The sequence below is a fragment of the Haemaphysalis longicornis genome, unplaced genomic scaffold (assembly GCF_048455015.1).
Source record: "Haemaphysalis longicornis isolate Haplotype H1 unplaced genomic scaffold, Haemaphysalis longicornis Haplotype H1 scaffold_7, whole genome shotgun sequence".
Lineage (NCBI taxonomy): Eukaryota > Metazoa > Arthropoda > Arachnida > Ixodida > Ixodidae > Haemaphysalis > Haemaphysalis longicornis.
Genome location: NW_027526422.1, coordinates 3,276,716 through 3,390,413, shown reverse-complemented (window position 1 = coordinate 3,390,413; position 113,698 = coordinate 3,276,716). Strand labels below are relative to the sequence as shown.

Genomic DNA, 113,698 nt, shown 5'->3' with positions numbered 1-113,698 from the left:
TCGGTGGCCGCCACAAGGCTCTCGAGATACGCAGCGAGGATCCTGGAACATTCCTCCTTGGCAGCTTCGAGCTTCTCTCTGCGTGTCTCGTCAGGCTGGGCGTGCTCTTGCAGGATAGCCTTGGTGCCGCCGGTGGCCTTCTGGGATTCGCAGAGGGGAAACGCGGTCACGTCATCTCGCGGCTCGCTCGGCTCACTGCCCACTTGCTCGTCATGACCTCCTCCGGTGCCTCGCTCCAGATGGGAAGTGCTTCTGGCACTCTGTTCATTGTTCACGGCGATGGCGGATGGGCACGTGCTGTCGCTGCCAGACGCACTGCCCTCCGCTTGGCCGGCGAGCCACTGCCGCATCGACGGGCTGGCCAGCGTCGGTGCACGCGAAGCCGAGCGATCGTTGCCGCTGGGAACTTTGTATGGGGCCAGGCGCCCAAGGGCCAGCGGGCTATGGGCCCCCGATTCCGGCACGGGCCCTCGCAGACGGGGTCGGAGCTCGGCCGCGGACATCTTTGCTTGCTGGACGCCCGGTGGTCCGCGTGCTCTGAGCAAGAGCGACAGCAGCCGCGTGGAACGTGGCGCCAAGCGTGGCACGCGCCCCTGTGCGCCTAGTCTGGCCCGGCCATCTTCTTCTGGCATCTGCGGCTCTCCTCTTTTTTTGTATTTGTTGTCTGTCTTTGACAATTTACAGCAGATTACATCTCAACGCTGTAACTATGTACACATACAAGGGCCAGCGACTAAAGGGCTGACTTTGTCAATTTTAAAAGCTCTCATATCGATTAGTTGCTCTATTTCTGGCCGCCAATCAGGGAGTTCCTGGTGGAATGTAATGACTTAAACAAATCGGCCAATGCTCTCTTTGAAATACTCCCTTGTACATGGCGCATCAACATCATTGTACAACCTTGCTGTACATGAGCGCCAGATACTACGGAGACCCAGTGCCATGACTAAATCGTAAGGCACACCATTCTCATTGTCTATTGCAAGGAAACGTATATCTAGTATCTCTCTAGTGGAGGATCTAGTGGAAAATCTCTCTTTAATGTCCTCTGTAGCACATCCCAAAAATATACTCCCTCCCAAGAATGCAAAAATACATCATTTAACGTCTCGGGTGATTTAAAACTAAAACAATGTGTCCCCCACGGTACAAATAACCCCATTTCTTCCATAAACATTCGTACTAATAATGTTTCTGTATGTAACCTAAACACAAATGGCTTGACCCCTGGTTTAATCTGCATTCTTTTAACCCTCTTAAGCACATCGCTACCGGGCCTTCCACAGTACATGGCTCTGTATATGCGTGGGCACAGGGAACACAACATCGACAATATCATGGCACAATTTCTTCCGCGTAACCGTACTTAAATACTATTTTGAAAATCTCGCGTTCAAAAACTTCTCAAGGTTCCTTTCTGGCCTGCCGTGCGAGCACCGCTCTCATTTTTTCCGCTGCAGGTGGCGTCCCGTTCTCCTTTAATATAGATTTATTTATTTATTTATTTATTTATTTATTTATTTATTTATTTATTTAGCAGTGCAGTGCAGTGCAGTGCAGTGCAGAGCTGAAGACAAGATGACCACCCACAACAAAATCGTGAAATGGTACCGCCTGAACAGACAGACTATGCCACCGCCCCACCGGGCCTGTCCCGGAATCAGGCCGTGCTATGCAGACAATTACAAACGGGGTCCCTGCAATTACCCTGCAGTGCTGGCGAAACACGTGTGCCCGAGCGTGTACGAAGGCGACCTGTGTAGACTGTGCGCTAAGGAGCGAGCCACTGCGGCTCACATCCTCTGGGACTGCAGAACTCACCCACGCGAAGCCAACGAGGTGACGACGATCCCTCCGCAGCTAGAAGCTGCCACGAGGTGCTACGATCCAGACATACAACTTCAGGTCGTCCAGCAGGTCTCGGCAGCCCTGGAGCGACAGCGACCGAACGAAACCGCGGACAAGAGACGCGGACCCCCTGCCAAGGGGCGGCGGCCCTCTCGAGCCCCCGGGAGTAGCGAGGACGCTCGACCTCACGGAGCAGGAAGTCGAGATTAACGTACAGGCCGCGTTGGAGTAGCATTTTCCCTCCCTGCGTGGAGGAAGTGCTTACTTCTGCAGGCAACTCAATAAAGTTGTTCTCTCTCTATTTATTTATTTATTTATTTATTTATTTATTTATTTATTTATTTATTTATTTATTTATCAAATTAGCTCTGCATCTGCCTCCGTCATTGGGCAAGGCGTGGGAACATCGGCCGTCGTTCTTTTTCATGTGTGTGTTTGTGTGCGTGTGCATATGCACGGACACAATTCTTCAATGCCGGTGACTGCCTTGCAGTATCACGCGTGATAAATCTTCTGCGACCTTGTGTCCAACTCACGAAGGCTTGGAAGGCCGCGGATGCGCAGACGCACTTTCCGCGCCTGTACCGGCAGGGACAGACACCACCCGCAGGGGCCACAAGCAAGAGCGCGCACTCTGGACACAGGGATCGAAACGCAGTTTTTACACCGACGCCACCGACTACGCCAGAAGTCGCTTCCACCGCAAAACATGTCGCTAGTGTTACCGTGCGCTTCACAGCCACCGAGGAAGCGGTCACTGTGGCGGCCATCTCCGAGACAAATCCAGACGCCTTGATAAGGCCCTCGCCACAGGATTTTTGAAACTTTGTTTGTGGTAGAATTTCCAAGACTGCTCTGGACAGCCTGCTGCAGAAGAAAGGCAGAGAAGGTTGTTACGAATCGGCCCGCCGCCGTACTTTCCCGCATCACTCCTCGGCTGTGTGGCGAAGCCACTGCGTGCGCCTTTGAAAACACGCACCATGGTGTCGGTGAACCATACTTTCACGTCTCGACAAACCTGGGTCAGACGCTTCGCTTTCGGCGCATTTCGAAACTTCGGGTCTCAACGCTCTTCAAGGACACAGAGGCCCCGCGATCGCAGCGGAGTCCTCCTCTCTCCCCTCTCTCGGACCCAACGTGCGCCGAGGCTACCAACGACTCGCGGACTCTGGAAAGAGCGCTGTGTGTGTCTGTGACGTTCGTGGCGTGTTTCCGCTTGTTGGCGTTTTGACCGTTCCGCTTTGGGGTATAAATAGAAGCCCCGCAAGCGCTATAACTCATTCCTGTTTGAGCAGCGAATCACTGCTGTCACTCTGCTCGAGTCCTGTACTGTTACCTTGCCCGTCGGGGCATTGTTTTTTGGCTTCGGCTCACCTCTCGCTATGAAGTAAACAGTTACGTTAGCCTACGGCTTCTGGACGTCTTCACGGCTGCAACAGCGGCTGGCCGCTCGCATCAAACCACGCTACCACACGTATGCCGGAGGCGGCAGAGCTCGGCTCGGCTCGGCCCACCCGGTCGCAACAACTGGTGTCAGCGCTGGGATGACACGGTCTCAACAACTGGTGGCAGCAGTGGGATGGCAACTTCGTAACACCTGGAGCCAGCGGTGCGAGACCCAACACCACGGACGTCAAGGCGGCTTCGGGACTTTTCTTCACTGAGTCTTACCACGCTTCTGAGGATAGCTGGTAGAGAGTGTGTGTTTTTGTTGCGTGGGTTATTCGCGCAAAACATTTTTGGAGCAGTGGGAAAGCAGTACTCCAGACCGGCCATGAATTTGAAGGCGTTGAAAAACCGCAGTTGTTGGAGCTTGCAAAAGAGTTGCGATTGGATGTTACGGACGCGCTGAGAAAGCCAGAGCTGATACAGGCTATACTCGCTGTTGGCGCTGACGATGACGAGCTGTCTGAGTGCATTGAGCTGATCAATGGCAGGGAGACCGCGAAACGTCAGGCCGCCGAGGCAGAGGCTAAACGTCAGGCTGCAGAAGAGGAACGTGAGGAGAAAAAGCAAAAACAGGAGCTCGGGAGGCAGAAACAGGAACGCGAGGAAATAAGAAAACACGAGGAAAAGATGCGATGGTACGCCCTCGATATCGACCGAATCTTAAGTGAAAGAAAGAAGCTCGAAAAAGAGAGACTCCAACGGGAGAACAAGAACCTAGATCACGAAATTCAACTCGAGCAGGAAGAAGTGAAACCTGAGTTTGAATTGTTGGTCGAAAAAGACCTCGTTGTCGAGGAAAGCACCGTGCCAGCGCTGCCAGCGCTGCTCGGGAGCGCGAGTCGGAATCGACGACGACGACGACGATGATGATGATGTAGTGTCTTGACCCTTTGTAGCGGGTAGACACCAAAGGGGTGTCCCAGCCGGTATTACAAAAAACAACAACCCCGTACACACACACAGGGGGACATGAAAACACAAGGAGGTTATCGAAAAGTTGTTTCACGGTGAGCGCGCGGTGCTCCACGCGCGATTGCACACGCACCCATGCGGTTGCGGCCCAGCAGCGCGGCGAGGTGGCTGACAGAGATAGCGGAGCGCATTTCCGGAGGCTCAAGACAGAGGGCAATATACGGTAAGTCCACTGAGAGCGGAAATGTGTCTGTGTTGGTTTCTGAGATCTCGGCAAAGTATTTAGATGGTTGAACTTCGCGGGAGGCCTTGGGAACGGCTACCGGTCTGAACATGAACATTTCGCGAGATAGCGAGGTTTCACTGGAGTGCGTAAACCACGAGGCTACCGAAAGGCAACACGAGTCCGCTGAAACAGAGGTTGTTTCTTCAGACGGCGGCAGTTCAGAAGAGAGACGTTGTGGCAAAGCCTGCAGTCGAGGCAGCAAACGGTTTGCACGGTTCAGTTGGGAGTCATGACGATCTCGCCACTGAGCAAGCCGATGCTGTCCTGCCACCAGCTCACGTAGCTGACCTCGAGCAACGGCCAGCCGAGCTCGTAGAGATTCAGGAGTCTGGGGCGGCTGAGCCGTCTCTTAAGACAGGGCAGCATGGATTTAGTGTAGTCCTGGCAGTGATAAAAGAGAACGGGAACGCGCTTCGGTCTTCGCGTGCTGAGGCTGTCGCCGAAAGCACGAGGGGCGACGAGGTAGTGACTGTTCGAAGCTACCAGGTGTCTGATGAGCACGTCGTGCCCTTGTCACTCCCAGCTGATGCTCCCTACGATGGGCCAACATCAGCTGAGCTAGTTGAGAATCCGGTGTCGCCTGTGGCTGAGCCGAAGTCGGGAACCGACCAGCCTAGAGGAGAGAACGAAAAGTTCGAAAACCCGTTCCGATGTTCGCTTGCCGAACGCGTTCGGGAAAAGGCGAGCAACGAGGAGAGAGGAAAAACTTCTGCGCGTACTTGCGGCGCGTAATTCAGTGCGGGCACGCCGAGGGGAAAAGCCGTGAGCTCGCATCACGCCAAGGGAACGTCGCTTCCAAGAAGTAGTGCGCGCCTCTCGTTTGAAAGATTGAAAATCCCTCTCGCTCCTCTGCGCGCTCGACCTTTGTCGAAAACAACGGCCGGTATACTTTCACGCGGTCGCAGCAGTCGCTTTCAGAGAACGGGCGCATCTAAGTGCGGTACAAAAAGGGGAAAGCTCAGGGCAATGACGAGAGCTCAAATCGCAGCTCTCAGCGCGAAAAGCGGTCAGTAGACGCCTGACTTTCTCAATTTTATTGTTTTGCCTGAATCAGGTTTCGCCCTTTACGATTACGTTTCTTTTTGTGGGACATTTCCAATCACGCGAAATGTCACATTTCAAGTTTGTGCACTTGTCTAAAGTACTGCTGGGCTAAAATATAACTAGAGTAGTTAGTTATTCGTGTATTTTCTCGCAACTAAAAGCCTGGTAGATCTTCAGTGTGGATTTGTCTTCGCACTTGCCGGCGATGCGGTTGCGTCTTCCTGTGTTGTTCTGTTGCTTGCCTGACCAAGCCAGAGACGTTCTTGGGGAGGCACTACTCGCCCAGTGACCGGCCCGGTGAAGCTCCAGCACGGTGGCGTACAGTCCAGGCCTGGAGTCGAGCGTCTGCCGAGCACCTCACTTTGAAAGCATCCCTCCGGACAACGGTTGAAGACCCTTATCCATCGGGACCTCGGACCCCCGGCGGAAAAGCTGTTACGAATCGGCCCACCGCCGTACTTTCCCGAATCACTCATCGGCTGTGTGGCGAAGCCACTGCGTGCGCCTTTGAAGACAGGCACCATGGTGTCGGTGAATCATACTTTCATGTCTCGACAAACCCGGGTCAGACGCTTCGCTTTCGGCGCATTTTGAAACTTCGGGTCTCAACGCTCTTCAAGGACACAGAGGCCCCGCGATCGCAGTGGAGTCCTCCTCTCTCCCCTCTCTCAGACTCAACGTGCGCCGAGGCTACCAACGACTCACGAACTCTGGAAAGAGCGTTGTGTGTGTCTGTGACGTTCGTGGCGTGTTTCCGCTTGTTGGCGTTTTGACCGTTACCTATTTTGGGTATAAATAGAAGCCCCCCAATCGCTATAACTCATTCCTGCTTGAGCAGCAAATCACTGCTGTCACTCTGCTCGAGTCCTGTACTGTTACCTCGCCCGTCGGGGCATTGTTTTTTGGCTTCGGCTCACCTCTCGCTATGAAGTAAACAGTTACGTTAGCCTACGGCTTCTGGTCTTCTTCACGGCTGCAACAGCGGCTGGCCGCTCGCGTCAAACCACGCTACCACACGTATGCCGGAGGCGGCAGAGCTCGGCTCGGGTCGGCCCACCCGGTCGCAACAACTGGTGTCAGCGCTGGGATGACACGGTTGCAACAAGGTTTGGACACTCGACCCTCCATGCAGGGCAACACGACCGCCCTTGAAGTCGCCCGACATCTGTCCCGCCTGCTGCGGGCAACCCGAGGGCCATGCCTAGAGACTCTGCTTACCTGTCGAGAAATAGCGGAGTATTCTGTAACTAAATACATACCTATCCACCCTCCTGCACGGGCCGCAATTTCTACGCACGACCCGACTCGGCCCGGTAGAAGCAAGGCCCGGGCTCAGCTTAAGCCCGACAAACCATTGAGATAAAAGCCCGAGCCCGACCCGAGCCCGATATATTTTTAAAACATGAGCCCGAGCCCCATAGCGTTTAATAAAATAGGCCCGAGACCGCCAGACTGTTTTTTTAATAACAGCCCAAGTCCGACAGACTCTAAACATCACCCCGTAAAGGGACAGACAACCGATTTTTGTCGAGTATATATTCTCTATCCCAAATGAAAGGGCATCACTTAAAGCACCTTGACGAGAAACGGTTTTGCTGATAACGCCCTAGAACTTTTTAAATCGAAATTTTTAGATCTACGAGCCGTATGTGTCCCTCCCAAAAATAATTCTGGCAACCATGACATAGAGTGGCTCGGCAACATACTTTTGTCTGTATGCGAAATGTAAAAAGATATGCAAAAACTTGTCCCCAGCTAAAAAATTCAAATCGCAGGCTTTCCTGTTCCTTTATGTGTTTTTTAATGCAACTGTCAATTGTGCACGCATGCGCCATCTGTTAGGACATACAACATGTAGAAGGCAGCGTCTTGTGCCACGCGAGTGGCACGAGACACACCCCCCTCGCGGTGAGTGCTGCCACGCGTGATGTCATGATGACGCCATAACAATAATAATTGTCAATATTTTGTGTGGTGCGTGTAGTACGAAATACACATTTTTTATTTGTAGTACAAATTAACGCACCATTCAACTGCTAGAACTTTTCTAAACAAACAATTTTTGTTCTTGCGAGAGCAGCCGGCGCTGCTGCTGCTGCAGCCGTATCGCGTACATGGAGTCGCGATCCGAAAGCAGGACGAAGCTCTGATTTTCTCGGGCCGACAACATAGATAAACCGGAGTTTATTGTTAGAAGCACTATCTGACAACGTGAGAAAGTTGCTTGTGATTAGGTATTGCGTGGGGACACAGTCAGCCTTTCCAGACGGCAGCAAAATAGTCGCTCTCGAGTAATGATGACCCGTGACCGCTTGGTTATGCTTGGTGTACGCCGATGGCACCTGCGTACAGTTTCAGCGTACGTGAGACGGCATCGCACAGCCGACTGGCCCCGTTCGAACAAGCTACGTTTCACACAAGAAAAGACACCGTCCGAGCGTAATTCTGTGAACCTTCCGACGCATGTCGGTGCGGCGGCATCTGCTATCAACACTTTGCACCACGGCAAGTTCAGAATGCTTAAATGGGGCGACCTGAAATCGCGGTGTGTGTTCTCGAAATATAGACAACTTAGCAGCGCCAAAAGATAATCGGAATGTACAGTGCTGAGGACGAAGGGTAGTGGCGGCAACTGTTTTTTACTAGGCACATGTGCGCATTACAATTACAAACAATTGCGCCAAGAATAGAAAAGGTAATCTTTGGTGTCCCCACACATGTACCGCGTACGTACCACTACAGTAGATCTCCTCTTCGGAAATATTAGCAAGGAAAACTTCTGAAAATCGGGAAGTTCTTATTTTCGAGGGGTCAAACTGTAGCTTAAAATTGTTTTACACCCAGGATACGTTTTATGAGCAGAAAAATCTTGTGAGCATGCGCCACAAGGATCATAATTACGTGATATTCAGCGCTTAAAAAGATTTCCTAGTAGAAACCAAAGATTTCCTAGTAGAATACATGATTCTATGACAATTTAGGACCTGGGTCCTTTTAAAGGTAGACTAGCTAGGCGCTTCATCTCATAGCTACTGCACTGGTAAAACTATCATGTTTCACTGTATATCCTGTGGTAAACGCTATGTTGGCCAGACTTGACTGAGTTCCTTCATGCAAAGGAAGTTAATTCAGGACACCCAGACGATAGGGTCAGAGAAGAGGCTGTACAGACGGTAATAGGAAGGGAAGGGTGTACGCTTGGCCGGCCATCATGTCTAATACACCTACATGCACTCCAGCATATGAAAACCCATGGGTTTTGCACAGGCTCAAAATGTAACGTCACAGAGAATCTTAAGATGTGCCTGTAACGTGAAAGCATCTACGGATTGTTTGTGTACACAGCTAGGTATAAGCAGCGAACACGCTGCAAATGTAATTGATAGGTAAACGTCAAGGCTGTCATGGGGTAAGTTTAACAAAAAGAAATGGTGAAAAAGATCCCAATTTCAAACTACATTGATGTTATATGTGCATGCACTATACACACAGTCATCAGTATGTTAACTGTACGTAAACACTCAAGTGATATGATCAAACGGAACTAGAGGCCCCACTACAATCGCCCAGTTATGTTTCTTTACAGTGGAATAGGTCGGTATCTGTTAGTCGCACAAACAAGATTCTCTGATGACATGGAGAAATAGCTGGAAAGTGACTATGGAGCTCCAGCTGCTTTACACATTTTCTGTAATACCAGTTATTTGTTCGAAGTTTGCAATAAAATTGATGTCATTTGTTAGTCTTTTTAATGAACGAAACTTTTCGTGGCCACAAAACAGGGGTCGATAAACAAATGCTCACTTTCTTTGGTGGCTTGTAACGATTCACTAGAATTTCACATGGCCAACCCAAGAAATCCATGCCTCGTACACTGCAGGGTAGTGCTAGTCTCCCAAAACATTTGACAGGACGACTGGAAACTAGCGCGGCCCACACGCTCCATAGGTGGAAACCAGTAGTCCACCAACGCACTGCCATAAAACAGCTAATAAATGGAATGAGTCTCTGCTAAATATTAAACAGGTTCAAAGGGTAGGTTCGCATTGATAGATTTTGTGCCATCGTTCACTGTGCGTAGATTAACTATTTAACGGGCACAACAGTCATTTTTGTTATTTCGGACAGTTCTTGAAGGGTTGCCTAAATGTTCTTTAACAAAACAAAAAGTGAAAGCTCTCAGTTAGGGATTTTAAAAACATTGTTTAGCCTCTCCAGCAATTGTCCCAGCCTGAAGGAACTCGGCTGATAGTTGGTGCCGACTGTCGTCCTCGCTTGCTAGCTCCCTGACCAAGCACATGAATACAGTGACTAAGAAAGATGGTGACCAAATTGAGAAGAGAAGGTGGATCCCGTACAACAGCCCTTGATCATCTAAACACCAGAAAAAAGCGCCGATGACTCACAGGCCACGACTAGGGCGTTAAAATACCTTTCGACATACATTTACAGGGCATTTACAACCTTTTATCAAAAAAAATCTTATGATCACACAGTCCCTCCATAGAAGGGGTTTGTTTCAGACAAGGTCGTTGAAATTTGTTATTAGTAACAACATAAACTCATCATTGGTCCCTTTCATTCAGCACACTTACGGGCTTCGTTTTAAAAACCCTGCTGTTTCTATTTCACGTATAAATGAACTGCTTATGCAATATTCTCTTATTTACCTATGTTCGAAGTAAACTGTGTTATACCGTAAAATGTGATGTGCCGAGTGCATGCAGGTGTAACAGTCTTCAATGGGGCATGCGGAACATGAAGCTCAGTGCTGATAAACTTAAATCAGGGAAAATAAAGCTTCCCATATTGCTTCTTTATTTTTGTAACTATTCTCTCTACCAAATACCTTGGTGGTAACTCAACTAAGCTCACCTTTTCCCTAGGCCTTTATTACTGTTTGCTCTGAAATTATACATTCTAAGCTGGAGCACGCCTGCTGAATTCAGGCCCCAACCATGCTTTGCTATTTCACAATTGCAGCTGTCTGAAACGTTGCTGTTTAGGTTTTGTCAATGATTTCTAACAGGCCACTTAACTAGTTTCAAAACCATTTTATACCTTTAATTGCTATTTATAGCAAACAGTATTCTATCATTTTTCATAACACATTTTGTTGTAACGTCACTCAATGATTTTGTTACCCCGCCAGCCTGGTTCATAAATCTTGGCGTGAACATAAATGCCTTATTGCAATACATTCACACGTCCGTCTTGCAGCAAATCTGCCGTGACAGACATCACACGTTTTGGCTTTCCAGCGTAGCTTTGGTGTCAGCAAAAACGAATCTTTTTCTTGGCTCCTCTGCGACGCTTTGTAGTCAATCAAAAAGATCACCTTCTGGTTTGGCTTTTTTGCAGGGCTTTAGTGTAGTGCAAGAAAGTTTGCGTATTCCTTTTTTTTTGTTGTTATTTTAATGCTGTGCATCTTCCAGAAAAACCCTGAAATTTTGTTTGGAAATGGAGGTTCACACCACAGACAGTGCACAAAAAGTAGAGCTACTCACTTTTTGCGTAGCCACGGAAGTTTGGCAGATCACTTGTCATTGACAAGCAAGTGTTTGATTCCTGGCTTAAGGTGCAACGCTGGGATAGTTTACTAGTGGATGAGAAAAAGACAGCGCTGATAAACTGTACTGAAGTACTAGGAAAGGTGCCGAGATCAACATGGTTTCCATGTGTTGCAGCTTTTTTGTCCGTGTTGTTCATGAATATTTGCCAGGGTGCTTTAACATGGCCTGTTTTTGTGTAACAAAAATGTCAACAGTGAAGCACTTATCAATGCTCACATGCTGCTCATTGATACCAGAGCAAAAGTACGTTCAGCAGTACGTATTGTTAAAGCCACCCATGATCCATACACCTTCCAGCTGTACTGCAACTTTCACAAACACCGACAGGTATTCACATCCACGCACGTGGCCTTGGCTCCAGTTCTTGCACAAGGTATTAATAAGTACTCTCCAGAGCGGGCAATGTCAAGCTCGGCACCAACCATTTCCCCGTAGTTGTACTTGATAAACTATTTTTAAGCCTGTTTAAATGCCCGTTTTGTGGAAGAAAAAAAAACAGCTAATGGGCACACAACACAATGATGGGGTATGCGTGGTCTGCGGAAAAGAAACAGAAACTACGCGGCACATAGTGTTAGAATGTCAGGGTATCCATCCAAATCTACATGAAGGGAATATTGGGCTTCCAGAAGCCCTAGGATTTAAGGGTATCACAGAGGAAGTTAACTTCAAGGCTGTCGAGGGGACGAAAAGAAGATTAGAATGCTGGTGATCGAAAAGCAGAGAGGGGAATATTGCCTAGGACAGTTACCACCTGTAACAGGGAAAAAAAGTGTTTTGTGCCTAATAAGCTTTGGTGCCTGCCCTAATCAGCGCTAGTATTACACCAAGAGTGTAATACATGGTTATATTAGTCCTTTTTGGTAAGATGACATGTCATCACCCCGCTTCAAAGGGGAAACCAATAGCAATCATCATCATCATCAACAACACAACCCGTGAATCTGTTTTCTAGCAGCTGGCTTCTGACGAGACTTGCACCGTGGTGAACAAAATGTGGGACATTTTGTTATGCCCCTTACCACTAAGTAAATTCACTTGAGCAATTTTCCAAACCAGTTTACACAGTGCGGACTTAAAAAGCAATAGAATGTGAAACATCCCCTCACAATTGGAAATTCTTCCTGTTCACTACCCCAAAGGCTTGGACAGTACGCTTCACCAGTTGCGAATAAAAGCATTAGTGTCAAGTTAAACTCCGCAGAGTGCTTGGGATGGGCATATAGATGTCGCAGCCCCTTAAAATGTGTGGATAGACTGCAAGCCTCTGAGATAAGCTCTCATCATCATTAGCCCATCCTGCTGAGAGTGAATGAAAGTATTGTGGCTGGTTATGTTCAATTCCAACCAAGCCAAACACAAGAGTAAAGAAGGAACGAGCCTTTCAAAATACATACTCAAAGCAGATGCAGGAGGAAATTTTGTTGCCTAACCAGGTTGGAGGAGGCGAAAGGCACTGGAGCAAAGGGAAGGAAAATAAAAGCCAAGCAGTAATTGTGAACGAAATCCTGTGGTGCTAGCAGACAATCAACTGGCGAGGGTGAAGGGCTATCCTATCCATACTTTGCCACTTCTTTACATCTATTTGAGCAGATAAGAACTTTTCATCAAACTTGCTAGCTGGCAGTTCCGCGTACCCTCTGTGGATAATTTCAAGGTAGACAAAACGTTACAAATCTGTTTCGTGTGCTTTCAATAATGGCTGCTTGCAGGTTGCTTAAAATTCGCAGCTCATTTTAAGTCTTGCCTATCATTTCATTAAGGCTTTCCAAGTTGAAAGCACAATGGTACTCGAAGCAACAGATTTGAGCAAAGACGAACAATAACTGAACTGTCACTTGTTGACCTTATGAACACCAGACTTTAAAGGACTATTTAGCAGAAGTGCCAAACTTGGCCGACACGGCGATTTTATCGGTTGCACTGCTCCCATGCTTGCACAGTTGGAGCTTGAGCCTCCTTGCACAAGAAGCCAGCCAGTCAGCGAATGGTTTCAGCGATATCTTGAGTAGATGTCCTTGTACAGGCAGTTGGGCTCCACCCACGGAAGTGAAGCTGCGCTCCCTGCACGGATTCTGCAGCGCCGCGTGCACAGATTGTTTCCGCGGAGTAGTCAGGATACACTTCTCGGCGGTAGTAGTACCTCTGGTAGTACTGCCCCGCGGGAAAAATTGCAGAAGGTACATGCGAGGTCGGATTGCGTTCGATGATGCCATGCGCTACCTGACGACACTCGATTCGTGCACACGCTGACACTGCGTCGCTCGCGTTGTCGTGTCATCAAAGACAGCTACCTCGTTAGCCACGGCGCGACGCGATGGAAAATACTGATCCCCACGTTTTATCATTGAGCCACCACAACAGAATCAGAACGCAAGGCTTGGCATGGAAAAAGCGAGGCACAAGTAGACAACGAATGCAGGCGCGTAAAGCCGATGGCACGCGAACTGCAAGAGAGCGTGAAGCTTACAAAATATTAAACAACAACACGACAGTTCTAGGAGCATGTAAAAAGCGGGGCGAAGCAGCGTGCAGAAAAGGATGCGTTAGGCTTACCAAGGCGTGCAACAGCAAGTTCACGAAAAATACCCAATCTAAATAATTACAAGCACACCTCCCAACAAGAAAAAGCGCCGCGAGGCAGCCGCTGTACAGTGAGATAAGGATGCAACGACGTAAGGACGTAACGAGGACGTAACGATAAGGACGTAAGGACGCAACGAGATAAGGACGCAACTGCTAGGTTTGCAGGTCACGTGACAGGGACACATATTGTAGTGTCAAGTTTCGACAACGAACCGCCACTTTTCCGATTTCAGGAAGTTTGCTGCCAAATTAAAGTTATTTCCGCCCATTTGTTTAGAAATTGCTTGTGGTTACCGGGCTATATAAAACGCTGGCTTTCATATGAGCTAGAGAACATTTACGTGACGAAAATCAGTTGTCCGTCCCTTTAACATAAAAATTAAGCATAGAGTGAGTTTATGGAATTTAAATTTGCTTTAAACTTGGACCTATCTTCGTACAACATATATCCTGAGTTAGAAAATGTATTCCGGGAATCTCGGTGAAATATGCACTTTATTTGCGGCAGTCTTCGAACTCAAGGAACACCGAGGATCGTTTAAATAATGCTGGGAAATGTGGATTCTCCTCGTTTATGTATTTCTTGGACAGATATTGCAGTTTTCGTTGTTTCATTCAATTATTTTCACAAAAAAATCTCCTTCCTACTCGTGTTCGGCGCTATTCTGCCGAGAGCTAGTTTAACGTATTTTTATCAATTTAATTCGCTAAGATTCCTTGCCGTTTTGTCTGCGGTGCCTGTTCAAGAAGAGCCAAGTTCTTCCCATGCTCACAAAGTGGTCTGCTCAAAAAGTCGCTTGTATTGGCAAGAAAGAACGTTTAAAAAAGTGCCATAAAAAGCCAACGGTATGTTAGTCATCTTTGGTCGCATGGTCTGCACAAAGTGCAAAATTCAAACGACACTTATTCTCTTTTTTTAGTTTGCAAGTCAGAAGAAGACAATCATGCACCCTACGACCACTGTGACCTCGCTTTCTGACCCGCTCCCTCGCAGTGCTGTTGGAGCCCATACGTTTTTTTTTATTGACTTCAAGGAGCCATGAAGAGAAAACACAAGTTTGGTTCATTCAAAAGATTGCCTCGCTAGAATCATACTGTCACGTAGCCAAAGACGACGCACCTGTCTTTAAGAAAAAACAAGTTTATTGGAGCGAACTTGTGCTCCCCTAACAAATCAAAGAATACACAGGCGGCGAAACAGCAGTCAACAAAGTGACGTGCGTAGACGGGTGTCGGTGATTCGAATGCCGCGGCATCTGCTCAGCGGGAATTTATCACTCGGCGCGAGGGTTTCTGGAATAGTCGAATTGTATCCAGAACACTGTAGATCGACGAAGATTATTCTAGGCTGTTCACATTCGTTCGGGACTCTCTCCCTATCAGAAGAGATAACACATGCGGCACAGAAAGAAAGAACGGAACACGCGCCTCCCTTGGCACACACACAACACCGATAACGCAGACCGGCGCAGCCAGGCGGCAAAAGCAAGACACAAATAAACAAACCCAACGCATTGTTCGCGGCAATACTGACACCACTTTAAGCGTAAACTTCGCTCAAATAAGCTACATAATTAAGAAAAAAATGGAATGGCCATGCGACCCACTAGCTCATTTCCCGCAACAGAACCTATCATGTCATGGCAGCCAGCTCTGCGATTGGCGGAGGGCGGCGAAATCAAACGCAAATTAGGGAGAGCTTATCAGCTAGCCGAACGAGCAATTGCCGCTGAAATTTAGGGCAGATTCTTTTGAAAGCCCTAAGAATGGTGGGACAAACCGTGGAAGTTACGAAAGCACGCGTAAGCATGAAGTACCGATGTGTATGCTGCTGTTGGTACTGCGCGCACTATGCTTGGTTTAGCTGCACAGGACTGCGGGGCTTTGGGGTTGTTTCAGACGACACTGGCCGATTGGCGCAAGCGACGATGTGTTACGTGACCGTATTTGTCGAGCGAGCACCATGTTTCACGAAGCGATGGTCTCCATGAACAAAACAAGCCAGGTACAAATATGCTCACAAACAAACCAAAGCGACCAAAGGCAGAAAACGGCTTGCCGTGGTGTGGTGGCGCCATCTAGGTTCACTAATGGTAAACAAGGCCCTGTGATGTCATTGCAGACCGCGAAAACGCACGTTTTAGCGGGAAAATCAAAATTTTAACTTAAATTAATTAATTTCTCAGTGAATAAAGCATTGTTTGCATTCGCTGGGGCACTATAAAACACGAAATCTTTCGAATAACACAAACTTGTGTTTTGTCTTCATGGCTCCTTTAAAGACTAAACGTGCAATGCGGCTTCTTGTTCATTTTTAACGGGGCCGTGGTGACTGCACATTGCTTTTTGTTTTCATTTAATTTAAAAATATCAGCGAGCCAACTTTTCATTATCAACAATTTCAAATTTGCGGCACACAACTGCAGGGCCCCAGGCACCGCCCTGGCCCGAGAAAATGCGTGCTACCCTGCCCGAGCCCGGCCCGCGGGACTGGCCGGGCTTTGGCTTTTGGGGTGGTCCGGGCCCGTGCAGTGCACTAAGCTAGAGCACCACCTCAGGCTCCTCCAGACATCCTGCCTTTCCTTACCCGGCACCGACCAAACTCCACTTGCTTTATCCTAGGCAGAACTGCGCCCACTTTCCGCTACGCAAACTTCTGCAGCGCTGCCGCGTGCTGTGCGGGTGTTCGGCAAACCCCTTTCCATGAGTGGCGGGAGCTCCGGTCCCGACTCGCAGCCTCCAGTGGAGTCCTGGACCCCGCCCCACATTCCAGCGCTCGTAGTTTATTCTGCGCATTCCTCTCCCCGTAGCGCGCCTGACCGCTGTTACTCCCTCCCACTATATAAAACGTACGGTAAACGCCTTAGCAGAAAACGGCTAGATTCTCCCTGTGCCACATAAAGAGCTGTGTGCTTTTGAAGCCCAAACAATCGGAAAATTTCCGCACAAATTTGCTCCGAGAGAGATACAGCAAAGGTTTCTACACATGCAAAGAGAAAGCCAACCTCCTCCGCACAATGAAATTGCCCCACCATTTGGCGAACACAGAACACACCTTCTCCAGAGACATGGGAGACAACCCTGGCGAGGGGGCAGCTTGAGGCAGAGGCGTAGGGAGTGGGGTGGGCTTATGGGAGTTGAGCCCTCCCCCCCTTTCCCGAAATTTTGTGGCGCTGTCATGCACGGCGACGAAGGCAACCACCAGCGCCGGAAACCATCCTAGGATTTTGTCTAGAGCCCCATGAATCCTGTCCGCAAAGCGCACCTACACTCCCTTGGTGGCCCGTTTTCCTCCTGACATGCCTAACTCCTAAAATGCTTTCATTCACGGGGATGTTCTGCGAGCTCGCGCTCCACCGTCCACGACACGAAGGAGAGTCGCTGCTCAGAGAAACTAGGTGAGATTCGCGGGCGAAACGGCTGGCCTGGCTGCTTCAGTACCTCCACTCAACCAGGGCCGCCGCCGGAAAGCATTGCACTAACGACTTCGTCTCCCCCCACCCCACCTGCCCTACATGTTGCGAATTTGCCGCCTATTTTTGCCGATGTGGCAATACTATATCGTTTTGCCGCACGAACGGCGCCGCAGTAGCGAATTCGTAGGTAAATTCGCACCATGTAGTGCGGGCTTTCTGTGTGACTGTAAACTTTGTTGCCAGTGGCACGCCCTGATCACGTTATAATCTTCTCGCTTGGTTCACCACAACTGTACATTTTGACGTATTTTTTGTGACTAATTTTGGTGCAGTTACCCGCAGTACACTACGGTTGACAAGCTGCGCCTCGCAATATTTTTTTTTATCCAGAATAGTTTCCACGGGTGCTTCCGTGTGGGGCCAGAGATATAGGCGGAATGCCTGACAAAGCCTCTGGCCACCTACAGTTCAGCGTAGAAGGTAATGCAGAAAACGTATCCTCAAGCACGCAACAAAAGACACGCGATACACAGTGCTTAGAATAGAACATTCAAACATGTAACATTAGGTGGAATAGAACTCAAACGATACTTAAAAAACAAAAAACAAAAACAAAAACAACAACAACAACAACAAAACTCGGAACGATTCTATGTCATGCACAAACACAAAGAGTACATTCTTACTCCTATGTTTTTTGCTTAAATACTCGTTAAACATATATGTTTACATTTGTTCTACTTTTACATATTTCTTTAGGTGCTATTTCTTCTTATGTAGACAAAACAGAAAATTACAAGCAGTGATAGCATTTCTGCCACAATTCTCAGAACATGCGAATAAAATATTTGTTTCCTTGTCCTTGATAGTTAACAGTTATGTATTTCCAGTTAATAGTTATGCATATGTTCAGTTAACAGTGATGTGTTTATTATACATATTTTAATCCCTTAAGAAATCCCATGTAGGAGGTCCAGCTGCGATCTCCTCCCCTCACGCCCCCAGAGCAAAATTTTTGGCTACGCCCCTGCCTGGAGGATCAGCGCAAGCTGATCTACAGGGCCTGGACCGGGGTAAGCGCCACAGGGAACCTGGAAAGGGGGCGCCTTGCCCTCTCAAGCGCCTCTCTTTCTCAAGAGAGTTGTTGATGGTGATGATGATGAATGGTTATTATTATCTGAACTAGCCATTTTTGGCATGAAAATGAGAGCGTGGTGACGAGATCGCGAGGAAGTGGACAGTGTCCTCCGAAGAAAGGCAAAGATGCCTTTCTTCGAAGAAAGCCAAAGAAGAAAGCCAAAGACGCAGCCTGGCTGCAGGCACTGCCGTGGCCTCTTGTGCAAATCGCCTTGTAAATGCACTCGCCATTCACCATCTGCTACAGTTCGCGTCATCTTTGTCCTGCCGCAAAGTAAAAATCTCACAGCCGCACTAAGAACCACATATATACGCCGTAAATTGCTTATTGATGCGCATCACTTGGGCTGGCTCAGAGAGAGAGAGAGAGACAACTTTATTACGCAATAATGCGAGAGTGGTTCCTCAGTCCAGGAGCCCATGTGCTGTCCAGGCTGCCGTAGCCCTGGTCACAAGCAGTAGCTGGTCCTCAGGTCGACAGCTGGACAGCAGTATCTCCCACTGCTCAGGGGAAGGGGACGGGTTCAGAGGCGGAAGGTCCGAGTTTTTTGTGCAGTCGAATAATATGTGTGCCAGAGTTCCTGGTTCGTGGCAGAATTTACACTTATCAGAGTACTGTGTAGGGAAGAGTAAATGCATACGGATAGGGTGGGGAAAAGTACCTCCTTGAATTTGTCTGAGTGTGGTTTCTTGGCTTTTGGTCAAAGATGTGTGAGGACTAGGGAAGGTCTGTCTCGTGGTTCGGTAGTATTGGGTGATTTCTTGGTAGGTGAGGAGAGGTGCGGAAACATCCCCGGTCTCAGCGGCTCGGTGAGTGAGGTCTCGAGCCTGTTGATGAGCAAAATTGTTGCCCGTCAGTGCAGAGTGGGCGGGAGTCCACACAATGTCCACCCGATGGGCAGGCGGATGTTCATTCAAAAGTCGGTTTGTGGCGGGGGCCACCCGTCCCGACAAGAGCCTGCGGCAGGCGGCTTGCGAGTCCGTCAATATAATCTTGGAGGTGGTTTGGGTAAGGGCGAGCGCAATAGCTAATTCTTCAGCGTCCAGGGAGGAAGTTGTCCGGATTGAAGCGGTGGTGATGAGGGCGTTCTTAGATGTTACCACGGCCACCATAGTTTGGTTATCTGAGTAACTGGCCGCATCTGTGTACATTACGTCGGATCGGCTGCTGTAAAGTTTTTCGTGGGCTTTGCTTCGGGCTTCTCTACGACCAGGGTGGAGGTCCGGGTGCATATTTCTGGGAATGGGGCGCACAAAAATGGACTGGCGCCAAGTGTCGGGGACGGTGACCAGGTGAGTCTTGTCAGGGCATGACCATTGAATATTTCGAAGGACCGCGCGGCCTGCTTTGGTTTGGGCAAGTCGAAGGCGTTGACTAGAAAGGTGTCCTTCGATGAGCTCCTCTATGGTATTGTGGAGTCCCATGCTAAGTATTTTGGCCGTAGACGTGCTCATCGGGAGACCCAAAGTTTGTTTTGTTGCTTTGCGAATGAGGCGATCGAGTTTGTCGCTGTCGGTTCGAGTTGGGACAATATATGGCGCGACGTAAGTGAGGCGGGATATGACAAAGGCCTGAACGAGCCGAAGAGTATCTTTTTCTTTCATGCCTTGGTGTCGGTTGGTGATGCGACGAATCATATGTATTACCTGATCAGTAGCTTTACTGAGGTTGTAAAGTGTTTGGTCGTTTCTAGTGTTGGCTTGGATAGTAAGACCCAGGATCTTCAGGGCTCTAGCCGGTTGTATAGTGTGTCCGTCGAGGGTAATTGAGATTTGGTCAGGGTCAGAGTTGAGGCTGTGCTTACGAACTATAATTAATTCGGACTTTTGAGGAGAACAGCGGAGGCCATTGGCTTGGGCATACGCGTTCACTGTGTCCGCAGCACGTTGGAGAGTTTCTTGAATGCCCCCGAGGGAATCGGTGCCCGTCCACAAAGTGATATCATCCGCATAAAGGGCATGTCGAAGGTTGGGTATTTGCTCTAGGGCAGCGGGAAGGCCAATGAATGCGATGTTAAACAGGAGGGGAGATAATACAGATCCCTGGGGCGTGCCGCGACTGCCGAGTTGGATTGGTTTAGAGATGATATCCCCTAGTTTGAGGATGGCTCGGCGATCTGTGAGAAAATCGGCGATGTAGCTGTAGGTTCGTTCTCCGCAGCCAGTCTGATTAAGCCGACCAAGAATTGCCGCGTGTGTCACGTTGTCAAATGCCCCCTTAAGATCCAGGGCAAGTATGGCTCGAGGGGAGTGACGGGTGGCTGGTGCGATTATTTCTTCCTTCAGTTGAAGGAGCACGTCTTGGGTGCTGAGGTGTTGACGAAATCTATACATGGAGTCTGGCATCTGTCCCGTATCTTCTAAATGCTGCTGGAGTCTTTTGAGGATAATGCGCTCCAATACTTTTCTAATGCAGGAGGTGAGTGAAATCGGTCTGAGGTTGTCGATATGTGGGGATTTACCTGGCTTGGGTATGAACCGTACTTCAGCAGTCTTCAATTGCGAGGGAAGCTTCCCAGACGACCAGAACTCATTGAAATGAGTGAGCAGGGTCGCTTGTGCTTCATCCCCAAGGTTGGCGAGGACCTTGTAAGTAATCTGGTCGGGTCCAGGGGCGCTGTTTTTCTTGCATTCTTCCAAGGCAGCCCTGAGTTCATAGAGCTGGATATTCCGATCGAGGGACTCGTTGGGGGTGCCTGTGTATGGTAGCGGAGGGTCAGCTGTATCTGTTTGTAGGTATATGTCTTGAAGGTCCCGGATGAGTTGGTCGGGTGTTCCAGAGTACGCGTGTATGGTGCGGGTCATGTTTCGGTTCGATTCCCCTTTGCTGGTGAGGGGATCAAGTAGGTGGCGTAGTAGGTGCCACGTCTTGCGGGTAGTAAGAGTGCCTTGCAAGCTGTCGCACACCTGGAGCCAGTTTTCTCTGCTCAACTTCTGAGCGTACTCAGCGGCTTGTTGTAAGAGCAGTGAAATCTTCTTGCGAAGCTTTCTATTATGGCGCTGACGCTTCCACCTGCGGGTAAGGCTGTGGCGCGCCTCCCATATGCGTATGAGCTTTGCGTCCACACTTGGGGTTTGGTAGGACGTGGCTACAGTCTGTGTGTGAGCCTTAACATCACGAGTGAGGTCTTCTATCCATTCCATAAAGGGTTGGTGAGGGTCTGAGGAGCGAATTAGGCGGGATTTCCGAAATGCATCCCAATTGGTGATACGGGCGAATCCGGTGCGGGCTTTGAAATCCCGGTGTCGGAGGAGGAGGTGGATAATGTCGTGGTCCGAGCCAAGATTTATTTGAGTATTACTCCATCTAACATCAAGTTGTCCCGATAGCAGAGAGAGGTCTGGGCTTGTGTCACGACATGTGCTAGTCCCTGTGCGGGTCGGCGTGTTGGGATCATTCAGGAGGGTGAGGCTGAGGTTTTCGATGGCTGACACCACGCTCTGCCCTTTTCTTGTTTTATACTTGTACCCCCAAAGCTGGTGTGGAGCGTTGAAGTCCCCGAGTACAAGTAGTGGAGACTGCCTAGCGAGGTTTAGTGCTTCCTGAATTGTCCTCTGGATATCGGGTTGCTTGGTAGAAGGGCGACAGTAAATGTTCAAAATAAATAGATTAGATGTTTGTTTGATGGAAGGGGAGAGGACCTCCACAAGCGTGTGTTCACAGCCGGCTTGTGGCGTGAGATGCTGTGTGGCTGCAATAGAGTTACGAATTAAAGTAGCTGTAGCTTTCTTCAAGGGATCTTCATAGGATAGGTAGCCCGGGAGCTTGGTGGGTCCATTTGTTTCCTGTAATACTATAATATCTGGTTGTGGGTCCAAACTAAGTATGTACTGTTGTAGGGAGGCTGCTTTGCCTCGGTAGCTACGGCAATTCCATTGTAGGATCGCCGTGGCTTGTTGCTTAGAGCGTGTCGTGGCCATCTGAAGGCGGGTGGCAGGTCATGCCATCGACTGTTCGAGCGTATGGTACTGCGCGGCGGTGGGGACGGGAGCCACAACCGTCGATTCTGTCTTGTCTAATGGACCCTGCGTCTGTACGGGTTTCAAGGCCTCCGGAATTGACGACAAGAGAAGCCTGCGTTTCCTGCCGGAGGGCGGCAAGATCTTCCTTCAGGGATTGAAATTCTTGCTTGAGGATGACATTGTCTGAGCGGAGGTTTTTGATTTCCTCATTCAAATTTCCAAGCTGATTGACTAGTTGAGCAAAGACGTCCTGAGACGAGGGAAGTTGGTTTCCAGTCTGTGAGGTGGAATTTTGGTCTGCAGCCATAGGTTCGGAGTCAGGATTGGGTTTCTTTCGTTTTTCTGAGTTAGTACTGGGGGGTGCGCGTTCTAAGGCTTCCAGACGTGATTGTAAAGAGGCTATCATAATTTTCTGCTGTTCAAGGATTTGCAGCAATTGAGGGCACTCGTGGCATTGTGTGTTAGCCTGGGGTGACTGTGTAGGGGAGGGGGCTTGGGGTGGAGCAGTGCGAGATACGTGCTGAGCCCAGCGTACTTGTTTTGAGTCTTCATTGTGTGCAGCCGGCCTCGCTGGTGCTCCGCCAGGCCCCTTGCTTTTGGATCTGCTCCGGCGTCTCGAACTTGGAGTAGCAGACCGCTCCCTTCTCCGGCCACGTGGAGGGGTCGGGTCCTGAGCTCTGTCCCGGCTGGCCGCGACGACTTGCCGGAACCGTCGTTGCCGGAGGATGTAGGGTTCGGCATAGCGCTTCGTGCAGCCAGGCGAGCCCGAGAGATGGGGTCCCCCACATAGGCCGCAGGTAGGGAAGCAGGGAAGCAGACAGTTCCAGTCTGCGCCACGTGCCACGACGTAGGACATCGATCTACGGCCTGCCCTCAGCCCAACGTCAAAGTGTGTCACCACTGCGGCCTCCGAAACCCGGCCCCAGACCATCCCTGCTTCCCTACCTGCGGCTGGCTCAGTTGCCAAAAAAGATCATGCACCCCTCCGTCAGAAGGCGACGACGATGGCTGACTGCGAAGCTTTCTCGTGATGGATTCCTTGGTTGGCCAATCCCACACGGCGAGTATGCGCTGCTCTGGCGTTACGCACGATAATAACCGCAGCAACCCTCGGGGGCGTACGGCGCGAATCGGTACCTGCAGCTTGGCGTTCAGGAAGCAATTTTTCTGTTCCCTACACAATACTCCCCGGGGTGTACGTTCCACGGCAATTTAGGTACACTGTATCACGTCGTCTGGCAGCGCGGCTGAAACCTCGATCTCCCCCCCCCCCCCCCCCCCACCCCCTTTCTAACCCATCCCATGAGCAGTGGGAGAGCGTGTTATCCAGCCCGCGACTCGACGGCCAGATATATCTTGGTTGACCGAGCAGCCAGCACTAGGATTACCCATGAATTTCTGGAGTAGGAAGCTACCCTACAATTTAATTTTGCTCAATAAAGTCTCTCTCTCTCTCGTTACTGCTGGTTGTAGGTGTTAAAGCTAAAAATTTGACTTTAGGGCTAACGTCCTAAACCTCTAGATGCGACGGTAGGCCTAACGTCCTGCGTCTAACAGCCCGAGGGCATGCAGAGCAACGTCATATCCTCATCGTACGTCGAGCTGTGTCTCCGTTCTCCTCAGAACATGACGTTAGGTCTACATACTGTGGCCTAAGGCGTTGCGCTGCTGAGCACGAGGTCGCGGGTTCGATTCCCGGCCGCGGCGGCCGCTTTTCTGATGGAGGCGAAAAGCAAAAACGCTCGTGTGTACGAGATTTCGGCGCACGTTAAAGATCCCCGGGTGGTCAAAATTAATCCGGAGCCCTCCACTACGGCGCGCCTCATCGTCTGCGTTGCGTCGGCGCGTAAACCCTACAGTCAATCGATATATACTGTGGCGTTTATAGAGGGGTAAAAGTAGGTTGGTTACTTTCCTCATGTAATACCAAAGCCGGCAACGAGAGACAAAATCAGTCTTTGTCTTCTCGTTTCGCCCAGCTAGCAAGCTATCTCCCACCCCGCGGCTGCGCGCTGTACCGCGCCAGCCGCGGCGGGCCGTGGCTCGACGGAACAAAGGAAGCCACAAGTGTTTTCGCTCATTGATATTTATTACTCGATAATAAACATTCAAAGAGCATACAGGCTAGCTGGTTGACGGCGAGGATCTAGCTCCTCGCCCGGGCAATTGAAGGGAATCGAGAGGTTCGACTCACCGAGACAAGTCATCTCCGGGGCGCCTCAGCGCGCTCGCGTTTGCCTCGCTGGGACGCCGATGGCAGCCAATGTCGCCATCCTTTTTGCCCGATCCTCGAAGGAAGGAGGTCACCAGGCGCGACCTGTCGCCTCGCTTCCCGAGCTCCAACCTCCCACCGCTTGCATCCCGCCCGCTCTCGCCGGCCACAAGACACTCCTTCGGCGAGGAGGTAGATCCCCCTCACCGACGTCTCGCCAAGCAAGTTCCCGCGAGGAGCAAGCAGTTCGGGGAAGCCGAACGAAAGGGAATGCGCTAAGGTCGCATTCCAACAATACACATCGCGCCGTCGCACGCCTGCGTCCCCTCCTCTCTCTGCTGCACATCAACCTCTGGTGGAGGGGCCTAGCAGAGCTGTCGCCAACCTTCGCAGGGAAGCGTTTCAATTTTTCTGGCCTCACTTGTGGCCCCAGCAAGTCAGTACTGCTCATCTTCCGCTCCCGAACTCGTGAGCGACCTCCAGTTCCCACACCCGATCCTGCTCCAACAATCGATTCCACACCCATTCCAAAATACACACCCTTCGTACACTCGGAGTCCGTCAATATGGCTCTGGCGATGCAGTTCTTCCCCAGCTACAAGCCACTGTCACCAAACTCACCCATCTGATCAAACGCATCACAAACCAACGTCGGTGCCTCAAAGAACTCTACACAATACGACTAACTCAAGCACTGTTAATTAGTCGCGTCACATATTCCACCCCATACATCGCCCTCAAACCCAAAGAACGGGAGAAAGTCGACATACTAATTCCAAAAGCTTTCAAAATTGGACTTGGCCTCCCCGCTCAAACCTCTACTCGCCGTTTCCTTCAACTCGGAATCCACAACACCCTCGAAGAACTCCTGGCAGCTCAACGCAACCGTCGTAGTCGCTGCCCAAGCACGTGGCTTCAACCGCTTCTGCGCATGCGGACAGGACTCGGTGACGCCCCCGTCGCCCATATATACCCGGCCAACAGCTACGCCACATCAGAGTGGTCCGGGCACCCGAACGACAACGTCGCTGAACCGCTTTCTGTATCACTGCAGGTACTGTTCATACGTTTATGTACACGATACAAGCTGATGTACGGCGGCTGCTTGGATTGCTCTGAGTGTTTGTTTGTTGAAACTGCGTTGTTCAGGAATACTTAACGCATTAGGATGGCAAAAGATAACAAGGAAATCGATCCTTTGACTGAGTTCGCAAAGGGCCTCGGAGATAAAGCACCAATTAGTACTAAAGAAATCACGAAAATCCTGGTTGAAATGACGTCAAACTTCATCGAGGCCATGAATAAGTTGACAGCCACGGCAACAACTCTTGGTTCATCAACCACTGATATCAAAACGGAACTAACTTTTGTCCCGACTTCAATGAAATTCATGAATGGCTGTTTCGAGGAATTCAAGGTTGATGTAAAGGCTGTCCGGGAAGAACTCACTGAAGTCAAGAATCGGAGCCTTGAGTGTCACCGCGAAAATGAGCGGCTGAACAGGGAAATGAACGGCACCAGGAGACAACTTGTGGAGCTGAAGCAGTGCAGCAGAAAGAATAACCTCGAGATGAAAGGGGTCCCGTTTACAGAAAACGAGGACTGAGGCAAATTGCTACCCGTCTAGGTGTTGACGTTCCTTCTCAGTATGTTGACGTAGTGCATCGAGTAGCTTCGAAGGGGATTCCCAACGTCATTGTTAAGTCCAACTCAAGGTCGACTCGAGATAGTGTCCTGCAGGCTGCCAAGAAGAACAGACTAAACACGGTGATGCTTCAATTTGCAATAAACGAGCCAGTTTACATCAACGAACATCTAAAGTTTTGCTTGGCAAAGAAATAAGTGCGAAGCGTGAGAAGAACTGGAAATTCGCTTGGGTTTTTGACAGCAAGATACTAATGAGAAAATCGGAGAAAGCGAAGGTTCTTCACGTAACTTGCGAAGAGGACCTCGTCAAAGTCGTGTAGTCATCCACTCAGACCTAACATTTTCTTGAGATATCAAGGCTTACCTTAAAAATGAATATAATGTTCAGGGTCAACAACTTCCTGGTCAAACGAGCTCGTCAATATTCCACTGCAATGTTCGAAGTATCAGAAAGAACTTAGATTTACTTGTAGCACAGTTGCCTGAGCATGCGCAGCCGTTTCATATCATTGCAATCATGGAAACGTGGCTGCAAAAAGGTGAGGAGATTGTAATCGCTGATCATAGGTTTACACCACAGCCAAGAGAGTCGCGAAATCGCTATGGCGGCGTCGCCCTTTTTGCCCATCAAAGTTTTCTTTCACATCCTTGTTATCAATCTCGTTCTTTTATGGAAGCCTTGTTCGTAAAGTTACAATTCCCTCTCATTGTTGGTGTCATCTATCGGCCGGCCAATTCTAGTCCACCTACTTTTCTTGCTAAACTGGAAATGATTTTTATGACGATATCAAAAACGTACACTGATCCCGTTGTGGTGGTTGGGGGTTTTAACCTCGATACTAGTCATGATGCTCATAAGGATTACTCATTTCTGTTGCAGTCATTCAACTTCCGAAATGTTATAACCGCCCCCACGCCTGTTACAAGTGTATCTTCGTCAATTATAGATCACACACTAACAAATATAGATACCGACGTTCACGCTGGCGTTTCAGTGAACCCATTGCGGATCACCTTCCAATCTTTATTGTAATAACTTAATCCAAACAAAGAAGGAACATTGACGACATATTATCAAGACAGATTATACGATGCTGAGACCGAGCCTCTTGCAAATCAGTTTGGACGATATATACGACAATGATGTTAAGAGTTTTCGAACCTAATAAGCATTCTTAAAAACGCAGTTATTAAGTGCCGTCGCCTATTACCTACACGTTCATATCAGTTACCAATCTGCCCTTGGATGAACGAAGAGATTTTGCAACTATTAAAAACAAAGAATTTCTGGTACAGTAAATGAAAACGTCAAAAGAAAAACGGTTACTATTTAGGTCAACCCGCCGCGGTGGCTCAGTGGCTAAGGCGTTGCGCTGCTGAGCACGAGGTCGCGGGTTCGATTCCCGGCCGCGGCGGCCGCTTTTCTGATGGAGGCGAAAAGCAAAAACGCCCGTGTGTACGAGATTTCGGCGCACGTTAAAGATCCCCAGGTGGTCAAAATTTATCCGGAGCCCTCCACTAAGGCGCGCCTCATCGCCTGCGTTGCGTCGGCGCGTTAAACCCTTCAATCAATCAATCAATCAATTTAGGTCAGTACAAACTACTACGCAGTAAGTGCGTTATGATAATCGGAGCATGCAAAAAACAGTACTACTCACGCTGCATCCAAGAGGCATCTGGCGATACACGCAAAATATGGGGTATCATAAACGATGTTACTAGGGGGCGTCAATCGCAGCGCGTTATTCCTGACAGCGTTGACAACAGCACTGTCGAAGCGTTCAACACCCTTTTTTCTGGCAAAGCTCTGGCAGACAGAATTCCCCGCTCTGTAGAGAGCTAAATTGCGTGAAGCCCAGTTGGCAATACGTTTCTGATGTATGATATTGAACTTTCCGAAGTTGCTCACATTACTAATAATCTTTCAAATAACAAATATGCTGGACTAGACCAAATTAAAGCACGATTGTTAACAGAAAACGTAGATATTTTAGGTCCAATCTTATGCAATCTTTTTAATCATTGTATACAACACGAAACTTACCTATCCATACTAAAAATGGCAAAAGTAATTTCAGTTTATCAAAACCGCGACCATTACGATCCGTCTAGTTACAGACCGATATCTGTTCTTAGCGTTGTAAATAACATCTTTGAAAAACTCCTATCGAACTACATAAATACGTTTTTGCACAATTAAGTACACGGTTCTCTGTTCTCAGCGACATGCATTTCGGTCTAATTATTCTACGTCATTCGCAGTGTTGACATTGGCTCAATCGATTAACACTGCCCGAAACAGCAACAAGCTAGTGGGCATTGTTTTCCTTGACTTACAAAAAGCATTCGATACGGTATTCATTGATTGTAGGGTTTGACGCGCCGACGCAACGCAGGCGATGAGGCGCGCCGTAGTGGAGGGCTACGGAGTACTTTTGACCACCTGGGGATTTTTAACGTTCGCCGAAATCTCGTACATACGGGCATTTTGCTTTTCGCCTCCATCAGAAAAGCGGCCGCCGAGGCCGGGAATCGAACCCGCGACCTCGTGCTCAGCAGCGCAACGCCTTAGCCACTGAGCCACCGCGGTGGGTCATTCGATACGGTAGATTATTCAATTCTTTTGCATAAATTAAAGCACTACAGCCTACGTAATCAAGCCTATGAGTTATTTTTCTAGCTACATCAAAAACAGACAGCAGGCTGTCGTGATGAACGATATTACTTCCACACTGCAATATCTAAACACAGGGGTGCCACAAGGATCAATTCTCGGGCCGATGTTCTTTTCACTTGATATCAACGACTTGCCTCATGTATTAAGCTCTTCCGAAATTATTATGTATGCCGATGATACCGCATTAATATGTAGGGCTGACAATGTTTTTGAATTACAAACACCAGTAAACTCAGAATTGAAAAAAAAAAAATCCCAATGGTTTCTTGCTGACAGGTTAATGGTTAATACCAACAAAACGAAGTACATTATATTTTCTTTCTAGAGGAAATTAATTAGTTACGAAGATATTCAGATTAAAATTGACTAAAATAAAATTTAAAATAAAATTTTAAAATAAAATTAAGAAGATATTCAGATTAATAACACACCATTATTTTCGTTTTTGTGGCACTGTGTTCGAATATACGGCAAAAAAAAAGAAAAAACAACAACTGTGTACTGCAACATACGGACACGTTTAAATATCTCGGGATTATACGAGATAATCACTTTCACTGGGCAGGTCAAATAAATGCTTTCAGTGTGAAGCTGGATTCCCTCTGTAAGGCGCTTTTACTAGCCAGAGGCTACTTCGACAAAAGTATTCTGCGGACGCTTTACGTTGCATTTATCAATAGTCATTTAACTTACTCCGTGGAATAGTGGGCCTGGACTTGTGATTTCTATCAGGATCCTTTTCGGAGGTTACAGAAGCGTGCCATCAGAATAATAAGCCACAGTTACCACAACAAACCAAGCCGGCTGTTATTTCGAACGCTGAAAATACTACCCTTTCATCCCTTGCGTGAATACAAAATGACTGTTTGTGTTAATAGTATTGTAAAATACAATAACCCATTTGATGTCTAGTTATTTTATTCCTCTTCTCGCCCTACTAGAAGTCTCACGTTCGCTAACTTTAGCTTGGCGCCAAGAAATAACGTTTATGGGAAGAGATTAATGCAATTCACTGGTTTAAAAATCTGGAATAGTTTGCCCACTGAATTGAAGAGATCGCACAATGCTGCGGTAAAACTAAAAAATCAGTTCTTGAGCGGGCTGTAAGTGTTTTTTTTTTTCTTTGGTGGTAAACACTTTTTATTTGTACAATTATACACTGGTGAATGTTGTAAACTTATCCTTTCTTTTTTTCCCCTCTTCATAAAACACGTGATAGCTGTCGTGTTTTTTTATCTTAACTTTCATGTTTCTGGGTGTGTCCACAAAGTGATCTGTCGGAACTTTTTGATTGTATGCGCACGTGTAGTTTTGTTTTTTGAAACCCGATTGTTTAAGGAGAAAAAGGCTTCTCTACTGTGTAAAAGTGTATGTTCACAATTACACGGACGTGATATTTACAATGTCTGTACAGCTATATGTGTATTATGTGTCATTGATATTTCCCGCTCCTGTCCATTACTTTTCTTATTGGACCCCGCACTAGCCGCTGGCTACGGGTCCAGTTAGTGTTTGTAAACTTCATGTGACAAATGGTAATAAACCTTCAATTAATAAAAAAAACGGGGATTCTTACGCATGCAGAAATTTCCTACCCACGGACACTTTTTCTGTGTTCTCGTTTTTTTTCTTAAATTGTTTCGTTTACACAAGTTGGTCCGCACAGACAAACGCACAGTCTTAAAAGCTCGCGCTAGTGTTTTCGCCTTTGTTCTGTTTTAATACCAGTACAATAATACTTTTTTGAAATATAACTGAGAATGTCCAACAATAGAAGCTTCCGAGACTACAAACTTCGCTCGGTCAGCTTCCGTTTCCGGTTCGGTGGAAAAAGGGGGAGGGGAGTTGGGTCCATAGAGTTTCTGACAGAAACTCTATGGTTGGGTCAACGGACCTCCGGGGGGGGGGGGGGGGACGGCTTACAGCCCTACCCCCACCCCCCGTAGGTGCGCCACTGGCTGTGCGAACAATGCGGAACAAAAATTTTGCGTCCTCAGGCACGCAGCTTGATGTTTCTAATTGTGAGATGATAAAAAAAACATTAGCTCAGCGCTTTATTTAATTATAAACGCGGCGTGTGGCTTGATCACCAAGCGGCAAGACTCTTTCCAAGTTTCGTTTGCAAGGACACTGTTCCAATCTTCTCCGCTGCGGTCATCTGGAAATTACAGCAAATTAGCGTTTATTTTAATCAGAATTACACCAGAATGAGTTCGGGTGAGGCAACTCATGTATACCTTTCTTTTCTGTCGTAGATGCACCATGAACGCACAACATGCACCGCTAAAGACATAGTGTACGTCTAGGGAGCACAAAAATCCCCAGAGTGTGTTCAAAATAAAGGGAAGGAAAACGTTGTGGACATTGATCGCTAATTATAATATATGGGTCCAGCGAAGCTGACGATCACTCGATCGCAAAATCACAATTAATAAACGATGACCCATACGTGCGGAGAGCGACGCGTTTCCGCACGCGTTTTTTCCCCTCTTCAAAACCGGTCCTGTACATACCTCCACGTGCGTTCCTGACCGCTGCCGATCGACCGGTTTCCGGAGAGGGAATATGCGTGCGGAAACGCGTTGTCCTCCGCACGTGTGGCCAAGGGGAGGAGTGATTGCGCATTGGAGTTTTAGGCGGCATCGGTGACCACGAAACGTTCCGGCCGAGGTGCCGTTAACAGGATCGCAGATGGAGAGGCCGAAGAGAACTGAAGCTGCAAATTGCAGGTAAAGTTGCAAAAACGGACGCTGTAGTTCCTTCTCAGGGGAGGTCTTGCCCGCGGACTCAAAGCCATTGGCTGCTACGCAGGGCATGCACTTCTATTAGCGAAAAAAAAAAATCGTGCTCACTAGTAGCACCAAGTGGGCTGCGACCAATTACGGCGCTGCAACACAGCAGTGGAGTACTATGTAATAATATATTAACGTAAATTACAAGGTCCCCCGTCCCCCAATACCCGAGCATTGAATCCCCGCCCACACGTGTACACGGAGTGAAAGCATGAAGACAGTTTCTCCGGCTATACTATGGTCTCCTCTATGGAGCGCAGTCTCGGTACTTTCGTGCGAAACTACGTTACTCCGCTAGTCACATATGACCGTGAAAATCTGCTCTTGGCAACGTCCATTGCTTGAAACAGCAACCCTATTCCCACGCTGGGTTCTCAGAAGACGCTGCACTTGTGCCTCGGGTTGAGGACGGTGTCCGGTGAGCAACCGAAGGCCCGGGAGAAGCGGGGCACGTGGCGCAGGACGTCGCTGCACGGGTCCCCGGTGCCGGGGCACTTGACGAAGCACCAGGTGATGAACAGCAGCTGTACGGCCGACAGCTGCGGCGTCACGAGCCAGCGCTCGTCCTCGGCCCGCCCGGAGCGGCCGAAGGCGTCCAGCGCGGCCTCCACGGCCGCCAGCTCGGCCATCTGCTGGTCCGGGGGCGCGGGAACCGCTGCGGACGTGGACAGGTACTGGAAGCACAACCGGGACTCGTTCAGGGCCGCCGCGGCCTCCGGCAGGTGGCGGTAGAAGCGGAACGCCAGTTCGGCAGACGCCACGCCCACCTGGAGATCGCCGAGGCGAACCACACACATTTGCGGAGAACGACGCGTTTCCGCTATCTGGAAAACAGTCCGGCAGCAGTCAGGAACGTGCTGAAGGCTACAGGGCCGGTTTTGGGGGGAGAAAAACTGGCGCAAACGCTTCGTTCTCCGCGCATGCGTTCGGCTTTTAAAGGTATACGTGGCTCCCTGTCCCTTCCTTGAAGAGAAAAATAAATGGATTAAACAAATTATTGGGCTGGTCCCAATCACTTCGGCAGAGAGGGTTTTTCAAGCATATTTGTTTCTAAGGGCTTCTTTCAGTCAGTACCAAAGGACAAAGAGCGAGTAATCTTTAGGGCCATCTTCGGTAGGTGCCGCCAGGGTCCCTCAAAGGACTCTGGTGCCGCTTTGACCGGAACGCACAGCAGCCAGGCGACCGGAACACGATTCCTTATCATATTTTAAGTACTAATCTCTCTTGGTGTTAGAGCGAAGATTTTGGTCTGTCTTTCCGCCTGTCGCTTGGTTCAACCGACTGCCCCCCCCCCCCCCCCCCCCCCCAAAAAAAAAAAAAAAGTTGAAAGAATGCTTGGACACGAGATATGTATACGAGGGCGTTCCAAATGACTGGCACAGCTGCATTCATGGTTCGCACATGTCCACATCAGTCATCGCGAAGGAAACCTCAGGGACATTCGAGGCAAAATATAAGTACATAACCGAAAGCACACCAGCGTTCTTGTAAGGCGTTGGATTAGTTCTTACGATAAATAAAAACACCGGCAACTTTTGTTCCCTCGCTGGCAAAGTCCTGAGGCAGCGCGCTGGTGACGCACTCGGCGCCCAATCTGGAGACCCGCGTTCAGCTCCCGCACGAACTCAAATGTGTTTATAAATACGGTGGCCTTTCTGGGGCTACCTAACGGGAAAATTTTGGTCCGTCTGCGTGTCCGTCATTCAACTAAGGAAAAGGGACAGAGCTCGTTACAACCTACTCAAATGCTGTCATGGATCGTGGTGTCGAAGTAAGGCGAGGTAAAAGTAAACACTGAAACAAACTGACTTGTCGCCTCCAAGCAGAACAGAAACGTGTTGGTCCCACGCATAGGTGGGAATCCACGTCACGCGAAGGTTACCTTGGTTCAAGTGAATTGCCTGTGGCATTTTTTAGTGCGCCATTTTTCTAGTGTTATTGTGATTTGCTTGGCGTAGCTGCTGATTTTTCAGAAGGGCGAGCCGAGGTGAGTTCGTCGAGAAATATGAGACTCAAGAGGAAGCGTTCAACGTTCGCTCCCCCTTGCGAAGATGACCCCAACCGCAAGCGCAAAGAACGTGAGGAGTGGACCTTCAGCGGCAACTTCTCTCTTTCGCACCCCTTCGGCAAGTCACCTTCCGAGCCGACCACTCGGGTGCGGTCCGAAGCATAGAGCTTCTTAGTATAGCGTGCCAGAGAGGAAACTGCGCCTGGGATATAGTGCCTAGAATATACGAATTCTAGGCACCATACCTAGGAAACCACGTCGGCTGGGGAAGGAGGGGGCGGGGGGATATGGCTTTACGGGAAGACCACAGCTGATGGCTTTGCATGTCTATCGGATTTTTGAGCGTCGTCTTGGGTTTTCTTTCTTCACTATGCAGTGCTATGTCTACGAAGGAGCCGCTCCGGCCGAAATGGCCAAAACTCGCTTCGCTTCTCTCGCTTCACTTCTCCCGCTCTGCTTGGAAACTCAAAATTCGCTCGATTAGTTCATGCTAAGACGGCTTTGCTTCATTATAAGCTACTGGAAGGACTAGTGCCAGCCAGCGACCATGAGTAGATATTTACATGAGTACAAGCCCACAATGTAAACACGAGTAGAGTGCGCTCCCGGTTCTTTTTTGCTGTAGCTGTACATATGTTAACAACGCCCGGACATCTTGACTGAGCGGGCAACTTTCCGCTGCGAAAGTTGTAGCAGACGGTCTGTTACGAAAACACGAACGAAAACACTGCGAAGGCGAGGTTTTTGTTTTTATAGGTACGCGCATAAAACCTTTCTGAGCTTTTCTAGCGATTTAATATTTGAAATATTTGCAAAATAAGAGTCTTTAATGAGTTTCTCCCAAAATTTTACATTACTGTTAAATTTCACATAATTGTTAACTACCACCTTGGTCTGCAGAATAGTAGCCATAAGCGCCCTGGCAGACTCTCAGTAAAAAAAAACTTAATTTTTTTATTTTTCATCTATGAGACAGCGTTTTTATTTTATAATTACATAATTCCAGACTCCTTGCGTTTTGGTGGCGTATGTTGTATTTAAATTTACGGCTACTAAAACGTTTCAATCCAAGCCAATGATGAAACTAAGTCGATCGCATGGTATAATGGCGGCACATGACGACACAGACGGCGTTAATGTGAGCCGCATAGACGCTGGTTCCCTCGAGCGTACATAGTAAGAAACTCTATGGTGTGAGGTGGCCAGAGTTATCGCGTGCCCTTCCTTCCCACACCCTCGAATCGGGTTCCGGGCCCCGCAGACGCGATACACGGAGGCCAGAGACCAGTTAGCGTCATCTGGTGCCAGATAAAACCGAGCCGCACACTGGGCCAGAACGCAGCAGCAGCAGCCCCATCAAAACCTGGGAGAAGAACCAAAGAAAGTTTCCCTGAAAAAACAAATATAAAAGAAAATTACGCCAGCTGTTCCATGTTCCCGACAGCTGGCCCGCAAGCAGGGCGAACGGCTGAATCGAACAAACCCCCACGGAATTTAGCGTGGGAGGGAGGCAGAGGAATAGCGCCTTTCGAGGGCAGCCAAGCAAGCAGAGATTCAATTTTGTCCCTTAACCTGTATGTCGCAATACGTCTCCATGTAGGATAGAACACGCAGAGCTGCGGCCCATAAAGAAAAGTTTAGAGTGTGCACCGTGGATCACCTTACTTTAGCAAGTTGAAGGGTTGCTTGCCTTCGAAGGAAGCGCTGCACGTGCACGCGATAGTAATGCAACAGCTCTAATGCCACGAGTGCGACATATAGTTATATAAAGGGACTTCCAACAAATCTATCCAAACGAGAAGAAAATAAATCTATCCAAGCGAGAACAAACTCATGGCGCAGTCGGTAGAGCGCCACGTACCTCCCGTTGCGGCGAGAAGAAACTCGTTGCAAGTTGAGGTAAAACTTGCATTTTTACCAGGAGGCCTTTTCTTGTAACCCGGCTAATAATAACCTCGTTTTCACGATTGTACAAAAGGAGTGCGGATTGATTAGGTGCGATAAGTGTGCGCCAACCTGTGTGCCAAGGCCTCCGTACTTCACCGCCGCCGTGATGCCGTCGTCGTAGAAAGGCAGCACCAGCGTGAAGGGCGAGAGCACGAAGTCGCTCTCGTTGAGCGTGTAGAACATGCAGTCCTGGAAGGGGCGTGCGGACAGCGACTGCGAAGGGGCCACGTATCCCGGGCGACGCCTGAGCGACCAGAAGCTGAGCCAGTTGACGACCAGAGAATCGCTCACGTCCGGAAGCTCGGTGGGGGCCGACGGTGGCAGGTCCACCAGGCGCAGAGCGGAGTCCACAGAGTGCCACCCACTGGCGAACGACGTGTTCCTCGAGAAAGGCTCCCTGGACGACACGCGTCTCACGAAGGCGTCGCGCACAGCCCGCACCAAGCTGTGCACGTTGGTGTTAGTGATGGGCCGCACGACCTCCGAGTCGTACAGGGCGAAGATGTGGTCCCCCACAAAATTGTAGGTCATGGCGAAGCAGGCGCGGCCGTAGTTGAGCGCCGCTAGGTCCCTGTCTCCGCCGTAGTGGTCCAGGATGAGCTCCCAGTTGGCGAACAGGGCGGCGTAGCGCACTGCGCACCAGGACACGTACAGGTGCGTGTCGGGCTCCCCGTGCCGCTGGCGCAGCCTGAGCAGGGTCGCCACGAAGTCCGGGCTGGCGGCCCGGAGGCGGACGCGGCTCGAGACGTTCCAGTGTCGCGCCGCGGCGGCCGCCCACTCGCTCTGGTTGACGAGGCGGCCGTCCGCCAGGGGCTCGGGAAGCGCCCCGCGCGCCCCCCCGCGGAAGGCGAGCCGCAGCGGGGGCAGCATCCTGTCCTCGACGGCCCGCATGTGCTCGAAGGTGACGCTGGTGCCCACGGCGGATGCGAAGTGCGTGCGCAGGAGCTCGAAGAACCTGCGCGCGTCCCGGGGGTCCCCCAGCTTCGCCTGCCTGGCCAGCATTCTGGGGAACGTGTGGGCTTCCCTCACGACCACGGTGGTCCACGCGGCGGCCTCTTCCACGCTCACAGTGACGAGGGCAGGCCAGTGCAAGACCTCGGACAGGTAGACGAGGGTGCGCACCACGTCGGGACTCTTGGAGCGTGCGGGCCAGACGACGCCGGCTTGCGCCAGGGCCTTCTTGACGAGCGCCGTCTCGTCCCTCCCGTCCCGCACCATGGCGTCGCAGCTGCGGTAGAGGTCCGCGACGCGCTGCCGGGCCCGGCTCGCCTCGGGGGCCCCGCCAACGGGCTCCGCGGATCGCACGAGTCGCGAGAGCCGATCGAGCGCGGATATGAAGATCTCGGTGCGCACGGAGTGAGCGTGCCGCTCCTTCCAGCCTTCGCACACGAAGCGGGTGAAGCTGTAGCACGGGTTGAAGGACCTGGCAGGGAACATAGCGCATGTGCGCGATTACTACGCGTCCCCTATTGTAACGCGCCGGTAAGTTTACGTAGAAAAATTCGAAAAAGAAACCACTTCCCGCTTATTCTTTCGCGCAGATTTAGAATTGGGTTGTGGGAAAAGTTCTTGTCCATGGCAGTGCTGCTGGCCGCTTTGAAGTGATTTCGACTTTGAGCCCCATTGTAACGCGCTCACAAATTTGAAAGCTAATTTTAGCGAAAAACGGGGCGCGTTAGAACTGTGCAAATACGATACACACACGCTCATTATTAACTTCCTCCCACGTTCGCAGCGGCATTGGTAATACCCTTGGGCAAACGAATACGAGGGAAGGAGGCAGTGGCGTAGCTAGAACTATTCTGTGGGGGGTGTTATACCCCATCGGTAAAAAAATTTAAAACATAGCCTGCGCCCAAACGATATCTTTTCGGTTTTCTTTCTTATTCTCGTTTCTACGTTTAAATTTATAGATGAATTGTGTAAAAGGCGTTGGCATATAAAAAGGCCAAAAGGAGTGGGGGATGCCCCACTTTTAAAATTTCGGGAGGTGTTGCGACACGTCCTCCAGCCCCGGCTACGCCCTTGGAACATTGTAAAGAAGGGTGGCAGATGAAACAGGTCCGCGGGTGGGGCACCGGCGTACGCAGAGAGAGGGCGAGCCCCTTCTCCCTGGACAAGTGCTGGTACAGTTGGTACATATTGACGGATGAGAAAGCGTCAATATGTACGGTTGTGTTGCCTCGTCTTTCCTTGTGTTTTGCGTACTTTTTTTTCGCTGGCTTCCCATTCCACGTGGAGACCGCGGCAGATGGGCGTTGGATAGACAATTAAGGCTCAAATGACGAAGCTCAAGGATCGAATAACAACCACTTATCGTTTTTTTTTTCTACCGTGCGCGAGCATCATACCAAGACCACCGGCCATTGTCAGTGCCTGCCAAAACAAAAAGAACAACAATCGGAAGGTTATGCAGAGTTCGTCCACTGGCCACCGCTGTTTCTAAATTTTGAATAACGTTTTTCTTTTCTTCTCCGTCTATTTTCGCTGCTCTCTTCTCTTCTTGGCGGGGGCCTTCGTTGTACGCACCTTTGGTGACTGTCGTGTTACGTACACCGCGTCGCGACTGTCTGCGCATGCCGCAGCTGACTCCCAACTGGCTCCGAACAACGACGATGCGGCAACAAAAACGCACCAATCTGAAGCAGTGCATGCCACAGGACTACCCTTACTTATTGCACGGGTTATGTGGCGCCATTATTACCAAAGTGAGGGCCAAAAACATGCGCGGAGAACGAGGTGTTTATGAGCGCGTTTTTTTCCCTCTCCGGTCGCGCAGCCTTCGCGCGTGCTCCCGACCGCGGCTGGGATGTTTTCCGGAGAAGGAAAACGAGTGCGCGTCGTTCTTCGCACATGGGTTCCGCTCACTGTCAACCCGGCGCCCACCAGAGAGAGGGGGTGCGATGCAGAGCTGCTTATTGAGAGTTTGCAGATTCCGAGATATCGCAGTTTGAGTGCACGCCGCACGTGCTTCGAAGGAGCATGAAGGGGAGGCGCACCTGTTCATGGACTCCTGCAGCCTGCGGGCGAACTGGCCGCAGGCGTACGAGCGGCAGGGCTCGTCGCGCACACTGACGATGGCGAACACGACGGACAGGAGCAGCGCGGCGCCCAGCACCACGGCGGCGATGGCCAGCGACGGCAGCAGTAGCATGCGGCGGGCCTCGTCCGAGGCCCCCCTGCCGCCCGCCACCCACGGGAGCGCCAATAGCTGCGTCGGCCACACGCGCCAACATCGCGCTCATGCACACCCAGGGATCGGCACACGAGGCCTGCCACTGCACGCGTAGGACGGGAGGCTGGGAGGCCCCCGACTGTTGAAAGGAACCCTGCAACACTTCTAAAGCGAAGCTTAAGTGTCCTCACTGATGCCGTTGTACGCAAAAAAAAAAATTACACCATCTCCCCGAAGGGAACTATGTGGTGATGCAAAGCATGGAGGTTCCGTGTAGGTTCTACACCGGAGCAAAACCGGCGCAGGCGGTGTCTCGGAGCAGACTGAACGCCACGCAGCGCGCGCACCTGCTTTTATACAGCTGGAGGAGAGGATAATGGAGGAGAGACGCGCATGCGCAGTGGGGGTGTGGACGGCGCAACAACAAGGGATGGCTCCGACCATGAGATGGCTCCTGGAGAGACAGTGTCGCTGGTGTCTTCCTGGGCCGGCACTGGACAAGCAGGCTTCCTTTTTAAGGGCTTTTGGAGCGACAGTGTTGCCGGTGTATTCCTGAGCCGGCCCGAGACGAGTCGAGCGGCGAGGAGGAGCGGCGAGGAGGAGAGCGGCGTTATCACAGCTGGTTAGGGCTCCTGGAGCGACAGTGTTGCCGGTGTCTTCCTGAGCCGGCACGAGATGAGCCAAGCGGTGAGGAGGAGAGCGGCGTTATCACAGCTGTCGTGGAGAGGGGGGCGAGGAGGAGAGGTGCGGACGCCGGACGCCGAGGGGCGACGGAGGGTCGACTAAGAGATGCTTTACATCTAAAAATTACACCATCCTATAGGGGAACCCTGAGTAGTATGCGAAGCAGGCATGGGGTCGATTCAAGTGCCCATTAGTTTTCAGTTCATCGTTTCCGTGAGGTTGAGGTACGTAGCTACCGTTACATTTACCGCTTGGTTTCCATGGTAACTACCACACTTTTCACTCACCGGAACTACGAAATGGGAAATTGCGTTGACCCCATGGCTGTTTCGCATACTACTCAGGGTTCCCCTACGGGAAGGTGGTGTAATTTTATTGGACGGAGGTGGGGTGTTACAGTGGAGAGGCATTAAAGAGAGTGAGAGAGAGAGAGGTAGACGTTGAACGGGGTATGAGTTTGTCTTTATTTAAGCATTATCATCATCATGTTCAACGTAGGTGACGTCGACCTGTGGTTGGCGTTCCGCTTTGATTATGACCACCTTATGGTCTGTGAAATGTATACCAGTCAAGGGCTGTTGTAGTGGATGAACCCTAAAGTTGCTGAAGATGAGGTCGATGCACGTTCCCCGGATGGTTGTGGGCTGCTTGTAATCACGGCTCGCCGAGACTCGCCGACGCACGCCGCTGCCGGCGACGATGGAACGTCGAAGGCGCGTGAAGCGTGCTCGTCTCGTGCCGGCCCAGGAAGACACCGGCAACACTGTCGCTCCAGGAGCCCTTATAGGGGAAGCGTGCTCGTCTCGTGCCGGCCCAGGAAGACACCGGAAACACCGCCGCTCCAGGAGCCATAGAAGGGACCGAGCGTTCAGCAAGCCGAGCATGCGCAGTGGGGGTGTGGACGGCGCAACAACGACAACGACAAGGGTGGGACAAAGCCCCGACCATGAGATGCTTCGCATCTAATTAGCCCTGCAGAAAAGCCAACCTTCTCTGACGATGACGATGACGAATGATCGCGGGTGAAGTGAAAGAGAAAAAAATGACTCCAATGCACGCTGTGAAGGTGGTTGGAAAGCAAAGCCTTAAAGGAGCCATGAAGACAAAATACAAGTTAGGTTTATTAGAAATACTGCTTAGTCCCGATAACAATGATACCAATATCATCGCAATCTTCGAACAAAAAACGGATATATTGAAGAAAGCGTGTGAAGCAGTCGCGACCGCCTAGCCAATTTCCCGCAACTTTTCTATGACGTCACGGAACCTTGTTTGTGTGATTGGCGGCCGCCTAACTCACCTGTCGCGACGACACATGACTGGACGTCTGTAATGGGACCTCTAGTTACATTTGACCGCATCATTTGAATGCTAACGTGCAGTTAACGCACTAAAAATTTTTTTATTGTTGGCCCGTATGACGTCATTCTTGCTCATAACACGTCACTGTGGCGCAAAATTTGAAAGTTTTTAAATAATTCTAGCTTTTTTTTTGTTAAAAATATCTTTTGTAGCTGTAATGGAGCTGTGTGAGGTACTGAATCCTAGTTCTTTCAAATTAATCGAAGTTGTGTTTTTTTCTTCATGGCTCATTTAAACGACACCCACAACTATTACCCAAGCGACGTCACTTGAATTCACGCACGTGGCTCTACATAAACTGAAACCAGAGATTCTGCCATCCGTTACCTGGAATTCGCGTGGGGCGGCGTCCTGAACGCAGCAGCGTCGGGCACGGACGGGTTAGAGCGGCGGACGCCACTGCTGTAGCCCGGTTGTGCGTCGGGAAGAAGAAAACGGAGAGGAGCGTCTTTCGAAGGGTGAGACAGCGGAACTTAGCCATCCTGATGTGTTATCTCGGGGCTACACCTCCGCGCGACACAAGCGCAGACACCAAAACAATTTGGCATGTGAGCTTAGTGATTCCCATTCATACCGGTTTAAACTACCGTAATTACCCGATTCTAACGCGCCCCCGATTCTAGCGCGCACCGATTTTCCAGGGAAAAAAATCGAAAAAACTTGCACCTCCGTTTGTAACGCGCGAGGAACTTCGTGAGCAAGAAAAACGAATGCGAGAGAAACGGGTGATTTATTCCCCGATGTAATCTCACTCATCTCACTCCTCGTCGCTCTCCAAGAGCTCCTTGTCGCCTTCCGCTAACTGCAACATCTCGTCCTCAGTGCCGTCAAGCGCGTTCGCGATGCCACACTTCTGAACGAACGTGCAACCATGGTCGATGGGATCGTGGCCCACGCCTCGCACGCCCATCCCGCGAGCTTCTCCAGAGGCATACGCTTCAGCCAACCGCTCGTTGTGAACGCGTGGGAGCCGCTCGTAAGCCGCGGAAGCGGCGCACCTTCGTTGCCGCTGCTGCCATTGCTGTTATCAAGCACGCAAGTGGAATAATTTGACGATTTGTGTGAACGCCGAAAGGAAAGCCTAGGCGCCTAGATCCGAAAAATTGTTGCTAAAAGCTTTGGCGCCATCTTGAGATGGCGATGGCTATGGGTGGAACAAAATTTCAGCTGTTTCGGCAGGTTCGGTTTCATATCCGATTCTAACGCGCATTCGATTTTTCGGCCTATTTTTGCGGGAAAAATGTGCGCGTTAGAATCGGGTAATTACGGTAGTTAGTTTAGTAAGTTTGAGAATTGCGAGAAAGCTGAGGGAACTTTTATGATCGCTATTTATCAGAACCAGTTCCTCCTTTCGCATTTTGTAATGACTGTTAAAACACAGCCGAATTAATATTCATCAATTTGAGAACTGAGTGCCATTCGTGGAAAGCAGTGCGCAAAAAAGTAGCGTTTCTCTAGCGGCCGGATGTATGTGGTCCCTACATTTTGTCGGGTCCGGGTTATAACCAGCAGGTGCTGTCAAAAAAAAGTTAATCAAGCCGTGCGAAGAAAGCGCGCAATAGACGCGAAGTAGCGTCAAAACAGGCCCAAAACAACTGTCGCTAAAGCAGATGACAAAGCCGTCCCGCCCGCCGGTGCGAGCAGTCACCTGCGTGCGGGGAACGCTGGGTAATAGCACCCAATCGCCGCGCCATCTACACTGCGCTCCAGGAGTGAAAACTGCCCTTCCCATCCCCAGCCGCGTTGGGAGTTTCTTCTCCCGTACGCCATGAAAGAACCGTTGGCAGATAGAGGTAGGAAGCTTTGCTTTAAAATGCTTCCCGTGGCCGAAATGGAACCTGGGTACCTTGCGTTATGAATTAAGCCGGCGTCTATCCGATTGCTCCATGTCGACACGGTCGAAGCGAACGCCAAGCAGCAGGTACCGATTCGCGCTTACACCCTGTGGGGAGCGCTTCGGCGCCCCTCGCCACGAGCTCTCTCCTCGGGCCCTCTCCGCCGCCGGTCACCCACCGGTCACGCATGGCCTCCAAGATTCCCCCGCGCACACTTTGCTGCCGCGCGTGGCCACGTGCCGCGCACGGCCTCCGCGATCGGCTGCCGGCGGCGCGCCGTTGCTCCGGCCGTCCCATTCGGCGCATCCCCCAGCAAAAACCTGTAATTTGGCTAACTCCGCAACGCGCCGCGAGGAGGCGGTGTTAGCCGATGGTTCGGCAGCTCGCACCGACTCCTCTCGGCGGCTTTGCGGGGCCTCAGCTGCTGCGTGTCTTCGTTGCCGGAATTCGCGTAACTGTGTTGCAGCTTTATTATTATTTTTTTTGAGCTCATCAACCAAACGACCAGGTCATGATGTCCGCTTGTCTCAGAAGCTTCAAGGTATAGCACTATAACCAAGATATGTCACTGCACGGCGAAAAGTTAATCGCGTTGTGATTGTTGCGTTTGATCGGTGCAGGACATTTCGGTGCAGGACGTTTCGGTGCGGACATTCAGGCGCGCGGAAATTTGGGTGCAAAAACTTTTCGGCGACATAATTATCGGGTGCTTCCTTGTTGGAACAGCCGTTATATTTCTATTTCCGCATAGGGTGGGTTATGGATAACAATCGAGAACAGTGATTGCATTTGTATATGGGCGCCGTGTTTGATTTCTGCCAGTTATTGTTAGAAATTGAAAATTTGTATATTTTTGTTTGCTACCTCGTTCAGGGAACACCTGTTATGCCGCCTAGTAATTATATTCTTGCGAAATGTTTTTTTTTTTAAATTAACTACAAGATTTTAATTTATATTCGTTTTTTGCGGCATGCAACTCAGCTAAGACAATTAGCCGCCGTTTACGATGGTATAATTCATAATTCTTTATGCAGTTTTCTCTAAATAAAACGCACACCTTCACTATGCAAAGAAAGCAGCTCAGGCATTCTGAATTGCCACCCCCCCCCCCCCCAACGCAGAAAATCTTATAAGGAGTTTTATGTAGGTTGTGCTGTCAAACTCAAAAGATTTTGCAAACACTGTTGTCGCCAGCTTTTTTTTTTTATACGGACAAGTCTAGGATATTGACGTAGAGGAAGAACGGGCCTTTTTGAAAGCAGCTGCAGCTATTACATATCCTAAATGCTGATAAAGCGCGTGCTGCTTGTGCGTACAAAGCACAGATTTTGCCTCATATAAAACGTTGCCCTCTGTTCACGTGCCCAGCAAGGAATGGTAAACATACGCTACAACCACTCTGTCCATATGGCTAAGTTTGTGAGACCACTGCTTGCCAATGTTGGTGCAACTGTCACGGACTAGGGTGCATTCCGGAAAAAGACTGGTTTCCAAGCCCCTGCATCACAAAGTGCTTCATGTGTGAACTGTTCTGTTTGTCAAGGCATGCAGATGCCTTGAAAGCGTACATTTGTGAACATAAGGGCAGTGTAGTTCGTAAATAGACGTTCAACAAATACTAGACAGCTCTTGGACGAGCGTTCAGTAGACATTTGGTTTCTAACTTTTAGATGTGCTTCGAAATCAGTAATTAGAAATTTAAATGTCTTGGATATTCAATCCAAAAGAGGCAAAATTGGGCGTGCCTGTGGCCACCGAAATACGTTAAGAATGCAATGAAATCGGGGTGCATCTGCCTTCAAGGTTTTTTTTTATTTGTTGCGACTGAAATTGAAACCGTAACTTCCTTAACGCGCATGTGTAAAACAGATTGCCGCATTCCTTGATGCTATCGCTCAGCGTAATACTCCTTAAACGTGTTAATCCTAAAAATAGGGCGGGTGCTTCCACCCAGCAGGCAATAATTCGAAGGCTACATAAGAGCACAGCCATCCATCGTGGGTTTGACGCGATCGCGCCTTAACTGCACTGGCCATGCAGGTTGTATAAAATACGTTATACGTTATAAAGCGATTAGTAAGTTTATAAAGCGAACTGAACGTTATTTACGCGCCAGAAATTTTCCATTGGTAGCAGCGAATATTTTCCGTGTGTCGAGGGCGTCATGCGGCACATATTAAATAAGTCGTATAGCTGCAATCCTAGCTAAAACGAAGGCATTATCAGGTTCTATGAGTCGCTTTGCATCCATGACATCAGGTATGCTTTCTTTTTACTGCGATACGAAGAGCGAAAGTTGACGAAACGCCATTTCGAGGAGCGCTGCAGCACACACGGCTTTCATTTCAACCATCGGCTCCGCGCGCCGCGGTGCGGGCGAAACGCGCGGCCACGCCCCCTTTTCAACTTACGCTCTCCCCGGGCGATTGGGACGGCCGGAGCAACGGCGCGCCGCCGGCAGCCGATCGCGGAGGCCGTGTGCCGCGGGACCTGGGGACGTCGGGCCCCGAGAGATGGCGCTGGCGGACACGACGGGCTAGGGTGCCTTGATGCTCGCGCGCTCAGCGGGGGCGCGCGCATCGAGGCACTCTACGACGGGCAGCGGGCAGCGAGGCGAAGGAGCGGGTGGTGCTGAAGAACCGCGCGCGGGGACTCAGGACTCGGGAGGGACAGAGTGTTTTTTGGTGTGTCTGTGTGTGGCCGGACGGGTGACAGCGTGGAAGATGTGAGTAAAGAGTTTCTCATTGTACTCAACCGCAGTGTGCCTCATTTCTGGACGGCCGTAGAGAGCAGGACCACATCTGTACTCAACCGCAGTGTGCCTCATTTCTGGACGGCCGTAGAGAGCAGGACCACATCTGCGCCAGATGTGGTCCTGCTCTAATAAATTACAGAAAAGTTGTGCGTATCTCCGGAGTAGCACATACTCGCAATGTGGGATCGGCCAACCACACCTAGCCGCACACCTGGGTAATGGCGTGAAGCGGCACGCCGCGCGCACTTTCGCGACACGGCCGCTCCGGCGAGTTTTCGGTGGCGCCTTCCTGGCACGGTAGACAAGCAGTGCGCCAGTGGAAGACGGTATGTGCGACCGCGCTCTCCGTTGCGCAGTCATAGCTCGCAAGGCCTAGAGTGTAGACGTAGCCTTTTGAAGACCGCTTCAATAAACCGCCGACCACTATTAAGGCTGTGCGAACATTACACCTATGAAGACACAGTTCAGTGTGCCAAATACTTTCAACTCCCATCGGCCCTGAGGGAGCAGGCGAGGGACGTTACTGTGCTCGTCACATCGAGCAAATATTTAAGCGGAGGAGAGGTGCTCTCAAAATGTGTGGGGCAGAAAAATATATATGGGGGCATCGCCGGGGGCCTCGTGCGAGAATGATGGGTGCACCGTGGATGGTTTCTGCCTGAGTTTTCAGCAATGGAACATAAAACTTGGCAAAGTTGGTGAGAATTAATCTTACCGGAAACAGCGCCGTGTCATGTGCCTCCCCCTCCTCTGTACTACGTCGCTCTGCGCTGTTTAGAGTCAGAACACCAGCAATATACTCTTTCTCGCTGCCATACCTGGTTGCCATGTGCAGCCTTTTCCATGATCCCTGCAGCGTTCTCCGGAATGTTCGGGTTTTAGCGGCGACAGCAATGGGGACTTTGCACTGCCGGTTCTTCTTCTTCTTCTTCTTCTTCTTCTTCTCCATTTGCCGCAATCGGTGCAATGCTCATGAGGCCATCAGCTGGTTTGGCAGCTACCAGAAAGAAGTGGCGATTGGCCAGGGCTATCACGTCTGTGCCCTGCTTGGAGCTGACGGGATAACTTTAACTTATAGGTCAGAAAAAAGTGCACGAACACGACAGAAGCTTGGATGTAATTAATGACTACCCGAGTTACCCAGTAATTATGACATCCTTAGCAATTCGGATGGCGTGTCACAAAAATTAACGCGAATAAATTTATAGCTCTCCCATTTTGCCCACCCCGGACTGGAGGCCACAAAAGAGAGAATAAGTGGCGCAATTCTAAGGCATGCATAGCCCTCTCGTCCTTCGCCGCACCCCCCCCCCCCCCCTTCAGCTTCCTCATGCAGTCTATTTTTAAGAGAGAGAGAGAGAGAGAGAGAGAGAGAGAGAGAGAGAGAGAGAGAGAGATTAAACTTTATTCTGCAGCTCAAGTCCGAGCCGCGGAGTTATGAGTCCTCGGAGGAAGGGGGTGTCCCATGGCCCTCCAACAGCGGCGGGCTCGCCGGAGGTGCACAAAGAGTTTCAATGTGGGCCGTCAAGAGGGACCACAGGGCTGTCCGTAGGTTTTCGGGGGGAGCGGCCCAGCTAGACCACGAGTAGGGAATATCAGGGGAGGGATGGGGGGGGGGGGGGTCGGGGAAGGGGTTGGTGGAAAGAAATGTGGAAGACGAGGTCGCCTGTACACAGCGCCAATACGTATGTTCATTGTCCGGATAGCCACCGCATACCTGACAGTGCGGACGGCCTGGTGACTTCTGTATGTAGTTGAGGAACAGATCACAGGGGACGGACAATATCTGCGCCTGTCCAATATATGTAGCGTGTCTCCGTGACATGAATTTAGATGGGGAGGGAAGTACCACTGCTGAGGTTGCCGAGATGTTCGCGGCGCCTTTTGTGATGTATTGCTCTATCCTCTTTCGGATTGTATTCCTCAGGCCACGGCTGAGGGCTGCCCGGGAAATGAGCGTCGCGGGCCAGAGCGTGAGCTCGTTCATTACCCTCTGCCTTGGTGGCCAGGGATCCATTCGAGGAAAGCATGTAGGTGGGGATGAGCGTGCATGTATGTTGTCAGGCTAGCGTGGACAGGGGATGGAATGTCATTCGAGGCGAAGCTTCGTAGTGCTCCCGACTGTCCGCGCGGACTGTAATGTGGGCGGTCCGATGCTGGTGAAGTATAATGGCTTCTGCGATGGCTTGAGTCTCTGCAGCTGTGGGCGAAGGGACGTTGACGCGATGCCGCACGTGAGCTGCGTAGGGGCCAACCGATGCCGTAGTCGTATGGTCCACATAACGGGCGTCCGTGTAGTAGGTGTCATGGATTGGTTCGGGCAGGTGTTGAGCGCGAGATGCTCTTACGTTCTTGATCTGTGGCTCGACTCATGTGTTTGGTATGGGTAGCACAGTGTGACAGTGATTCTTGGTATGCTTTTCCAGGGTGGCGGCGGGGGAGTGATGGGGAGGTACCCGAGGTGAGGTACCCGAGGGCGCGAAGAATTTCCCGCCCTTTCATTGAAGTTGTTAGTCGTGGTGCTGAGCTTCATTACAAACTGAGGCTTTTTCTTCAAGAGTGTTGTGGAGGGCAGCGTCATTAATTAATGCCGTGGGAGCGTAGAGATGCACTCCCATTTCTATGCGGATGCATTTTCTGATGGCTGTTTCTATTTTGTTGGCTTGTGTCTTGGTAAGGCGCTGAAAAGGGTATGCATACATGACGCGTGAGAACACTAGGGCTTCCACTACTCTGCGTAATTCGTGTTCTTGGAGGCCTTGATGGTGTCGCGTCACGCGGCGGAGCATTTGGTGAATTTGGGTAATTTGAGCAATGATGGATTTGGCCCATTCCGTACTTTTAGCGTCTTGTTGGAGAAGGAAGCCCAGGACCTTGATGTGGCTACGGCGAGGGATGGGTAAGTTGTTTACTGTCAGAGTGATCAGGTTGCGATATTGGTGTTTTTTCTTGGTTCGGTTGTCCAATACAACTACATTTTCTGATTTCTCGTTTGAGCAGGTGAGTCCGACGTCGGGGGCGTGCCCGCTGATGATATCGAGGCCCTGTTGTAAAGTGTATTCCTGCCCGCCGGGGCTACCCTTTGTACACCAGAGTGTGACGTCGTCAGCGTATATATATCGTGTTGAAAGTTTGGGATAGCGTTCAGTTTTGCGGGGAGATTCTTCATCACCAGATTGAAGAGGGCTGGTGATAATATGGATCCTTGTGTTGTGTCTCTGTGAAGTGGGTAAGGCCGAGATGGTTTCCCATCGGGTCCCAAGATGCAGATGTTTCGGTCTGTTAGAAAAATTTTAACGTAATTGAAAATACAGATACCCGGTATAGTTTCCGTGAGGCTGAGTAGTATCGCGTCATGCAGCACATTGTCAAAAGCTTTCTTTATATTTACTCCTACGATGGTGCGTAATTGGGCTGCACTGGGCTGTGCGTATGCGTCCTCATGAATGCGCTTGGCAATGTCCTGTGTGTGTGCTCACATGCTTTCGAAATCCCACCATTGTGGCTGGCAGGTGGCCGTTGTTTTCCAGGTGCCATTCCAGTCTAGCGAGCACCATCTTCTCCATTAGTTTTCCAACACACGATGTCATGGAAATAGGGCGGAGGTTGAAGCTTGGTGCGTTGGGTGGTTTTCCTGATATGGGGATGAGGGTAACATGATCTTCTTTCCATCGGGGGGTCGGTTACCTGATCTCCAAGCCCGATTTATATGGTAGAGAAGTTCTGCAAGTTTCTCGTCAGGCAGGTTGCGGATAATTCCGTAGGTAATTTTATCGGGTCCCGGGGCCGTGTTGCGAGGGAGTTGATGCAGTGCCATGTTTAGTCCTCCGGATGAAAAGTACGAGTTGATTCCTTCATCCTCATCTTCTGGGGCTGATTCTATGTGAATGATGTCGATGCGTGTGGCAGTACAATGGGGGTAGAGTGTGTTACGGATCTGTTCTGTGATATCATGTGGTGTGCCTTCCATCGCTAAGTGAAGCCGTTGGACGGTGTATTTTGGTTTTTGTTGTCCCAGTAGTGTGCCAAACAGTTGCCAGACCCTTGCCATATGAAGCTTGCCGTTGAGCCCTTCGCATACTTGAAGCCAATTCTGTGTGGCTAAATTGTCGGCGTATACGCTTAGGCTTCGTGATTGAGGCGGTTTGAGCACGCCGTTATGCTTGTCACGTTTCCAGCGTGCTACAATAGCACGGCGCTTTCTCCAGAGGGTGAGGAGGTGCTGCTCAATGTGCGGATTGGATTCGGTGCGGGCTATTCTTTTGGTGTGTTTACGTACCACTGTCAAGATGACGTCGCTCCATTCAGCAAGGGGAATGCCGCTTGTGTCAATTTCTTGCAGGTGTTTACGGACATTCGGCCAATTCGTTATACTTGTTGTGGGCCTGTTTGATCGGTTTCTTTTTGATGACCGAGGGACACTTATTTGGATGTTGTTGTCGCTCCCGAGAGTTTCTTCGGTGTTGTCCCAGGCGGCGATTAGCGGACCCTGAATCCAGGTAAGATCAGGTAATCCAGGTAATGGAGCCGAGCCTCGTGGTAGATGTGGCGTCATTCATAAGGGTGAATTGACGGAGGCAGGTAAATTCGTCCAATTTACGCCCTAAAGGGGACGTTCGCGTGTAGCCACACGTGGGGTGGGGAGGGTTGAAATCTCCAAGCAAGAGGAGCGTGTCTGAGCTACGAGTTGCATTATACATCGTATGGAAGGCGGGAAGCGTGGTGGTTGTTTGTTTGGACGGCCTGTAATAACAGTTTACAGTGGTGATGTTATGACCGTCAACCATCGTAGTAGTAGCTACGTGCTCTTAAGATACGTCGTATCCAGCTGGATGGTGGGGAGCGTCTTGTCTACGTAGGTAATTGTCATGGTTGGCGGCGTGGATAGCGGTTGGCGAAGCCCCTTAGGGTGGTGGTGGCCCGAAAAATGGCGCATACCCACTTAGGGGGATTGGCCAAGAAGAGTTATGTTTCCATTGCAATCAATCATGCGAGGCAAAATAATGGAGCAGAAGGAAGAATTTGCTCTAGGTTCATGAGAGAGGCTGATGGCGTCTCCTGTCGTCGTCGTCGTCATCGTAATAGTCGTCTCATGTAGTCATGGTACTGAAACACCGGGAAACTCGTTTACACCTCGCGCTGGAGCGCTTCGTAACACATACTAAAAAAACACCGGGACACTCGTCTGTACGCCTCGCTCTAGAGAGCTACGTGCTTCAAAGACGAGAGACTTTTACAGCAAAGCTGTATTCCTCTACCCCCCAGCTGTTTCATCTCCGTGGCCGGAAACGCCGCGGCGCCAAGAATACACTTATACAAGGCATGCTTCGCCCCTCCCCAGGTTTCACGTTATGGCCCGGGATTTTTTTATCGATTTGAAAGGAGTTCAGTCGTTCAGTATGTTTAATGGACATCATAATGGGCAAAATGGCGCCACAATCGGCTGCCCAAGGGAAACAAAACCCATGAGCAGTGGACATTTTAGCTGTGCTGTAGATTGCCGCTTGGAGTTCGCGCGTGCACATGGACGTAAGGGCGGCTTACTTTAACCGCCGCCACATAGTGGTGCTCCCGATTTCATTCGGGGCTTTGGAGGCGGGCTTCTGCCGCCCCAAGGTTCCGGGCCTCCTGAGCTTCGTTAAAAATGCTGGACGATTTCGGTACCTGATTGGTTATTTCTGTATACATGCAACTTATTACAGCACTTTTAAATGCAGAGCATTTCTTTAACTCACGATGTTATGCGTCCGTAACTCGGCGTCCGCACCACGGCAGCTGCGCCCTCTCCCCCACTCCTCCTCGCTCTCAACAACAGGTGCGGGCGCGCATGCGCGTGCTCCGGCGCTGAAAGAGGCGTTGCAGCAGCACACGGAGGAAAGAATACTCAGGAGAGGCCCCTGGCACCCAAATGCATTGCGAAAAGTGTGGAGGAAGTCACGTGAATTTTCTTGATATGGTGATGATGATGATGATGTCTTGATGGCTGTTCCCTTTGAAACGGGCGGAGCACAACGTCCGGAAAAATGTTCCGCACGGGTCCTAGCCTACGACGCCACACCTCTTTTTCCCTACTGCAAACCAGTTTTCGAGACGACGCTTCGTCCGCTCGGTGGTCTCTGCCTGTGACTCAATGTCCACCGCTAAATCGTCTCCTCCACCATTCGCCTCACTGGCCTGCGGCCCGCCACCTGGCGGTTTGCTGAATCCAAAGCCCAGCGCCCGCTCTAGTGTAGTTCCACTAGGCTGGTGGGGCTGGATCGCCTTACACTCTAGCACGACGTGTTCCAAAGACTCCTCCTCCTCTCCGCACGCCGCGCACCTCACTTCTCCCTCCCTGCCACACTTCGCCCACCACACAGCGGTTCTTAAAGTTCCAGAGCGTGCCTCGAACAGCAGGGAACTCCCACGACTGTTGTCATAGAAACCCTCCCTGCTGATCGTTGTCTTGTGCACACTGTACGTCCGTAGTGCCGGCTTGCTCCGAGCTCTCTGCTCCCACATGCGAGTCTCAGCCGCGCACACCCGCTCACGCAGTGCCTTCGGTCCCAAGCTCGTTCCCTTGAGGTCGTTCAGGGTTGGCAGCGGCATTTCATACTTAGTGGCCAGGGCCCTCGTTCGCCGGTTCCACCGGGACGTCGCCCCAGTGTACAGCATGCACATCTGCACCCGGCGTACCCATCGGTCCCCTCCGAGGGCCCAAGACCTGATCTCAAAGCCCAGCTCCGCCACTGCCTCCCGAGCCTCGAACGACGACCACCCAAGGTCGCCCTGAACGGCCTCATTTGTCGTCGCTCTGTGTGCCCCCAGGGCCATCCGACCTACCTCCCGCTGTCTGCGCTCCATGTACTCCCGTGTTGCATTTGACAGGCAGATCACTGAGTTCGCGAATGTCAGCCCCGGAACCGTCACCGCCTTCCAGAGGCTACGTACCACTTCCATTCGGTTGAAGGCCCATAGTGCCCTGCATCTGAGTATACTCTGTCCCCGCAGTGCTTTCTTCTTCAGCTTTCGTTCGTGCTCCTCCATATAGCCGGCCGCCGTTCCGATGGTCACTCCCAGGTACTGGTACGATGTCGCGTACGGGATCACCTGTCGCTGAATGGTCAGTGGATCATTCTGGTTCGGCACACCCGTGACGCCCCACCGCAGCACCGCACATTTCCGCGCACTGAACCGGAGTCCGAGGCCATCCGCATGCCTGGAGCATACGTCCATTAAGCTCTGCAGCTCCGATTTGGTGCCGGCTGTCAACACGACGTCGTCCGCATACATCAGGCCGGGTAACGTCTGGCGCACCTATTTCCCTCCATCCATGTACGACACGTCAAAGCCGAGGCCGCAGGTTTCCAGGTCCGTCTCAAGGTCACACAGGAGCAACATGAACAGCAATGGGGACAGCGGGCAGCCCGGGCAGCCCTTGAGCCCATGGACAATGTTGCTTACTGGTTTACAACTGCTGCGGCCAAATTTAGGCGAATAGAACGGACAAACTTTTAAGGCGCTTGGTATGTGGCTGCCTCGCTACGCTTGCAAACCAACGCAGTCGCTACGACAAACGTTTTCAAATTAGGCCAGTTTGAAAACTTTGCCATCGGAGGCGTCTGCGTTCGCCATCCCGCGAGCCTGTTGCTATGACGACGACAAACGCTACTTTGCCAGGCTTAAGAGCTGAAAAATCGTCCTTCTATCTCAAAAACGAAGGCCGTTTTTCGATTGAAACTTTATGTGAGGGTTAGAATGGGCAAATTGAAAGCGAAATCAACAGCTTAGAAGATGACATCGCACCGAGGAATTAGCGACGAAGCTGTTTTCGCTTCGAAGCGGGAGGGCAGGGCGACGCCATGTTAGTCAAATCAAACCGGAGACAGCAAAGGATGATGGGATCTGGGCTCCGAGGGCTCAAGTCATGGCGGGACTCGGCTTCACAAATGTGACGTCAAGGCCTCTCCTAACCTTTTCTTTCCTCCATCCAGCAGCAGGTGCTACCTCCTCTCCCTCTACTGCGCGCGCTAAGGCAGAGGCTGTTACGAATCGGCCAGCGCCGCAGTACTTCCCCGCATCACTCCTCGGCTGTGCGGCGAAGCCACTCGTGCTCCTTCGAAAACAGGCGCAATCATGTCGGCAACAAGTTGCGACAAAGCCTCGTCAGACGCTTCGCTCTCTGCGCATTCGGCGGCTGCCTGCACGGCTCGTCTCCACGCTCTTCAAGGACACAGAGGCAGGCCCCGGTGATCGCAACGGAGTCCTCCTCTCTCCCCTCTCTCGGACTCAACGTGCCCGAGGCTATGAACAGCTTACGAACTCTGGAAAGAGTGTAGTGCGTGTTCCCACGTGTTGCGTTTGACCGTTACCGCTTTCGGGTATAAATAGAGCTCCCAAGCGTTGTAAACCATTCCTGTTAGAGCAGCGAATCGATGTTGTCGCTCTGCTCGAGTCCTGTATTGTAACCTCGCCCGTCGGGGCATTGTTCTTTGGCTTCGGCTCACCTCTCGCTATGAAGTAAACAGTTACGTTAGCCTACGGCTTCTGGACTTCTTCACGGCTGCAACAGCGGCTGGCCGCTCGCATCATACACGCTACCACTCGTATGTCGGAGGCCACGGAGCTCGGATCGGGTGCCCCCGCCCGGTCGCAACAAGGCGAAGCGTCAGCGTCGAGCGGCCGATCCCGAGCGTCGAGAACGAGAGGCCGCCGCCATGCAGTCGTAAGCGTCGAGCTGCGGATCCATCGAATCGAGAGCGAGACACGGCTTCAAAACGTCAGCGGCGAGCGGCGGACCCCGCGTTACGAGAACGAGATGCCGCGGTCGGCCTTGTTGACGTAGTCCACGACGGACACCGCGCACGCGTAGTGGTCGAGGATGATCTGCAGGTCCATGTTGGAGTCGAAAACCTTCCGATCCACGGGTTGAACGCGTTCACGCGCTTCTCGGAAGGGGGGGGGGGGGGGGGGGGGGGGGGCGTCCTCGCGTGAAGCACACACAGACGCGACGCGCCAGCCCGCAGAATCTCCGAGTACTCCTCCCCGGACCGCACGTCGAAGGCACGCAGGAACTCGTCCAAGCTCGCAAACTCCCCGTGCTCCAACGCCTCGTGCATTTCGTCGTACTTGGCCTTCAAGCGCCGTCGACGCACCCGTACGACAACAACTACAACTACCACCGCCAACTACCACAACCTACGCCACGTGACCACCCCCAATGCTCTGCATTTACTCGCGTCCCTCGCGCGGGGGCATGCGACGGGGGTTTTTTATTTATCATACGTCCCCCTCAACTTATTTTTTCTTATTCCGTTGTACATTGGCTTCAGAATCCTTCCACGTCACAAATTATCATTAAGCTGCGCCCGGTAGCTGGTTCTGTTGTTGTAGAAACATACTTGAGCCGCTGTAAGGATTTTTTTTTTTTGCTTACCGGATATACAGTCGAACACGGATATATCGAACTCCAAGGGGATCGCGAAAGAATTCGATATATCGATAATTCGATATATAAAATACGCCTATCTGAAGATTATCTGACAACTCCGCACATCACTGAGAGTTTTCTGAAGTCGGGGAAAACGGTAGTTTACCGTTTTGACCCTCAAAGCACGGAAAATCCGATCCGCAGCATGATGACCACCGCACTTTATTTATCATTGAAATGTCTTTGAGCTTCGCTTGTTTTGTTTTTTTTCTGCGTCGTAAAGTTCGCCAAATTGTCTTCAAGATTACAAACACGCACAAATGCGAAAATCAATGCTGTGTACTATGCCATAACAGAGGCGAATAACGCTGCTGTAACCTCGGCTGCAGTAGGCGGTTGGGGACGTTGTCAGGCACTGAGTGCCGTTATCTTCAGTATCCGAACCGAACACCTCCCCCATCTGGAGGCGTGCAACGAAGTCGCTTTGCACCCGACACGCTCCGGAATAGCCGGGGCGGGTTGTGCTGCATTCGCCTTTACGTCAATGTTGATGCGTGCATCGCCATCAAAACTACTGCGAGGAATTCCGAACGCCTTATCAACCAACATCTTTTCAGCAGCCTGCACCCGACGAATTCTCGCCTTCGTTGCTCCGAAATGGATGCCTTGACAAAGCAAACATACAAAGCCGCATCGGTCCCCCTACACGAGCCACCAAACAGCTCAAACACAGAAAAAGAGTGCCTCCGGTCAATTTCTTTTGCTCCTTTATGTCCTTTCGCCCCAACCACTATCGGCGTTCTAGCTATCATGGAGCTGCCCCTCGTGCTAGCGTGAATACAGCTGTTGAAGGCCATCGAAGCGACATAATGCCGCGGACGCCGCCTCTGTCTCACCAAGCCAGGCAGCTCCTGCGATGAGTCAACATTATCATCAACTCCACCCCATCAGAGGAAGCAAACTTTCCGGGGCACCTTCAGCGCGGAATTCGATATATCGAATTTGCCCATGATCAGGAGTTCGATATACGCGTACAACAGTCCTATAATTTTGCATGGGATTTTCAAGGGGATGTTTGCACTGTTCGATATAGACAATAATTCAATATATCCGTGTTCGATATATGCGTGTTCAACTGTATGTCATTCACGAGGGACCATCATCGTTACCATAATCATATTCCCTTTATGGTAGTACATGTCACGTTTGCACACCTAGCACCGTCATCCAAGGCAATTTAAAGGTCGTTTTGGTCAGGCGGTCAGGCGCGTGAAAGGCCGAACGCAGGTTAGCAGTGACATAAAAAGCGTTCTTTGAGTAGGGATATGCGTAGGAATTTTGGGGGAGAGCTGCGTCTTTTGCGCCATAACATGTTTATCCGTTGCAATGCACTGACGACTGCCTGCGTGGTGCCAAATATTTCTCGCCCACGTTTAGGCCTAACGTTGGGTAACCTCCGTGTTGAGCCTCATAGCACGCCACGCAAACGTCATAATTAGACAGTACCCATGGAGGAAGAAAAAGTTAGGAGACGGCGCCGCCGGAGAAACGTGAAGCCTATACATAAAAAGTAAAATCGAAGTCGGCCCAGGCGTCACTGCACCACGTGACCCCACCGCACCGCCTCTGTATGGGCCGCCGCGCTCTTCAATTTCGTCTGCTCGAAACTGCTCTGCGGCCCGTTGTCGCGAAGCCTGCTATATGTTCGTTTTTTTTTTTTTTTTCCACGGCTTTTGGCTTCCGCACGTACGCGGCACTCCTGCCCGCACACGGGCATGAGATCGCCGAGCAGACAAATGCAGGAAGGACGGGGAACAGCTACCGCCAACGAAACACGAGAGATGCCCCGGAGTCGGAGACCGCCGCCGCCGCCGGCCCACCCGACCTTGGAGGGCCGACTGCGGCGGCTTGAGAAAGGGAAACGGCGGAGGGAGCGGCTTCAACGGACCTGGGCTTGCGAAGGCTAGCTGCGTGACGTCATGCCGTCTCCTAACTTTTTTTTCCTCCATGACAGTACCCGCCGCGGTGGCTCAGTGGCTAAGGCGTTGCGCTGCTGAGCACGAGATCGCCGGTTCGATTCCCGGCCGCGGCGGCTGCTTTTCTGATGGAGGCGAAAAGCAAAAACGCCCGTGTGTACGATATTTCGGCGCACGTTAAAGATCCCCAGGTGGTCAAAATTAATTCGGAGCCCTCCACTACGGCGCGCCTCATCGCCTGCGTTGCGTCGGCGCGTTAAACCCTACAATCAATCAATAATTACACAGTTTTAATTTCATGTACGTGGAAGCTCCACGTGCGTAGAACTTTCACGGGTGACCAGTGCGCGTGCTTAGATCGCAAAGGGCCATCGTGAGTCTCTCGGACGTACGCGAGATTCGAATTTTTACGCTGCGGGGTTCACGTTGCTTACGTACGTAGAATTTACCAACATGGCGGCGCCCTGCGCTCCCGCTTCGCAGCGAAAACAGCCTCGTCGCTAATCCCTCGGTGCGATATGGTGTTCTAAGCTGTTGATTTCGCTTTCAATTTGCCTATTCTAACCCACACCCAAAGTTTAAATCGACAAATAGCGTTTGTTTCTCAAATAGAAGAGCGATTTTTCAGCTTCTAAACCTGACGAAGTATCGTTTGTCGTCGCCATATCAATGGTACAGTGTAGTACACAACTTTTTCTTCCTCCATGTAGTACACTGTAACAATGGGCTCGCGAGATCCCGAGTGGCTACGGCGGTATCTGTGTCTGTTAGTAGAAGGCGCTAGGAGTAACGCGCGCGGCGCGGCTCGGCGCGCGCGGCAATGGTCGGAGGGCGCGTGCACTCAAATGCTCTACGCGCGGAGTGCATCGCGTACGTGTAACTAAAAGGGTCTCGAACTACATGCGCATGGGCTACGTATACTTTGCACGTTTTCGTACGTGAACTCTGTATGCACGTGAAACTAAAACTACCCGTTATTGCTCGCGTCAAACTGCGGACGACGTTAGGCCTAACGTAGGGCCGTGCTCCATGGGCCGTCCTGTACCCACTTATCCGCTTCCATCCGCAGTTGCGCATCGATATTTCTAAAGGTGAGTAATAACCTCGAAGATACGGGAGGCTTCACGAATGTATCTTCAACCTGTTCACGCGAAATCGGTCCAAGTAGGCTAAAAAGGCCTCCGCACTAAACATTTTATCTTCAAAGACTTCATTATACCTTGCGAGTATCTATATTTATATATTATATCTATATATATGTGTTTGATATCTGTGTATGCGACTGCAACAACATATTGAGTATCCAGCATTCGGAATATATGAGCACAAGTGCGTGTGAGATTATTTTTGGATGATTTGCCTGTTTTTCTACTTTACGGCCGTCTTTCCGGTTTCCGGCTAGCCAGCCAAGGAGACTAGCCAATTTGTGAAAGAATCGGGCATGGCTACAAGAGTTTAGGGCTTCGAGTAGCCCCAACTGCCCTCTTAAACAACCCTTCGTTTTTAGGCCACGGGACACGCCTTGCCCAATAAAGCTAGATAGATGCAACTTTGACATGGAGAATAAATCCCCTGTTCAGGGGTGTGGGTGTGCTATACTCGGAGACAACCTTCTGTGGCAATGGAGAGAAAGCTATGCGGGGAGGGGGAAGCTAACTGCTCTGTGTTACTGCGTTAAAGTAGTTTCCAATAAACTGGTTTCGATTTCAGTTTTGGTGCAGTTCATTTCTTCGGATGAGCTCTGTGGTTGAGTGCCTTGAACCACGATCAGTAAGCATGCAGGCATGATGGAGCCTCCTTCCCCACACTCCATTTGTGTGTAAGCACAAGCCACCGCTTTGACTGGAGAACCCAGACCGACCGTGGGCTCTGCATCGTTCACAAATGAAGTGAATTTGGTTTGCACTGCAGTTTTGACGACATGCAGTGATTTGTTAGTGTCACTTAGTACGTGTGTTTTTAATAACTGTGAAGATCTGCTCTTCCTCTTCCTATCCTGTATTGTATTGCCTCCGTGTTGTGGGATAGCTGTCAGTATGTTTGTGACGCAAGAAATAACGACTGTTAGACTTCGTTGTTACATGTGGCACCTTATCCTTTTGCGAGGTGTTTTTAACAAGACTTTGAACGTGCACTGACTCGGAAATCAACCTCGCCTGTAAACAGCATTGGTAATCGTATTTTTGCTATTATAACAAGTCAGATTCATTTAATTCCCTCAAATGCATGCAGCCATGAACCGAAGACTACATTTAAAGCACCTAAATACCGGGCTGGTGTCCGCCGCCGCGAGAAACGCATATTAACATTTAAAGGAGCCATGAAGAGAAAACACAAGTTTGGTTCATTCGAAAGATTGCCTCGTTAGAACCATAACGACACCACTTATAACGCAAACTTCGCTCAAATAAGCTACATAATTAGGAAAAACGGGAATGGTCATGCGACCCACCAGCTCATTTCCCGCAACAGAACCTATGCCGTCACATGGGCTAAGCTCTGCGATTGGCGGAGGCCGGCAAAAGCAAACGCATGTTAGGCAGGGCTTACAGCTTGCATAGCGAGCTAAATGCCCGTGAAACATACTGCACATTCTTTTTATGACAAAGAACGGTGGAGTAAACGGTTGAAGGTCCGAACGAACTCGCAAGCGTGTGCGCCAATGCGTACGAAACTAGCGCGCCGGCCGAGCTCGACATCTCGCCGTCGCGCAGACGAATTTTCGGGTTCGAGGCTCTTCGGGGCCAACGAACCGTTCCAGCACGCACAGCCGCGACCTTGCTTCGTATCGTAATCCCTTCACAGGAGGTTGGCCGTCATATCGCCAACCAGCAAAGGTAAAAATAGAAACGAGGGGAGTAAGGAACAGCAAGAAGCGACGAGATAGTGCCAGTCGTCGCGTAAGTTTCGAATGGTGTTGGTTTGCTGCTGTCGTTACGAGCTCGTTTCCAGTTTACAACCACTGAAAACTTCAGTTTGTTCAGTTACGGCAGGGACCCTTACGTTAGCTCACTCCTGGAACATGCTGGCGCTCGTTGCCGACTTCGTCAAATCGCTCTGACCTTGGGGAAAAAAATGCCGTAAACACCGCGCATTGACGCTCGTATCTTTCTGGTCGAAGCAGAGAGCTCGCGCGAACGGCTTTCCATACACGACACCGGCCAACTGGCATAAGTGATACTGCTACTGAAATTGAACTATTATTAACCGTAATCAAAATACGGCACATACGTACCAGTCTATATTCGTCCGTCGCGACGGGGCTGACGAGGCAGCGGTGCCGACGGCTGGGCGTTCGTCTGTTGTGGCTATTGGCGGTGAGCGCGACCACGGGCGGCGCTGCGAAGCGCGCCTCCGTGACGTCAGCTTAGGGATTTTCGCATTTGTCGTCTGCTTCAGTCGGGCTCGCTCTCCGTGCTGTTTCATCGCACTCGGTTCACGTCTGATGCTTCTCCGCACCAGATTTCGCGTGTGCGTAAATTTTTATCATAATAAAAGACTTAAAATCGCATACACTAGCTCATGGCGTGAGTTGAAGTATAGTTTTGGATGCCGCTATGGAAGAAACATTGCCAGCGTCGCCCCATTCCTCATTCCTTGCGAAGCCGGTCCGGTGCAGAGCATGAAGAGTCGGAGCTGGGCGTCAGATTCTGTATTCAGCAATCTTTCGAACAAAGTGAACAGCCATCTGATAGTAACCGACAACAGCGAAAATAGAAGACCAAAACGAATTTCAGGCCTTCGGGACTGTCCGATTTGGCAGAAGGAATTACGATTCCCGGTAATCATTTGTAAGGTAAAACAGTTTTTGCAACATTTCCAAATGCTCGAAAGTATTATATCACATCACTTTACGTTGTCGTGGCATGAAAGTATGCCGACATGCACTATATATATGGCGCGCAAAAAATGTAGGTTGAGTAGCAAATAACGTACTGTGTGCATAGGCGCGTGCTCGTTTTATACCAGGCTTCTAACCAGTATGGATGTTTATTGAGCAAAACGAGTCACGTCTACGGTAAAGATGTAACACTATGTTTGTTCAGCCCTGGGTGATATTTCGGTTTCATTTCTCACAGCCATATCGCCCATGTAGTCATGTATGCGTTATAGGAAAACTGCATTGAGGAGGAGGAGGAGGAGGAGGAGGAGGAGGAAGAGGAGGAGGAGAAAAATTTATTTAATAGTATAGTCGAGCTGATTAGTGGGCCGGGTCCTCAGTCCAAGACAAGAGAGTAAGAGTAATTTTCTTTAATTCATAGAACGCCATCCCAAGTAGACCAGGATTTGTTCTTTACGCCTGGAAGGGTTGGAAAACGATTAAGAGCTGCTTGGAAATATTAATCGGTTTCGATTCTTGTAAATGCACACGTATACTACTTATTACGTTCGTTAGCGAGTGTATAAAGCCTTTAACACCGTAATCATGTCATAATTGTTCGGGTTGAGAGCCAGTTCGTTATGATAACGATGGTTACAATGGAAATTCGGAGCACAAAAGCCGCCTTCGAGTACTCTGGACAACGTTGTCTGGGGCGCGATCGCGGTGGCGTAGCACAAACCTTCTTGTATTTGCATGTGAATAAACAGCGCACGCTGCCGACAGGCACCTTTTTCCACGCAGCCATGACGAAAGCCAATTTGTGAAGAAGGGAACGTATGCCATACAGCCTGAAGAAAATATCCACACTATATCTTTGTGAGCCTCCCAAACATCCCCAAACCTCCTAATAAGACGTTTGTGACGGTGGAGAAGAATTAATGCGTTGGGCACAAAAAACAAAAACAAACAGCATTCATCTTATACAAGTCAAGAACAACGAAATAAATAGAAGACATCAGTTTTATTTCCTGCTGTGCGATGCGCGTGTAGGGGCCCGCTGCTTGGCACGTAGCATTCGACTCTTAGTATTCGTAAGAACATCTCAGAAATACTGAAAGAAGCCTTCGCATTTTGAATACTTATCGAGAAACTCTGAGCGCGGAACCTCGTGAATAAGCTAGAAAGGACGAGTTACACACGATCTTCTGACCGATGCTCTTTGTTCTCTCTCTTTTCGTGTGTTGCAGACTTGTAGAGTATACAGCTTGAAATTATTCAGATGTGTCAGAAGCTGGCACAAATAATTGAATTACTAAAAATAGGCGTTTTAATACATTACACCATCAAAGCGGGCGATTTCTAGCGCAGGCACTGCTGCCCCTCACAAGTGGAGCGTAGCAGACGACAGCGGCGCGAGTCCCTAAGCCTACGTCCGAGCCAGAGGGCGCCACTCAAACATCTCACCGCCAATCGCGGAATGGTCGCTTTCCCGTCCACCGCGTATCCCACAACTCTTGCCGCTCGTGCACTTAGAAGCATTGAGCGTTTTTGTGGTGTGAGGTTGTTAAATGCAAGCCCGAGCTCCTCGGCGAGAGTTTTGTTCTCCGGATCAGGCGATTCCATGACTAGGGCTGCGGGTGCACTAGGTTTTACTAGTATTTTTAAAATGGCCGCCGTCTCGATCGACTCCCGCGTGTGGGTGCTATATGGAGTCGACATACTAAGTATCTGTTTCATGGACCGGCTCTATGACGCCATTGTACACGTCACGGAATGTTCAATTTTAGCGGGAGATTTAAAATTTTGGCTTAAATTGCCTTATTTATCAGTGAATAAAGCATCATTTGCTTCCGGGAAAGCGCTTGGGGTACTATGAAACACCTAATCTTTCGAATAAAACAAACTTTTGTTTTCTCTTCATGGCTCCTTTAAACTGTCCGTCCATTGCGAGGTAGCGAAACCGAAACCGAAAGTTTGGAGGGAGGGGGGGCTAGCTCTCTAGCTAGCCGTTTGGTGCGCTGCAGGCAATTGACCTGCTGGGTTAAGGTTCTGTCAAACCCTCCATGTGTCAAACTCTATGGGTTCTGTGGGCGTGTCCCCTACGGAAGTGTACTATCGGTACTATGTGGCTAGCCCTCTAAAAGAGGAGCTCTCTTATGTGTGACCCGATACTTGACGTACAGCGTACTGCTACAGGACGCTGTTGTCAAATTCTTGATTCAGAATATTTTTGCCCCAAACGCCACTACGGGCATCTGAGTATTATAGAGTTTGTACTGCCAAGTGAGTACGCGTATTTTATGTAACTGCACCTCCGTCCACCGTAACGTCATTGGGCTTGCGAAGGCGAGCAACAACTCCTCTACTGTCTCCGAGCTGCGGCGCTGTCCGACGGGAAAGCACGTGCCAACCACGCGGAAATGCTAGCGAACGGGAAAGGTCAGGGGAGAGTGGTTGTTTCGTCATATTCGGCTGAAGCATTTGACGATTTGACTACACAACTGCCGCACGTTCCGCCCTCTGACGCAGTTGCCTGACAGCCCTGCTATGTCGACGTCCAACGTTCGCGTCCAGCGGCTAGCAACGGCAGGAGGCGTGCGGTGGCCGGAGCCGTAGACAACTGCGGTCGTGACAGTGAGGTGGCCGCACTGCGAGTGGCGTGCTCGCCCATGGGCACCAGGTGATATACGTCGCCGACGGTGACAGGCACTCCCCGTCGCTGCCGGAGCGCAAGCCCGTTCGCCAGCCGGCCCTGACCCGGGCGTATGGCTCACAACCACAAGCCCGCCGAGCCGTCGTCGTTAGGCTTCGCAATCCCCGAGCACCCCGTCGTGGTGGTCCAGATGACGGACCCAAACAACAGCGCGTCGGTCACGTCGCAGTCGTCCTCGGTGGCCTCCCTGTCGTCGCTGGCGCAAGGGGCTGTGCAGGCGCCGCGTCCAAACGACCGGACGCCGCTGCTGCGGCACACCAGGCTCTTCCGCAGCCTGAGCGGGGGCACGCAGAGCCCCCAGCAGACGAGCTGTCAGGCGCCCTGCACGCGCCGGCTGGCCACCTTCTCGGGCTGCTTCACGCCCGTCTGCCTGTCCATGTTCAGCGCCATCCTGTTCCTGCGCATCGGTACGTGCTCCCTTTCGGGCCCGCTTCTCGCGCGGCCCACTTACGGAGGCAGGAAGTGAGTCAGTGAGCCAGTCGCCGCCACCGCCACTGTGGCGATCACGCTCCGTGGGCGGCAGGCGGATTGAACCGTGTCGCTAAAGGGTGTCGTCGTCGCGGCACTCGTGCGTGGTGTAGGCACCCCGTCTGATTTGGCCCAGCAATTGCGTCGGGCTGAACCCCTCTGGCCCAAGTACAGTCCAAAACGCCACCCAGGCCCCTCGCAGCCCGTCGGCTCGTCGCGTGCTCGAATGAATGGGCGGATATGCCGGAATCGTTGTGTCGCGAGATCAAGGTCCTCCCTGCGCCGACACGTGACGTTTCATGCCGTGCGGGCCCCAACCACGTCATTCTGACGCAATTGTGCTGCCTGCCGCGACAGCTGTGTCTTGGCAGCTGTGCTTTGCAGCGACGGGAGGAATTTTAAAGCCGAAGATGTATCAGTGCGCTTGACAGGGTAATGCGAAGCACACCTCACGACGGGAGCCTCGGGGCGAGGAGTTGTACAGAGAAGCGAAACATCGTTGCGCGTGTTCATAAATACGGCAGCGATTTGATAGCCGGGCTCCGTTTTTATTTTCTCCTACGTGCCCGGAAATGGGAGTTCGCATTCCATTAGTGTGTAGGGTTCGCGTAAATAAGTTTAGTCGCGTACCCTGCTGCGAGCTTTCTCACATTGCGACACGTTAAATTACAGCTGGAGTGGCTTCTCACATTGCGCCACGTTAAATTACAGCTGGAGTGGCTTTGATAGTGCCAGATTATCGAAATTTGGGTAACTGAACAAAATTGCGCTATTATTATTATTTCAAAATCGCAGAAGGTTGCCAGAATTGTTCAGTTGAGCATAAAATGTTTCCAAGTGTACGCGCCTATGCTGCTTGTTGGCATAGCTCCTCTTGTTCTGGATGACGTGCCAGAATGAAACGTGTGTGAAGAACATTTCCAACCCATGCTAAATCGGAGAAACTATTATAACCTTGTCCGGCGGCTATCTAGTGACATTTAGAGCAAATGACATGAGCTGTAAAGGCCATTAGTTAGCAGCTACAGGAGAATACATCGACATTCAAAGCAAACGGCATTCGGCTATCGAATGAGCTGGGGACATTAGTTTCCAAACCAAATGAGTAGCCACACAGCAGTGATTAATCACTAAAGAGGAATGCTTATTAATACAAGGAGAATAGGGTCTAAAGCACCTTTGCAAAGATTTTCATGTTCACTGCCACCCATGGATGGATTTGTTGCTTACTTGTCCCTGCTTCGTAACTATTTACATCACACAAAGCAGTGATGCGTTTTTTAAAATAAAGCCTCCACCCCCCCAAGGGTTCTTTCGCGACCGCTGGTGTCGACAGAAAACTCCTGCGAAAAGTTACTGGCACCGCAAGGAATCGAACCTGTAACTAATAAACAGTCCGAGCCCGTTGTCTTACCGATTGAGCTACTAGCACTTTTTTATTGCCAGGCTTGCACTTTATAGTAAAATGCATGAAGGTTCAACACATGTATGATGCCAAAGTGAAAAACGCCACCAACCGAAACCGGGCTGGCATTATCATTTTAAAAGGGTTAAATTTTAACGCTGCCAGTAGCCCGACACTTCAAAGCCATTCCGGCACGCATTCATGCAATTTCTGTTCTTCTATATATGCCTTGAAATATATTACCCGAAATACACCCGCCTCAACCGAGCGTCTACATCACTGTAGACATAAGCCGAGCGTGCTCGCCAAATACTCTGGAGGCCCAACAACATTATCATGTCCAATGGCATACCTTCGTCATCAACTGCCAGGTAATGAATTCCGTGTGCGCTCAGAGGGAGCTCTTTGCACATAGCCCTCTGAAGGCCGTCACAGGAGATGCCTCCCCAACAGTGAAGGAAAACTTGATCTACTGTTTCGGGCGTTTCACACAGTGTACAGTGTGTACCCCACTAAACAAACTCCTTTCTGCCATCGATGTCTTTGTGGTTAATGTGTTGGTGGGAAGTTTAAAAAAGAACAATTTCACCTTTGGCGGTACTGGCATTTTCTTAACACGTTTAAGAATGTTTTGCCCAGGACCTCAAGCGTACAAGGCCCGGTACATAGGAACGGGTAGGATGACGCTACATACATCATTATGCAGTTTCCTCCGTGCAACAGCACTCAAATACTCCTTTGAAAACCGCATGCTCAGAAACCTCACTGTGTCGACTACTTCCTTTAAATAGCCAGGGAGGCCGCTGGTCACAACAAAATCGGGCAAAGCTCGTCCGACTCGAAATTGACATACAGCCCTCGAAAAAGGATCGCGTACATTGCGAAAAAATAAAAACCTACTAACAAGCTGTCGCACGAACCCTCTTGCACTCGGCTAAAAAGATTTCTTGGGCTACCTCTCTCCAAACTTGAGGCCCACACAAAAACCGCAAACACGCGATGAACTTTCTGCACATTCACTCGACAACAATGTAGAACTTGCATCACATACCACAAATTGCTGGCAAGGAAAACGTTGCATGCGTTTGCCGTTGCGGACATAGATTAGCCAGAGCCTCTCCAATTGTCAGCCTTCTCGCGCAGCTCTGGAGCTTGTGCACGCCAATAAGCTCACTGTTTCTATAATCTAGTGGAGTGCCCAAGTACTTGACTCGATGAGTGACCAGTTGATGTTGGCGAAAATTTCTGGGGTGGTTTGCCAGTCGCCGTTCCAGAACCCGATGCACGTTCCCCAGTTCAACATGCTTCCTGTGACAAGGCCAAACCGTTTCACGATTTCGACTGCGTGGACTGAGCTACGAGCGCGGGTGTAGCCCGAAACAACCCATTCCCGTTTGAACCCGTCCCGCTTGAACCCATTCCCGAAACGCCCTTCCCATTTGGCCCGTCCCGTGTGCGCCCGTTCCCAAAATGCCTATCCTGTTTGTTCGCTTTCTGTTTCAACTCGCTCCCAAAACGCCCGCCTCAAATTGTTCAGATAACTTTCTGAGCTTGCAGTGCACTTTTAGCCTCCAAAATTGCGCTGGGCAAGGTAGTGTAAATTATTAAGTTCTACAACATATTTTACTCATTTCTTGCCTAATTATTTAGCGTGGGGGGCACAGTCTATTTCACCTGACTCTAGCTCTACTCGGTAGATGGCGCCACCGACAGGGTTTCTTTTTATAGACTGTATTCGTTGAAAAGTTTAGCGGTCAATTTCTTCGCTCGGCAACACTGGAAACGGCCACAGACATGGCCAATGCGCCACGGACACGGCGCAGCCTGGGCCACTGCGGCCGCACGCCGAAGCAAAAAAAAAAGACACCGGCGTGCGTCATCTGCTCCATTCCAATCCGATTCTAAACTGTGGCACCAACAGAGATGTTATTAATCGCACTCACAGTGAACTCGACGCAATACTTTGTGTTCGGCGAAGAGTTCGTAACGTGAAACACAGTCATGTGTTTCACAGTCGTGCTTAGCACGGACAAGTGCCGCCATCCCGCGGAGCCCGACGTAACGAGTGACGGCGCACTCACACGATTGCATAGAAGAGAAGAGGGGTGCCTGATCTGCGGGCCGTGCGCACAACGTCGCCTAGCAACAGACGCTTGGCCACAGATATGGTGGCGCAAACTTGGTTGCCTGCATGCATTCCACGCCACTGAATACCGATGATAGCTCTACAGGCGATGGCTACAGTATTCTCAAAACAACTACAGTCATTGCGAACTACAGCAACAAAATTATGCGTGATTTGCTTTGAAACTAATTCTTCAGATGCCGCAACTTGCACTGTGGCGGCCGGAATACGCAAGCCACAAACGGTGTGCGAACCGGTAACACTGTAAATGGTGACGCAAACACGGCAACGATATGCTAAAACTCTGTGTTATGGACGGATAACTACCTAAATGTTTGCTTTTGCTTTTCCATGTACTGCGTGCCCGCCTATGTATTATCAGTAAAAGGTACACGCAAGAGAACACAGCTTGGGGTGTTCTTAACGCCTGGATGAAAAATTTGTGCGAACCATTTCCTCCAAGCAAAAATTTCAGCTTTAGACTTCAATGGCCATTCTTTTACAGATATGTGCATATAAAGTGACCCTTGGCCACACATTAAAATTGACGGTACCACTGGCTTGGTCCATAATAGTTACCACGTTCATAAAATACGTTTTTTTCTGTAGTTTGCTAGATTTGGTAATTATATTTCGCGAGATCTTTTTCCTGCGTAGAAATAAAACAGTAGCCCTGTACTACCCCTAATAAATTAATAGTCGCATTTGTTAAAACACGCAACTTCATTTTCGGCAAGAGGTCCGGACGCTACAAAGTGGCACTGCGACCGCGGAAAGGTTCTATTTTGTTAATTCTCGTCCTTTCTTTTTTTGTATGTGTTGCATATAAGTAGTGTATGCAACCGTAGTGGTATATGCATTCGTATATGCAACTGTAGGGGCTGGAACTATCATCGCTGCCGCGGAGTACGCATGCGAGCAACACGTTCCAGACCGCTCGACCAATGCAGAAGAAGACGGGTGGGTGTGGTTTCAGCTGTAATTCACCAACACTGTACGGGGTCGGACGTAACGTAGCAACCTACGTGTTGTTTTTTATTTGGCACCGTGTATCGTAAAACAGACCATTGCGAATAGGTTGCAGGTTAATAGGGCGTCTGCATACTTTGGCTCCGCCAGCCGTAACGTCTTTTTTTTTTTTTAGGTTAATATACAGTCGGACGTAAGTATAATTTCGAAAACCGCACGCCTAAGTCGAAACTGGGTTCGTTATTCCGGGAAGGGGCTAAGTGGGAAAATGCGAAACGGGAAGGGCGTTTTGTAGCGGGTTGAAGCGGCACGGAGCAAATGAGAAGGTTCAAATGGGAACGGGTTCAAATGGGAAAGGGTGAATTGGGAAGGTCGTTTTGCGCCGGGTTGAAACGGGAGGGAACAAGCGGGAAGGATGAAATGGGAGCGGGTTCAAACGGGAACCTCCCACGAGCGCGCGCAGAGGAGGGGGAAACAGGCGGTGTACTTGCTGACCACAGCTGCGGCTTCACCCCCTGCGCGCTCGCTCAATGCCACGTGGTATCGTCACGCAACATCTCGCGCCGCTGTGCGCTCCACCCACGGCACGTGTAGCAGCCGTGTGCAAGCCTTGCGCATGCGCTGGGACTTCGTAAAAATAAAGGAACTTCACACCAAAGTGTGGCATTTCACTTCTCCTCTGTCTTTGCCACGAATCTCGTCGCCTCCATCGGCGGCGGCTGAGACGGAGGAAAAGTGAAATTGTCTAACACCAGGTTTGAGCTGCCTTTAATTCTATTTCCACTCATGTGCTTCACCAATACAACTCAACCAACCACAATTCGGGGATCATGCATTGACTTAACCTTAGTGAAGAAAATCTTTTTGAAGTAATCAAGGGTATGGTTAAGTACATTTCTCCTATCTCTGGTTTCACTCTTTGTAGAGCCACATATGTGAATTCAAGTGGCGTCGCATGGTTGATCGTTGTGGGTGTCGTTTACAGCTTTGCTTTCCAGCCACCTTCACAGGGTGGATTGGCGCGCATTATTTTATTTTAAGGAAAAGTTTATTTCTTTAGGCTTCCAAAAATTAAAAGGGGTAAACACATTTTGGACGCGTCGACATTAGAATTTTGCGATTCTGCGCATTTGCTAATCGTGACTGCTGTCATCAAATGACATTTCTTTCTCCGTGTAGGTGCGCATGGCCAAGCCAAATATCATTTACAGCTAAATTTGTTTGCTTTTAATGAAGTTAGATTTGTTGTGGCACAGAGGTATCACTCACTTGGGCGTTTTTTTCCTCGCTAGTAATGACTACCTCCTCTGACTCAGCCACCTCTGTAATTGCAGTGGTGTCAGGGCTTGAAGCGCAGTTTTCACTGCCGCCAAAGGTTTTTTCTTGTCGCAGCAGTGAAAGGAAATTGTTCAAATGCCCAAATACGTCCCACCTGGCTTAGAAGAATGCTATGGAATGTTTGAAAACATTTGGATGCACAGCCTTTGGATCGCATATGAATTGAATAAAAACAATTATTTGTATTACTGGTTCTGAGTCTTTAAATAGTTTAAAACTTTTGTTACGAAACTTGAGTCAAATTTTTTGAACCGCCTGCTGATGCCCCAACAGTTGAAGTGCACTTAATGTGTTTCCAGGATTGATTTGCTAGCCAAAATTGATCATATGATAATCCTATGCCACAAAACTTTTGAACAGGCTTAAAAGTGTAAAGTAAGCGGTTCTGTGATTTGGTTTAGTAGTCATGAAAAGTCAGCCAATGTAGAAAAGATGAGCGCAGTGTGGTAGGTAGTTAGAGGCAGCTGTTGCTTGCTGGATCTGATCTAAGTGCATAGCACATTTATTTACCAACTGTCCAAGGCTAAATAACACGAAATTTTTTGCTCAGAAATTACCTTCCTGCTGCTTCAGACTGTATCGCGTCTTTGTTTCTACAAAATTCCCAATTTTGTGAGCGTCCAATTTGGTGAAGCTGGCATCACCTGCACTACAGTAGCCGACAGATTTTTCGGGCCTGGAGGGGAACGAAAAATAGTCTGAATAAAAGAGCAGACCGAAAAATTCGTGAATCACAGAAACGAACTTTATTTCATCTGAGTTGGACTGAACAAGTCGCAAATGGTTCGGGACAAACCTGATGATGTTGCTTTTCAGATTGCGTCACGTGGTGACTAAAGGAAGTGGTGCCTGATACCTTTGTCACGTGGGCACTTTCATCTGCAATTGAGTTGATGCAGATCGAACCCAATCCGGATCGGATGCTGTGGCATGGCAGCTTCAATTGCGATCAAGCCCGATCCCACTCGAACTCAATCCTGGCTCCCCAAGTGTGATCGAGGCTTCCGAGCACGATCGAACGAAAGTGGCGATACTCTTATTCCCGCTGAGTAATGGCACAGAAGGTGAAAATTTCAACTAACGCCGCAAATTGTCTCAAATAACTTGACCCAAATAAGCGTGCCGTAACATTTATACAGTTACGTATTCCTACGACCGCGCGAAGTTACCAGACACCGGTCGTGATGTACATTTTTAGTGCCATCTGGTGTACATGAGTGCAACCGGTGCAACTTCTCGATCAGGATTGAAACATGCCGGGTAGCAGCCGCAGTGCGTCGAGTGCGCTCTAAAAGTCAATTGCGCTTCGCATCTATCCAGATTGAAAGTGCCCGTGTGACCAGGGTATAAGTAAAAAACTGGCCACGTATGACCCCTTTCCGGCTTTAGAGATTTCTTCCGCCGCAGACTACATGCAAAATTATGACCTCCAAGATAAAGGTTTCTTGCCTCGGCGGTAGTCAAGAAAGTCCCCTTCCAATCCGAAGCTAGCCAGGTGGCTTAGGATTCAAAATGACGCCGTCCTGAAGTTGTACCATGGCCCTGTCACGGAAAATTTTGTCCGAAAAATCAAACTTTTGGCTTTATTTTGTCCGAAATAACTGTTGTTCATATACATTCCTCATATGAGACAACTAGCGGTTGCTCAAAAAGTCCGGAATATCCAGCAAGTCGGTCGGCTACTGTATGAGTGGACACAAAATTATTCCCCTTGGGGCCAGCACATCACTATAATGCCACGTGCTAATTGCCCTTGGAAACCACTACAAACTTGCTGTGACTACTCAGACAGGTTATCAACCTTGGCAATTACATACACGTGAAAAAAAAGGAAGTGCGCTGTGGACCTGATGCACTGTGCAAACGGCAAATGGTTGTTTCTCAGAGCGTTCTTTTCTTTGGCAGGCTTCCTCATCGGCCACTCCGGCCTGCTCGAGTGCTTGGTTGAGATCGTGCTTGCCTACTCCATCCTGTTCTTCACCGTGCTCTCCATCTGTGCCATCTCCACCAACGGTGCCGTGGAAGGTGGTGGCGCCTACTGTATCCTCTGCATTTGGCCGGTCGTGTGTGCACGTCCCGCTTGGGCCACTCGTGGCACTCTGGTATCGCGACTGCTCGCCGCGAGTTTGACCTATAGGTGGCGACGGTGTCGCACTGCTCTAGTGGGTGCCCGCCAAGTGATAGCACGTGAATACATGCTGTGTGCCATGTCTGTTTTTGCCTCAAGTGCACATGACATGTCAATAACATGTCGAAAAGGGTGGTATGCCCGAGTCCAGTTTTTCTAATCGTGCGTTACTATGCGTAAAAAGTGGTCAATCAGCAGGGAATCGCTGAACGGCTGAAGTGATGACGGGGAAACTCTGTGTCATGGTTTGTGGCAAGCACTTTCCCCAAGATGAACCAGCAAGCCCCAATCTTGGGTACATGCAGTTTCAGTTGCTTTCCTTGTTAACATGATGCATAACTGCATTTTTAGGATGGTGTAAAGGCCCTGAAAAGCTCACAGCACTTCCATTATCCCACATTCACTACAGGTGCATATGCTAATTCTGTTGCATTCTGAAGGCAACATAAAATGTTTGTCTCAATGAGCACGCAGGTATGAATGCAAATATTCAAACGGAAGTAGCTTGCTTGCAGCTGTAGTTATTTCAAAGTATTTTGAAGTTTAGTGACCTTGAAGACAGATTTGATGAATGAAGCTGTCATAGCAGTTATTTAAGGCTTTCACCGTAATTGAAGTTGCGAATTAAATTTTTAGCAGGGCCAGTGCTGTCAACTTGCGCGTGGTCAGATTTGAGCAATGGGACTTGCAGGTTTACGGTGTTGTGAACCACGCTTCTTAAATTGTACCCTTACAATGAGCAGAAATGTTCTGTTGCGCGCAAAGTGTTTATTTGCACTCCTGTTCAAATCTTACAAGTGCTCGAAAAGCAAGATTTGTTTGCAAGCCTGCAAAATGTCGCTTACAAAGCCTGTTAACACCCAGCTACAAAACCACAAAGGTAGCGATTCAACTTGCTCAGTTTCGGGTGCGGTAAAATGTTCCTCCACAATTTTCCTGTTAAAGAGTAACACCATGGGCTCCGAATAACTACATTTTGTTGTTGACTGAACCTCATGCTTGTATTGGGCACTGGCTAGAAAAGGCATGGATAAAAGTAATGAGTGCTGTCACCTTCTTATTTGAGGCATTTCATTATGGTCCCCACTGCAGTGCATAGAGAGTGTGCACCCCGAACGAAGCATTTCTTAAAAGGATATGACACTTTACCGTTCCAAGGGATTTGCCATAATAAAAGTTTACTGTGCATTTTATTAATAGCAGATCATTCAAATCGAAGTAACAATTTGAAGAAGTTTGGTGGCTGGTAAGAGGATAGTGTTAAGCCAGGCCTACAATTTTAGTAAAAAAAAAGGGGTACTGACACCAAAATTTTGTTTCTTGTCTGTTGCTTTTATCGATGCTTAATGGCCTGGCGAACTTGGAAGAGCACCTTAAATATATTTGAGCGTACGGTAATTAATTACATTGAATGGCCTGAAAATCATCCGTTTTGGTTTCCTGTGCTTCCAGCCTGGAGGGCGTATGTGACAAAACCACGGTATGACCTCGCTGTTTTGCGTGAATGTCAGAACACTGCGGAGGCTGGTGGAGCCGTTGTTTCAACCGCCCTGCTGAGTGGCTGAGCGGCTGAGATGCTTGCAGTCGTTTAGACCTACCATTGCGGCAGAAATTGGATGGCCGCTTTCAGTAAAAGTCCTTGTGGCGACGTCTATTATGATTCTGGGCGATAACTTTTGGCAGGAGTGCCTGTCTGGGCAGTGGTTATGCCTGTAGCTCGGGCTGTACCTGCATCAGTTCGTGAATGCGCCAGCGCCCTGTCGCTGCTCTCCGGGACACGTGTGACATGACGTCGTGAGTTTCTGACGAGTGTTGGAAGCACATGGCTATGTTACTTCTTTTCCTATTCATGGAAAAGAATTCGTGTGCTGTTCCAATGGCACGATGAATGAGATAAATTGAAGTGTGTTCTACGTGTTGCAGGCCGCTCATTTCAGCCAGGTTATCCTGTTGAGTAAAGGAAGCAAACTGTCTAATCACATTAACACCGAAAATTGGTGCCAGTGCCCCTTTAATCCAGTAAATTGCAGTAAAGAAAAAACTTGAAATCGTGACTATAACTTCAAACCACCACAGGAGGCTAGTTGTTACCAATGCGAATTTCGTAAATACCATATAGTAAAAAAAAAGGGGGGGGGGGGGGGAAACAAGGCCAGAAAATTAATTCTTGCCATGTCGTGCAGTTTCATCAACGTTGCTCAAAACCAGGTCTAGCAAAACATGCTTGGTGTGACCTTAGAGAGGCCATGAAGACAAAATACAAGTTTGTTCGGTTTGGGAGAACTGGCCCCTGGTTTAGCTCCATTCCAGCCATGAATGGCATTTCTTAGCAGAAAAAGTGCAACGAATACTGAAGAACTCGGATTTTGCATTGCAATGACATAATAGGAGCAGGATAGACTCGGCAGAGGCCAGCGCTAAAGGCACAGGTGCCAGCATGTTAACTGCACACTAGCATTCAAGTGATGCGATCAAGTGGAACTAGGGACTTCACTATAATCGCCCCGTCATGCTTCTTGGCGGTGGCCCCGGTGAGCGTCCGCCGATTGCACAAACAGGGTTCTGTGGCGTCCTAGAGAAATCGCCGCAAAGTGGCTGGGAATCGCCACTGTCTTTGACATCTCGATTATCTGTTCAAAGCTTGGGATAAATTTGGCATCAGTGTTGTTGGGCAAAGCAGTGCTTTTAATGAACCAGACTTGTGTTTTGTCGTCATGGGAAAAGCAGTTATTTTGGCTAGTTTAGCAAATCATTTTTTGCTGGTCACGAAAAATTATGTAACATATAAGTGTATGGTATCAAAATTTAGAAGGGTAGATTTTCTTTGCAGCGGTAATTGTTTAAAATAAGAATATTTCTGTGGAAATAAAGCTGTACTGAAGCATTTTACGACGCACAAAAAATAAGCAAAAATGTTGGTGTTGCTCCACACAGATAAACACAAAAATGGAAGGTATACGTTTTGTACTCGTACTAGCAGTGCAAAACTTCTCCAGATATCAAATGCCTAACTGTAAATTTTTTTACTTGCAAAAAAAAAAAAAAAAAAAAAGAAAGAAACCAGCCCTAGTGGGTTTAGTGCCACTGGTTAAAGCAGTTTCTCAAACTTGTGAAACACAGGTTGGCCGCGCATGCGTTGCAGAAAACACGGACTAACTGCTCCACCCTTTTTTGTTCATAGTGCAACTTGCAGTTCCGATACATCTGCATTTTCTAGGGCTCGTGTTGAATATAGGTATCAGGTTCCTGGCTAGTTTTATGCCATTTCACTTTGCATACTAAAACCCGGCGAATAAAAGTTGTCCTCGGAGTCAGTAGTGCTAATATTGCCGCGAACCATACATTGGGTTTGTTTATTTGTGTTTTGCTTTTACCGCCGGCTGCGCCGGTCTGTGTTATCTCTGCGCCAAGGGAAGCGCGTGTTCCATTCTTTCTTTCTGTGCCGCATGTGTTATCTGTTGTGATAGGGAGAGCATTCCGATCTAACGTGAACAGCCCAGAATAATCTTCTTGGATCTACTATGTTCTCGATGCGAATCGACGTTTCGAGAACCACGCGCGCCAAAAGATAAAAAGCCTGCAGTGCGGACGCCGGGGCATTCGATCCTGCGACGCTCTCCGACGCACGTAACGTCACTTTGTTGACCACTGCTTCGCCGCCTCTGTATTCTTTTCAGTTGTTAGGGGAGCACAAGTTCGCTCCAATAAACTTGTTTCTTTTCCAAACAACTGCTTCGTCCTTGGCTACGTGACATCTGGTGGAGGTGCTGGGTACGCACCCTTCATGCCCACTACAACCTCTGGAAGCCGCCAAGCCAGTCCAACAAGAGCCAGCCTCCGCGTGCAAGATTTACCACCCGAGTTCGGTCTACTGCCGGAGAAGACGAAGAAGAAAAACGTCGCAACCAGCACCATGCTCAACCAAGCCAATCCTCCTGTCGTTCTGCAGCAGCCACGGGAACCGCCATCATTCCGAGGAGCCCCCGCAGAAGACCCAGAAGAATGGTTGGAGAAACTGGAGCGCGTCCGGAAGTTCAACAGGTGGGACGACGCAGAAACGTTCCGGCACGTTTTCTTTTACTTGGAAGATTCGGCTCGCACTTGGTTCGAGAACCACGAGAGCTCCTTGACAAACTGGGCTCAGTTCAAAAGCGAGTTCACTAAGACCTTCACTACCGTCGTGCGGAAAGAAAGAGCCGCCCTTTTGTTGGAAACGCGCACGCAACACCCCAATGAAGGCGTCTTGATCTTCGTTGAGGAGATGAAGCAGCTATTTCGCCGCGCGGATCCCGAAATGACGGAAGAAAAGAAGTTGCGCTTCTTAATGCGCGGAGTGAAGGAGGAACTGTTTGCCGGACTTGTCCGAAATCCGCCCAAAACCGTCGCCGAATTTGTGACCGAAGCCAGCACCATTGAGAAAGCCCTCGAAATGCGTGCTAAGCAGTATGACCGCAACTTTGTTGGCGCGGCCAATGCGAACGACTTTGGCAGCACGCGGATCCCGGCCGACAGCCTACGCGAGACTATCCGCGCAATAGTGAGAGAGGAGCTGCGGAAACTTCTCCCAACGCCGCCGCAGGCCCAAGTCGCTTCTCTCACCGACGTCATTAGAGAAGAAGTGCAACAAGCGTTGGGAACCTCTACGCCATCCGAGGTACCCCAAGAGCTACAAGCTATGACATACTTCGCGGCTGTTCGTCGACCCCGCCCTGCTCCAACACGCCGTCAAGAGGCCCCGCCGTACCGCCGCCCACTGTCACCCGCCCGACCACCGGTAGCCCGAAACCAGACGCCGAGGAAGACGGACGTATGGCGAACTCCCGATAACCGTCCTCTGTGCTACCACTGCGGAGAGGCCGACCACATTTACCGTCGCTGCCCATACAAGAGGCTCGGTTTGCGAGGGTTCTCCGTCGACGCCCCACGCCCCCGATACGGCCAGCGCCCTACTGAGATCGAAGAATACCTCTCCAACACCAACCGAGGACCAGCTCGCTTCAACCGTTCACCGTCGCCCTACCCGTATCAGTCACCGAACCGCCGCAGCACTGCTGACTTCTCACGTGGAAGGTCCCCCAGCCCACGCGGGGGAAACTAAAAGCAGCAACTTCGGGAGGTAAAGTTGCACAACGGCGGAAAAATGAAAACCCTCCAACGACGCAAGGACTCGCCGAAGACAGTGATTCACGACATGCCTTCATCCCGACGACCCGACCTAACCCTGACGAGACTCCCGAACACGACGACAGCTATACGCCGCGACGCTTACCCGACCTGACCGAGACGTCCGCTGAGAAGACGTGGACAACGACGACGCACAGTGCACGACCGTCAACACGCACAAGCCGAGATGCGACGCCCCGACGCACCCGGAACTCGAGGAAGGCGGCATCCGACGTCAAGGTGTCCATCGACGGTTTTGATGTAGTCGCCCTCGTAGACACGGGAGCCGACTACTCCGTAATGAGCGGACCATTTGCGTCTAAGCTGAAGAAAGTTATGACCCGATGGGACGGTCCGCACATACGCACAGCAGGAGGCCACCTCGTGACGCCAAGTGGAACGTGCACATCGCGCGTCACCATAGACGGCACAACGTACCCTGCGGCGTTCGTCGTTCTGCCTAACTGCTCCCGCGACGTGATTCTCGGAATGGACTTTTTGACGGACAACGGCGCAATAATTGACCTGCAGACCAAGTCGATAACATTTTCCTCCGATCACTCCACGACGCCGCAGCCGAACCCCGATCACCGTGCTGCTGTCAGGATCGCCGACGATCACATCACCCTGCCACCCCGCGCAAGCTTGATGATCGCCGTCTACTGTGAGGATGCTGCTTCTGACATCGACGCTATCGTAGAGAGTGATCGAAAGTTGCTTCTCGACCGCGGTGTCTCCGTCGCAAGAGGCATTGCGCACTTCAAGCAACGCCAATCTCACGTTTTGGTCACTAATTTCACCGAAGAGTACCAGCATTTAAACAAGGGAGCTGCAGTTGCGTTCCTCGAAGAAACGCAAGAAGCAAGTAATGTGATCGCGGTCGCCGACTTTGAACGCACACCCGTAGAAACCTTCAAGCTCCCGCAGCCATTCGACGTGAATCCGGCGCTACCGCAAGAACAACGGAAAAAATTATTGGCTTTGCTGCGTCGCTATAGCGAATGTTTTTCGTCGAGCGCAAAACTACGTCAGACCCCTCTAGCGAAGCACCGAATAATAATCGAAGACGGAGCCCGACCTACCCGACAGTCACCGTACCGCGTCTCTTCACACGAACGGGAAGCCATCCGGACTCAAGTCGACGACATGCTCAGCGACGACATTATACAGCCATCGAAAAGCCCCTGGGCTGCGCCCGTCGTACTCGTAAAGAAAAAAGACGGCACATTAAGGTTTTGTGTTGACTACCGGCGACTCAACAAAATCACGAAAAAGGACGTGTACCCCCTCCCCCGAATCGACGACGCCCTCGACCACCTCTGCCACGCGAAGTACTTCTCATCGATGGACCTGAAGACCGGCTACTGGCAAATTGAAGTGGACGAGAGAGACCGAGAGAAGACTGCATTTATAACCCCAGACGGCCTATACGAGTTCAAGGTGATGCCGTTTGGGCTGTGCACAGCACCAGCGACGTTTCAAAGAGTCATGGACACTGTGCTAGCTGGCCTTAAGTGGCACACCTGCCTCGTATACCTCGACGACGTAGTGGTATTCGCCCGGACTTTCGACGAACACCTTGCAAGGTTGGAGTCTGTACTCGAAGCCATTCGTACGTCGGGGTTGACGCTGAAGCCTGAAAAGTGCCGTTTCGCATACGGGGAACTCAAGTTCTTGGGCCACGTCGTCAACGCCGCGGGAGTCCTACCTGACCCGGCAAAAACATCAGCCATTGCGAACTTCCCAAGGCCGAAAGACAAGAAGGGCGTGCGAAGATTTCTCGGGCTGTGCGCATACTACCGGCGCTTCGTCGCAAACTTCGCACGAATTGCAGAGCCACTCACGCGCTTGACGAAAGATAGCACCCCTTTCAGCTGGGAAAACGACCAAGAAAAAGCATTCGGCGAGCTGCAAAAACGCCTGCAAAGCCCGCCCGTGCTCGCTCATTTCGACGAAAATGCCGAAACGGAAATGCACACCGACGCCAGTGATATAGGCTTGGGTGCCGTCCTTGTCCAAAAGCAAAGCGGCTGCGAAAGGGTAATCGCCTATGCCAGCCGTGGTCTGTCGAAGGAGGAGAAAAACTATTCTGCCTCTGAGAAAGAGTGCCTGGCTATTATATGGGCGATTTCAAAATTTCGCCCATACGTGTATGGAAGGCCATTCAAGGTTGTAACAGACCACCATGCGCTGTGTTGGCTCGCCAATTTGAAGGACCCCTCTGGCCGTCTTGGGCGGTGGAGCTTGCGCCTGCAGGAGTTCGACGTTACAGTCGTTTATAAATCCGGCAGGAAACACTCCGACGCCGACTGCCTGTCCCGCGCCCCCGTCGACCCACCACCACAAGACTCTGATGAAGACAGCGCGTTCTTCGGGATTGTGACGGAGAGCGACCTAGCCGCCCAGCAGCGTGCTGATCCCGACTTACGCGTCATAATCGAGTACCTCGAGGGATGCAACGTTGCCGTTCCTAGGACCTTCAAACGCAGCTTACCAGCATTCAGCCTGAGAAACTCCGTCCTTGTGAAGAAGAATTTCAGCCCCGGAACAAGAGCGAATTACCTTCTCGTCATCCCCGCGGACCTTCGTGACGAAATTTTGGAAGCGTGCCACGACGACCCGTCTTCCGGACATCTGGGCACAGCCCGCACTATTGGAAAAATCAAGGCGAGGTACTACTGGCCCGGCCTTACCTCTGACGTCACCCACTACGTCCGGAGCTGCCGTGACTGCCAGCGACGAAAAACGCCGCCGACAAGACCCGCCGGACTTCTGCAACCGATCGCCGTCCCATCGAGACCATTTCAACAGATTGGAATGGACCTTTTAGGCCCGTTCCCTACGTCACGATCACAGAACAAGTGGATTGTCGTAGCGACAGACTACATGACGCGCTACGCAGAGACCGCCGCTCTTCCGAGGGGGACTGCACAAGAAGTGGCGAAGTTCTTTGTAAGCCAAGTTGTGCTGCGGCATGGAGCCCCGGAAGTCCTAATCACAGACCGTGGAACGGCATTTACTGCGGAGCTGATGCAAGGAGTATTACGCTACAGCAACACGGATCACCGAAGAACGACGGCGTACCACCCCCAAACGAACGGACTAACAGAACGTCTGAACAAGACAATCGCAGATATGCTGTCAATGTACGTTGACGTTGAACATAAGACTTGGGACGAAGTGCTCCCGTATGTCACGTTTGCGTACAACACGGCTATCCAGGAGACGACGCAGCTGACGCCGTTCGAGCTTGTCTACGGTAGAAGGCCGACTACGATGCTCGACGCCATGCTTCCGCACGTAGAAGACGACGACCTCAACGCCGACGTCCACGGATATCTTCAACGTGCGGAGGAGGCCCGCCAGCTCGCTCGAGTTCGTATAACGAACCAGCAGCTGGTGGATGCGGGCCGCTACAACCTCCGACGCCGAGACGCCGAGTACCAACCAGGGGATCGTGTGTGGGTTTGGACTCCCATCCGACGACGCGGACTCAGTGAGAAGCTCTTGCGACGGTATTTCGGACCCTACCAGATTCTACGACGTGTTGGCCAACTTTCCTACGAAGTGATCCCCGATGGTGACTCCGGCACATCACGACAACGCACGCGGCCTGAAGTCGTCCACGTGGTTCGCTTAAAACCTTTCTACGGACGATGACGAACTTTTATTTTCATTTGTTCGGACTGTCGCTTATGTTAGCATCGGGTCGATGCACTCTTAGAGGGGGGGTAATGCCGCGAACCATACATTGGGTTTGTTTATTTGTGTTTTGCTTTTACCGCCGGCTGCGCCGGTCTGTGTTATCTCTGCGCCAAGGGAAGCGCGTGTTCCATTCTTTCTTTCTGTGCCGCATGTGTTATCTGTTGTGATAGGGAGAGCATTCCGATCTAACGTGAACAGCCCAGAATAATCTTCTTGGATCTACTATGTTCTCGATGCGAATCGACGTTTCGAGAACCACGCGCGCCAAAAGATAAAAAGCCTGCAGTGCGGACGCCGGGGCATTCGATCCTGCGACGCTCTCCGACGCACGTAACGTCACTTTGTTGACCACTGCTTCGCCGCCTCTGTATTCTTTTCAGTTGTTAGGGGAGCACAAGTTCGCTCCAATAAACTTGTTTCTTTTCCAAACAACTGCTTCGTCCTTGGCTACGTGACAATATCATCCGAAAATTCGCGTGTAAGCTTGACCAAATCACTAGAAATGCAAAGTTTCTGCAGCGTGGTCGCATGTGATGTCGGCACCATCGCTGTATCTTCAGGGCGCCCGTCACATGACTCTGGTGGTGGTTTAAAAAACATTGGCGCTGCGCAGTGAAACAAAAGCAAAGAGGATGTAAGTGACTCTACTCAATAGGTGGAGCCAGCTCTCAGAGCATGCTCGGAAAGCTCCAAATTTGATTGGGAAAATGTCGAAATTTGAACTTGCAAACTTCGATAAACGACCATCGATTTGAATTGGCGTGGGCCGGAAAGCGTGAACATGAAAGGTCAGTGTAGTAATCTTAGTTCGTGGCCATTCAAGTTACGAAAGTTGAGTGAAAACTTTAGATCTTCAATATTCAAGCTCAGTTTTAAGCTTCAGTGCCACTAGCCACCGAACCTAACATTTCTTGGGTGTAGGAAATGCAGCAGCGTTTGTTCACGTTGTTTTGCTGGCTTCTGTGGCTGATTTAATGCTCGCAAGAAAGCATTCGTTGTTTCGCATGAGAGCTCCAGCCGAGCTAAACCTTGCTGCCTCTTCTGTGTGGGTAACAGGTTTCCACCCACGAGGAGATGCTTGGGCTGTCTCCTCGTGTTCTAACTGCCGGTTATCGGCCAGAAGTGGCCATTGTTGGTTGCTGATAAGGGGCACGCCTTCGTCCTTCATTGCTATCAGCGCTTCCCAGCGATAAATGGGATAATTTGCCCGATCAGAGTTTTTGTCCTTTCTTTGCTTGAAGTGCATTGCAGGATAACAGGGTTGGCACACTCGGATTGGGATGCGGGGTAGGTGCAGTTGAAAGTATCACGCATGCAATGAAACATACAAAAAAAAAAAAGCTGTGCTCTTTATTTTGTTTTTCGGTGTCCATTTGGCGCTTTATCTCTGAAACGCCAGTGCAGGGCTAACTGCTAAAAACAGCCGATAGGCTCCAGGTGAGTGCAGTGAATGAGCAGAACAGATCTAGAGGTGCACGGTGGTAATGAGCCTCTTAGGAGAGGGTGAAAGAAATCTTAGCATGACTACTGTGTCGGGCCGAAAGGGTACCTGACAATAAAGGGAATGCAGCTTTAGTAATTTCGGTGTGTAAGAGTGACTGAACTCTTTTGTGGGGGTATGTATATATTGCCGCAGCTGTCAGTTCAAATCATTGCAGCATTGCTTGTACCACCGGTGATGCGGTGAGCGGTCCCCGATTGTCATCAACCTTTGACCGAAGTGATTGATGATTGATAAAAAGAGTGCTGATGGCATGTGTTTGCAAGCTTGGCAGCTGCTTTCCTCGCTTGATGCTCTAGTGATTGCTGGCAATGAAAAGTCAGTTTTCACCTCTCAACCTCCCTCCTGTCAAGCTCCCATTGCCATCCGTGACAGTATACATACATATATGAGAGCCAGCAGTTAAGAATTCCAAGGTACAAAGAATTCCGCTTGTACAAAATACCATTACATTCATTGTTTTTTTCTTTAGCTTACAATCCCGGCATTCCTCCTTAGTGTTTTCAGGTATTTAACAGATTAAATTTTTAGAGCCCATTTATTTCTGACCACACGTAGTCAACAGCAGGTCCACAGTCACTTTGTCTTTTTAATGAATCACTTTTATCTGTAACCTGGCCGTATACACCAGTTACCTTGATTGTATTTTAAACACTTTTACTCTAAATGCCTGATGTCGTTTCCCCTCAACCTGTCTGTTTTTTTATTGGCGCTATTGGCCCTCCGCTGTCCTTGTGCCAACAAAATCGTCAACCTTTGGAAGCACATGAATCCTTGCCGTAAGTTTGGGGCTGCAGCATTATTGCAGACATAGTCCAATTGCGTCATTAACGCCAGTCGTCTGTTGATGGGCAAGTCATTGCCATGCAGTGGCCGCGGCCATCTTAGTGCTTTCTCGGTGGTGATTGGTCAAAGCTTTGGAGAGGAGAGCAGAGAAGTGTGCCCTTGACTCCTGCTCTGCTTCAGTCATGATCAGCAGAGCCCTGGGCCCCGAATTTGGTGGCAGCATCGGCACCCTGTTCTTCATTGCAAACATCTTCTCCAGTGCCCTGTACATCACAGGATGTGTCGAGGGCCTGGTGAACAACTTTGGACCCTCTGGTGAGCGCTGCCTGGAAATTTGTCGCTTGTGATGTCTATGCATACGTGCACAGTCTCAATAAATGAACATGAGAAGAGGATCTATGAGGCAGTAGTAGACATTATTCTATTGCGCCTTTTTGCAAGATTGTCTGAAATACATAGTGTGCTCACGGTCGCGTTGGCTTTAAAATGGGGAACAGGTAGGAAAGGTCAGGCTATTGAATTATTGTACTGCATAGCAATTTAGTTGAGGAAAAGTTTTGTGCGAGTTCTTTCTGTGTGGACAATTGCAAAAAATTACATCAGTACCACCGTGGTTCAGCAGCTTTGGAAAATCTTAGAGGCCACTTTCAAAAACCCTTTTAGGGTCGATTTTTTTTTATCAAATGTGACCCCCTGGTTTAAATGCCGATTTAAATTTTTTGGATGAATATTTCGAGAAAAAATTATCGTAATTTTTTTAGGGTGACCATAAAGTGGCAAAAAAATTGTTTGTGTTGTTACATACATGTGGTTTATTCATGAGTAACACAAGAAAAATTCTGAACAAAAACGAGAGAGTTACAAGCCGGCACCTTTTAAGTGGATCGAAATCAGATAGACATCAGTTTCGCGGGCGCAAAAAGCAGGAAGCGCCCGGAGGACGATACCAAAACCAGCTGCTGCGCCCGCGCGTGCGGCCGGATGCGCAAGCGATAGACGGTGCACCGCTCCTAGAAAATGCAAAAAAAGAAGAGAAGAGCCTCCTCAGTTTCGCAGGCGCCCTTGGTCTTGGGCAGGTGCAAGAAGCGAGAGGTGCCCGGTGGGCGTAAGGGGCTTTAGGTGGGCGATACCCAGCGTGCCTCCACGTTACCGGATGCGCAAGCGATAGCTGGCGCGCCACTAAAGCAAATCATGAAAAAAAAAAAAGAGGCATCGGTGCAAGGAAATTATTTGACATATTTCCGCCGTGTGGCAGCACATGCCAAGCAAGAGAAGTTGGCGTAAAAGACGCGCTTTTTAAACATACAAACGATGACGTACATGTATGTTACTGACCATTTTGAAGGTGTTTGCAGAGGACGTACATGTACATCCATGACCCTGAAAGGGTTAAAGGCCAACTGCACTCAAATTTTCGACAACGTAAAAATAATGTAATCTAATAGTACACACAAAGAGTGCGAAATGCAAAATACTACATTTCAAACATGAACGCGAGGGACGCAGACGGCTCACGACATTGGCATTTTCGGAACTGAAACTGAATAGAAAAGGCTGCCACTACCGGCGGCCGGACGTGACATGTGTGATGGAACGGAGTGGCCGCACTGGAAGTGACAGCCGCTCAGAGCCGCCTTCAAATGTGCATGGTAACGTCGCGTTTTGCACTGTTATTGCCACAGAATTCCCAGTAACGTGTGCCCGGGATATTGGAGTTCCATTATCAGAATAACTTTTTTACATCAGAATAACTGCCGTTGTAGCAATCCTTGGCATTGTGAGTAAAAAAGTGGGCCCTGATTTACAATGCTAGTTGCTCGTACGATATTGAAAAGCAGCTATGGTTAGTCGGTGCCTCGGCTATCACATCACTCTCTTTTAAGGAAATAAACCGCAGGCAGGTGGAGATCAATCACTATTTAGACTATACATTATGGGCAAACAGCTTTTTGAATATCAGCCCAGTATTTTTCGCCTCGCTGCACATCGAGAATCGAATTGTAAAAGGTATCTAAAGCTATAAGCCAGCTTCCACAGCTAAATGATGCACTAAAACACGAGAAAAATTAACCTATCTACTGCTGTTTTGTACTTTCACCAGACATGTGCTGTTGAACGATCTACAAAAGTAAATACTTCATTTGGGAATAAAAAAAAATAAAGTTTATTGTTTATGAGAGGAGTGGCTTTGTTAACTTGCGCACTTCGCGAAGACGACGGCCGATATTTGTACATATGTATTTGTTACCACGAGCAAGGTTGATTTTGGTTCACTGAGGAAATGAGGCAAAAGTTGCGGAAATGCCAATACCCATGTGTACAACAACTCTTGTTACGTCGCAAAACTTTGGACAGGTCTAAGGGATGAAGGTGGTGTTGGCCCAGCCCAAATATTGCAAATATTGGATGCAGAAGGGCAAATGGTCGAGATTTTATAAAAGATCCTTTTTTCTGTGATAGATGCTATAGGGATGACAAATTTAAGGCAAGTGTGCGGGTCGCGCTATTTTTTTTAGTAGAAATATTATTTCCAAGTAAAAAGAGTTTTGCTAGTTCCAGGACGTTTGAAATCGCGCATATAGTTTGTAGGCTCCTAATCTCTTTTATTGCACTGAAAAAAAAAAAAAAAGTGGATATTGCTACCTATGCGGTTAGTGGGAAATATGTCGTGTCGACGCCGGTACAGCGCGGTGGTGTAGCAGAGAAACCCCGGGCGAACGCGTCCCTGCGCCTGGCGGAGTGCCGTGCAAGTCGCCGGAGAAGCGCGAGCTCTGTGGGACAGGTTCCCCATCCTTCATCACAGTTTCCTTGGAACTTGTTTCGGCGACTCTTCGCCAGGTGCAAACGTCGTTCGCATGGAGGTACTCTGAACGACGGTACCTAGTGTGCTGTGTGCTTACGAAGCTTTGGATTTCGCCAATGTGATTTTGACAGCTTCGACTGCTGTTTTGGATCAAATTTGGACAAAGAAAAATTTGAGAGCAGTTGGCCTTTAAGGTACAAGTTTTGGGTAACGTCAGTTGCTCCTAGCTAGTTTTCATCTATTTCAAACTACTGCTTTCACAGAGCTGCAGAGTGTTGGTTTTCTGTCAGTTTGAAGGGGGGGATGGCAGGCACTGTCGCAAAGCAGTGTGTAGAATTGGGGGCTCAAAGTGCTTGTCGCCTTGCTGTAACTGGGAAAGTGGCTGCCTCACAACAGCCGTTCTTCAGAGAGCCTGGCCCGTGTTGCCCTCCCTTGCATGTCCCTCTGATGGCCACCAGGCGGGGTGGCGCGGCTGCTGCCCGAGGGCTTCTGGTACAACCTTCTGTACGGCACGGGGGTGAACTTTGTGAACCTGGTGGTGTGCCTGGTGGGGGCGGCCATGTTTGCCAAGACGACGGTGGTCATCTTCGGGGTGGTCATCGTGTCCGCCCTGTCTGTGGTGGTGAGCTTCCTGGCGCAGCCGGCCTTTGACGTGCTGCTGCCCCAGGAGAACCAGCACATGCGCGACCTCAACATCACCCACGCACCCTACACCGGCTTCAGCTGGCTCACCTTCACCAACAACATCTGGTGTGAGTGCAGCTCTGGCCAGTCCCTCGTTCCTGCGGATGGCCGCCCCACGCCAACACACAGGGACCAGCCGAGGGAATTTTCCTGTCCGCCTCGGCAGAAAACGCCCACACTAATTGGGAGAAATTACTGGCACCGCCAGGAATCGAACCTGTACCCGAATACAAAAACTGAGCGAGAGCCCGTTCGTTTTACCGACTAAGCTACACCCACACGAGGAGATGGGGAGACAGACGGTGTCCTCAACGAGCGCAGCAGCGGGTCTACTGCGTGGGCTCAGTCAAAGCCCTCATGTGAAGTGTAAACCCCATAATTTGTGATAATGGTGTTCACGGGGTTTGGATTAGTAGGGAACGGAACAGGGTCTGAGGAAAGTGTTTGGGCCTTGGCGGGAACGCATGAAACAAAAGTGAGGGGGAGGCAGCGAGAGAGATGGCGCCATAGCCGCGCGTGCCGCCCTCCTCCTCACCCTTCAAAAGACGCTCCTCTCCATTTTATTTCCGCTGTCGCTGCTGCGTTCGGTCACTCGGTTATGCAGACACTGCCCCCGCAAAAGCCAGGTAATGGCTGCCACAGTCTCTGGTCTCGCTCTTTGTAGAGCCACATGTGTGAATTCAAGTGACATAGCATGGGTAATGGTTGTGGGTGTAGTTTACCGCTTCACAGTCCAACCACCTTCACAGGGTGGATTGGAGCCTTTTTTTTGGTTTCTTTGCCCAAAAACTTTGACTTCAAAGTTTGACCCACCGCGGTGACTCAGCGGCTAAGGCTGCTCACCCCAAAGACTCAGCTGAATCAATCTCAGCTGCAGTGGCTACCTTTCGGAAGGAGGTGAAAAGCGTGGTTTCGGGACCGTTAAAATCCCTGGCTGGCCAAAGTTAATCCGGAGCCTTCTGCTACGGTGTGCCTCAAATCTCTGGTGTAGCTTCAGCGCTTCAACCCAATAATCTTACCTGATCTTGATTGAAAAATTTAATTTTGTGTTCATAGTCAAATCCACATAATTGAATGTTAGTTGTTTCATTTAAATTACATCTCCGCCAGCAACAAATACAGAAAGGATTGTCATGTTCACCCCAAGTTTTTAGGAGTAACAAAAAATAGCAAATAAAGTGTACAGCTCCAGAGGTGTCTCTCCTAAGAACCATTACCAGTAAAAGCACTTGTTTTCGGCTAATGCGCCTCGAAAGTTACACCCACTCTTGTTTATATTTATAGTTTAGCAGAGTCAATCGGAATGACATTAGGTCAGTAACGGGGGAAATTTATTATATGTTCAGTAGTTGTATTTTCTGTTTGCAAACACTGAAAAGCTATCGTGGGTGTGTATTGTGTAGGGCCTTTTGTTTGTATGTTTCATAATTTTATAAAATGAGTAGTAAAAATTAAATTGTTCTTTCACATTAAAACACGAGAAAAACTGGTTTTTATTACCTTCAAATTTAAAAAACTGTTCACTTGCAAAAAAAAATTGCTTAAGTTGGAGAGATGAAAACGTTTCTTACAAGCAGCATTACAATTGTGCTTCTTTTGTTTTGGCGTGGCAGCATCCTGAGGGGGCAACAGCTCCACTACAAAGGACCCAACAAGCTTCATTTGTCCGTACTTCCGGGTCATTCCATGTCAAATGTTCCAGGCAGTGCACTCGACCATCTTCGATTACACTATAAAAAATCATGGTCGATCCCTTCACTGTAACAGATTCTTGGAGGAAAAAAAAAATTTTTCTCCCTCTCACAGCAATTTCAATATCATGGCTTAGACCAAAGCTTAGGCTGCAAAAGTAAAACATTGTACAAAGCATGGTATAAAAAATCCCACTTAGCAGAAACACAACTGCGCTTCCTTGCCACAACACACTGAGCCCGCTAGTGTGTGCGGAAATGTGTTCTGTGGGAAAGCAGTGTGGCATTTCTGGGTCATATTTGGACAGTTTGGTGCGCAAGCAGTTTGGTGGCGGCGATGGTAAGGGCTTTGGCAAAGGCAGCGTAACCGAGCAAGTGGAGGCAGGGAAGCGGCGGAGGCCACGCCATTCCCCCAGCCTGCACACAGCGCTGGCTGGTGACTGGTGGGGGCTGGAGTAATCCTGCTCCCGGATGAGACATGCCGTCATGTGCAGTGTGAATGAACGGATCTTCCCGCGTCAGTGACTTGGAAACACCTGCCTTCAGCGAGGCCTTACGGGCGTTATCCCGTGTGTTGCTTGCAGCTGCCTACACCATCGACTACACCACCAAGACCATGACCACCTTCCCCATCGTGTTTGGTGTGCTGTTCAGCGGTGTCACGGGCATCATGGCTGGCGCCAACATGTCTGGTGAGTGGCCGGGTGCTGGCCTCCCTTTGTCGTTGGGGGCAACCCAGCAGGGGTGTCTCAGCCTGCTTTGAAGGGGGTTTCAAGCGAAAGGCTCGCCTTCCTGTACGCCTCGGGCTTTGCAATCGCTGTGCTGCCCGCCGCCTTTTCTTCTCACCGTTTGCGGGGTGAGCGCTGCACGGCGGTTAGGGGCTCGTGCAGTGTTTTGGTTCGCTATCGCTTCTTTAAGCCTTTCCGCACCCTAAAAAAGTTGTTATATTGATGTCGGTAAGCAAATAGTGCGTTAAGGGCACTTCCAAAGACAGATGCATCTTGGTAGAGCGCTCAAATGCCAACAGCTATCCGGGGACGCGGTTCTGCGTGCTCCTTGGCCGCTCTTACGGCCGTCAGCGACAGCAGCAGCATATCCCTACTGTCACCTCCGAATACATCAGGCACAAGTGCATTCTATTGTTGCCTCATTTAGACCTGATACTGGCAGTGAGAGGTTGGTTTCGTTTTGCAGTGTGGACAGCAAATGCGGCTTCGTTTCGAATATATGCGCCGCAGAAGAAATGTTTCGGGGATGTGATTACTCAATAACTGACAATACCTTGCGCTTCTTATTAGAATATAAAGCCAGAAAATGCTAGGTATGTTTTAAGGCTGCGTCATTAAATATGTGCCCGCTTACGCCTTATAGCAAGAACCAAGGAAAGTTAATGAAACCCCAGAAAAATAATTAGTCTTCAAGTTCTGAAGAAACAACAGCTCGTACAAGAATGAAAAAACCCAATGCGGCTACAGAAATGCTAAATACGTTCGTCTAAACTTTGCCAGGTATGACTCGCCAGACCAACTAGATGCGAAATGCATATCGACATGGTGGGGGGAGCAGGAGGGGGATGCAAAACTGTTGTTGTGTACAAATGCAGAGCGAAGTCAAGAAATGAATGATTTAGTAGTAATATAACACACACAAGCTGCACATCACTTTTTTTTTTTTGTTTTTTTACTTGAACGAACAGCTGATTGCTTGGCAAACACATTTCTTGAAGTATACAGGGTAGGCAGTTCACAAGTGATAGAAGGTGTCGTTGGAAGAGTATGGTATCTGATAAGACCCCCTGATTCCAGTTTGTGCTAGACTCTGCAGGCTCCCTGGGTCATATGATGATGTTTCGAAGAAGCGTTTAGTCGTGGATGCGGCTTTCTCTAAGCCTCTGGCTGCGCTGCTCATGGAGGATATATGTAGCAGATAAATGTTCGTGCGCACTCACCTCGTGACAAAATGACCCAGCATAACTTTTTGTTGTGTGCTGATTCCAGAGTGTAATTTTTCATCATTTGTAGTACTTCTTTCATAGAATGTTTGTCAAATTTATGCCACATTGGCTTGTCCAGGGTAGTGATCAATATCTGAGGTATTACATTGGCAAGCATAACTGGCGTGCTGCTGGTATGAGTGCTTCGCTAGATTATGTAAGCACACAAAACCGATATACGTCGTAATGTATTACCGTCACATGACCATCCGAGAAAACGCTGCTTACGGAGACACCGTTAGTAAATTTCAGGGCAGTGGAATTACAGTGAGCTCCATGCATATCCCAGCTTCGTGACTCCTGCCTGTGACACACACCTGGCGCATATACGGACCGAATGTACCACACAACGATTGCATCAGAAACATGTACACTCAAGTAAATACACCACATTTGCAAACAGAGTGACTGCTCCCCATAAATGTGCATTTCCAACGCGAACGTGCCACCAAAGCAGCGGCGACAGTGGGGAGTGGGCCGGAGCCTCCTGCAGCTGCTTTCAAAACGGGCCGCTAGGATGATTTCAGTGGTGCGCCTAGAGGCAGCGCTTGAGGCTGATAGCTATTTGAGCATTGATTCGGTGATGAAAGATGCCTTAATTCCTGAGCAATGGCTAATCAAACGACACATTTCCTTTCCTCATTTCCCTCTCAGCAATTTCATTACACAAACAGTGGCAGCTACACCCACTGTTTGCGTAATGGTAAACCAGAAGCAGGCTTCATTGAAAAGTTTAGCTGTCAATTTCTTCGCTTGACAACACTGGAAATGGCCACACACATGGCCGAAGCGCCATGGGCATGACGCGGCTTGTGCCACTGCAGCCTCACACCAAGCGTGCGTCGTCTGCTCCTTTTCAACCCGATTCTCGAGGGTGGTGTCAACAGAGTTGTTATTAATCGCGCTCACATTGGAGTCGAGGCATTACTTTGCGTTCAGTGGACTAGAGCTTGGAATGTCCAACCGATATCATGGGCTTAGCTCAGGCAAGTACCGCCATCCCGCGGAGCCCGACGTAACCAGTGACGGCGCACTCACACGGTTGCCTGCATGCTGCCTCGCTATTGAATGCAGGCTATGCATTGCTGCCACGTACCAAGTGGTTCTAGTTTTGGTCAAATGAGTCGTGCCTCCCCGAACTCGCACGTCCTTTGCTGCTCTGGGCCGCTAAGAAAAATGTTTCTTCGTGGGATACATAATCAGTACTGCATGCTTTGTTGAAGAAAAGCATACTGATTTCACTAAGCCTCCCATTAACGGGACAGTGAAGGCAAATAGCAAGTTGGGCTCAGACGAAAGTTCAACCGCCCCGAAGCTCTCTCTGTTTATTCGGCGGTGAAAGATGCTTTAATTGCCAAGAAATTACCACTTGAAAAGTGCATTTCATTCCTCACCCCATTTCATGACGTTTCGCGTGATGTCAACGGAGGCCGTGAGCGAGTGAGGCAGCATTATGGTCTAGCAGGAAAACTGAAACGTGCTAAGCGAACCATCGCAGCTGCAGGAGCCATTGGTCGCGCACCCGGCGCATACGACAAAGCAACTTGCCTACCTGCCGCTCTCTGTGCATCAGTCTTGGTGCTGCACGGTATGTGAGATGGTGGTTCAACGATGGGGTTGTGCAGCGTGGCCTTTTGCTTTACCCACGAACCTTCTTTTGTTGTTTGTTCGGACTGTCTTTTATTTTTGCATCGGGTCGATGCACTCTTAGAGGGTGGGTAATGCTGCGAACCATGTATGGGTTTGTTTATTTATTGTTTGTTTTTACTGCCGGGCCACGCCTGGCTGTGTTATCTGCGTTCTAAGCAAAGCGCGTCTTGCATTCTTTATTTTTATGCCGCACGGGCTATCACATTCAGATAAGCAGACTGTTTCGCCCTAACGTCGCTAGCCCAGAATAATCTTCTGTGATCTACAATGTTGTGGATGTGAATCGACAGTTCCAGAAACACTCGCGCCGAAAGATAAAAGCCTGCAGAGCAGACGGCGCAGCATTCGATTCGACGACATTCGCCTGCGCAAGTCACATTGTTGACCGCTGCTTTGCCGCCTCTGTATTCTGTTGAGTTGTTAGGGGAGCACAAGTTCGCTCCAATAAACTTGTTTCTCCTTCAAGACAACTGCGTCGTCCTTGGCTTCGTGACAATATTGTCCCTTTTAGGCCGTTTGAATGTTGTCGTTGAACCAACTGCTCGTGCGTGGCCGCTGCATGCCGCCTTGAATAGTGGCGGCGCCGCCAGCATGGAGAGTAGCGCCATCCAGCGGCAGCCCGGGATGACGTTGCGTGCATCTGAAGATGCAGACTGTACCCAAGATAAATGTTCCCGTATCTTTTTTGTTGGTTTGTTTAGTGTGACAAGAGCATGCCGAATCGTAACAAAGTGGCTATGCCCACAGTACTGCACAAAGGGTCGCACAATCACTTGGCTGAGTATTGCAGCAGTTATTGCACCGAAACCGAATCGAACTTGTTGGCTTTTGGAGTCCCCGCATGATCTGTCAGCTGGGCTCTCATCATATTGCTTCTAGCATTCTTTTTGTTCTTTGACATTCAAACATGACACTACAGAAACTTCCAGTTGAGCACTTGCAAACGCGAATTGTTGAAATATTGGTCATGCAATTTAAACCACTTTCCGTGTAAGCTGCGCGGTATGGCCAGTGGCGGCGATACCTGTGTTCACGTTCCCGCCTGTTTCCACCTTGTGTTAGAAATGTGTAAGAGGCATATTGGGGCATAAGAGGCATATTGGAGTTCTGGGTGATCTTATCAATTGATCAAGAGCAACTTGTATTTTGACTTCACTGTCCCTTTAAGGTTGTTAGTTGAACCCGGGGAAAGGAAGCGAGAAAAACAGCTGAGCTGGTGGTATCTCGGTGCTGCTCTTCAGTCTCTGAGGATGCTGGCTGCGAGGCAGTCTGGCTGAGAGAGGGGCCCGGGTTGGCGAGCTGACCCTCCAATGGCGGACCCCTTGCCTGCCTTGCAGGGGAGCTGAAGGACCCGGCCAAGGCCATTCCGCGGGGCACCCTGTCTGCGGTCGGGTTCACCTTTGTCACCTACGTCCTGCTCATGTTCATGACTGCCGGCACCTGCTCCAGGTCGGCATCGTCCCTGGCTTGCCCACTCAAGTAGTACCCCTGAGGCCCTCACCAAGCCTGCTCATCCTTTGCATTTACGAGGGCTCTGGTGGTGTGCTGCCTACTGTCTTTGGTTTACAGAATGATGCAGCTTTTCCTCTTTCCCCCACAAAGGCCATGTGGACGATTACGAGTACGCGGTATTCACATAGAAGTTTAGCGGGCGATTTCTTCTCTTGGCAACACTGAAACCCGCCATGACCGTGACCACCGTGTCTGCGCATGGAGAAAGAAAAAACAGGTCCCTGCGTCCGTCGTCTCCGCCGTTGCCACGCGATTTTCGGCCGTGGCGTCAGTCAGCAGATGTGAACAATCGCAGTGGCAATGTGCGGTGATGCTCCCCTTTGCCTAGAGAACTCCGCATCACAACCGGAGAACGGAGCTGTGGTTGCAAAAAGCGGCACGACACCCGAAATGCACAACGCTGCAGTGCAGTTGCCTGTGAGCACGGATATTGACACAGTTGTGCCCGCACCTTGGCCACGGCAGAGTCGTTGAGTGCGAAAGCCCAATAATGCTTCCGAACAGGTTCAAGCAGTAGCGTAGCGGCGTAGCAGCGAGTGCATTGTCAGCTGGGAGACTAGCGACGTCTATTGGAGAGTGGCCGAACGGCCGAAATGGAAGCGTTCGTAGAGAGCTGAGCAATCTGTGGCCGATACCAAAACACGGCAGCTGGCAATCACTTCCCTCGTGTCTTGTGACAGGTTTGCTGTTGGGTGCTGCGCAAAACAGCAGTTAACTCTTTCGCTACGGTGGAAAAACGGCCGATTTTGAGGGCTTCCACAAAACTATTTCTTTCTCTTGAGCTAGTGGACACATTTAGCATTGCTATGCATGGAATTGTAGCTTATAGATTGCTCTTACAAACGCATAACAGCAGTTTTGTGAAAGGCACAATTACTTAGTTTATTAGTCAAATAATCAGAAAAAATTGCACAAAAAATGTATACACGCAAGGTATATAAGTGATTGTAATGAGCCTTCAAATTGTTCCTACATTTCTTGGCTATGATTCAATATATATATTCAATGCTGTACACCAAGTTTTGTATTTTTGTGGGCCCGTCAACCTAGCGGAACTGACAGCTGTGCCACTCCTCGAAGCCACTCAAGTGTAAGGCATCCAAACACACTTTTTGTGTTCTGACACAAAATCCTTTTCACTTTAGTGGTAAAAAACCAGAAAAAAAAATTCAGCGCTCTTGAGAAGTGTCGCGCATCACTCCGTAGCAGTAATCTGACACGAGTGCCAGGCTATCATGAAGGTGATAACGCGATATGATGTGGTGCATTTGGCAGAATATCCCCACCGTACGTTGTCCAGACCCTACACATCAATGTGTAAAGCAGCAGTCGTCAGATAGGAAGCCCGTTTTGTTTATAAATACAGCCCAAAGTCAAAAACGGACCTACCTGGCAGCACCTGTCGGTCTGAGGCATTTGAATGAGAGCATCTTCATCAGAACTAAAATCTAGCGAATCCACATCGTTTGTGGAGTCATCACTGCCGCTGGGGTAACAAAAATTAGTAGCAGCAGCTGCTGAACTCCCTGCCACAGCTGTCCGCTTTTGCGGAGTGCACCGTGAAGCAGACGCCGTTTTCACACAACTCGCCACTATCGCGGGTTCAAATTTCACTCTTGGCGCGGTCTCTGCACGCGAAATATCAACAAAACATAATAAAATCGAGAAATGAGTAGTCAATAAATACGCCAGATGGCGTTAGTTGTCTGCCAGGCGCCATTTTTAGCTTTTGCGGGACGTTTGAAATCATCGGAACTCCGTGTCTGATGGCCTATGGCGTCGTAAGGAAAGAGTTAACGTCGAGGTAATGCTTTTGAGCTCGCTGGGACAGCCTGATGTGAGCGCTGCCATGCCTGCCCATGTCTGCGCGTCCCCGTTGCTGAGGCACCGCACACGGTTGCTGGCATGTGCGCCACGCCAGTGAGTGCGACATGCTCTGCACCGACTCCTGCTTGGGTATCCTGGGTCCTTTAATAGGACCATTCCAGGGAATGCTAGGCAAGGATAAGTTGTAGACATTATGCGGTCTGCACTTTTCCTTTGTCAGCTTTCGTATAGCCGAAATAAAAATTTCTGGCTGGCTGGACTGGAGAGTGTGTGTTTATAGGGTGCTGACACTGTGTGGACCCCCTCCCCCCAGGCTGCTGCTGCAGAACAACGTGCTGTACATGCAGTACATCGACCTGTGGCCGCCATTTGTGGCCATTGGCATCTTCTTTGCCACCCTGTCGGCATCCCTGAGCAACCTGATTGGGGCGTCGCGCGTGCTCGAGGCGCTGGGCAAGGACGAGCTCTTCGGTGAGTCTTCCAAGGGCGGTCTGTCACTGCTGCTGGGCTGAGTGCTGACCAGGGGGTGCTGCTGCAGGGGTGGTGCTGCGGCCAGTGAGCGTCCTGGTCTACAAGAGCAACCCCTGGGCAGCGGTCCTCATCTCCTGGTTCCTTGTGCAGGTGGGCTTCTCACTAAGGGGCTCACCAGCAGAGGGGAGCATCGAACATGCATGCATATTTTGTTGCTCTTTTTTTCTTTCTTTGGGTGACGTGGGCATGGCAGTGTGGAAAGGGCGTAACCGAGCAAGCAGGAGGGCAAGGTTAAAAAAATGCTCAAATGAGACTTTTATACAGTACTACTGTAGGCTCCCAATAAGACAAACTCAAAGGGACTGCAAAAATTTGTTCGTATGATCAGAAGAAACCCGTCTTAAGTGGGCGTTTTTCGCATTGTGACGTTACAAGAGAGCAAAAATGTTGTTCATCTTAATTTGGCCATAGGGTTTGTCTTAACGGGAGTCCTCTGTTCAGGCAAAGCTTTTCTCAACTGCTAAATCCGGTGGCATCAATATTGTTGAGCAAAATCAAAACACTAGGCATATTTAAGGCAAGGCATCAATACACGAGTGATATTTTCATTGTTTTTTTAATTGCAATTACAAGGCTGCTTGCTTTTTTCAAAAGCAAATAGAAAATACGCCTTTTTGATTAAAAAATGATGGCTTCCTTTTTTATCAGGGTGGTGTTGCACAGTGACCTAAGTAATAACGTCACTGTACAATCACCATGCCAATAAAAAAAGAACACGGAAAATTTCCCTGTATGGTATTTTGTGCTAGTGTGACTACTTTGTTTGTATGTCTTCCTAACTTTTCTCTGCTCATTTGTACATACGTTTTGATGTACGTAGGTTTTGTACGTAGGTTTTGGTTTTTATGTAGGATAGGACATTTATGTACAAAACCTATGTACATAAAAAAGTTTTGATTGATCAGCACTAAAATAGAAAAACAATGAAATAAATAACTCCTCAGGTATATTAAAGGTTACTGAAACGTCGTTTAAATTCATCAAAGTCCTTTTTAAGTGCCAATGATCCTGGTAGATGGTTCCAGTCTGATGCTGTGTTGGGAATAAAGGAATTGGAATGTGCTGTAGTCTGACAATGCAGAATGCCAGCCTTCTGCAAATAATGATCAATGCGTTGTGAAATCTGAGCTAGAGGACTTAGTATGTATTTTTTAGGTGTGTGTTTTGGTGATAAATTTTAAAGAATAGGCAAAGACAAGCTACCTTTCGGCGCAAAGCAAGACGAGGTAGTGATAATGCATTTTTAGTGGCAGTGACACTAGATAGGCGGTTATAATTACCAGAAATAAAGAGAGCTGTTGGTTTTGGACCACTTCGAACGCTTCAGTGAGTGCTTCAGTCTGTGGGTCCCAAATTGGTGCGGCATACTCGAGTTTAGACCTTACAAGAGAAGTGTAAAGAAGGAGCTTCACGGAAGGCATTGCTGCTTTAAAATTTCAGATAACCCAACGCACGGTTAGCATTCGATATAATGTATGTTATGTGTTTGTTCCAGGCAAGGTTAGAAGTTAAGAGTAGACCAAGGTATTTGTAAGAGCTAACAACCGATAGCGTTGTATTGTTAATATTATAAACGGGAGCAACCGACGCAGATCAATCTGACGAGTCATAAATTTACATTTAGTTGGGTTAAGACCCGTTTTCCATTTAGAGCATCAATCCAACATGTGGTCAAGATCAGCCTGTAGTAGAGCAGTGTGACTAGTATTTTTGACTTCTTGGTAAATTATGCAGTCTTCAGCAAAAAGTTTAATTGGTGAGATAATAGCATTCGGTAAATCTTTAATATGAACTAGAAAGAGAAGAGGGCCTAATGCCGATCCTTGGGGGACACCAGACGTTAAGGAAATAGAACAGTGATCGTTGGTGAGAACATACTGGGAGGGACTAGTAAAAAAGTATTATATCCATGTCAGTTTGTTAGGTTCAGTATTCAAAACCTTTAATTTGGTTAGAAGTAAGTTAGAAGTAAGAAAAAAACTTTCTAAATTCATGTTGGGCTGGAGTGAAAAAAAGACGATTCCAGGAAGCGTGTTAAGTGCGAGACTATGATATGTTCCATAATCTTGCAAGGTATACTGGGTAGAGATATTGGTTGATAATTTGTGGGGACGTGCTTATCACTGGATGTGAAGTGGAACCACCTTGCCGATTGACCAGTCCTCAGGAAGAATACCATTCTCTAAAGATTGTTGAAATATTTTGTACAAAATGATAGCAGACTATATTTTAGTATTTTTCAGTATTTTAGTGTTTATATCATCCGGTCCAGCAGAAGAACAGATTTTGAGGTGGTCAATTATTTTGACAATGTCATCAATGTCAAAAGTGATTGGATCCATTGGAAGCATAGTTCGACAAGTGTAGTATGGTACACGTTCATTAGTGACTGGAGAAAAAGCTTGCTTAAAAGTTTGGTTAAGCAAGTTGACACATTTACTGGGCATGACAGGAGCTAATCAAGATTCATGTAGAGATATTGTCGATCTGTCGGTCTTGTGTACTATGCTCCAAAATTTTTTAAGTGCTGAGCAATTTAGGCACTCGCCTTTTTGTCGTAGCTCGCTCGCTGGACCCAAGTAGAGCAACAGGGCGTTCCGTTGTAGCACTGTCGTCGCGGCGTACCCCAGAGGCTTCGAAAGCTAAGCGGTGTATATAGTCATAAGCGTTCAAAACTCGTGAACCGCTGTTGCTTGTCTTGCATCTCCCCGTTGTTTATAGCGCAAAGAAAACTATAGGTACATTTGAGGCAAAATGTACGTAATTAATTGGCAGCACCCATGTTCATTTAATTAGGAACGCTCGTTAGGTTGGTTATGATAGTAGGCGAAAAAAGCGGCTGCGCAATAAAAAAATGGTGCATTCGAAATGACGCAAAAAAGCTCCAGCCACGCAAAAAAAAAAATACACATTCGAAATGGCGCAAAACAGCTCCAGCGTACAAAATTAAAGCAAGCACACAGAGAACACAACTCCCGCTGGCGCAGTTTCAGGCGCACGCAAACACTGTGAAGGCGGGAAATTTGAATTGCATGGGGTGGTAGCAGTGAGCGGATAACGGCAGTACAGCACATTATGGCGAATCACTGCTCTGCACTTCCATCAGCTTTCACATTGAGTGAACAGCTTTAATTTTTTGTGTTGTTTGTTAGCATTGATGGCAAAGTGACTGTAGATGGGCCTGCAGATGGGCCTGCAGATGGGCCTGCAGGTTGTGTGGCCCCCTCCCACTCGTGTGTTGGCCCTTCGAAGATGCCATGGGCATAGCTCGGCTGGTTCAGTGTGTGTGCGGAAGGGCCCATGGTGGCACAGTGCCGCTGTGGAGGGGCTGCTTGGGCTGCTCACAGGGCCAGCCAAGTGGTGCCACTACAGGCGTGTTTAGTTCCCGCCTCATGAACCATGCTGGGACGTCCCCAATGTCTGGCTCGGGGGCAGCAGTGCTCAAACTTTAGCAAGGGAGCAGGCCTTCAAAGTGCCCTTTTGCCTTGGTTTCCTTATCACTTGACCGGCATGCAGTGTGAGGGATTGTGCTCAAGTGCAGCTTGTTTTAGTCGCTCTGGGAGGCATGACCTGTCCCAAGCAAAGTGCTCTGGTGCGGTAGTGTGCAGTCCTGTTAGCACTGCAAGGTGAAGGCGGCACGAACTGTGGTGTGACGCCGCCAATGCCTCTGAATGGTAAACCAGCGGGGCCACTCACTCGTGTGTCCCCCTCTGCCTCCTCCTCCAGCTGATCCTGTTCATAGGCAGCCTCAACACCATAGCACAGGTCACATCCGTCTTCTTCTTGCTCTCCTACCTGTCCACCAATTTGGCCTGCCTCGCCCTGGACCTGGCCTCGGCACCAAACTTTAGGTGGGTGTTCTTCTCCCCGCCTCCACCGTGCAGACTGGGAGACCAGTGGTCTTCTGACCCGGCCAACTGCTCCTGAACATGATCGGCACCGCATTATCTTCTTAGGGCAAGCTGCGTAATGAAAAAACAGAAGTTGGCTGCAATATGCATGTGGGGCATGTGAAAACTTCTGCAGGAGCTGTCAAGGCCAAGAGGTCCTGGAAACCATTTTTATGTTGTTGGCTTATCTGGGTGCTGTAGATTGTTGTTCATTCACTTTGTGCCTTGTTAATGTGTGCACTTGCAAGAAACAGTTCAAAGTGCCATGCTAGCATTGATGCAAGAATCTGGGATACTTGGTACACTTCTAGAAGGGACTATGCGCTCTAAAACAACTACAGTTGAAACTCGATTTTACGAAATGCTATTCTACGAATTTCCCGATTTAGCGAACAAATTCGGATCCCCCCCCCACAGTTGCCCATAGGCTTAATGCTTTTACAAACTCGAAATAACAAAACAAACTTCGCTGCCAAACCCAATTTAATGAAGCATTCTGGGAAAAAAGATGCATGGAAAAAGTTTTTTCCAAATTTATGGCGTCTAGAATGTCTGGCAGTGTGCTGCCAGCGCAGTGCAAGTATGCGAGCTGGCAGCGTGCTGTTAGCTTGTGTTGCGGGCTCCACAGGCCCGCAACACGGACAGGAAGAGGCATCGGCCAGTTGTTGGGAAGTGCTTCGTTGGCATGACAAAGTAGCCACAGATGAGAACTTTGGGAACGTTGACACAGACGCGCACACTGACACAACCAGAGTTCTCGACGATGAGGAGGTAGTGCAGCTTCTTTCCGGTGCACAAGAGGAGTCTGAAGATGCGAACGATCCGGATATTGTGAAAGCTCTCGTGCCCACACCAATCTAGGGGATGGGCGCCATCGGCCTTTGGAGGCAATTTGCCGAATACGAGGGTGTCGAGGACGCTTTGACTTCACTGGCAAGCAATGAGAAATGTGTGCTCATGCTGCTCACAGAGGGTGTGCAGGCGAAAATCACAAGCTTTTTCTCAAGGCAATAAGTTTGTCGTTCTGTCGATTTTACAAAGTTCCCAGTTTGTTGAAATAATTTGCAGGTCCCAGTGACTTCGTTAAATCGAGGTTCAACTGTACATTGTGCTGCTGCACCCAACGGCACAGGTTTAATCCCAGCTATGGCAGCCACTTTTCTGATGGAGGCAATAAACTGAAACGCCCATGTGTCAAAAATTCGGCGCATATTAAAGATGCCTAGTTGGTCAAAATTATTCTGCAGCCTTCCACTATGGCACACCCCATACCCCAGGTGTAGCTTCAACACATATCCCCCCCCCCCCCTCCCCTTTTCAAAAATTAAAAAGTTTATACATTATACTTACGAACAAAAAGGTTGCGGTGGTCATTGGGAGGTGTCTTGAGAGTGTGTCATTGAGGAGCAGCTAGTGTGCTGGGTACAGCAGCAACTGTGTGAATAAATTTCGAGCCGCTTACTGTCTTAAAACGTGACATGTTGACGAGCATTGCTTTGCTCGGTCATCCCTGATTGAAGCGAAATGCAGACGCCCACATGCATGTAACTGCTCTGTAGGGAGTCCTGTATAGTCCTTCCACTGCAGTGTGCCTCGTGGCTGGTGCTAAGCCCTGCTGGAGGCCCAAAATCTGAATGACGCTTCTTGTGATGAAACTGAGTGGCAGTAGTGAAGGTATGGCGACTTTGCATCAGTTTTGCCAAGCTGCTGCATTGCGCAACGGGGGACTGCAGTCTCAGGTGGCGGCTAAGCCCTCTCCTTCCCTCTCCTCTCCTCTCCTCTGCAGGCCATCGTTCAAGTACTTCTCGTGGCACAGCTCCCTGCTGGGCCTGCTGGGCTGTGGCACGATGATGTTTGTGGTGAGCCCGCTGTACGCAGCCATCGCCATCATCGTGTGCCTGGTGCTGGTGATCGTGCTGCACCTGCGGTCGCCGCCCGTGCGCTGGGGCTCCATCAGCCAGGCGCTGATCTTCCACCAGGTGCGCAAGTACCTGCTGCTGCTGGACAGCCGCAAGGACCACGTCAAGTACTGGCGCCCCCAGTTCCTGCTGCTGGTGGCCAACCCGCGCTCCTCGCTGCCCCTCATCCTGTTCGCCAACGACCTGAAGAAGAGCGGCCTGTACGTGCTCGGCCACGTCAAGGTGGGCCGGCCCGGGGAGTACGCCAGCGCCGACCCCGTGCTCGAGGAGTACCCCTACTGGCTGGCCCTGCTGGACCGGCTGCGCGTCAAGGCCTTCGTCGAGGTCACCATGGCCCCCTCGGTGCTCGAGGGCCTCCACCACCTGGTGCGCGTCTCGGGCCTGGGCGCCATGAAGCCCAACACCATCCTCTTCGGCTTCTTCGACGACAGCCACCCCACCGACTTCTTCGACCAGAACAGCTCCTTCAAGGACCTGCGCGCCGCCAAGGCAGGTCCAAGGGGGCTGCACATGGGACAGTGCCCGTTTCGCTTAGTTCGCTTCCCGTTGTTCTGCTCTGGAACGGGAAGAATGGGGGTTCGTGTTTGCGTAAAAAATGACAATTAAGAATAAGTGCTAACACATAGTGAGGTTTATTATTTTTTTTTGACAAGAATGTGGACCATTACATAGCTCATTTGCATGCATAAAAAATTCGAGAACACCTAAGCACTTCTTGTCCCATACCGTTTGATGGGGCAGCGGCAAATGAGTTTCCACCCTGATCCCCAGAAACGAATGCCAGCAGTCCTGAATTTGATACCCAGTAGATTTGCTTGACACGCTGGCCATAGATGAAAAAAGTTTCAAGCACCATTTGTCTTGGGGCGCCCATTGGGATGAGGTGCACGATTGTTAGGCACGAAGCCTCCGAGCGGGCTGGGTGCGTGCTTCGTGTTGTGCTTCGAGCACTTCGTGAGTGTGCTCCGTTGGTCTGTGCCTCGAAATTAGGGGCCATTCAAAGTTGCGCTGTGCACTTTGTTACTTACTTAGGTAAGTGTAGTTAGAATTGGCTGTATTTACACTGCATACAAATGGGGAGAAGGCACTGAATGAGAGGCGCAGCAGATGACCGCTTCAGCTCTGGCATGCCTTTTCGAGGTGTTTATTCTTAAAGCATTGTACATGAGGAGGTAGCAACGGATCAACCTTCAGCCCCTCATGTGCACGTATATATCCAGACGAAGGGATAACAAGCAGAAAGTATATGAATATTCATGGCGTGCATCGGCATTCCAGGCGTAGTTTTTTCTAGAAAGTGTGGAGGAGTGAACGCCCTGGCCGACACTTTTGTTACCGCCCATTCTGTTGCCCCCTGGCAGTCCTTGCGCTCAAGAAAAACACGACTTGCAGCAGTTTTCGTTCAGTGGGCTGCTGTAATCTTCTCCTTTTGCTGCAGTAGGTGTATGCGTCAGTAATCCCGCCAAGCAGTGTGTTTTATTTTTTCTTTATCCCTTTTATGCCGTGTTTCTGAATTTTTGAGTTTATTCTCGTATAACACCCCCCCTACAACAATGCCTTGGTACAAATGTGGTATGTCAACAGACAAACAAATAAATAAATAAACTATGCTCGCCAATTACGCAAAGAGCTAAACTCTGACCATCGAGACAGGCAGAGAGAGTGTGGAAGCAGGCCTGTTGAAGGAGAGAGGGTGCCAGCCAGATGAAATGCGACTGTAATGGACCTCGAGGTCCTCCGGCTGCCAAGCCGTCGAGAGAGAGCCGAGAGCGCACGTCTGATGAGAATGAGGGCTTTAATGGAACAGCTCCGCGTGGAGCGCGAGCGCGTGCCACCGCTCGGTTCGTGCTGGTGAAGATGATGATGATCAGCGTCGTCTGTTATGGCGCAGAAGAGGAAGAAGTTCCAACACTCTCCCCCGCCGACAGATGACGCAGGTGCGCTACATTTGAATGGTCTTCGCAGAGTGGGTGTAATTCTTGCTTGAGCGAATATGGCTTGGCTGAAAACTTCGGCCGACGAAGCATCGCCAATGTCGTCTCTTTTTTAGTCGGCGACTGGTACCCAGAACCTCTTGCGCACTTTGGTCAGAATGTCTCGTACTTCCCCATGGAGGACCTGTGCGTGGGCGTGCTGGATCACGAGAGATGTTCGGTTCTTTCTTGGTTCCTTTTTTCAGGTGATCTCGAGTCGTTGTTTCATACCTTCGCACAAGCTTGACACCTTTTTCTAGCTTTTCCGTTGAGCTGGGGATCCGCATCGTCGCAATAGCAAGGCTATTTCCTAGGTCGAAGCTTGGTTTCCACAGGGAAACAACCTCTTGTCGCTCATTCGTCGCTTCGACGGCCTTTTTTACTCGTGTCATAGCCAATTTGGTGGTGCCCCAGCTTTGTTTGTTCTTGCATTTGGCGCCTATGCCTCCAACTTGCGATGAACGGTTCAGAACCTTTGACACCTCGTTGGCTCCCACGCACGCACGGAGCACGATAACGTTGGCGCAGTGGGTGACATTTACTCCTACTGCCAGCGGGCCCTGTACAGTCCAGCCCAGCAACGTTTGCACTGCTTTGAGCGTAGTGGTCAGTGGTTTTACATTGCCGGTCACTAGATCCCAGTAGTGGTCCGCACCAATCAGGATGGATATTTTGATTTCACCGAATCGCTGTGCTCTGAGTGCCCTTGTGTCCAAGTTGCATTTCTTTCATCTTCGTGATGACTTCGTCGTCCGGTACGGGAATGTGCTCGTTGCATATTGCGTCGATTTCGAGCACCTCAATCTGTACGGGCCTCTCTGTCTTTCCGCTATCTATAGACAGACGTACTTTACGGAAGGTTTTTGTCTCCTTTGGACCTCCAAAGACACCAACAGTCAAGGTCTCCTCTTCTACAAACTCGCACCCTAGTTTCTTGGACGCTTCTGCAGTGATGAAACTGCGTTGGCTTCCGCCATCGAAAAGAATTCGGTGGCGTCCCGAGGATGCGGAGCCTGCGGCTGTTGCTATCAAAGTTTGGAGGAGGACCGTGGGTCCAGTAGAGGCCACGTTGCTTTTGCTCGGGGTGTCTGCCATGCACATGGTGGTTGCATGCTTTCGAGCACACTTGCGGCAGCGCAGTCGACCTCGGCAGTCCTTGGACAAGTGGCCTTTCTTCAGACATCGGAAGCATCGACCTTCCCTGGTGAGCAGCTGCTTTTTTCGCGTGATGTCCCATTCATCGAGGTCGCAGACCTCTGAACGATGCTTTGTGGACTGGCAGAACAGGCACCGCTGAGTGTTGTTCGCTGAAAGGTGTAGAGCCGACATGCTATGTATGTCACAGTGTTGCAGCTTTCTAGGCGGCTCTTCTGGGGCCACCAGCACGTCTAAGCTGCCTCAGCTTGACTTAATGAAATTTGACGGGAACCGGAAGAACTGGCAGCGTTTCTGGATGCAGTTTTCATCGGCTGTGCACAACAACAGCGAACTGAGCACTGCGGACAAATTTAACTATCTGAACACCCTCCTGACCGGAGCTGCCGCATCGGCCATCTCTGGACTCCAGGCCAGCGAGGAGTGTTACAATGACGCCACCGACATCCTAAAGAAGCTCGCGCTCGCGCTCCACGCATTGCAGTTCCATTAAAGCCCTCATTCTCATCAGATGTGCGCTCTCCGCTCTCTCTCGACGGCTTGGTGGACCTCGAGGTCCATTACATGGTGCCGGAAACCCGGGATCTCGCGACAAGGCCTACCTCATCGACGCCCGGAGCCGCGCAAGCCCTTTGAACCGACGCGACGCCGGCGATCTTGGCCTCAGAAACCCCGGCTGCCTGCTGACCGCCATGGAACGGCTACTCCGACGTCGCCAGAGCCTCCGCTCTCAGCTGGACGGCATAATAATCGAAGCGGAAGAGGCACTGCGAGGGCAGCCTGGACTTTCGGCGTCCGAGGTGAGCGTTCTGCTTGAACGAACCGAAGCGCTCCACCAGCAGATAAGGAAGCTCGACGACCGTATTTTCGACGAGACGCCAGACGACCTGCTGGATAATGAGACGTCGGACGCTGGGAGATACGGCGATAAGGTTATGAACACGGCAGCGGCCCTGCGCTTCAGGTTGCAAGACGCTCTCGCATCCAGACCTACACGACTGCCGAGTTCCCAGACTCCGACCGCCAGCAAGGCTAAGTTGCCTCAGCTTGACCTTCTAAAGTTCGATGGGAACCGGAAGAACTGGCAGCGCTTTTGGATGCAGTTCGCGTCGGCCGTGCATAATAATGACGATCTGAGCACTGCAGACAAATTCAGCTATTTGAACACCCTCGTCACAGGAGCTGCCGCATCGGCCATCTCTGGACTCCAGCCGAGCGAGGAGTGCTACAAAGACGCCATCAATATTTTACGAAAGCGCTTCGGTGACGAAAGGCTCATCGTACAGGATCACCTCAGAAGCCTTCTGGACCTGAGACCAGTTTCGTCGTCTTCGAACGTGCATCAACTTCGACTGCTATACGACGAGGTCCAAGTACACGTAAGAAGTTTGAAGGCGCTTGGCACTAGTCCCGCTAATTACTGCCTAATGTTACGGGAGATCCTGTTCAGAGTACTACCATGCGACATGGTTCTGAAGTTTCACGAGCGCTTTCAGCCCACCGACACCTTCAACAATGGCATCCATCTCAACTGAAGTAATAAGGGACCGTCAAAACCAGTTGGCACAGCCTGAACAAGAGCTTCAGCAGCTTCTCCAGTTCATCGACCATCAAGTTCAGTGTCGAGAAGCCGTGGAGCACCATACAGTAGTAAGGACCTCAGACGTCGCTGTGACCCCAGAAGAGCCACCTAGAAAGCAGCAACGCTGTGACGTACACACCATGTCGGCTCTACACCTTTCAGCGAACAACACTCAGCGGTGCCTGTTCTGCCAGTCCAGAAAGCATCGTTCAGAGGTCTGCGACTTCGATGAATGGAACCTCACGCGAAAAAAACAACTGCTCACAAAGGAAGGTCGATGCTTCCGATGCCTGAAGAAAGGCCACTTGTCCAAGGACTGCCGAGGTCGACTACGGTGCGGCAAGTGTGCTCGAAAGCATGCAACGACCATGTGCATGTCAGACGCCACAAGCAGCAAAACCGTGACCTCTACACCCGTCAGCCTGTTTTCCCGGTTTTCGGCACCATGTGTTGGACCTCTGGGTCCTCCAGACGTGTCGCTCCGCTTCCTGAGCATCGCGCCGCAGCTGGAGGACCCAGAGGTCCAACACATGGGGACCATGTGTTGGACCTCTGGGTCCTCCAGCTGCGGCGCGATTCTCAGGAAGGGGAGCGACACGTCGTGATCCGATGAGGGTTTAATGGAATCTAGAAGAAGAAGAGCGCGAGCCGGCGCAGCCACGCGAGCATGCGACAGCTCGTGAAAAGCAGCATGAATGATGATGATCAGTGTCGTCTGCAAGCAGCGAGGAAGTCCCAACAGCGACTGTATGCCAGCTAACCGGCAGCCATCTCCAATCTTGCTGCATGAAAGTTGGAAGGAATGTCCATATACCTGAACTTTCAACTCGAAGTGAGAACTGAAACGGAATGTTTTTCGGTTTGGCTCCTCAACGAAATAATAAAGGACGTTTGGTTTACGTGCTTATTCCTGCCAAAATATCGTAATTTGTCTTTTGGTTCTGGTCTTTGTTCTGCTCTGACACCCCGCTGTCAACTGAAACCCTGTTGAAAAAATTAGGATTAGACAGTTGATTTTCTTCAAATCAGGTAGCGTTGAGCTGAAACCAAGGATAGTTTAGAAGAGTGCAGTTTAACACATATAACTGTCGCACACGGCATGTGGAAGCAATCTCTCTGGGAGTCAGATTGAGTGCTGAGGTTCTTTGAAGCCTGTCGTTGTTGTGCCCTGTGGTGTGGCAGTTTTCTGAATGTATGTTTTCTCTCTTAATGGCTCACGGAGTGATCAAGACAGCCATTGGTCAGCTCCTAGGCCTGTGGCCTGCAGCAGGAATTGAGACAGTAAAGGCAAGCTGACAGAACTGCCATTAGGTAATTGACACTCGCTGGTCACTTTGCAAGAAATTACTCATTGATCGGCAGTGCGGGATCAGCTGCGTAGTGCCGTCACCGTGAGCCATAGGACCGGTTCTTGAAATGATTACAAAACTTGAGAGCATTTTACTTACAGCATTGTGCTTTATGGGGTCACCCCACTTGCTCAGCCGGCAAGTGGGCTTTGCCTGCCGGCACCTTGGTGAAATAACTAAAGAATACAAAAACACTGGCTAACTCTAGCTCAGTCTGTCACTGCATACACAAATAATAGGTCTGGTTGCGGAGCGAGGGTGGCCTGCTTCTGCCTTCTTCGGTGGTCCGAACCCAGAGACCGTCCACTCAGTTTTTTGGCGGAGTCGCAGAAGCCGACCACCCCCAACTTTCTCTGCTCCCTTCTGGACAGCAGCGCGCCCCGCGGGCTACACAGCTCACGGGGAAATGGTGAAGCTGTGTTGTCGCCCCACCGCTCATGAATGCCGCGCAACCCGTCGCCAGAGTGGGCCCGCTTTGAACGAATGCGGGAGGGTTTGCGCATTCCCACAGCTTGCAAGTCATTCTAATCTCACACAAACCGGTGAAAGCATAGCTGCGAAGCGCAACTGGCCTGTGCCGCTGTTAAGATCGAGTTCTTCTTTCATACACCTTTGTGGTGACTGAACACCAGGTTAGCTCCTTTAAAATTGGTCTTGGCTATACGCCTCCGGCTTCACGATGGCTGTGCCACCTGCCGCCGCTTGTCCGCAGCGTCTACGGGAGGACTGACGGGGGCGCATGCAATGTTTTGCTTCCCTTTTGCCTTTTCGCGCCCTAATCAACTTGTTACGGTCACGCCTGTAAGCAAAATAGTGCGTTTAGGGCACTTCATTCAAAAACCAGCTGCAACTTGGTAGAGTGCCCGGACGCTAACAAAAACTATCTGGGGACAGGGTTCTGCACGCTTGCTGACCGCTCTTACGGGCGTCTGGCACGGCAGCAGTGTCATCACCACTGTCTACTCTGAACACGTGAGGCACAAGAGAATTCTATTGTCGCCTCGTTTAGACATGATACTGGCACAGCGAGGTTGGTTTAGTCTTGCAACACAGACAACGAATGCGGTTTCGCTTCGAATGTATACGTCGTAGATAAATGTGTCTTGGTGATGTGCTTATCCCAATACCTGACAACCACTTGTGCATTTTAAAGGAGCCGGCTACGTCACAGTCTCCGTGACATGATGGTGCCCTCCATAGCAGGTGCAGAGGTGTGGAGGGCTGTTACTTAGGGAGCTGTTTTACGGCATTCACATTGTTACAAATGCGTAATTTTTGAACATTCAGCTGCCTCGTGTACAGAAAATTTGGTAATGTTTTTTCTTCGCGAAAGTTTCATTGATGCCAAATGGTCGAGAGAAAGCTTTGTGCTCACAAGAGAACCTTTGAACGTTGCCTAGTATGGGCAACTGGTGGAAAATGGGAACCCCTCCCTTGCAGCAGGATTTTACTGTGAATGTACTGGCTTATTGGCAGTGCTAGCAAAGAATTAACGGACGGAGAGAGAAATACAGATGCTACAACTCGTACCCTATACGATCTGCAAACTCCTCTGTAACCATCTGGCAGCAGCTGTGACAGTGGCTAAGTCAAATCTGATGGGATGGTCCATCTGATGGGATTATCCAAAGATTTAAATGTACATTGGCGTCCATGTGCTGGCCCAGTGGATTGTCATAAAATACGTGTACTGTGATCTTGTAGTAGTCCAATCAGTGGGCTTTTGGGGAGTGCGCCTGGACGCTTCAGCACGGCCAATGGCCAGGGAAGAGTGGCTCTTTAAAAGGGCCATGCAGACAAAACACGTTTGGTTCATTTGAAAGGTTGCCTTGTTAGAATCATAGTGACACCACTCTTAATGTAAACTTCGCTCAAATAGGCTATATACTAATAAGTAAAAAAAGGGAAGGGCCATGCGACCCACCAGCTCATTTCCCGCAGCATAACGTATGATGTCATGTGATTGGCTGAGGCCAGCAAAAGTAAACGCAACTTATGCAGGGCTTATAAGCTTGGCGAACGAGCAGTTTGTGCTTAAAATTAGGGAACATTCTTTTTATAGCAGTGAGAATGGCGGGCTAAACAGTGGAAGTTACAAAAGTACACGTAAACATAGAAGTGCCGATGCGTACTGCTGGTGGTACTGCAAGCACTATGCTTGTTTTAGCTGCACAGCACTGCGGCGCTTTGGGGTTGTCTCAGACGACAGTGGCCGATTGGCGTACGTGACGGTGGCTTATGTGCCCATATTTGTCGAGCAAACACCGTGTTTCACGAAACAATTTTCTACCTTGACCAAAACAAGCCAGGTGCAAATACGGTCAGAAACAAAGCCAAGGCAGAAAATGGCCCGCCACGGTAGGGTGGTGCCATCTAGGTTGACTAACGGTAAAGAAGGCTCTGCAGCAGCTTGAATACCCGTTCTTGTGGTGTCATTTCAGATGTCATGAAAACACAACTTGGGGGGAGAATCAAAATTTTAACTTGAATTGATTAATTTCTCGGTGGATAAAGCATAATTTGCTTCCCGATGCTGGGGGAAGTATAAAAGACGAAATCCTTGGAATAAAACGAACTTGTGTTTTGTCTGCATGACCCCTTTAGATGACAGAGATCTCCGTTTGGCACGTGCCTGCATTTGTGTGGAAGGCTGTTTCCGGCGTGACCTTGGCGGCTGTGGTCGGCCCCCGTGGTGCAGGTGCGGGAGGAGGCGTTCCTGGGGCTGCGGGACGCGTCGAGCGAGCGGCCCCTGGGCCCCGCGGAGTACGTGGCCATGGTGTACGACTGCGTGTTCTGGATGCAGAAGAACGTGTGCCTGGCGCGCCACTTCCAGCACCTGGACAAGGCGGCCGTGGTGCGCTCCCGCTCGCGGCTCTACATCGACGTGTGGCCCCTGAACTTCCTGCAGCCGGGCGGCAGCCCCGGCAGCATCGACAACTGCTGGCTCTTCACCATGCAGCTGGCCTGCATCCTGCACATGGTGCCCGGCTGGAAGCACGCCACCACGCTGCGCATCTTCATGTGCGTCGGCCCCTGCGGTGCGGGGGGCGACGGCGGCGAGGAGGTGCGCCCCTCTTTCTCTCCCCCCTCCTCCTCCTGTCGGGTGGTGGACGGGCCAGTGACGCAGCCGCCGTGGTTGCTTGGGTGTGCAGGTGGCCCGCCACCGGCGCCACTGGGAAGGCATGCTGCAGCTGCTGCGCATCGAGGCGACCATCAGCGTGGTGCTGTGGGACCACGTGGCGAGCCTGCTGGAGGGGCCGCGCGACGACTACCTGCACGCCGTCAACGCCATGATCAAGCAGCACTCGCAGACCACTGCCGTGCTGTTCCTCTACCTGCCGCCCCCCCCGCCCCCGCCCGAGGACGGCAGCGACGCCCAGCGGCTGGCCTACCTCAGCCAGCTGGAGCTGCTCACCTCGGGCCTGCCGCCCACCCTGCTGGTGCACGGCATCTCACCCGTAACTTCGACCACCCTCTGATCTGACGCCCGTTGACGTGCGGTAGCCGGTTGATGAGCAGTGTGTGCAGCTTGCTTTCTGTCGCCCCCCGTATTGTGCACTCGGGACTGATTGGCAAAAACACGTTTTCTCTTTTGTCGTCGTTGCGTGTGCATTTGTTTTTCTGTGCATTTGTTTGCATCCATGCTCTGCCGTGACTTCTTTTTGCTTGTCCTCAAAGGACCAAGGGAATGAACTTCCATCATTCGTCTGTCTCAATTCCTCAAGTTGGAGAAGCGAGTGAAAGATAACTCCTGCCCTGCAGAAGGCTTAAAGTTTGTACTTCTCCCACGTGATAAACTGCGGAGAAATGTGTAAGGTGTAATAATATGGGCTCTAGCACCTGGTCGAAAGATTCTCTTGTGAATGGCGACAGTGCACATTTCTCCTTCACCAAAGGTGTGACTTCATATGACTGACTGTGTATGTGTGGCAGTGTACATATTTAGACTGTCTGCAAGGAAGGCCATGCAAACTTTGTGCAAAAAGAGGTGGTGTGCAGCACACAACAGTGGCATCCCCAGCTGTTCAAGGCAGCACGTTTTCTTGTTCATGCCGTGAAGGAAGAGGCGAGAGTGTTTTTATTGTCTCTTCTGGCGTCCTCTCTTCGGTGCTTGGAGGTTATGTCTCAAACCTGAGTTCTGTCTCTCGCAGGCACAGTAAGCAGGCAGGTCTTTTGGGGCCGGTGCAGTGGCCACTTTGCAGTGGGCCCCCCACATGGTGCACGTTTTTTGCTTGCTCTCCTTGGATGCCGTGCCGAAGCACGGAGTGGCCCTCTGCTGCCGAGAGCAGGTGGCCAGTACTGGTCCTCGTCTAGCGCCCACCCTCATTTCTTCTTCCAGTTGTGTCAAGAACATGGTGGGAATCTCCACTGCATGAAGTGCTTTGGTGCTGGCTTATGTCCACATGCTCAGCTTCCCGGTAACGTAAATGACTTGGTGGCGGCGACTTTGGGCAAGGGGTGTGGTGATACTGTACTGGTGTGTCCATAGGACTCTCGGAGGGGTGTGACCCAAATAGCGTACACCTTGTGCCTCCACCTGTCAGCGTAGTGCCTTCAATTGCATCAGCTCTGCCCCGCTCTGCTCCCCGGGGGCAGATGCGGCCACACAGCCCACTGGTGCCCGCCTGGTGATGTCGGGGAGACATATCACGGACGGGCCACGCATGCCTGCACCCCTGGCCGGGATGGCCCTGGGTACCGGTGAACCTCTTGGCTCCCTTCTTCGGTGATGTTAGGTCCGCGTCATTGACTGCTTTTCTCCCGTTCTTGCGCGGATACACTGCGTGCAATGCAGTATCACAAACGCGAGAGGTTGTATGTACGATATCCACTCATTGCAAGGCAGCAAAGCGATATTTTCATGAACTGCAGTTCTCCTTCGCTTGGCTTTTTTTTTCTTTAATGTTAAACAGGCCCGGCGTGTATTGTGTACACACTGTATTTGTTGTGCTTATAAACATAAGTTATGGGCAGTTGCGAATATTGTTGCTTTGGAGGTTGTGTTACCACTTCAAACTCACAAGAGTTGTACGTCTTTTGCTTTGACTCCTCGTCCAAAGGCTGTGTAACCTTTACCAGGAGTGGTTATTGTTTAACCGACATTTATTTAAGAAAATTGTTTTTCTTTTGTAGTTTTTGGTGTTGTACAGTAAAAAGGTTTTGTGAAAGCTGCGGTGTTTGTAGCATTCCTGATGCATTGGACTAGGACTTTGCAGGTCACAGCTGGACCAAGGGGAAAGAAAACATCCAGGCCGTGTCTCCTGGAGGTCAGCCTTTGTGGTGGGACCATGAGTGTGCACATTTTTCTCATTTGAAAAGTTTCTCCCTTTGCCCTTATTTTGGCATGCCGGGTGGGGAGGTGACCTCACGGTCACACATGGTGTTCGGGAAGCACTGCATAGAAGCTGTGATCAGAGCGTTGTAACTATGCATCGTGCTCAGTGAAATCTGGGGAAAGGTAAGGCTGGCCTGGCAGCTTTCGTGTGCGGTGTGGCACAGTAACGACATTGTAATGACACTAACAACACGGTGTGGCACAGACACTGGACGCTGCAAGAGCACGTATCATGTGAATGTAATCCGTAGGATGTGCAGTGTACACGCAACTTCATGGCAGTGGTAGCTTGGTTGCATCATCACGATGATGAGGGGCTGGAAGTAACGCTAGAGCTGAGCGTTAATTGTAGGTGCGTAGTGGCACTCTTGTCGTTCGTCATTGTCTTTCTGCTAGTCCCCCCTGGTGCGGCTGGGCATGAGCCCCCCCTCGCTAGGGCCCAATGGAGGGCGTGCTGTGGAACCTGGCACTGGAGTAACGTAGATACGCCGTGGGGACCTCTCTGAGCGCCTTCTTTGCACTCGGGCCTAGCCCGGTTTGTGGGGGCGGCGGTCTCGGCCACATGTGCGCTAGCTGGCTGTGTGGGGCACACCGGCCCTGCAGTAGCAGCTGACTTGCGAGGGAAGATGCTGGAAGGTGGAAGGTAGCAAGCCATTGAAGGAGCCCATGGAAGTTGCCAGCGCCCATCGGGAAGGAAAACGGTACGGACGAGCTCCCACTGCTCTGGTGCACGCCTTTTCCGTAATGCAGGCTGTATTTTTTGCTCCGAGCGTCTGCTAAAATTTTGTTTCTGAAACCATACGCATTGGCACGTATCCTCCATGGTATGGGGCATGTTGTTTGGTAGAAGTCCACTCTGGAAGCCTTTCAGCTCTCATGTGCCACCGTCTTGTCAAGGGGACAGCTGCTCCATTTGTCACGCATCTGCTTGTTTTTCTTTGGCTGAAATACATTTGTCACTAACTTCACCTTCGCTTCACTTTACGA

General features: G+C 50.1%; 2 protein-coding genes and 1 pseudogene across 2 annotated transcripts; 1 reads left to right on the top strand and 2 right to left on the bottom strand.

Annotated features, from left to right (window-relative positions):
- Window positions 1–30,805: 30,805 nt before the first annotated feature.
- Window positions 30,806–38,748, bottom strand: LOC144146175 (uncharacterized). The gene is made up of 3 exons (XM_077678144.1): window positions 38,497–38,748; window positions 35,567–36,920; window positions 30,806–32,309 (listed from the first exon to the last, which is right to left on the bottom strand). Exons 1-3 carry the CDS (start codon window positions 38,649–38,651, stop codon window positions 31,917–31,919), a joined length of 1,902 nt encoding a protein of 633 aa, XP_077534270.1. The 5' UTR covers window positions 38,652–38,748; the 3' UTR covers window positions 30,806–31,916.
- A 12,599-nt stretch (window positions 38,749–51,347) lies between these two features.
- Window positions 51,348–58,568, bottom strand: LOC144144889 (uncharacterized; annotated as a pseudogene).
- Window positions 58,569–63,025: 4,457 nt separating this feature from the next.
- On the top strand, window positions 63,026–112,544 carry LOC144144316 (solute carrier family 12 member 9). The gene is made up of 12 exons (XM_077675701.1): window positions 63,026–63,636; window positions 71,440–71,574; window positions 82,998–83,132; window positions 86,079–86,372; window positions 88,580–88,687; window positions 92,976–93,087; window positions 95,291–95,448; window positions 95,516–95,598; window positions 99,235–99,359; window positions 101,185–101,806; window positions 110,075–110,440; window positions 110,529–112,544. The coding sequence occupies exons 1-12, from the start codon at window positions 63,282–63,284 to the stop codon at window positions 110,853–110,855; spliced, it is 2,820 nt and encodes a 939-aa protein (XP_077531827.1). The 5' UTR covers window positions 63,026–63,281; the 3' UTR covers window positions 110,856–112,544.
- The last annotated feature ends 1,154 nt before the right edge of the window (window positions 112,545–113,698 follow it).

Excerpts from the sequence above, each read along its gene's own strand:
- LOC144146175 (XM_077678144.1), bottom strand. The coding sequence starts at position 38,651 with ATGCTACTGCTGCCGTCGCTGGCCATCGCCGCCGTGGTGCTGGGCGCC. Across the intron at positions 36,921-38,496 it reads CTGCAGGAGTCCATGAACAG|GTCCTTCAACCCGTGCTACA; the intron begins GTGCGCCTCCCC and ends GTTCCCTGCCAG. Across the intron at positions 32,310-35,566 it reads ACGGAGGCCTTGGCACACAG|GTGGGCGTGGCGTCTGCCGA; the intron begins GTTGGCGCACAC and ends GGCGATCTCCAG.
- LOC144144316 (XM_077675701.1), top strand. The coding sequence starts at position 63,282 with ATGGCTCACAACCACAAGCCCGCCGAGCCGTCGTCGTTAGGCTTCGCA. Across the intron at positions 71,575-82,997 it reads GGAAGGTGGTGGCGCCTACT|TCATGATCAGCAGAGCCCTG; the intron begins GTATCCTCTGCA and ends GCTCTGCTTCAG. Across the intron at positions 93,088-95,290 it reads ACTGCCGGCACCTGCTCCAG|GCTGCTGCTGCAGAACAACG; the intron begins GTCGGCATCGTC and ends CCCTCCCCCCAG.